Below are 103,098 nucleotides of genomic sequence, written 5' to 3'. Positions count from 1 at the left end.
TTTTGCTTTCCCGAAATCTGTTTTAGGAATATTTCTTGCTATCTCTTCTAAATAAGCTAACTGATCCTTGGCGCTAGCCATCCGATATCTTATCCAAGTAGCCATTTTTCCTCAGTGAGCATAGCCAGTGACAATCTTATACTCGATTAGGAGTGGAGGAGTGAATCGTAGCCAAGCATGATCCTGTCCTCACCAATGTCCATACGTGGACATTTCAGCAATTGTCAGTAGCAATCGAGAATGGGAATCTTTTCTGCTCCTGAGCTAATGGTTTCTCAGGCCATTCGCAGAGCCTCTGTTTCTTCCTCAATATAAATAGGGAGTAAAAACTGATCTTGGGATATGTATGGTTCAAATTTGCACAAGCAATGACTTTACTGATCAAGATATCGGGGAAGATCAAACTTTTTTTTAAAAGCTTTTACATACATGTTTAACAAATGGTAAGATACCGATTTAAAATTGTTGTTGGAAAAAACAGGGGAGGTGAGGTAATTTTGTTTCAACAGCGAGTTGTTCAGATCTGGAATGCATTCCCTGAAAGGGTGTTGGAAGCCTATTCGATAACAACTTATAAGAGAGAAGTAGATAATTAATTGGGGAGGATAACTTTGCAGGGCAATAGTGAGAGAATGGGGGAGTGGGGTTGATTTGGAAGCTCTTTTCAAAGAATCAGCACAGCCATGATGGGCCAAATGGCCTTCTTCGTGCTATATGATTCTATGATTCTGTGTACTTTTCATCTTTTAGGAATGAAATTCTTGCTCGAGTGAAAACCCAGTGTTTCAACAATATAAATTCATCCAATAATACAATTTAGAATTGCAGCATACGTTAGGCAAGAAACAATGAACGCTGATAGCTATGAATAAATCAGAAACTGAAAATTGGAAACAACCAGAAAGAAGAGTTGTGTTGTGCGTTGAAGGGAATATTTGAAGATGTCACCCCAATGAAGCTAGTGACATAGTTCCTTCCTTTCGTTGGAAAATGGCAAGGGCATAACATTTGCTCTGATTGCAGTATTTCTATTGGGAGCCATTTAAAGAAAGTGAGTTAAATTGCAGAGGGGTTCCAGTGTTTCAGTTTTAGAATCTAAAAGCTTTGTTTAAAGGTGTGTTCCGTTCTAAGTATCTTGTTCTGAAAGTGGAATTGGCTTTGTATCCTTTAATAAACTTCAATGGCCAGTCAGAGGACCGAGTAACATTAATCAGTGAGGTACAGGTGTGGACATCATATAATTGACTGAAGATTTTCAAATAGCCTCAAAATGTATGTTGACTGTGAAATTGATAAAAAAGGCTTTTTTGTTTAGCTGAGGGAAAACATGAGATTGTGTATTCAAGCACCTTAACACTATCGCCAGACTACGGCACTACCTCACCCCTCACGCGGCTGAAACTCTGGTCCACGCCTTTATCACCTCAAGGCTGGACTATGGGAACTCTCTCCTCGTCGGCCTTCCCGGCCCTCCCTCCACACTGCAGGTCATCCAGAACTCTGCAGCTCGTGTACTGTCCCGCACCAGACACCGCGCCCACATCACTCCCGCCCTCACCCTCACCCTCGTTCGCCTCCACTGGCTCCCCATCCCCCAGAGGATCGAATTCAAGATCCTCATCCTCACCTACAAGGACATTCACGGCCTCGCTCCCTCCTACCTCTCCGACTTACTATCCCCCTACTTACCTGCCCGTACCCTCTGTTCCTCTGGCTCCGGTCTGCTCCACATCCTCCGCCCCAACCGCCCTACCATCGGTGGCCTTCAGCCTCTCAGCCCCGAGGCTCTGGAACTCTATCCCCAGTGCTTTTGCCGCCTCCTCCCTTTCCTCCTTCAAGGCCGGTCTCAAGACCTTTCTCTTTGACCGTGCCTTCAGCTCCCCTCTTGATTCTCTACCCCCTCCTCGCTCCCTCCCTTCCCTCCCCTCACCCTGACCATTTCCCCCTTGCTCGGGTCCTGACCCAACTGTAAGCGCCTTGGGACATCCTCCCGACGTGAAAGGCGCTCTATAAATGGAATCTTGTTGTTGTCATCCTAGTTCCAGATCATTTATAAAAATATTAAACAATAGTGGTTGCAAAACCGACCCTTGTGGAACTCCACTGGTAACATTTTCCTAGTCTGATGACATTCCCTGTGCCACCACCCTCTGAGTTCTTCCAGTCAACCAATTGCGTATCCATTGTAATAGACTTCCACTGATTCCCGTTTTTTTTACTTTCAGTGCCAGCCTCTCAAGAGGAACTGTATCAAAGGCCTTACTGAAATCAGATATACAACATCCACAGCCTTACCCTTATCATGCTCCCTTGTCACACCATCAAAGAAAACCAGTAAATTAGATTGGCAAGACCTCCCCTTTATCTTGGCTATCATTTATCATTTTATTTCTGACCAGATGCTCCATGATTTTATCCTTGATAAGATTCTCCATAATTTTACTTACAATGGATGTCAAAATTACTGGTCTGTAGTTTCCTGGGTCATTTTTGTTACCTTTCTTAAAAATAGTAACATCTGCCTTTCTCCACTCTCCCAGTACCCTCTCCAGTATTCAGTGGTTTTTTGAAAGATTTATGCTAGCGTTTCTGCGACTTCCTCCCTTAGTTCCTTAATAATAATAATGATAATAATCCTTGCATTTGATATAGCGCTTTTCACGTCGGGAGGACGTCCCAAAGCGCTTCACAGAACACACTGTAAAGTGAATTGACTGTATATTTGTGGGCAAACGCGGCAGCCAATTGCGCACAGCAATGTCCCACAAACAGTCGTAGATTGAAAATGACCAATTTATTGTTTTTTTTTTGAGGGATTATTATTAGGCTCTGTGTGGAGTAAGGAAACTTGGCCCAAGGTTTCACCCTCTGCCTGGAATTGAACTCAGGTCTCTCACTTGCAAAGCGAATGCTCTAACCACTGAGCTACAGGACTCCACCAAGGATTCTTGGATGCAATTTATCTGGCCCCTGAGATTTATTTACCTTACAATTTGCCCAACTGTTCGGCAACCATGCTGGTAGTGATATGAATGTCGCAACTTTCCCCTGTGACATCCTTGAGTTCTCTTTCCGTATCAAATAGGTTACCTGTCTCTTCCTTGGTAAAGACTGATGCAAAAATGTATTTAGCACTATTGCAGCCTGTGCAGTATTATTTGTCATGTTCTCCTGTGGCCCTATTCCATTTCTTGTTTTTCTTACTCTTTATCTTAATGTAACTGAAAAACACTTTTTTGGTATTATTCTTCACATCTCTTGCCATGTTCAATTCAACGTTTTTCTTTGCTATTCTGATGCCTTTTTGCAGTCCTGGCATGTCTTCTGGTATTGAATCCAACTTAATTCTGTGCCATCTTCCTTCATGGCCTTAAATGCCTTTTTTTCCTCTTTATGATTTGCTTTGTAGCTCCGTCCAACCAGGCAGGAGTGCCTTCACAACAACAACAACAAAATTACATTTATAGAGTGCCTCTCATGTCGGGAGGATGTCCCAAAGCGCTGAACAGTCAGGTGTCAATGGTAGGGCGGGTCGGACGGGAGACATGGAGCAGACCGGAGTCCGCGGAACAGAGGGAGCGGGCAGGTTGGTAGGGAGTTAGAGAGGTAGGAGGGGGCAAGACCATGGATGGCATTTAAGCTTACTACTTTCGCTTTGCATGGGTACACATTGTTCCATCGCCTTCATAATCACCTCCTTGAAGGAACTCTATAAGTTCTGCACTGCCATTGCCATATTTAAGCCTGCCAGGCCCACTCCCAACTAGAGTTCTCAAGCGTACAAACTCTTGAAATTCGGCAGTTTTGTTTGGGTTTGTATATCTTGTGATGTCAAATGTGACTGCATTGTGATCGCTGTTGCTTAATGCTTCGCCCACCTTTATATTGGAGATGAAGACCTGCTTGGCTTCACCTCAGCTCAGGAAGGGCTGCCTGACAGACTACAGCGCATTTGCTGCCGGGATGGAAATAATGCTGCTCGTTGCTACAGTTTTTCAGAGTATCCCTCTAAAGCTGGGGAAGGCAAGCGGTTCCCTTATCAACCATGGCCTCCCAAACACCGGCTACAGCCACTGCCATGAGAGGACAGTTCAACAGGGAGGGAGAAGGCGGACCAGATGCTGCCCACGGGTGCCAGTTGGAACTCCCCTGGTCTAAGCTTGTAATTCAATGTGGTGCTGCTGGTGTGTTGCATTGTTGGAGGTGCTGTCCTTCAAATGAGAAGTCCTGTTTGCCTGTTCACATTAACCTGGACATTAAAGATCTCACAGTATAAACCTCCCTTTATAAGTCTGATCTTAGTAAACTCGTGGAACAGGCTCACTAGGGAGACAGTGGAAGCAGAAAATGTCATTTGTTTGAAGAACAAATTATATCTTGTGATACTGTGTATAGTTTGGGACACGGCATATCAAACGACTGCCAGGATGGTGGTAGGCGACCTAGATGGACCTTGGTCTTCTTTTGCCAGCAAATTGTTATGTTCTTATCTGTATAAATTGTGTAATCGGCTAAGTGTACATCTGCTCAAGTCCCCTTAAATTTCCTATTAAATCCACTTAATTTTAAATGGACTACTCATATTAACAACCGCATAATTTTGTTTCCTGTGTCTACCTCCAATGAAAGACCACACATGTGCACCTAATGCTCTCCCTCCCGGGGGTGTAACATCAAAGTCATTGCGCATGGCAGTGGTGGGGGGAGGGGGGCGAGAGAGGAAAGAGAAAAACTTCAGGGCACCAGCTGGATGACCCGCTCTCTTTCTCAATCAGCTGCGCACTGGCACAGATACAATGGGCTGAGTAAACTACTTGTGTGCTTGAACTTGCTTTTAATTGTGAATTAAACGTGAGTTGGCTAATTGGAATCCCGGGAAGCTACCAAATGGGAAGACATGAGCCGCATGGCTGGTTGAGAGAGAGAGAGAAGGGGCAGTGAGAGTGGTTGAGAGAGGAGGGAAGAGAGAGAGAAGGGGGGAAGATAGTGATTGAGGGAGAGGGGGAATAGAGAGAAATGGAGGAGGGGGAGAGAAACACAGGGATTGGGGTGAGAGAGGGAAAAGTGATTGATCGGGAGAAATGAGCACGAGTGGGAAAAGAGCATGAGTGGGAGAGAGAAAAAGCGAGTGAGAGAATGGATGGAAGAGTGAGGGAAAGCGAGGACAATGTTTTGTGTTTTTCAAACAGAGCTGGCCTTCAGTAGCCAAAAGGTTGGACCGCCCTACTCTATATGAAACGATCTTTGTAAGAGTTCTAATAAAACAGTTCTGTTTGGTTGTACCCATCATTGCCAGTGTGCCAGTACATGTTTTCTGCACATGAGGTACAGTACTGTTAGAAAATGCACTGCCATAGCTTTAATATGTAGAATTAAAAATGGCACAGAAACTTTGCCTTAATATCACCAGCCACTACAGTACTTGTGTACTGTAATTATTATGCTAGTCATGTAAAATATGTCTTGTACATAACTACATAAGTCATATATGTGATACTAACCATATGATAAATTTAAGCGCTCTGAGTAGAATGTAGATTGACAGACAGATGCACAGACAGGAATTTCATCTTTACCTATATTCATCTAGGAGGACTCCTGTGGGAGGACTTTGTTCTTCAGTTTCATTAATGGGCTTCTTTCTTTCGTCTAGGCTTTTTACTTATCCTTGAAAGTTTGTTTTTCGCTTAGGCATCTTTATAATGATCAATATAAATGTACAATTTATAATGACTTGGACGTCCTCCTGACATGAAAGGCCCTTTGAAAATTTAGTTTTGTTGTTGCTGTGGCTTAGCTTCATCTGTGTTCTTTATTTTGTTCCCACTATTTGGCTACGTGCATGCTCTGTGACGCAGGATGCCAAGTGACACAGTCAACTACCACGGCCACCAGGTGTAACTGCAGTATGTGCATACATACGTAGGTGCTCTGTGACACACGATGCTATTGCGCCACTTTGACTTGGTGGTCACTGCAGTAAAAAACGCAAAACTGAAATAACTCATAAACGATAGGAGATAACCAAAAACAAATATGCTCATCTCACTCCCAGCTGCAAGACCTCTCTGATGGGGTATATATCATGTCTCTACTTTAATCAGTTATTGAGATCCTTTTTGAAGTGCAGACGGACATTGTTTTATTAGTATAGATGAGATATATATAAGATAGAAGAAGATAGATGACTTATGCAAAGTGGTGTCTGATAGTCTTTTTAAACTTATTCTTTAAGTAGGTAGCCCTTTGGTTTAATTATTTAATTGTTCATGCTTATAAGAGATAGCTAGAAATTTATCATCAGTTCCGTCCTCAATACTAATTTAGAATCCTAATCTTGTTTACTATAATTCTTCATTGCAAAGAATCACCTGGAAAGACTGGCTGACTCTACTTAATGCTTAAAGGGCTTTGAGTTAATAATAAAAATCTGCAATAAAAATAATAAAAGTTAAATCCTACTGATATCGGATCACAATTGTCTCAAATTTGAACGCAAATAAGAGAAAATCAGTGGCATCAAATAATAAGTCATAATCCTTGCATTTAGATATTGCGCTTTTCACATCTTTTAGACATCTCAAAGCGCTTCACAGAATATATCGAATATACAGAATAATATATTTGTGGGCAAATCATGCCAGCCAGTTGTGCACAGCAAACAGTAATAGCATGAAATGGTTCCTGGAAATTAAGTCCACAAGTAGGATGAGTCCTACTCAGCTCTGTACTTATAACGCATTGCTCGCTTTTTTTGGCATTTGCCAATTGAAACATAACAGCACCTTTTATGACCGTAGCAGGTGCTCTGTCTCTGGTTATGTCATCTTAATTTAATCAATCTTGATTGAGACATACACAGACACACACACACAGAGACACATACTCAGAGAGACACACACACTCACAGACAGAGAGACACACACACACACATTCACAGACAGAGAGATTTGCACATTCACAGACACTGAGAGGCATAAACTCACACACTCTCAAAACACACAGAGAGACACATTCACATCCGAGAGAGACAGGCACACACACTCACAATCACAGAGAGGGATGCACACACTCAGACACCGAGATTTAGACAAAGACACTCAGACACAGAAAGAGACACACACACTCAAAAGACACAGAGAGAGAGACACACACGCTCACAGATACAATGAGACACACACGCACTCGCAGACACACAGAAGTACACAGCGAGACACATATACAGACACACAAAGAGAGATGAGGGACACACACACTCCGACACACGGTGCAAGACGCTCACGGACACACTCACAGACACACAGAGATAAGAGACACACATGCTCAGACACACAGACAGGCACTCACAGAACACACACATACACAAAAAGAGATGAGAAACACGCACGCTTAGACACACAGTGACACACACACTCACAGACACAGAGAAAGAGACACTCACAGACACTTGAGAGACACAAACACGCTCACAGACACACACACTCACAGACACAGGCACGCACACGCTCAAATGCAGAGAGAGAGAGAGAGAGAGACAGATACACACACACTCACAGACACAGAGACACACACACTCATAGACACAGAGAGAGACACAAACACTCACATACTCAGAGAGAGACAGACACACTATCAGACAGAGAAACACACACTTAGACAAAGACACACTCACAGACACCGAGAGAGAGACACACTTGGCTGCGAGAGAAAGAGAGCAGGTGCGAGTGAGAGAGCGGGGGTGTGAGCAAGAGCGCGGATGCGAGTGAGAGGGAGCGGATGTTTATTTTAGGTTTATCTTTCTTTGATTGTACTTAACTGGCATTTATTTTAAAATTACAGAACAGATATTTCAGAACATCAAGCAGGAGTATAACCGTTTCCAATGGAGGAGGCAGTTAGAAGGAAGTTTTCACCAAAGTGACTCAAACAGTTGTGCTGAAGGACCATCTAGCAGTTTGCTACTAAATACACCCAGCTCACCAGGTGAGTCAGAAATTCTGGTCTGCTCTGAAACATTTTGAATATTTTAGTTTTGTTTAAAAGTGTATCAGCTATGAATGCACAAAGTGGCCAGAATGCGTCCTGACCACCTGGAAATTGGTCATTTTTCTTGACCTTCATTTATAGCAAAGTTACTGAGACACTGGACACAGCCATCCATGTTATAATGAGGTTTCCCTGGACTGTACTTGCATTAAGGCAATGGAAATATTCACTTAAGTTTGTGTTTTAGTGGAACTGTATTCCTGTGTGGGTGGGACAGTGTTTGTATTTGTAGATTTCAAGATGTCTTTTTTTTAAATTGGCAGGAACATCGTCATCTAAGAAGGATCAACCTTTGTTCACATTACGTCAGGTTGGAATAATCTGTGAGCGTCTGCTTAAAGATCATGAAAGCAAATTGCGAGAAGAATATGAACAAGTTCTAAACACAAAACTTGCCGGTAAATCAATCCAAAATTGTTGCTTGCATTGACAACATTTTGTTCTTTGTCGAACCTCTTCATTTTGGTTATCTTCCCCCACCCCACCCACTAGCAACTCCTCTCAGCTCAGACGCCCAGCTGGCACTGTCCAGCACTTTCATATCCTCTCGACATGAAAGGCCTGTGATGATGTGAATTGTATGCTATTCCTGGCAGATCTGAGGAACCATTGTCTCAATAATTCAAAAAGGAGGTTTGACCTTATTGGCTTTAAGGTCTGTGGTTTTCTCTTCTCCCCTCACCTTGTGTTGAGCTCTTCATGATGCTACCCAGTATGAAGGATATTTGCAAATTGTTGTTGTCTCTGCACCTCCAACTGATGGAACTATCTCTCAATGGAAAGGGACGTGTGCCCGAGCTGTGGGCAGGAAGTTGGTGGCAATGCTCATGCATATTATGCTGAGCTGTGCTGCCCACCGGAAGCTCGTAGGGAGATCCTGGTACCTGACATCCACCTAGTGTGGCTCAAACCCATGCATGTCGGATGTCAAGCAACAACAACAACAAAATTACATTTGTACAGCGCATTTCACGTCGGGAGGAAGTCGCAAGGTGCTGGACAATCAGAGTTATGGCCCCAAGCTGAGGGTCGGGATAGGGGAGGGCGGAGGGCAGGGGGGGAAGCAAGGAGATCCAAAATACGGTTGAAAGGGAGGGTCTTGAGGTGGGTCTTGAAGGTGGCGAGGAAGGGGGCGAGACGGAGGGACTGCGGGATGGAGTTCTAGAGGATGGGGCGAGCGAGGTGGGGGACGTGAAGCAGGCCGGAGCCCGCTGAGCGAATGGGGTGGTAGGGGGTTGGGAAGTAGATGAGGTCGGGGGGAGCAAGACCGTGGAGGGCTTTGAAGGTGAGGACCAGGATCTTGAACCTCTGTGATGGGAAGCCAGTGGAGTCGGGTGAGGATGGGGGTGATAGGGCCATGGAGCCCAGTGTGGGAGAGGACACAGGCTGCAGAGTTCTGGATGATCTGCAGCCTGTGGAGGGAGGAGTTGTAGAGGCCGACAAGCAGTGAGTTTGCATAGTCAAGCCTGGATGTAATGAAGGTGTGTATGAGGGTCTCGGCAGCCTGAGGTATGAGACAGTGGTAGAGTCGGGTGACATTGTGGAGGTGGGGAAGGAGGAGCGGGTCATGGCGCAGATGTGGGGCAGAAAGGATAGTTGAGGGTCAAACAAGACCCCAAGGTTCCGGACTGGCTTGGCAAGTTGGAGTTTGCAAACATGGATGGTGATGCTGTCAGTGCCTGAGGTTGGCATTGCCTCGCAGTTGACATTTGAGGTTAGGATAGGCGAGGCATGAGAGGGTGGGCGGAGGAGCCAATTCATGATGGAGAAGAGGAGCCTGGAGTTGTCCTTAGCCTCCAACATTGTCTTGGGTAGAACGACGATTTAGCGGAGGCGAGGGCGGAGCGGTAGGATTTGATATGGTCCAGTCAGATCTGCCGGTGAACAGTTTGGTTTGACTTAAGTCAGGTGCGCTTAGCGGAACGTGCCTGGGTTTTAAGGGAGCGGAGGTGGCTGGTGCACCAAGGTGATTTGCGTGAGTAGGAGATGGTTCGGGAAGAGAGGGGAGCCGAGGAATCGAGAGTGGAGGAGAGGGAGCTGTGGAGAAGGGTGATCGAGCAGGATAGGCCAGTGCGGGAGGACGCCCAGAAGGATAGGAGTTCAGATGACTCCAAGGCAGCCGGGGGTGGGTGGGGGGAGAAAGATATTTTTTCACACCACCTCAACACGGAGGCCGAGCTTACCTCCCACACAAACGACCAACTAGTCACTCTCCTTGTGGGGGAGGTAAGCGCGGCTCCTTGTGGGGGGCGTAAGCACGGGCTCCTTGTGGGGGGGGTAAGCACGGGCTCCTTGTGGGGGGGGTAAGCACGGGCTCCTTGTGGGGTGGGGTAAGCGCGGGCTCCTTGTGGGTGGGGTAAGCGCGGGCTCCTTGTGGGGTGGGGTAAGCGCGGGCTCCTTGTCGGGGGGTAAGCGCGGGTTCCTTGTGGGGGGGGTAAGCGCGGCTCCTTGGGGGGAGGGTAAGCGCGGGCTCCTTGTGGGGGAGGTAAGCGCGAGCTCCTTGTGGGGGAGGTAAGCGCAGGCTCCTGTGGGGGAGGTAAGCGCGGGCTCCTTGTGGGGGTGGGGCGGTAAGCGCGGGCTCCTTGTGGGGGAGGTAAGCGCAGGCTCCTGTGGGGGAGGTAAGCGCAGGCTCCTGTGGGGGAGGTAAGCGCAGGCTCCTGTGGGGGAGGTAAGCGCGGGCTCCTTGTGGGGTGGTGGGGGGTTAAGAGCGGGCTCCTTGTGGGGGAGGTAAGCGCGAGCTCCTTGTGGGGGAGGTAAGCGCAGGCTCCTGTGGGGGAGGTAAGCGCGGGCTCCTTGTGGGGGTGGGGCGGTAAGCGCGGGCTCCTTGTGGGGGAGGTAAGCGCAGGCTCCTGTGGGGGAGGTAAGCGCAGGCTCCTGTGGGGGAGGTAAGCGCAGGCTCCTGTGGGGGAGGTAAGCGCGGGCTCCTTGTGGGGTGGTGGGGGGTTAAGAGCGGGCTCCTTGTGGGGGAGGTAAGCGCAGCTCCTTGGAGCTGAACTGGCTCCACCCTGCAGATTTGGACAAATATATTTAAAAAAAGGATGAAAGTAATGATTAAGGCCCCATTTTGCAAAAATGCATTGAAGTTTGGGGCACATCCATATTTTCTGTTATGGAACGCAAACGTGTACATACTTTGGTAGTAGGTTTCTTTTGTGAAAGCTCCCAATGCTCAGCTAGAATTGTTAAGAAAATGCATAGAATAGAAAGGTAACTATAAGATGTGAGACAGGTTATCAACGTATGAAGCAACAACGCTTGATTAACTGCAGTTGAATCATCTTTACACCATGGTACCGTACCCATAGAAAGAGTTGACGAGGTTGATAGTGTTGCTAGAATATGGAATGCCTTACAAGATGAAAGTTAAAACAGAGTGTACAAATGTAAAAGTGAATTATATAAGATTAAAATAAAGAACAATTAAAGTGAAAAGTGAAAGGCAGGGAATTAAGATGCAGTGCCCCAGACCAGGATCAACACAGCAGTCCTTCTGTTACCTCTGTTTGTCTCTTCCCTTTCTTGTGTTTTGCAATTTTACCCCATGTTTTCTTGATAGTACTTCAGTAAAACTCCATTATAATCACACTTCTTTCTCATCTTGTCTCATCTCTTACTACTGCTGAAGATGATGTTGATCAACCTCAGAATGAACTTGCTGTTTGGTAATGGCCTTGTGTTGGTATCTCTGCTGAAGCTTATTTAACTGCCCTCAAGAGTTTAGCAATTTTCCAGGAATTGTTTTTTTTAGGAGGGTTTCACCACCTGAAGGGAGGCAAGTTGCCAGCAACAGGGCTGATGTGTGAGGTAGCTGGGTGTGGAGAGGCAGGACGTCAGGAGAATGTTCCTTGCACCCGGGTTGGGATCTGAGAGAGTTGGAGGACAAGGGGTTGGAGGAGGGAAAATGACCAAAGGCACGGTCAAAACGGAAAGTCTTGAGATGGGTCTTGAAGGGGGTGAGTGCTCTGGGATGGAGTGCCAATGGATAATTTATGTGGAGAGTACCTTTACTATTCCAGATATTGTATTCAGATGTGGCTGTCACCCTAAATTGGAATAATAGGTTAGATATTTGATATTGCCTTAGTTTAGAAAATCTTCAGAAGAAAAGACTGCATCCTATAGTTTAGAACAAACTAATTTTCAGCTAATTGAAACAAATATTTAATATTCCATTGTAATAATTGAGTACATTGAGTCCACAGAAGAATATTTTTTTACAGATTTCACAATTTCTACTTTGAATAGCTAAATAGATTTGGGACACCACGTTAAAATAAATCTCAGAATGTTTAATTGAAACGGTGAATTTTCTATCCTTTCATGCAGGATTTTGTGCTGTTTGTTTTTCAGAACAGTATGATGCTTTTGTGAAATTCACGCACGACCAGATTATGAGACGATATGGAGAGAGACCTGCCAGCTGTATGTATATTCTCTCTTTCAACTTGGTTCAGATTTTAGTGTCATTATTTAAAATGCATATATTTTCTGGGTATGAACAGTATTAGATCAAGGTTGAAAGTTAATATTGACGTGTAACTTTTAAAGAGGGTGACAACAACAGAGGTTTACACTGCCTGGAGAAACGTAGACTACATTTGAGATTTGAGGGGGTGGGAGATTATGAATATTTTTGTTTTTCATCACCTTTGAGGTTTAGGAGTAATTATTACCAAATAAATAATTCATAATTAATGACCAACTAGTGACTCTCATCCTGAAGTGGGGGAAGATAAATGTTTGGAGTGGGAGTTGCAGGAGCAGATTGTTTCCACTCAGTCTGTTAATCCTGGTCGCTCAGAGGTGGGCCTCGCTAGACAAGTAGCAGAAAGCTTGCAAGCGTCAGAATGTTTTTACTTTATTTTAGCTGGTTAAACTCATATATTGCGCAATTGGCTGCCACTTTTTGCCCACACAGTCACTCCACTTTACAGTATATTCTGTGAAGCGCTTTTGAGATGTCTCAACAATCCACTATATCAAATGCAAGAATTATTATTATTGTGCCTAGTACACACTTTGAGGTTTCTGAGTATTGGCTAGTGCCAAACTGATCCTAAACTCCAGGATAAGGTAAGCAGGTTGATCCCTCAGTAAAAATTCCATATCAGACAAATGGAAGCCCAGACTGTGAAACATTCAGTTTTTTGTTTTGGAGTCTATTAAACATAGTGATGGGTTTCCACAGGAAGCCCCTCAAAAAGTAATTGGTGGGTGATAAAAGTATTGAGTACAGAATGAGCTTATTGTGTTTTGGGCGTCTTTCTTCTCAGTGGTCTTTATATTTTATTTAATTGGTACAAGGATTGGGGGGAGGGGCGTTCTAAACGGCAAGGAGAAAAGAATGGGTTTCTTTTAACTGGTCTTATTTAGGAACGTGATATAATCCCTTAGAATGTACTAAATAAAATGTTAAATGAAATTGCTTATCATAGTAATGAACGGATTTAACGGATTTAAGGATTTAAATTTATTGTAAATGAGTTAAATGGTTAACAAATCAGGTATACTTTCCAGTTCCCTTCGAACCTGTTAAAAATTAAATGAGCTTTAACTGCGGGTATGTTTTTTCAGACTCAAAAGATGCAATTTAATAGCTGTTTTGATTTAAAATCAATTTCATAAATTAATTGTACTTGCTGAGAATTCTTGTAATTTGTTGAGGAAGGGCTCGAGTTCCAGTGTTACTGAGGGATTAGCTGCAGGTCAATAGAAAAGTGCAATTTCTGCCCTGGAATCCACTACAAACAGGTCCCTCCTCTACAAACCCGCTATAAATGTAGTTTCAGGCCCCACCTCTTGGTCTGTTTACCCGACGCAACTGTGGGCGGCCCAAGCGGCAAATGGGCATCTCTCCACTCAGGTCCCGCTGCTGTGAGTGTCTGTATGTGAGTTTGTGTCTCTCTATGTGTATTTGTGTGTGTGTCTCTCTCTGTGGTTTGGGAGTATTTCTGAATGTGTCTTTTGCTATGTGTTTGTGAGTCTCTGTGTTTGTGAGTGTCTGCGTGAATGTGTGTGTCTCTGTGTTTGTGAGCGTGTCTATGTGAGTGTGTCTCTCTATGTGTTTGTGAGTGTGTGTCTCCATTCACTCCTTGGCACCTCCCTACCTCTCTGACCCCCTCACTCCCCATTCCACCACCCGGTGCCTCCGCTCAACTGGCACCGATCTCCTACTTGTCTCTCGCACCCTCGCATTGGAGGTTGCACTTTCAGCTACTACGTCCTGAAGCTGTGGAACACTCTTCCACAATCCCTCTGCCTTGCCTCCTCTGTCCTCTTTTTCAAGTCCCGCCTGAAAACCTTCTTTCTCGACTGTGTTTATGGTTTGCCCCCGCCACTGTTTAAGCGCTCTGACATGCTACGTTGCATGGAAGGCGCTGTATAAGTGCAACTTGTTATTGTCTCTGTGAATGTCTGTGTTAATGTTTCTCCTCTCTTTGTGAGTGTGTCTGTATGTGTGAGTGTGTGTGTGTATGAGTGTCTCTGTGTGAATGTGTGTGTGTGTCTGTATGTGTATGTCTCTTTGTGTCTATGAGCATCTTTCTCTCTGAGAATATGTGTGTCTCTGCGTCTGTGAGTGTATGTCTCTGTGTGTTTCTGCGTGTGTCTGAGTGTGTGTGTCTCTCTCTCTGGCTATTTGTGTCTGTGTGCAGTATCATGCCCTGAGAGGCAGGAGGTGGTGAACTCCTGTAGTCTCGCCGGTGGCTCTCCCATTCCCTGCCCACCTCCTAAAGAAAAAGGCTACCCAGTTTTTGTTAAAGAAGCAGTTAATATTTTTTTTGCAACCATTTAATACGTGTTATTTCCTCATGTTTAGTTTTTATTAATAAAATGAAAAATGTAGGCACAATAGCACCGATCAATTCCCCGCAATTTTCAAATCTCCCCACAATTTTGGACAATTATTTCCGTACTTTTCTATTGGCCCAGATGATCAGGAGCTTCTTGGTGTTATCACAAGCTTATTTTATATATTTGAATATTGCCTTAAGTCCAATTTTACATGTTGTAATTGTTTTCTTAATGTATTATTTTACAAAACAAGTGACAAACCTTTGTCCTTGAATGGTAATTTATAGCCCCACCCCCCACCCCCCCCCCTTACATTGATATAGTGCCTATCATGTCAAGGAGACATCCCAAAGCACTTCAAGGGATATACTGTAAAATGCAGTGACTGCCTTATTGGAAAACACAACAGTAATGTCCCACAAACAGCCATGAAGTGATTGACCAAATTTATGTGAGAGGATTGTTGGCCAGGACACCGTGAGAAACTGTTCTCTATTTGAATCGTGCCATAGGATCTTTAAAGTCCACCCGAACTGGCGAATGGGTCCTTGGATTACCATTTCATTCAAAGGACATCACTTCCAACTTCCAGTGCTCCCTCAGCCCAGAGTGTCAGTTGATCCTGTGAGCTTAAAGTCCTGTTGTGGGGCTTGAATAATAATAAAAATAATAATAATCCTTGCATTTGATACAGCACCTTATCACGTCTTTGAGACGTCTCAAAGCGGTTCACTGAATATACTGTAACATGTAGAACTCACAGACCTCAGACTCTGAAGCGAGTCTGATCCAAGCTGACACTGTTTTAAAATTGGAAAGTTAGAGTTTACAGATTATCTTAACTGTTTAATATTAATTTGCAGTAATCTTCCCCTTTGAACTAAATAAACTCACAAACATTTTTTGAAACTGGATGACAAATATTTTGCTAAGTATATACCCTTATGTATCATCTTTCTAGTCGTGCTATGCAATGTAATTGTCTTTCATTTTACAGATGTGTCCTGAAGCATTTTGTTATGGAATGGCTTTCGCCTCAAGTCAGCTGCTGTACTTATGAGAACTAATTTTGGTGCCATGTTTTACCCACCTTCTACTTGAGGGATTTTAACTCTTCACCGCTGGCCCACCTTACCTCTTATTAAAAACAAAACAAAAAAAATTCTGACTTTGCCAGTCAATGTGCTATCAGTACAAAGATTTGTCTACTTTCCACTGCTAACTCTGCTACTGTGAGAATAATCTGCCATTTATGTTTCCAGTTCAAGAAACTGAATACCAAGAAACATCTGTGTTAATCCTGCCTTTAAGAAGTGGCACTGAATATGGGATTGTTACTGTGCAAACCTTTTTAAAGGATTAAAGTTCTGTCACAAGTGATTAGTCTCAATTTTGAACCTTATTGAAATAGAAATTACAGTTTCTCTGTATTGATCTGGAAGATGAAATGCACTACAATAACACTGCAGAAACCTCCATTTCTTGTAGAATAGATTTTATTTTTTTATTCAGTGGAGTGTTTCTTTACTTATCAGTGCAGTGAATGTCTAACACTGTAACTTGACAGTAAAGATGAATATCCAATCCATCATTGGGGTTTTGGTGTAAATTGGAGGCAGAGATAGAGCAAAGATCTGCAGTTGAATCAGCCTAGGCCAAGATTATACTTTTTTGTGGTTCGATGAGTCACATGTTTATACACTTGAATTGTGTACATGTAGGGTTTCTATTTACTAATTTGAATTTCAAATTGATTGATGAATGTTGATTTGTACTGTTTGTCTGAACACAAAAATCCACAAATTGGCTAGTATCATTGTTAAACTAATTATCCAAATTGCATTTTTTTAAAAAAATTAGCCGTTCTTTACAGCTTGTGTAAATGTGTAACGATTTGTTTATTCCCGCCTCATGTTCATGTTTAATTGGCACATGCAAACATACCAGTAGATTATTTGATTTTATCTGCGATTTGTTATGCAGATGGTCTTTATAAATTAGAATACTTCAAATCTCTGTTGCATGGTTTTAGCCTGCCTTTGTACAATAGCGAGCAAAATTTCAAAACTGGGAACTCGTTTATCATGAACTTGGTTTTAGAATCCAGTTTTGGTTGTAAAAATATGGGTCAATCTGGAGGACTTCAAATGAATACTGAATGAGATATTGTATTCCAAATTTAGTTGTTTATACTGATCACCTATGTCCAAATACTCGTAAGAGTTCTCTTCTGTCAGGTTACAAGGTGTTGAAGGGTGAATAATTGCATTAAGTAACTCAGTGTTTAAGATAATTTTGTCCTTGCTGGAATAAATGGGTTTATTCAGCAGTTTGAAGGATGAATTCCAGTGAATGTGTTTTTGTTTTGTTTGAAGCATACCTAACCAAAAAGTGCAACTTTTGTTTTGCTCTTTGTGCAGTTCTTGCCCTGATTAATGTTAAGCTTAGTAGAAAAATAAAAATTGACAAAAACTAGATATGGCCATTATATCCTGTTTTGGTTTCAATACTTAATCTAAATAGGGGGATGGATGGGAATTGTGTCTGTTTGGAGTTTTACATTGTAACCTTTGTGTATTTGTGTATTTGTATTTAAGATTTTTGTTAACCTATTTGTGATTTTATTTGACTTCTGTTAATAAATATGGAGTGGCCTTATTACAAGCTTTGTGGGCCCACTGCTTGGGACAAAAGAGTGCTTGCTGCCAGAATCTGAAATGTAATTTCACATTTCACAACATCAGATTTCAAGCAGCTGGAATAAAAAGAAAATGTCTATGGTCAATATTAAGGAAATTTGTTCTCAAGAGCAAAACATGTTTTTGTTTGTATTTAAAAGTTGGCCTTGCTAGTGTTTAGAACATAGAGATTCAAAATACAATTCTTAATGTATATTTTCTGGTATACCATCACTAAATGAACATTTTCACATTTTTGTGATCCATATATGGTGAATCCATTGTTGTTCATTTTTGTACGTGAAGAAAGAATTTACTTTTTTCTACAACTTCACAATATAATTTACATATGCAATTTAAAATAGTTTACATCCTTAAGGAAATGTTTCCCCACAGAGAAATTCTTGTCTTGTTTTGTAAAAAGGTGATTTGCAATTTAAATGGCAAAAATAGGGCTGTTTAGGTGTTTTTATTTTATTAACTTTTGGTAATAAGAAATAGAAGTCTGTGTATTACACTGAAACGAAACTGAAGACAATTGCTCTGACAAAGTCAAAGTGTACTTTGCAAGTACTGTAATTTTAAATCCTAGAAAAGTGCGTCTCCTGGCCTGCTGGGAATTTAATGTATCATGTCCAATTTTGAAAACAATGATTGATAGGATATTCTATTAACACTTTGGTTGACTGATTTCAGGCTGATTCTCATCCTGAGAAAGTGACCATTATGTGTATTGACCATTATGGATTTCATTAGGATCTTTGTGCGGTGTGATAGAATGCAGTATCCAGTACCAATCAAAGTAAATGCCTGAAAATCTGGCCCCTACTAGTGCTTGGAGGTAGAGAACAGTTTTAAAGGAGACCTATCAAATTTGTTAATAGATACAAAAATTGGGATGTCTTCCTGGCTTGAGAAGCACTAAATAAGTGTAAATTTGTATTTGTAACAATGGTCACAAATTGATTCCAAATACTATTGGTCACAAAATTGAAGGCTCTTGACAGGCTTTATCCAATTGTGATGTTTTAAAAATATCTTTCACAGCAAACCCCGCTGGGTTAGTTACTAAGGGACACTTCGCCTTTATTTTAAAATGTTTCTGGAATCGTGCGGAATCCTTTGATATTTATCTAAAGTTCTATTTCTTCTGTTGGTAGGAGTAGCAATTTGTTCTGACGAAAGGTCATTGACCTGAAACGTTAACTCACTTTCCTTTCTCCATAGGTGCTGCCTGACCTGTTGAGTGTTGAGCAACTTCTGTTTTTATTTCAGACTAGCTGTACCCGTTGCAGCTACCCTTGCAACCAATTTCATTTAGCCGGCCTTCTCTTTTTCGTCTGGCATTTATATTTGTCTTTGAAAGGGTTGATCTTCGCTTCTTAGGCATCTTTATCCTTAAGAATAAGAAAATGTGCTATTGAACTCATTAGCATCCCTTGTTCACATATTTGTACACATATCCTTTTGGAAGGACTCCAGTGGGAGGACTCCAGTGGGAGGACTCCTTGTTGTAGTCCATACTTGTGTGATGAGCTTGTTTAAGTCACGATAGGAGATCCCCGGAAAAAAAAATGCCCATGACACTACTCCATTGCACAATCTTTCTGATGAGGTATAAATCATGTACCTTAGACAGATACACAGACATACATTTCATCTTTATTAGTATAGATTTCCAGCATCTGCAGTATTATGCATTTTATAATTTGTTCAATGTTCCTGAAATGAATTGATGTTTTCAGCCAGCAGCTATGAATTTGATTTTAAAAAAATAAGTTCTTATTCCACAATATTTGCAGGATCTTTGTTTCACAAACCTCAATTACAGGAAGGTGTTTCATAAAATCAGTGGCTAAGAACAATACCTTCCATTGAATACCACATTGCCTTGTCTACATCTTGTCATTTGTTTTCATAGAAGGTAAGAGGAAAAAGGATTCCATTGACTGAGGAAAAATCTGATGTGATACATAAGAAGCATGTCAAGTTTCCCTCCTGCTGCTGGAAAACTGGCCAAGAAATTTTGATGTTGGGTAAGAACTTGCAAAAAGGGCAATCAGTATCTGCATTCCTGCCAGTAAAGGGGATTACACGCCAGTTGACTTGAGCCACTACCATGTGAGATGGCTCAGTCTGATGAAGTAGTTTGTATTCCCAAACTTCTCCTGTACATACTGTAATGACTTGAAAACTTGGGATAGAGAAAGGTAAAAATGGAGGAAAGGAAGTATTGTAAATTATTTTCCTATGACTAAAGTTTGCAAAAATGTGAATTGAGTTTTAGCAGTATATTGTAATGATAATGCATTTTTTGTTAGGTTAAAATATTTAGCATGTTTCTAATTGAGGGTACCAATGAAAGCAAGATCAGAAAATGTTTGATTGAAACTCAAGTGTGAAGTTTTTAAAAGTACTGTGTTATTCAAATACTGAGCACGTTGACACCTGATTAGAATATGATTCCAAAGTATTTGATGCAATACAAAATGGAATGCTACAGTTTTTAAAAAAAAGTATTGGTGGGTAGTTGTAGAAAACCTGAATTAATTACCATCACAAACATTGGTGACATTTCATGTTCGTCTGTGTGGTTTGATTTATCCTGTAATTGTAGAAAACAGGTGACAACAAAAGGTAATCTCTACAAAGCAATTAATATATCCCTTGGCTGTCAGGGGAATTTTTCTTGTTACTGGAGTGTTCTGTGTATTAAAAGTATTGTTCATGGATTGTATCCACTTTGTCTTTTTTTTAATCCTTTTATTGAGTGTCATTTGTTTCATTGAAATTCATTATTAAATGATGCAAATTTCAATCGAGTTTCTGATTTTGGGAGGTATGGAAAGAAAGTGTGAAATTGGTTTATTGGCTTCATTTTGAATGGAGTGCCTTGCATACGAGAGAACCTGGGTTTGATTCCCGGACAGGGCAAAACCTTAGGCAAGTTACTCCACACATCTGTGTACCCAGCAGTAAGTAGGAACCCAGTTATTAGTCGATTGGTGGATTGTTTTTCTGGAGATTACCTTTCAAATAATAATAATAATTTGGTAACTCAATCCACGACTGTGTGGGACGCTGCTGTGTGCAGTTGCCTGCTGTATTTTGCCCACAAAATATACAGTCAATTCACTTCACAATATATTCGGTGAAGTGCTTTAAGACGTCTCAAAATGGTAAAGCATTGTATCAAATGCAAAGATTATGATTATCTGTTAAAACCTGGATTTTTAAAATTTAAAACTTGAAATCAAGTAGCAGGAACCATGAAGACAAACCAAGAGTAGCAGAAGTAGAAGTCACTTTAGACTTTGACCTCACTTCATTGTTTTGTGTACTGTGGCTTAGTTTTGGAATACACTTGCAAATCAATTTCACTCACACCTTTCCCTCCACTCCGTACTCAAGCTCCTCCAGCCCACATCACAGTGACAGTGCTCATCAAATTCACAAATGATATCTCTCTGTGACCAGGGCTCCCTCTGCCTCTTTGTCCTCCTGGATCTCTCCAAGGTGATTATGCCATGCTCTTCCACTGCCTCCCTCATCCACCTCAGTGGGATCGCATTCACGTGGTTCGAGTCCAACTTCACCAAACCCAATCAATTTGTGTCTGCAAACATTTTTATCTCCCACCCCACCGCTCACCTGCGGTGTACCCAAGACCCAGCTTTTCCTTATTTACATGTTCTCTCAACGATATCATCACAAACACATACGTGTGTTAACTTTCACATGTATACAGAATATATATGTACAAGGTGATCAGATGTCCTGCACCACCATGACATGAAAGAACTAATGTGAGCGATGTGTGCTCCCATTTTTTGACATTCCACTTTTAAGGTTCACTCACAAATTGTGCACCACTGATCTGTACAATCAGTCAGAATAATTGAATAACTGAAATATTTTTTGTGAACCTTGACACTCAAAAAAATGGAGCAGAATATTAAATATGGATTTATTCAGGTTGCATCTTGAGTGCCTTGTTACTATATTCAAGAGGCACTTGAATATTGCTTATAGTGCAGTCCTTTATTTTTTCAATATAAAGTTTTGTTTTGCACATTCATGAATCTGTGTGTATGTGGTGTTGAAGTGGATTGCTGCCTAAACAGTAAACACCTGATAATAAGTCTGGTTTACATCATCATTGAATTGTAGAATATTATAACACAGGAGGCCGTTCGCCCCATCTTTGGAAGAGCCACCCAATCAGTCCCATTCCCCCGTTCGATCCCCATATCCTTGCAAATGTTTCCTCTTCAAGTACCTATCTGGAAAAATAATAATGTTTTGGTCACTCACTCCACAATTGTTTGTGGGACGCTGCCATGTTTCCCCCCAAAATATACAGTCAATTCACTTTATTCTATATCAAATGCAAGGATTATTATCTAATTCCCTTTTGAAAGTTGTTAGTGAATCTGTTTCCACCAGCCTTTCAGGCCATGCATTTCAGACCATAACAACTCTGTGTAAAAATTCTCATAACCCTCTGATTCTTTTCCCAATTATATTGAATCTATGTTCCCTAGTTATCGGCCTACCTGCCAGTGGAAATAGTTTCATCCTATCTAGTCTATCATAACTCATAACTGTGAACCTCTATTAAATCTCCATATTAACCCTTGTTAACCCTCCGCTCACGGAAAAGCCAGGTGTGGGCCGCTGAACGCACCTGTGTCAAATCTGGCCTAACGGTCCACCGACAAATCTGGGTGGACCTCCTCAAAATTTACCGCTCCACTCTAGCCTCGGCCAAGTCGTCCTTCTACTCCAGGATAATCCTGGAGGCGAAGAACAACCCCAGGCTACTGTTTTCCACCACAACCCGACTCCTCCGTCCCCCCCGCCACCCCGCGCAGGTCATCTCCTCCAACCTTCACTGCGAGGAGATGCTGGATTTCCTTGAATCCAAGATCAAGGGAATCCGCTCCGCGGTCACTTCCCCTCCAACTTCCACCCACCACCCACCCCTTCCCTCCCACACTCCGACTCCTACCCATCCTCCCCTACACACCTTCGTACCCGTTTCCCCACCCTCTGTCACCGAACTCATCCTATCCCTAAAACCAACCACCTGCTCCCTTGACCCCATCCCCACTCCACTCCTTATCTCCCAGCTCCACTTTCTTGCCCCACATATCACTGACATAATAATATTAATATTAATATTATTATTATTATTATATTATTATCCCCACTCCACTCCTTATCTCCCAGCTCCACTTTCTTGCCCCACATATCACTGACATCTTCAACCTGTCCCTCTCCTCTGGCTCTGTCCCCATTCCATTAAAAACTGCCATCATCACGCCCACCCTGAAAAAACCCTCCCTTGATGCGTCGCAGCTATCAAGCTACCGGCCCATCTCCAACCTCCCCTTTCTCTCCAAGGTCTTGGAAAGAGTTGTCGCCTCCCAACTGCGCTCTTTCCTTTCCACCCATTCCGTGCTGCCCATAGCACAGAAACTGCCCTGGTCAAGGTCACCAATGATATCCTGACCATCTGTGACCAGGGCTCCCTCTGTCTCCTCGTCTTCCTCGACCTATCGGCAGCATTCGATACGGTCGACCACGCTATCCTACTCCACCGCTTGTCCTCCCACCTCAACCTTCAAGGCACTGTCCTTGAATGGTTTAGGTCGTACCTTTCTCACCGTCTTCACTTTGTCTCGACGAATGGCTTCTCCTCCACCCCCCGCACTGTCTCATGTGGTGTCCCTCAGGGCTCTGTCCTTGGTCCCCTCCTCTTCACCCTCTATATGCTCCCCCTGTGGTGACATCATCCGCAGACATGGAGTTAACTTCCACATGTATGCGGATGACACCCAACTCTACCTTTCCTCCTCTACTCTCAACTCCACGACCACCGATGTCCTGACAGCTGCCTGTCCGACATCGAGTCCTGGACGAGAGACAACTTTCTTCAGCTCAACGTGCGAAAAACCGAGGCCCTCCTGATTGGCTCACGTCAGCGCCTCCGCACCTCAGGCGCTGACACCATCAGCATCCAAGGCTGCACTCTCCACCTCTCAAAGCCAGTCAGGAACCTCGGCGTTTTGTTCGACCCTGAGCTGTCCTTTCTCCCTCACATCCGCACCACAACTGGCACCGCCTTCCATCACCTCCGGAACATCGCCAGACTACGGCATTACCTCACCCCTCACGCTGCTGAAACCCTGGTTCACGCCTTTGTCACCTCAAGGCTGGACTATGGGAACTCTCTCCTCGCCGGCCTTCCCGCCACCTCCCTCCACAAGCTGCAGGTCATTCAGAACTCTGCAGCTCGTGTACTGTCCCGCACCAGGCTTCGGGACCACATCACTCCCACCCTCGCTCGCCTCCACTGGCTCCCCATCCCCCAGAGGATTGATTTCAAGATCCTCATCCTCACCTACAAGGCCATTCACGGCCTTGCTCCCTCCTACCTCTCCAACCTACTATCCCCCTACCTACCTGCCCGTACCCTCCGTTCCTCTGGCTCCGGTCTGCTCCACGTCCCCCGCCCCAACCGCCCTACCATCGGTGGTCGGGCCTTCAGCCTCTCAGCCCCGAGGCTCTGGAACTCCATCCCCCAGTGCCTTCGCCGCCTCTTCCCTTTCCTCCTTCAAGGCCGGTCTCAAAACCTTTCTCTTTGACCGTGCCTTCAGCTCCCCTCTCGACTCTCTTCCCCTCCTCGCTCCCTCCCTTCCCTCCCCTCACCCTGACCATTTCCCCCTCCTCGCTCCCTCCCTTCCCTCCCCTCACCCTGACCATTTCCCCCCTCCTCTCTCCCTCCCTTCCCTCCCCTCACCCTGACCATTTCCCCCCTGCTCGGGTCATGACCCAACTGTGCAGCGCCTTGGGACGTCCTCCTGACGTGAAAGGCGCTTTATAAGTGGAATCTTGTTGTTGTTGTTGTTGTAACCTCCCTTATAACGTTTTATAACCGTTAGTCTGTAGCTATTGCGATGGTTCTCACCCCTTAATGTAAATGGCACGGTGTACTAGGTGGTCTCTGTGTAGATTCTTCTCTGTGATGTGCAAATTCCCTCTGTGAAACTTCGCTGTGAGAATTAACGACAACAGGTAATCCCAATGCCTTAGCGCAACAATGGGATGCTTCAAACAGCATCCTTCGCAGTACCAGACAGCTGATGTCTGCAGCAACCTGTTTATGTCTCTCCCTCCTTGAATTTAACAGAGATTTGAGATGCACTTTTGAGAAAACTCAACGTTCTTACAACCCTAGGCCTCACTTACACTGCCCGATAATACAATAAACGGTCTGACGTAAGAAATAGAAAAACCATGACACCAAACCTATAAACTGGCAGCTTAACCCAAATTTGGGGGACGTGAGCCCGCTGAGCGGAGGGAGCGAGCAGGATGTTAGAGGGTTAGGAGGTTGGAGAGGTAGGGGTGAGCAAGACCATGGAGGGCTTTGAAAGTGAGGACCAGGATCTTGAACCGTATCCTCTGTGTGATAGGAAGCCAGTGGAGTCGGGTGAGGATTAGGGTGAAAGGGTCACGGAGCCCAATGTGGGAGAGGACACGGGCTGCAGAGTTCTGGATGATCTGTGGAGCCTATGGAGGGAGGAGTTGGGGAGACCGGCCAGCAGTGAGTTTGCATAGTCGAGCCTCGATGTAATGAAGGTGTGTATGAGGGTTTCTGGGGCCTGCGGTGTGAGACAGTGGCAGAGTCTGGCGACGTGGAGGTGGGGAAGGCAGAGAGGGTCATGGCGCAGGTGTGGGGTAGAAAGGATAGTTGAGGGTTAAACAAGACCCCAAGATTCCGTACTGGCTTAGCAAGGTTGAGTGTGTGAGGTGAGGAGGTGCTGACGGGAGCCAATCAGGAGAGCAATCTACAGCAAATATCATCAGAACGACATACAGCATTAATAAAAACAAGGTGTCCGTGACACTACCATATCAAATCTCTTTACTGTAAGCAGAATCCCCAAATTCTGGAATGCTAGAGTTGACCAAAGGGTTGACCAAAGAAAAATCGTGGAGATTCATGGACTTGTTTTACTTCAGCAAAGCTGCAGCTACTTGAAAGCAAAGGACGGGGTGAGATATTTGAATTTTCTTCAAAATCATCTTGGGACGAAGACTTGTTTTGAAACAAGCTGTTGAAATTTTGATAAAGTTTGTCCTTGGTTTGCAGCTGATGTTTCCAAAAACACATTGAACAGACTGTTGTGTGTGACCAAAAAGGTATACAGAATAAGATTTTTGGGGTTATATTGGAGAAGAGAGAATGGACTTGCAACTAGATTCGAGGAAAGAGGGATTTACTACTATCATAATAGTTTAACGTACGTTAACAAGCTGATTCTGACATCAAAGCCACAATAATGATCAGTGAACTTTACTAACCTGTCGCAAGCATTAATTTGTTTTTATAAAGTATGTAACTTTAAATATTTTGCGTTGTCTTTTTGTATTCATAATGGATGACCTTGCACTTCCCCACATTGAACTCCATCTGCCACAGTTTTGCCCACTCACTTAATCTGTCTAAATCCCTTTGGTAACTTCCTGCTCCCATCTACATAAGTTACTGTGCCTCCTAACTTTGTGTTTTCCGCAAATTTGGAAATAAAATGCTATTCCTTCATTAAAGTCTTCATTAAAGTCACTTATATATATAGCCAATTAGAAAATGTTCCCTTTATCTCTGTTTCCTGCCTTCCAACCAATTACCAAGCATGTCACAAGGTTACCTCCAATTCCATGTGCTTTTATTTTTGCTAATAACCTCTTGTGAGGTACCTTATTAATTGCCTTCTGAAAGTCTATATAGACAACATCCATAGTCTCTCTCTTATCCACTGTGTAAGTGACCTTCTCAAAAGGTTTCAGAGGCTTTTGGAGTGAGGTATTGGCGGAGACGGGTGATGCGTCGGGGGTGGAAGAATGTGGTGCTGGTGAGGGGGAGGAATGATAATTGGGGGTCAAACCTGACGCCTAGGTTGCGTATGGGTTCGGAGAGTTTTAGGGGGTGGTTGGGTAGGTGGAGGATGTAACAACCTTATGATTTTAGATGTTGACGTGAGCTTTGGCTCAGTCTTGTCAACATTCAGCTGAAGGAAATTTGCGCTCATCCAGCTTCTGAGGTCTGACAGGCAGGAAAAATAGAGTTGGTTGTCGTCCGCGTACATGTGGAATCATATGTCTGCGGATGACATCCCCAAGAGGGAGCATGCAGATCAGAAAGAGGAGGGGGCCAAGGATGGATCCTTGGGGTACCCCACAGGTGACCGGGTGAGAGCGGGAGGAGAAACTGTTGGTGCAGATGTACTGCTGGCGGTTTGTGAGGTAGGACTCGAACCAGGCGAGTGCAGTCCCACTGAGGTGGATGACAGACAAAAGGCGGTGGAGGAGGATGGCGTGATTGACTGTGTCGAACGCTGCGGAGAAGTCCAGGAGGACAAGGAGGCAGAGGGAGCCCTGGTCACAGATAGAGAGCATGTCGTTTGAGACTTACTCAAATGCAGTCTCTGTACTGTGGGCAGAGGAAGAGGTTCAAAGAAGAAGTGGGAGGAGAGGTGTGCACGGAGTTGATTGGCAACAACGCGTTCTAGGACTTTTGTGAGGAAGGGCAGGTTAGAAATACGGTGGTAGTGGCTGGGGTTTGAGGGATCTAGGGAATATTTTTTGAGGAGGGGAATGATGACAGCAGTTTTGAGGGAGGCAGGGACTGATCCAGAGGAGAGGGACTGGTTGATGACATCATCAGAGGAGGGGGAGCTGGGTGACCAGTAAGTTGGTGGGTGGTGATCGAGGCAGCAGGTGGTGGGTTTCATTGAGGTGATGGAAGGAGGGACAGATGGGGAGGAAGGAATGAAGGAAGGGGGTTGTGGTAGGAGCAGATGGTGGGGTGCGGGAGGAGGACAAGAGGAAGGTGGATGAGGCTGCCTGGCAGATGTTGTGTATTTTAGATGAAAAGAGGTCCATGACCTCCTCGCATTTGGCATTGGATATGAAGATTGAGGAGGCCTGAGGGGGGCCCTCATCCCAGGAACTAACCGAGCGAATCTACTCTGCACCCCCTCGAGGGCAAGTATGTCCTTTTTTGAATAAGGAGACCAAAACTGCACACAATACTCTCGGTGCGGTCTCACCAAGGCTCTTTCCAGTTGCGCAAGACTTCCCTACTCTTGTACTCTAAACCTTTTGCAATGAACGCTAACATGCCGTTCGCCTTCTTAGTTGCTGCTGCACCTGCAAACTAACTTTTTGAGACTGGTGTACAAGGACACCCAAATCCCTCTGAACACTAACACTATTCAATCTCTCCCCCTCTAGAAAATAATCTGTTTTTCTATTTTTTTCTACCTAGGTGAATAACTTCACACATTAAATTCCATCTGCCATCTTGGACTCATTGGCCAGGGTGTTACCACAGAAATGTGTGTTACATAGAGGTGGAGATAGAGAGTACCAGTATCCAATTAGTAATATTTAGTTCCAATAACCCATTAGCAGAGACCTAGCTGGTGCTAATTAGTAAGAGGAAAGTTGCGACACTATTCATATCACTACCAGCATAGCTGCCAAACAGCTGTGTAAACTTAAGGTAAATAAATCTCCCGGGCCAGATAAATTGCATCCAAGGATTCTTTAGGAAACACTGGCACAAATCTTTCAGAAATCACTGAATACTGGAGAGGTGTCGGGGGAATGGAGAAAGGCAGATGTTACTCCTATTTTCAAGAAAGATAACAAAAGTGATAAGGAAAGTACAGGTACGTTTGATGTCCATTGTGAGTAAAATTATGGAGACTCTTACTTAGGATGAAATCACAGAGCACCTGGTCAAAAATAAAGTGATAAATAATAGCCAATATAGGTTCATGAAGGGGAGGTCTTGCCAATCTAATTTACTGGTTTTCTTTGACACTGTGACAAGGGAACTTCGCAAGCACAGTGGCTAAGTTTGCAGGTGACACCAAGCTAATGAAGGTGGTAGATTGTGATGCTGAACAAGATCGGTTACAGGAGAATTTGAACATACTTGGGAATTGGGCAGATTGGTATGTGACAGTTCTCACCCCTTGATATACATGTAAATTTTATTAACGTTTTTCTACCAAGTGGCTTCTCTTTCTCTCCTAACCCTGTTTCAAAGGTGACTCAACCAAGTTAGAGTCACACACAGACAGGTTTTCCCCGTTAACCCCAATACCCTGAAATGTCTAATCGGAGTCTGCTCGCACTAGTTGGCCTCCGATTTGACAACTACCCTCTGAAGTTCTTACTCCTTTTCTTGTCTAGAATACTACAGAGACTCGAGGATACATTGGGTAGAAACAACAGCTCTCTATTAAAACCTAGCAACCCGAGGCTACCCGGCATATAAGGAACACAACAATGGAAGATATACAATAATTGGAACAAACATAGCTATTGCACATGTAACAACTATAGCAACTGGCAGCAGATACTACATTCGTAAAGAAATATAAACCAATCCTGACTGTACAGTAGTCCTGTACACGTCAGTACGTATTGGATACCGACCATTAGTTAGCAATCATGAGGAGTGCCAAGCATTGCCTTATATACTCATGTGGCTCCGTCCACCGTATGATATGAATGTGAGGTTTTTTTCCTGTGCTAGCACCCACGTGTTATTTTACTCTGTAAAATGCTTGTTAGCTGAAATGTTACTCCCCTGTACAAAAAGGGACAGAAGAATAAACCCGGGAACTACAGTCCAGTGAGCCCATCGTCAGAGGTGGGGGAGTCTTCTGGAGACTATAATTTGGGACAAAATAAATTTTCACTTAGAAAAATGTGTTAGTAAAGGACAGTCAACATGGATTTGTTAAATGCAAGTCATGTCTAACAAATCTGATAGAGTATTTTGATGAAGTAATGGAGGAAGTGGATGAAGGTAGTGCAGTTATGATGAACCCTTATGAGTTCTGATGAGGCCTCAGCTGGAGGCTGTGTTCAGTTCTGGGCCCCACACTTTAGGAAGGATGTCAAGGCATTGGAGAGGGTGCAAAGGATATTTACCAGGATGGTACCAGGAATTAAGTACTTCAGTTATCAGGAGAGGTAGAGAAGCGAGGATTATTGTCCTTGGAGCAGAGAAGGTTAAGAGGAGACTTAATAGACATTTTCAAAATTATGAGGGGATTCGATAGGGTGAACATTAGAAGACATTAAAATATCCAGCACAGAAACAGGCCATTCGGCCCAACTGGTTTATGCCGGTGTTTATGCTCCACATGAGCTTCCTCCTGCCCTTCCTTAACTAAGCCTTAAACATAACCTTCTATTCTATTCTCCCTCATGTACCTCTCCAGCCTCCCCTTAAATACATCTATGCTATTTGCCTAAAAAGCTCATTGTGGTAGCATGTTCCCCATTCCCAATACTCTCAATGTGAAGAAATGTCTTCTAACTTCCCTATTTGATCTATTTGTGACTATTTTATATTGATGGCCCCTGGTTTTGGTCTCCCCCACAAGTGGAAACATCTTCCCCATGTCTACTTTCATCATTTTAAAGACCTCTATCAGGAAACCCCTTACCCTCCACTTTTCAAGAGGAAAGAGTCCAAGTATGTTCAGCATTTCCTGATAGGTATAACCTCTCAGTTCTGGCATCATCCTCGTGAATCTCCTTTGCATCCTCTCCAGTGCCTCTACATCCCTTCTATAATGTGGGGACCAGAACTGCACACAGTATTCTAAGTGTGGTCTGATCAAGGTTCTATAGAGGTTTACCATAACTTCCCTGTTTTTCATTTCTATCCCTCTAGCAATGAACCCCAATGCCTGGTTTTATGGTCTTATTAACCTGCGTTGCTACTTTTAGTGAATTGTGTATGTGTACCCCTAGGTCCCTTTGTTCCTCTACCACATTTAGGTTTTTATTTTCTAGGATTTTACTATTTTACTATTTCTTTTTATATTCTTTGATAATTTAATTTCATAGTTTCTCTTTGCCTTCCTAGTTGTTTTTTGACTATTTTCCTGACCTCTTTGTATTTTTTTTGTCGTGCTCTCCCTTGTTGTTTATGTACTTAGTGAACCTCTCTTTCCTGAGTCTCAACTTTGCCCTTATGTTTTTATTTATCCATGGTGTCTCATTATTATTTAGCTTTGTCTTGCTTTTTAGCGGAATATATTTTTCCTGGACTCTATTGATCACTGTTTTAACTGTTTCCCACTGCTGCTCTATCTCTTTGTTTGCCAATATTGTTTCCAGTTTATTTTCCCAAATTATTTTTCCAATCTATTACCCCGGTCTTTGTCATACTCATGTCTTTCTGTAGCCTTTCTGGAGTCCTGTAGCTCAGTGGTTAGAGCACTCGCTTTGCAAGCGAGAGACCTGAGTTCAATTCCAGGCAGAGGGCGAAACCTTGGGCAAGTTTCCTTACTCCACACAGAGCCTAATAATAATCCCTCCAAAACCAAAAACAATAATAAATTGGTCATTTTCAATCTACGACTGTTTGTGGGACATTGCTGTGCGCAATTGGCTGCCGCGTTCGCCCACAAATATACAGTCAGTTCACTTTACAGTGTGTTCTGTGAAGCGCTTTGGGACGTCCTCCCGACGTGAAAAGCGCTATATCAAATGCAAAGATTATTATTATTATTTCTGAATCTTTATCTTAAACCTTATTAAGTTATGATCGCTATTGCCTAGATGTTCCCTGGTTCATTTCTCATTACTAAATCCAGCCGGGATTCCTCCCTTGTTGGGCCTCTTACATACTGGTTAAGAAAGGAGTCCTCTGTACATTGAAGGAACTCCATTCCCTTATCCCCTTTACCTACCAGTGGTTGGGGGGGCGGGGCAGTGGGGGGCAGTGGGAGGGCAGTGGTTGGGGGGCGGGGTCAGTGATTGGGGGGCGGGGCGGTGGTTGGGGGGCGGGGCGGTGGTTGGGGGGGCGGGGCGGTGGGGGGCAGTGGTTGGGGGGCGGGGCGGTGGGGGCAGTGGTTGGGGGGGCGGGGCGGTGGGGGGCAGTGGGGGGAGTGGTTGGGGGGCGGGGTCAGTGATTGGGGGGCGGGCAGTGGTTGGGGGGGGCGGGGCGGTGGGGGGGCAGTGGGGGGGAGTGGTTGGAGGGGGATCGGGACGGGCACTCGGGGCTGAGGATCGGCGCAGAGCGCAGGTCAGTGTTTGACGGATTGTTTTGATCTGAAAGTATTTCCTGAACATAAACTATAGTGACGGCCACAGAGGGGTCGGTGAGATGTGGGTGAGGGGTGAGTGAGGGTGAGGGGTGGGTGAGGGTGAGGGTGAGGGGTGGGTGAGGGTGAGGTGAGGGGTGGGTGAGGGTGAGGTGAGGGGTGGGTGAGGGTGAGGTGAGGGGTGGGTGAGGGTGAGGTGAGGGGTGGGTGAGGGTGAGGTGAGGGGTGGGTGAGGGTGAGGTGAGGGGTGGGTGAGGGTGAGGTGAGGGGTGGGTGAGGGTGAGGTGAGGGGTGGGTGAGGGTGAGGTGAGGGGTGGGTGAGGTGAGGGTGAGGTGAGGGTGAGGGTGGGTGAGGGTGGGTGAGGGTGAGGTGAGGGGTGGGTGAGGGTGAGGTGAGGGTGGGTGAGGGTGAGGTGAGGGGTGAGGTGAGGAGGTGAGGGTGAGGTGAGGGGGAGGTGAGGGTGAGGTGAGGTGAGGGTGAGGTGAGGGTGAGGGTGAGGGTGAGGTGAGGTGAGGGTGAGGTGAGGGTGAGGGTGAGGTGAGGGTGAGGGTGAGGGTGAGGTGAGGGTGAGGGTGAGGTGAGGGTGAGGTGAGGGTGAGGGTGAGGGTGAGGTGAGGGTGAGGGTGAGGGTGAGGTGAGGGTGAGGGTGAGGGTGAGGAGGAGGAGGTGAGGGTGAGGAGAGGGTGAGGGTGAGGTGGAGGTGAGGGTGAGGTGAGGTGAGGGTGAGGGTGAGGTGAGGGTGAGGTGAGGGTGAGGTGAGGGTGAGGGTGAGGGTGAGGTGAGGGTGAGGGTGAGGGCGGCACTGGACTCTGAAAGTTTGGAATCGAGAGACTGTTCCTGAGCTTTAACGTTTCCCCAAATAACAGCCACAAACTGTGCACCTGCCAACCCCTCACCCACACCTGCCAACCCCTCACCCACACCTGCCAACCCCTCACCCACACCTGCCAACCCCTCACCCACACCTGCCAACCCCTCACCCACACCTGCCAACCCCTCACCCACACCTGCCAACCCCTCACCCACACCTGCCAACCCCTCACCCACACCTGCCAACCCCTCACCCACACCTGCCAACCCCTCACCCACACCTGCCAACCCCTCGCCCACACCTGCCAACCCCTCGCCCACACCTGCCAACCCCTCGCCCACATCTGCCAACCCCTCGCCCGCCCCTCGCCCACACCTCGCCCCCCTCGCCCACACCTGCCAACCCCTCACCCACACCTGCCAACCCCTCGCCCACACCTCGCCAGCCCCTCGCCCACACCTCGCCGCCCTCGCCCACACCTCGCCCGCCCCTCGCCCACACCTCGCCAGCCACTCGCCCACACCTGCCAACCCCTCGCCCACACCTCGCCAGCCCCTCGCCCACACCTCGCCAGCCCCTCGCCCACACCTCGCCAGCCCCTCGCCCGCCGCTTCTGCAAACCATTTGTAAATAATTTAAGGACAAACATTTTATTACAATTTGAAGCTGAAGCAGGAAATTGTATCTTCGGAAGAGGGTTCAAGCATTGAACCTTGCCCACAGGAAGCCTCTCAGCCTCACTGTAATCTGGCAGCAATATCATAAACACCAATTAGTTGCACAATTTGGAGCAGGTTTTACTGCTGTATATAACCTCATTCTCATGGCTCTCGAGTCTGCGCTGAGAAAACAATCCCATTCCGATAGGAATGACATTTTGTAGATCACTCCCTGTTTTCAGATTACTACAACATCAAACGTTGATAACAATGTAATTTGTTTTTGTTTCGGCTCCAATTGGTTCTTACCTGTGACTGAATCAGAAGTGGGAAAATGCACCTTTAAATGCTCATTACTGACCCATTACTATAATAATAATTAACATAATCCTTGCATTTGATATAGTGCCTGATCATGTCTTCGAAATGTCTCACAGAATATACCGTAAAGTGTATATACTCTAAGACTATATTTTGGGGGCAAATACTGATCAGGTTTGACAACAAACCACTTTACATCTGCCCTGTAACAACAGCAACAACAAATTACACTTGTATAGCGCCCTTCACATCGGAAAGACATCCCAGGGCTATGGACAATCGGGTTTTTGGACCAGGTGTGATAGAGTAACCTGCCCTGTTCATGCCTGCTCCCTGCAACACATCAGTTTAGATCCTTCCTTCCTGAAAGGACCAACAAACCATAAGGATTAAAGAGGATTGTCAAACCGGTTTTGTATTTAGCAGGAATTAGCTCCTGGAGTATTTGATTTCATTACTTTAATAGCTCTGTATTGTGTGAATTTAATCATCCGGCAGAATGCACAACAAATAATAATAATAATCCTTGCATTTGATATAGCGCTTTTCACGTCTTCTCGACGTCCCAAAGCGCTTCACAGAATATACTGTAAAGTGAATGACTGTATGTTTGTGGGAGAATGCAGCAGCAATGTCCCAAAAACAGTCATGGATTGAAAATGACCAATTTATTATTGTTTTGTATTGGAGGGATTATTATTAGGTGTGTGGAGTAAGGAAACTTGCCCAAGGTTTCGCCCTGCCGGGAATTGAACCCCGGTGTCTCGCTTGCAAAGCAAGTGCTCTAACCACTGAGCAACAGGACTCCACATGGGTTCATGTTTCAAAGTCCCACTTCTAATGTTAGTAAAACAAAGTGAGTTACATGCACAAATATACACTTTAATGGGTAAACAAATTTTGTGAAATAAACTTCCTGAACTATTGCCAAAATCACATCTGTTTGGACAGAATTCATTTAGACAAAAACAATATGAATGTATCACAATGATGATCGTTGGATTCTACAGGAAGAAAAATCCCCAAATATGCGAAGAATTTGTCACATAGTTTTGAGAGAATTTCAGAGTACAGTATTTGTTGAGTACAACAACAAATTGCATTTGTATGGTACTTTTTATGTCAAGAGATCCCAAAGTGTTGGACAGTTGAGGGCTTACACCAGAGCTGGGGGTTGAATTTGGGATGTGTGGAGTATCATAGAGCCACAGATATTTATACACAGAAGAGGGCCATTCAGCTCATCAAGTCTGTGCCTCCGCTTTTAAAAAGCAGTCCTTTCAGTCCTATTTACCTACTCTTTCCCACGCCTCTGTAGTTGACTCTTTTTGAGGTATTTATCTAGTTGTTATGATGAACCTTTATATAAAACACTGGTGAGGCCTCAGCTTGAGACTGGATTCAGTTCTGGGCCCCACACTTTAGGAAGGATGTCAAGGCATTGGAGAGGATGCAAAGGAGATTTTCTAGGATGGTACCAGGAATGAGGGACTTCAGTTATCAGGAGAGGCAGAGAAGCGAGGATTATTGTCCTTGGAGCAGAGAAGGTTAAGAGGAGATTTAATAGACATTTTCAAAATTATGAGGGTATTTGATAGGGTGAACAAGGAGAACCTATTCCCACTGGCGGGTGGGTTGGTAACCCGAGGACCCCGATTTAAAATAGTTGTTAAAAGAAAACAGAGGGGAGGTGAGGAGAAATGTTTTCACACAGCGAGTTGTTGGGATCTGGAATGCATTGCCTGGAAGGGTGATGGAAGCCGATTCAATCCAGCTTTCAAAAGAGTAGATAATTATTTGGGGAGGACAAGTTTGCAGAGCTATGGGGAGAGAGTGGGGGAGTGGGGTTGATTTGGAAGGTCTTTTCAAAGAGCCGACACCAATACCTAACTCCTCCCTCCACAGGCTGCAGATCATCCAGAACTCTGCAGCCCGTATGCTCTCCCACACCAGCTCCATGACCCTATCAGCCCCATCCTTGCCTTTGGTCACCCTCTTTTCCCCCTCTGTCCTCCACTCTCCCCGATCCTGACCCCCCAGCTCGGGTCCAAAACACTGATTGGTCAGTGCCTTGGGACATTCTCCCCATGTGAAAGGCACTATACAAATGTAATTTTGTTGTATATTTTATACACGGCAGGCAATTGTGCACAGTCGTGTCCCACAAACAGTCATGGATTGAATGACCACATTTTTTTTAAGGCACTCTGGAAAAGCGATTTGCCAATCAACAAACAACAGGCTTCCTACTTACTGCCAGGTAAACAGAGGCTTGTGGAGTAAGAAAACTTGTCTAATTCCACTGGCGGGTGGGTAGGTAACCCGAGGACACCAATTTAAAATAATCGTTAAAAGAAACAGAGGGCAGGTGAGGAGAAATGTTTTCACAGTGAGTTGTTGGGATCTGGAATGCATTGGCTGAAAGGCTGGTGGAAGCCGATTCGGTAACAACTTTTAAGAGAGAAGTAATAATAATAATCCTTGCATTTGATATAGTCCTTTTTCACATCTTCGAGACATCTCAAAGCGCTTCACAGAATATACCATAAAGTGAATTGACTGTATATTTGTGGGCGAAACACGGCAGCCAAATTGCACACAGCAGCGTCCCACAAACAGTCGTGGACTGAAGTGACCAATTTATTATTGTTTTTTTGGGGGGGATTATTATTAGGTGTGGAGTAAGGAAACTTGCCCAAGGGAATCGAACCAAGGTCTCTCGCTTGAAAGGTGAGTTCTCTGACCACTGAGCTGCAGGATTCCACAGTAGATAACTATTTGGGAAGGACAAGTTTGCAGGGCTATTGGGAGAGAGCGAGGGAGTGGAATTGATTTGGAAGCTCTTTTTAAAGAGCCGGCAAAGACACAATGGGCCGAATGGCCTCCTTCTGTGCTGTATAATTCTATGAATTCTATGAATCTAAGGTTTCGCCCACCTGGGAATTGAACCTGGGTCCTCTCGCTTGCAAGGCGACTGCTCTAACCGTTAAGATTCTGAATTAGGAATATTTAGGAATCATTATTTAGGAATCCTCATTAGCTTTTATTAAACCAGAAAGATCATCACCACCACCGTCATATATCTTCGGATGAAACGTTAAACCAAGATCCTGTCTGTCTATTCAGGTGGATGTGAAAGTTCCCACGGCACTTTCAAATAGTGAAGGAAGGTTCTCTCTCCCGGTGTTCTGGCCAACAATCCCCCAAATAAAATTGGTCACTCACTGCATGGCTGTTTGTGTGCCATTGCTGTGCTGCAAATTGGTTGCTGAGCTTTGTTCACAAAATACACTGTCACTACACTTTACAGAATATGTACAATATAAGTGGTCTGGGGCGCTACCCTGCATTAGCAACCAATATAAATGCAAATTGTTGTACGGTATAGCCTGTGAAGTGATTTGAGACGTCTCAATAAGGTGATATATCAAACGCAATGATCTGTTAATTTATTTTGTAACATTCTTTGGATTAATGGTGACCAATGAAAGTCATACACAAAAATAGGATTGTGGCTTTTTCTTCCTTTTCCCATTTCATGCCTTTTCCTAATTTCTCTTGAATGAACCTCCTGTTGCTGGTGTATGGTTACGAGTCTTGGCCATGTGACTGCTTCTTGCTGGGAGGCTGTTTGACCATTGTGGCATCACAAATAAAACTGATCTTATTCTCATCTGGGATTCACATGCACAAACTTTCTGCCAGAGATCACTCGATAGTGGTCAACAAGACTTATTTATCCCGACCTTAGCCCAGGGACATTGAGACAGATTACCCCCAAATACTGCTCCAAATGGGATGGATTGGGGATTGAACCTGATTTCAGCACTGTGTACCTGAGTGACATTCCAGATTTTAGCAGCTAAAAAATTCTAAGTTAGATACTGCTATTTAATTGAACAATTCAAAGGGTTAATATACCGAAAGGGCAATTACAACAACAACAACAACTTGGATTTATATAGTGCCCTCCATGCCACACGGTGTCTCAGGGCTTCACTGTACGGCTGCACGTTTTCTTATATAGTTCAACTTAATAATGAGCTCCAGGAGACGTGATCAGAAAAAACAGCAGCAATGTTTAAGAACTGCAATAGTCTACACATACCAGACTGACAAAAATATACTTGAAGAAACATTTGATCAGCAGATGGATGAGAGCACACATTCTTAAGTCTTCATTCATTCGGGGGCTCCAACATTTTGGCTGCTGAGGGCTGGAAGCCCTATTTGTGGGCTGCATAAACAATATTTTTGTGTTTACCTTGCAGAAACACAACAACACGTACAGAGGAAGTGAGTAGCCAGATGAAATAGAGGGAGGGACCGGAGGGACCAACCCACGGCACTGAAAGCTGCTATTATCTCCATTATCTCACTCACACTTATGCGTTTTAAAAATTAAATAATATTGCATTAAACAAAGGTGATAGTCATGTAACGAGTTGTGAGGGAGCATGAAAAGTTGTTGGACGTATACAACTCTGGATGTCCTGAGTCGTCACTGCTTGTGGTTAGCAGCTATATCCTGGTAGTTAAATATAACTAACTCCCAAAATAGGAAATGATTATTACCGTAAAATATATATGCTGGAGTCTCTAATTCAAGTTTCACAAATAACAAAACTTAGCCAGATGGCCTTTCCCCCCTCGGCGAGAAAACAGGGATATACATGATTCTGGGTGATGTTAAAACTTGTTTTCCTTGATTTCATGTTGATTTTTCTTCATGTGCCAGCTAGCTAAAGTGAAATGCACATTACAGAGCAATTTCCTGTTAAAGCAGCAAATCGCTTTAAAAACAGGGCAACACCCAAACAATTTTAACTATTTCTGATTTTTCATCATCTCCTTACCCTCTACTTATAGAATTATAGAATTTTACAGCACAGAAGGAGCCCATTTGGCCCATTGTGACTGTGCCGGCATGATGAGCCAAATGGCTACTAGTCCTATTCCCCTGCTCTTACCCCATAACACTGCACATTTTTCCTTTTTAATTACAATACAAAATAACATTTGTAAACCCATTTCACGTCAGGATGACATCCCAAGGCACTGAACAGTCAGGGATTAGGACCTGAGTGGGGGGGTGGTTGTGGGTGGAGGGGGGGGGGGGGGGGGGGAGGGTAGAAGGGTGATTGAAGGCACGGTCAAAGAGGAGGGTCTTGAGGCATCTGGAGGCAAGGGAGAGAGCAAGGCGAAGGAAATGTGGGATGGTAATTCCAGAGGGTGGGGACAGAGAGGCTGAAGGTCCAACCACCGATGGTGGGGCAGGCCGGGCGGGGGACATGGAGCAGGCCAGAGCCTGAGCGGAGGGAGTGGACAAGTTGATAAGGGGTTAGCAGGTTGAAGAGGTAGGAGGGGGCAAGGTTGTAGAGGACAAAAATTTTGAACTCAATTCTGTAAGGGATGGGAAGCCAGTGAAGCTGGGCGAGGGTGGGGGTGATGGGGTTATGGTTCCTGGTGCGGGAGAGGAAACAAGCTGCCGAGTTCTGATGATCTGCAGCTTGTGGAGGGAAGAGTTGGGAAGGCCGACAAGATTGGAATCTCACACATTAGTCTACTGAGAAGAAATTCTCTCTGGATCTGGACTTTCAATATTTTCTTAGCATTGGTTTTAAAAATAATAATACAATTCTTGCATTTGATTCAGAGAATTACAACTTAATAAGGCGCTCAGGAGAAGCATATTTTTAGACAAACACCTCCCCTCAGAGATGGAGTTTCTCCATGTGTCATGGCCAACAGTACCCTAAATAAAATTGGTACATTCACTTAATGGCAAATTATGGTGTGCAAATAGGTTGCCATATTTTCCCACAAACTACAGACCACTTTAACAATTTATCCTGTGAAGCATTTTGAGACAATGTATTAAGGCGCAATATCAAATAGAAGTATTATTATATTAGAGTGGAAGCCTATTAAAACAGGACACATCGGGAACAGTTATTTTGTCTGGCTTAAGAAGCGTACAAGGTTCCCCAAAATACCTTTCCTGCCCAGCAGAGGAGCGATGCTACGTAATAATGTTGTTTCACTTGATGCAATGTTAATTTACCAAACAGGACAACAAGTATTTTAACCTAGAGTTAAATTTAAAATACTGTACTCTCATCGAATTCAGTCAAATAGATTGATGTTTGTTTGGCTGTAAAATACCTCCCTTCCAGCAGCTCCTCCTCCCATTGTGGAGTCCTGTAGCTCAGTGGTTAGAGCACTCGCTTTGCAAGTGAGAGACCTGAGTTCAATTCCAGGCAGAGGGCGAAACCTTGGGCCAAGTTTCCGTACTCCACACAGAGCCTAATAATAGTCCCTCCAAAACCAAACAATAATAAATTGGTCATTTTCAATCTACGACTGTTTGTGGGACATTGCTGTGTGCAATTGGCTGCCGCGTTCGCCCACAAATATATAGTCAATTCACTTTACAGTGTGTTCTGTGAAGCGCTTTGGGACGTCCTCCTGACGTGAAAAGCGCTATATCAAATGCAAAGATTAATATTATTATTGCTGTTCCCATTGGATGGGAAGAAAAACAATTAGGAGGCTCCAAGGTGATTGACAGCTTAGAGCTGCTTATGAATGGCTATGCTCCACCCACTCACAAGCAGCTCATCTGTCAATCAATTGTGATTTGACTCCTCCCATTCCCTCCTTGTTTTTCCCTGTTCCTCACTGATTGACAGCCCAACTCCAGCCGCTTGTGAATGGCTGGAGTCCGCTGTCAGTCAATCTTAGACAACTCCAATCTCCATCCCAGAAGCCCTTGTGGCTGAATGGAGTTTATGGACACACAGAAGCTCAAGTGAGAACAGTCAGCGACGATCATTTTGCCTGGATCAACCGGCATACTTAAAACGAATAAGAATACAAATAAATTATAAATAAAAAATAAATAATACAAATAAATTGGGGCCAGGCATTTTGTTTAATTATTTTGTTAACTGGCTTCTGCCTAAGGTGGATTTCACTGTGTTATATGCTTTTAAAAGAACCCACAGAAAACTGGTTTTGAAGTGAAGACTGAATTTAAGAATTTGGTTAATTTTGCACATTTCCTACTTTGATGTCTGGTGGCAGAATATTGAACCAATAAAATGTAATACTGAATTCCTATTGGTCTCTCAGACTTTAGAGAAATAGCTGCTATTGATCTGTATGATAATTGTTAGTCCCTGTTCTCAAGCTGCACACGACTGTACTTGATAATTGTTTTCACTTTGCTTCTTAACAGGTTTTACTGAATTGGAATTTCCCCAGGTGTTGAAATGGAACTGACAGACAGAAATAGAGAAGGTGACACTGAGGAAAACAGGGAAGCACATCAAGCACATTCTTGGTGTTACAGGTTTCAGAAAACAGTATCTAATTGGATGCTTCCTGAAGAAACTAGAGGCAGATATCTGGAAAGAGCAAATTGTCTTCCTCCACCTATCTTCATTGTGCTCATAAGTATAACTGAGGTATGGCCTGTATTTATACTGAAGTACAATGAGTAATCAAGAGCTTTAACTTATTGAAGGAAACAGCATGAAGATAACTTGTTCTCTACTTTCCTGTCCTGTGAGGTTCCACATAACAATTTGATTTTTGCAGATAAACGATTGGGTTGCATTATCAAAAGAATGTTAGGAAATGAAATGCCCAAAATACAACAACAACTTGCATTCATACAGCACTTCTTTATGTAGGGTAACATCTCAAAGCACTTTACAGTGCCACACACTAAACAGGAAAGATGGGGGAAGGGAAAAGAAGGGATGTGAATGAAGCACATTCAGTGAGATAGGTTTTGAGTTTTGAAAGATAGATAGACAGGGGCAAAGTGTAAGGATTTTCAAAGGGTAGCAGCTGAAGGATTGGCTGCCGACAATAGGATTTAAATTTCTTCACGTCCTGGCACCTCCCTTCCTCTCCAAACTGCTGACACCCCACTCCTCTACCTAACTTCTTCACTTAGCTGGTACATGTCCCTCATCCCCTACTCTCCACAATTGGCAGCCATGCTTTCAGACAATTTATTCCCCAAATCTCTGGAACTGCTTGTCTCAATCTATTAATCGTGCCCCTTCTCTGCCCATCTTCAAATATCACCTGATTATTTTATGATTGTGCCTTTGACCACCTACCACCCCTCGTACCATGTCCAGTCTCGCCACAGTTAAGCGCCCACATGAAGGTCTCTATATAAATGCAAGTTGTTGTTGTTGAAGGGCTGAGGAGTGTGCAGTAGACCAGAGTTTCGTCCAGCGGAGAGGGCAGGCAGAAGACTGAAGCTGAAGGAGCCATAGAAGTAGTAATAATAATCCTTGACTTTGGTGTACCCTTTCAAGTTGTCAAGACGTCTCAAAATGCATCACATAACTCTAAATTGTAGTGTGTTTTGTGGGCAAACAGATCGGGATGATGTGCAAGGGAAGCTTAGTCTGGGTCAGGATCTGAGCAGCTAAATCCATATTATTTTTAAGAGTTAATTTTACATATATATATCTGAAGAGAAAAAAGGGTATTGGAGAAAGCAATTGAACCGGTAGCTCTCTCAGAGCACCGGCACAGGCACAATGGGATGAATGGTGCTGCAAATTCCTATGGTTTTATATTTCAGCAATGGAGTGGTACATAGTTCAGGGTAATGGCTGAGAGGAGAGGCCGAGAGGTTAGGACTTTTTCCATAGGAGGAGAGAAGGTTAAGTGGGAACAGTTCCTTCAAATTAAGTGATTTTCTCCTTTGAGTTTGTGTTTATATTAACTACTCACAAATAAGATTATTTTATCGTAAAATTATGTTGGCACAAAATTATGGAAATGTTTTCAATTCAGTCCTAATTCTCTCACAGTTTTTCCACACAACATATCTTCTGAACAAAGACTAAGTTGAACAATTTTGCAATTTTGCACGTTCTTGAATTTTAATGCAAAATAAACTCTAATTAGTATTTTTCAATTGAACACATTCATATTTTCCCATAGTATGAGTGTTTCTAGGATACCAAGGTGAGGGTTACTATTATTATTATTATTTTATGTCCAAATCCTGCAATTGTTCAAATTTTTTTATAAGAATAATATAATAATAATAAATTTTCTTTATCCTTGTTATCTAGTTACAAATTCAAGTTGAAGGCAACTTCACTCAGTTGTTGGTGAAGTTTGAGTTTTCCATTTGTTTTACGTTATATTGCAGCTGGCTGTCTTTATTTACTATGCTGTTTGGATGCCCCAGACACAATGGATAACCTTGGGTACAGGGACCTGGGAAAGTCCATTCATTTATAGACCAGACAAGAGGATGGAGGTCTGGAGGTTCATTTCTTACATGCTGGTGCATGCTGGGTAAGGCTTGCAAAGTAATTGTATTTTAGTAATTAACCAAAGCTGTACAGAAAATAGTTTCACATGTTACACATTAATGGAATCAGAGTTCCTTTATGAGGAGGCGATAGAAGGTCCAAGTTGGGCCTAGGGAAATTTGAATCTGGTGACTGTAGTCACCTATTGAAGTAGCAATGAAAGACAGCTGGTAAAGCTGGTAAAGAGAACTGTTTTTTGGGCGGGATACAAGAAAGATTATGGTGGATTATTTGTTGGTTGCACTTTATGGACCCTTGTGCTGCAAGATGACAATGTCTTTGATAATCATCATTCATGATACTAATCATCCATCTGCACTGTCTTCTCTTGTCTCCTGTGGTCTGACACAGTCCCACTGATCACATTCTCTTCCACTTTTCACCCTTCACTTCCCCACGCAATCGTGTCTCACCATCCTCTTCGCCTTCTCTCTCTCCTGGACCCTCCCGACAGCCTCCTTCTGCTCCAGCCTGGGCATCCTCGGGTTAGGGCTTATTGCACTACTCGTCGATGGTTGTCCCAGAGCAGCCATCCTGACTGCCCCATTTCTCCCACTCTGTCTGCAAAGCCTGCTTCCCTCGCCTCCAACTGGTAAATTTCCCTTCCCTACTTTTCCCACTCACACGCAACAGTTGTTCTCTCCCCACAACTCCCAAACCCTCCGCGCTACACTCTCCTCCTTGAGCACCACACCACCATCTGCAATGTCCTCCAAAATGTCTGTTCCCTCAAGGCTCTCATAATCCATGTGGAGAAGAAACTGCAGATGTGTTAATCATAATTTTTCAAAGTTCTCTATATTTGTGAATTATGCCCTTGGATTGGAAAAGTGCAAATGTCACTCCATTATTTAAGAATGAAGGGAGAAACCAGGTAACTACAGACCTACCAGCTTAACTTCAGTTACTGGAATCTGTCATCAGGGACTGAGTGACTGAGCATTTGAACAAATATGAGCTTATCAAAGAGAGTCAGTATGGATTTGTGAAGAGTAGATCATGTGGCAGGACAGGCAGATAAAGCTGTTAAAAAGCATCCGGGATACTCGGCTTCATAAATAGGGGCATAGAATACAAAAGTCAGGAAGTTATGATGAACCTTTATATAAAACACTAGTTAGGCCTCAGCTCGAGACTGTGTTCAGTTCTGGGCACCACACTTTAGGAAGGATGTCAAGGCATTGGAGAGGGTGCAAAGGAGATTGACCAGGATAGAAGCAGGAATGAGGGACTTCAGTTATCAGGAGAGGCTATAGAAGCTGGGATTATTGTCCTTGGAGCAGAGAAGGTTCAGAGGAGACTTAATAGAAGTTTTCAAAATTATGAGGGCAAAACCTTGGGCAATTTCCTTACTCCACATGCCTGATAATAATCCTTCAAGAAAAAAAAACACAACAATAACGTGGTGACTAGGGCTTTGGTCGGGACGTTGGCATATTTGGGTTGTAGCTCTTTAATCATGCTACTGTGCCCCCTGCTTTACCATCCCCTCTGCCTTGGCTACTTGTGCTCTTTGTGCAGCAGCTCCTTGCTTTCTGATCTGGATCATTCAATCACTCACTTTAGTTTCAGTGATTTCATGGTTTCACAATTTTACTCATAATTTTGTGAAATCACTGGTTTCACAACTTCACTGTAACATATATAAATGACTTGGATGAAGGAATAGTGAGTTTTATATCAAAATTTGCGATGACACAAAGTTAGGAGGTACATTAAGTTGTGTAGATGGGAGCAGGAAATTACAAAGGACTTAGAATCATCATAGAATATTATACAGCACAGAAGGAGGCCATTTGGCTCATTGTGTCTGTGCCAGCCCTTTGAAAAGAGCTTCCAATTCAATCTCACTCCCCCGCTCTCTTCTGCAAACTTGTCCTCCCCAAATAATTATCTACTTCTCATAAAAGTTGTTATTGAATCGGATCCCACCAGCCTTTCAGGCAGTGCATTCCAGATCCAAACAACTTACTGTGTGAAAACATTTCTCCTCACCTCCCCTCTGTTTTCTTTTAACAACTATTTTAAATCGGGGTCCTCGGGTTACCGACCCACCCGCCAGTGGGAATAGGTTCTCCTTGTTCACCCTATCGAATCCCCTCATCGTTTTGAAAACTTCTATTAAGTCTCCTCTTAATCTTCCCTGCTCCAAGGAGAATAATCGTAGCTTCTCTACCTCTCCTGATAACTGAAGTCCCTCATTCCCCATAGGTGAGGCCTAACCAGTGTTTTGTAAAGGTTCATCATAACTTCCTGACTTTTGTATTCTATGCCCCTATTTATAAAGCCTAGTATTCATATGCTTTTTTAACAGCTTTATCTACCTATCCTCTACCTTCAAAGATTTATTTATATGAACCCCCAGTCTCTCTGTTCCTTCACCCCCTTTAAGATTGTACCATCAACTTATATTGCCTTAATCAGATTAAGTGAGTGGGCAAAACTGTGGCAGATGAAATTCAATGTGGGGAAGTGTGAGGTCCATTATGGATCCCAAAATAGCAAAACAGAATATTTTCTAAATGGTGCGAAACTAACAACTGTGGAGCAGCAAAGGGATTTGGATGTCCACATACACAAATCACTAAAAACAAGCTCACAGGAACAAAAAGTTATCAAAAAGCTAATAGGTTGTTGGTCTTTATCTCAAGGGGCTGGAATATAAAGGATAGGACATGATGGTTCAACTGTATAGAGCCTTGGTAAGACCCTATCAGTAGTACTGTGTTCAGTTTTGAGCACCGCACCTCAGGAAGAAATATATTGGCTCTGGAGGGGGTGGAACCAGATTCACCAGAGTTTAGAAGGTTGAGGGGTGATCTAATTGAGGTTCTTAAAATAATAAAGGGATTCTATAGATAAAGAGAAACTATTCGGGTGGGGCAATCCAGAACAAAGAGGCATAATCCTAAAATGAAAGCTAGGCCATTTAGGAATGAAATCAGGAAGCATTTTTTCACCTAAAGTGTAGTGGAAATATGGAACTCTCTCCCCCAAAAGGCTGTGGATGCTGGATCCATTCAAATTTTCAAGACTGGGGTGGATAGATATTTGTTAGGTCAGGGTATCAAGGGATATGGGGCAAGGGTGGGTAATTGGAGTTGAGGTACAGATCAGCCATGATCTTATAGAATGGCAGAACAGGGTCAAGGGGCTGATTGGCCGACTCCCGTTTCTGTATTTCTGTTTCTATTAAATCTCCCCTCAACCATCTCTGCTTCAAGGAGAATAATTCCAGCCTTTCTAGTTTCTCCACACAATTGCAGTGCCTCATTCCTGATATCATTCTGTGAATCTCCTCTGCACCTTCTCCAAGGCCCTGATATCTTTCCTAAAGTGTGGTTTGTTTTGATGTTTCTCTTTGACCGTGCCTTCAGCTCCCCTCTCGACTTTCTACCCCCTCCTTGCTCGCTCCCTTCCCTCCCCTCACCCTGACCATTTACCCCTTGCTTGGGTCCTGACCCAACTGTACAGCGCCTTGGGACGTCCTCCCGACGTGAAAGGCCTCAATAAATGGAATCTTGTTGTTGTTGTATGACCTTACCCTGGACGGGCACATAGACATTCTTGGGGTCTGTGACAGGTGGATAAACCCTGTCACTGCCTTTTGATGGTTATGGTTATTGGCACTCAACTGAACTACAAAGGGAGCTAACAAGGGCTGGTCTCCAATCAGGCTTAATTGGATATCTTCCTACCACAGACTCACAGAAACCTGGCTGGCCCCAGTGCCCCTCTTTGAAGCCTCCCCGCAAGGGAACACTTTTGACCACATCCCCACCCCAATGTGGAGGTTGGGTGGCCAATATTTTCCAAACTTCTCTCGGTCTTTTCCCTTTTTTCCTCTGATTTCTTCATCTCCTTTGAACATATAACCCTGTACCATCCTTCCCTTACCTTCAAAATCCTCCTCCATCTATCGTCTTCCTAAATCACCTGGTTTCTTCATCCCTGGCATCAGCTTTCTACCTTCGACCCTTTTGACCTCACAAATGGCCATCCCATTTCTAATCTGCTTTTCTTTGCCAAAGCTCTGGAATGCGTTGTTGCAAGTTAGTTTTGCTCACACCTCTCCCTCCACTCCATCCTCGAGCCCCTCCAGTCTGGTTTCCACCCTGCCCACAGCACAGAGTTCAAGGTCACAAACTATCTTCTCTTTGTGACCAGTGCTTCCTCTGCCTCCTCATTCTTCTGGACCTCTCTAGTGTGTTCGACACAGTTGACGACCCCATTCTCATCCACTACTTCTCCCTCATTCCACTTTATGGGACCTGGTTCAAGTCCTACCTAACAAACCACCTTCACTTAGTCTCTGCTTATGGTTTCTATCCCGATGCTTGCCCTCGTGCCCTCCATTCCACTATTGGCAGCCACACCTTGAGTTGCTATGCCCCAAAACTCTGGAACACTCTCCCTCAAACGCTCCACATTGTCCAATCCTTCCCCAACGTCCGGTCGCACCTGAAGATCTTCCTCTTTGACCGTGCTTATGGACACTTTCCTGTGGCTCAGCGTCAGGCTATGCAACTGTCAAGCACTCTGAGAAGCTACCCTATGTGTGGGGTGCTATATTGTTATTGGCACATTGGTGTCGCTAATGGTGGAGTGGCAGGGCGGGGGACATGAAGCCGGCTAGAGCCTGCCGAGCAGAGGGAGCGAATAGGTTGGTATGGTGTTAATAGGTTGCAGAAGTGGGGAGGAGCGATGCCACTGATGGCTTTAAAAGTGAAGACGAAGATTTTAAATTCGTTCATCTGAGGGTGGGGTGGATCAGAAATATAAGTGCTGCTTTTAGAGAAGTCATAAATGTCTGTGGTAAATGACGATATGGTATCTGTTCCCTTTGTGCCTCCAGAGTTGAGCACATAATGGGAAATCTTGTTTTGCAGCTTGTTCTGGGAATTCCTTTAGAGCTGGTTCATAAAGGCCATCGAGTTGGTCTGGTCTACCTTGCAGGTGTGCTTGGAGGTGAGTCATTCTAATGGTTCGATTAGCTTTGATGGCCTTGAAACGTGCATCTCATACAGAAAATGTTTATTTAGGAGGCAGTTAGAAAGGATGAATTATCTGTGAGGAAATTGCAGTGTCATGCTCTCAGGTTCACAGGCATAATCTTGTGTAGTGAGCATGATTCAGAGTGCCATTTTGACTCTTGTTAAACTGTGTGGGAATAATGGCATTACTAACCCTAACCCAACAATAAAACCATCCCAACTAGTATAGATTAGCTCCCATCTGGGTTCCCCACTAGTATAGATTAGCAACTGGTATAGATTAACTCCCATCTGGGTCTTGAATTTATGGGAACATTTTCAAATGAGGTTGCTCAAGGTTTCACAAGGTAGGTTTGGGTAAAGATGATTCCTTAGCTAATTTGATCTCAGTCATACACAGTATCCATCCTATCATCTCACCCTTCCCTAGAGGATACACACATAGCAAACAAAAACATAGAATAATTGATCTTTTGTTAATCTGCAGGTTCAGGTAATCAATGGAACTGTTATCTGCTTCATAATTCTATTGGAAGCCGGCACTTTTCCTGCCCTGTGGCTTAACCAGAATATTGGGAACAACTTTAAGATAAACACATTAAACTTCCGATCAATTTGCCGTAATAGCAAATGCAACTTCTGAATAGACACCTCTTTTGTGGGAAGGAGAAAGAGGAGCAAATCTGCAAACAAATTTCAGAAAGATGTCAGAACAGTAGAGTTGTGATAAGGGGGTACTTCAATTATTCTAACATAGACTGGGAAAAAACAGTGTAAAGGGAAAGAAGGGGGAAGGATTCCTGAAATGTGCACAGGAGAACTTTCTGGATCAGTATGTTTCCAGCCCAAAGAGGAAGGAAGCAGTGCTGGATCTAGTTCTGGGGAATGAATTGGGGCAAATGGAGCAGGTTTCAGAAGGAGAGCATCTGGGCAATAGTGATCACAACATCATTAGGTTTAGAGTACTTATGGAAAGAAACAAGGAACAATCAATGGTAAAGATATTCAACTTGAAGAGGCTAATTTCAGTGAGTTAAAAAGGAACTGGAAGGTGGACTGGAAAGAATGATTGGCAAGTAAAACAGCTAACAAGCAGTGGGAAGCCTTCAAGGAGGAGATAATTCGGAGACAGAACAAATACATTCCCACAAAGGGGAAAGGTAGGGCATCCAAACCTCTCTGGATGAATAAGGATATTGGGATTAAAATAAATCACAAAAAGGAGGCTTATGATAAATGTCAGGTCCAAAATACAGAAGATAATCAAATAGAATATAGAAAGTACAGAGGAGAAGTGAAAAAGGAAATAAGAGGGGCAAAGAGATTGTATGAGAAAAGATTAGCGGGTCACATAAAAGGGAACCTTAAGGTTATTTCACAAGCATATGAAGAATAAAAGGTTAGTCAAAGTTAGGATGGGGCCAATTAGGGACCAAAGAGGAAATCTTCTGTGGAGGCAGAGGGCATGGCTGATGTACTGAATGAGTACTTTGCATCTGTCTTCACAAAGGAAGAGGATGCAGCCAATGCCACAGTATCGGAAGAGAGGGTAAAATAATAATATAATAATCCTTCCATTTGATACAGCGCCTTATCACGTCTTGGAGACATCTCAAAGGGCTTCACAGAATATACTGTAAAATGAATTGACTATATATTTTGTGGGTGAAACGCGGCAGCCAATTGTGCACAGCAGCGTCCTACAAACAGTTGTGAATTGAGTGACCAATTTTTTTAAAGGAATTATTACCCCCGGAAACAGAGGCATGTGGAGCAAGGAATCTTGACCAACGTTTGCCCTGCAGTGCAGTACATAGAATGTGCGAAAACCCAGACAACATGGGTAGAGAAATTAGATAGGATAAGAATAAACAGAAAGGAGGTACTAAAAAGGTTGACAGCGCTCAAGGTAAATAAGTCACCTGGTCCAGATGGGATGCATCCTAGGTTACTGAGAGAAGTAAGAGTGAAAATAGCGGAGGCTCTGGCTACAATCTTTGAATCCTCCTTGGATACTGAGGTGGTGCCAGAGGACTGGAGGGTTGCAAATGTTGCTCACTTGTACAAAAAGGGGCAGAAGGATGAACCCAGGAATGACAGACCAGTCAGCCTAACAACAACAACAAATTACATTTGTATAGCGCCGTTCATGTTGGAAGGATATCCCAAGGCTGGAAAATCAGTGTTTCATACCCGAGCTGGTGGTCGTGATCGGGGAGGGTGGAGGGCAGGGGTTGAAGGTGAGTGATCAAAAGCACGGTCAAAGAGGAGAGTCTTGAGATGGGTTTGGAAGAAGGCAAGGGAGGAGGCAAGACAGAGGGTCTGTGGGATGGAGTTCCAGAGGGTGGGGCAGAGTGGCTGAAGGCCTGTCCACCAATGGCAGGGGACGTGAAGCAAGCTGGAGCCCGCTGAGCAGAGAGTGCAGGCAGGTTGGTAGAGGTTTAGGAGGTCACAGAGGTAGTGGGGAGCAAGACCATGGAGGGCTTTGAAGACGAGGAACAGAATCTTGAATTGTATCCTCTTTGTGATGGGAAGCCAGTGGAGTTGGATGAGGATGATAGGATCACGGAACCTGGTGTGGGAGAGGACACGGCCTGCAGACTTCTGGATAATTTGCAGCCTATGGAGGGAGGAGTTGGGGAGGCTGACAAGCAGGGAGTTGGCATAATCAAGCCTGGATGTTATGAATGCGTGTATGAGGGTCTCAGCGGCCTGTGGTCTGAGACAGTGGCAAAGCTGCGCAATGTTGCTTAGGTGGGGGAAGGTAGAGCACGTAATAGCATGGATGTGGCTGAGACAGAATAGTTGAAGATCAAACAAGTTACCAAGGTTCTGTACTGGCTCAGTGAGGTGGAGTGTGCATCCTTGGATGGTGATGCTGTCAGTGCCTGAGTTGAGGAGGTGCTGACGGGAGCCAATCAGGAAGGGCCTCGGACTTGTTGACATCCAACTGAAGAAAATTAGCTCTTATCCAGGACTTGATGTCTGACAGACATTCTGTCAGGACAGCAGTGGGTCCTGGAGTCAAGGTAGAGGCAGAGAGGTAGAGTTGTGTGTCATCCGCGTTCATGTGGAAGTTGACCCCATGTCTGCGGATGATGTCACCAAGAGAGAACATACAGATATTGAAGAGGAGGGGACCAAGGACAGAGCCCTGAGGAATGCTGCACGAGACGGTGCGGGGACTGGAGGAGAAGCCATTTGTGGAGACAAAGTGGAGATGGTGCGAGACGTAGGACCTGAACCAGTCAAGGACAGAACCATGAAGGCTGAGGTGAGAGGAAAGGCAGTGGAGGAGAATAGGGTGGTCAATGGTACCAAAGGCAGCAGAGAGGTCAAGGAGGACGAGGAGGCAGAATGTCATTTGTCACTTTGACGAGAGCTGTTTCTGTGCTGTGGGCACAATGGGAAGGAAAAACAAAGCAAATCCAAGGTCACATGTGGATGTGCAGGAAGGCATGTGATTTTGACTCTCGTGCAGGGAGAACTAATGACCCCAAATGTCTAAAGAGGTAGACAACGGTCTTTAGTTGGTATATTTACCTCCCGATTACACTTAAACGTCAGCAAAGCAGACTAATGGGGAAAGGGGGAATGCGGAATTTCCGGCTAAGCGTAATTGCCGTGCCATAATTATAATTATAATTGTAATTATAATTATAATTATAATTGTAATGTTTGAATCCACATGAACAAAAGGCAGCAAATTATTTTTTGCTCGTGGAATTAAAACAATCCGAATCACATTGGAGATCACTGGTCGCTGTGGCCACATCCCAGCAGAGCTGGGAGTCTACGTTTTTGGAACTTTGTTAAACAAAATGTTAGTTTAGGCCCAGTACAGGTTGTTTGGAATTCTGTCAGACGGAGGTTTACTTTTTACCCTTTTCTGTCCCAAATCCATATGTTCCTCAATAACTCTGTAACTGCTATCAAGGACTCTAGCAGTGCCTTCCTGTCATGGGAGGGTTCTATACAAATGTAATTTTGTTGTTGTTGCTGTTGTTGAGAGAAGCTGGGATTTGATTAACCTGTCAACTCCTCTCCCTACTCCAGTGTGGGACTTGAGCATGTTTCTTTTCTCCATTTACTTGATCCATTCTCAGGACTTTGGACTCCTGAAAATGATCATTTTTAACAGAAACAATCTACGACTGAGCAGTTTGACCAAGAATCCCTGACACCTATTGCTAACGGTAGCCTGTATACAGTGTTCTGTGGCAAACAGTCCGGTGTAATTAATGGGGAATCCTCCTCCAAATGAATTGGAGGAAAATCATGGGCATTTTAATAATCTCTTCAAAACAAATAATTTGGTCACTCAGTGACTGTTAGTGAGACACTGCTAGGAGGGAGCGAGGGAATCAAGAGTGGAAGAGAGGGAGCTGTGGAGAAGAGTGATCTAGGAGGATAGGTCATTGGAAGTTGACCCCATGTCTCCAGATGATGTCACCAAGAGGGAGTATATAGATATTGGAGTGGACCAAGGACAAAGCCCTGAGGAATGCCGCACAAGATGATGCGGGGGCTAGAGGAGAAGCCGTTTGTGAAGATGAAGTGGAGATAGTGTGATAGGTAGGATCTGAACCATTCAAGGACAGAACCATGCAGGTTGAGGTGAGAGGAGAGGGAATGGAGGATGATAGAGTGGTCAATGGTATTGAAGGCAGCAGAGAGGCCAAGGAGGACGAGCAGGCAGAAGGAGCCCTCGTCGCTGATGGACAAAATGTCATTTGTCACTTTGATCAAAGCTGTTTCTGTGCTGTGGGCGGCACAGAAATCCAATTGGAGACGTTCGTGAAGGGAGTGGCGGGATAGAATGGAGCAAAGCTGGGAAGAAACGACTCGTTCCAGGATCTTGGAAAAGAAAGGGAGGTTGGAGATGGGGCGGTAATTTGAGAGCAGGGATGGGTCTAGGGAGGGTTTTTTAAGGATAGGAGTGAGTCATCACCCGTTTTTAAAGCGGTGGGAATGATACCAGTGGATAGAGAGAGGTTTATCATGTCATTGAGTAGAGGGGCAAGGAGGTGGAGCTGGGAGAGGGGTAGGGATGGTGTTGAGGGAGCAGGTGGTGGCTTTCATGTGGGTTATGGTGATGGTGAGAGAGGAAGGGGAGACAGGTTTGAAGGTGTGGAGGAGGGATCAATAGGGCTGGGGCGTGAGGGGAAATGGGGAGGGGTTAGTAGATGTCAGTCGATGTCAGTAGTGGGGAAACTTCTGGAGACGATAATCCAGGAAAAAATAAATTTACACTTAGAAAACTTTGGGTTAATAAAGGACAGCCAACATGGATTTGTTAAAGGCAAACAAACCTGATAGAGTTTTTTGATGAAGTAACGGAGAGGGTGGATGAAGGTAGTGCAGTTGATGTAGTTTATATGGATTTTAAAAAGGTGTTTGATAAAGTGCCACATAAGAGACTTGTAAGCAAAATAGAAGCCCCCGGTATTAAAGGGACAACAACAACAACAACAACAAGATTCCATTTATAAAGCGCCTTTCACGTCAGGAGGACGTCCCAAGGCGCTGCACAGTTGGGTCATGACCCGAGCAGGGGGGAAATGGTCAGGGTGAGGGGAGGGAAGGGAGGGAGCGAGGAGGGGGAAATGGTCAGGGTGAGGGGAGGGAAGGGAGGGAGCAAGGAGGGGGGAAATGGTCAGGGTGAGGGGAGGGAAGGGAGGGAGCGAGGAGGGGGAAGAGAGTCGAGAGGGGAGCTGAAGGGACAGTGGCAGCGGATACAGAACTGGCTGGGAGACAGAGAGCAGAGAATGGTTGTTTTTTTGACTGGAATGGAAATGTGCAGTGGTGTTCCCCAGGGGTCAATATTGGGGCCACTGCTGTTTTTGATCGATATAAATGACCTAGACTTGGGTATAGGGAGTACAATTTCCAAGTTTACAGATGACACTAAGCTAGGAAACATAGTAAATGGTGAGAAGGATAGTAGCAGACTGCAAGAGGACGTAATCAGATTGGTAAAATGCGTAGACACATGGCAGATGATGTTGTCAAACTCTCCTGTTGAATGCTCAGCTAGAACCACCCTACCCATTAGGGCTTTGGCTTGCAGCATTAACAGGAGCTGTGTAGGAGGATTTCTTGCCCCTCGTGACTGGTCTGCCCTTCCAGGTCCTGAGGATGAGCCAGGCTGGGCTGCGCTATCATCAGCAGTGCCCTGAAGTAATGAGGACCCGCCTGACTCAGAAACAGGACAAGAGACTGTCACAGAGGGCTGGCTTGATTCACACATTCCATTTCCAGGCATGTTACCTCCTAGCCAGTTCAGCTCCAAGGAGGCCCCACCTTCCCCCTCCCCAAGTCGGATAGTCACTAGTTGCTTGTTTGACATCTGACAAGCGTGGGTTTGAGACTCACTAGGTGGATGGTAGGGATCAGAAACTCCCTGAGAGCTTCCTGGTGGGCAGCACAGCTCAGCATGAAATGTGTGAGACATTGCCCGCAGCTCGGGCCACGTCCCTTCCCACTGAGCGATGGTTCCCCAGTTGGAGGTGTGGAGTTTAAGCAGCAGCTGCTGGCCTCTCTGCAGCCAATCACGGTAGGGTCCAGGTGCTGGACGTACAAACTCTGATCCAGGTAACGCCTTCCAGCAGCTGTCGCCCCAAGTCTCAGAGTTTCCTCATCAGCTATTTAATGGACATTTGCCTTTAGGATGGTGAGAGGATGTTTACAGGACGGCTTGTGTTAGCTACTGTGATGTTCTCGAGGTCCAAGTGTAATAATAATAATCCTTGCATTTGATATCGCGCTTTTCACGGCGGGAGGACGTCCCAAAGCGCTTCACAGAATATACTGTAAAGTGAATTGACTGTATATTTGTGGGCGAACGCGGCAGCCAATTGCGCACAGCAATGTCCCACAAACAGTCGTAGATTGAAAATAACCAATTTATTATTGTTTTTGGTTTTGGAGGGATTATTATTAGGCTCTGTGTGGAGTAAGGAAACTTGCCCAAGGTTTCGCCCTCTGCCTGGAATTGAACTCAGGTCTCTCGCTTGCAAAGCGAGTGCTCTAACCACTGAGCTACAGGACTCTACAAATGCCGTGTAGAAGGCTTATTCAGCACCAGCTGCTCACTCCAGGTCCTCATGTGAGGGGTCTTGGCAAATAGACTGCGAAGACGCCTCTGCCTCCATGTGCTCAGCGACAGGTCACTGTAGGTCGGAGCCCTCCCTGACTGCAGCCACTTCCCGTGTTTGCCACAAACTAATCTCACTGCTTGATCCTGGACTTTGCTAATGTCAAGTGATTCTGTTATAGATAATATGTGATATGAAACCCAGAAAGTACACAAATTGATCAACACTGACTGCTTCAAAATCATTTTTAACGTCACAAATCTCTAAAGGCACTATACAAATGTAATTTTGTTGTTGCTGTTTAGACATGGCTCCTGCTCTCCACACCACCTCTTACCTGGTCTGACCTCCTGGAGAAATGACTCCAGCCCCGCCCCATGCCTCACAGCGGAGAACGATGGGAAGAGAGGTGGAGCCAGGAGAGAAAGGCATCAATCATAGCCGGGACCCCTCAGGCCTCGGGTCTCTAAGCCATGGGGAAGCCTGGCTTGCTGGTTAATCCGGTCCTGCCCACAACCATTTCCTCCCTATTGGTCTAGTGTTCAAGATGGCGGGTGGAGTGTAGAAGATTTCCTGATGAGTCACAAGCACAATATCTGTAAACAAAAGCTGAAATCCTGTCAGAGAGACCTGGAACGGAAACACCTAGTCCTTACACCTCTATGCCATCCAACATGTCATTGATGAAAACATCGACAGGATGGGTGACAATGGGAAGCCTTAAGTGTTAGCTCACAATCCGCAAAGGTTCATTTCAGACAACTCTTTCCATGGTTCTACCTCATAATAGCAGAAGAAAGAACATTAATAATGTCATAAGTCCAACTTCTTATTGCCTAATAACAAAGTGTGAGCATCATGGAGTGTTGGATTATTAATGTTCCCTGTTCTGACGGGTTGAACTTTTGACTCGCAGATGCATGCACTTCTGATAAAGTTTGTGTGTAAAATTATTTACGTGGAGGTACCTTCAGGGAAACAAATAGGCAAAGTAGTTTTGTTTGAGGAGATGAGACCTATATGTCATTTATGCCACAAGTGATTTATGGCCAAAGTCAAATGCAGAAGCTGAATCTGAAATAAATTGATTTGGAAGATTGTTGGAGAAGTTCAGTGCAGGCACACAGAGAATCTTCTCTGAAGTTCTCTGCCAACATCGTACAAATAAATGTATTACAAAATCAGGTTTGCAGTTGTGTCTCCGATTTTGGTGTCTTTGAAAATCAAACCAAAAATGAGGTTTGCATTCTGTTTTCTTACTTACATAACTGGAACTTTTGAGTGTGGTGTTTACCATGCATTGTAATGGGAATTTAGTTTATTTTGTAATTAGGACTTAATTATCTTTAATTAATGTTGATCAGCCAAGTACTTGCTTTCTAATACAAACAAGTGTTGGCTATTCAACAAGATCTTTTGTTAATTCCTTCTTATGGTCTTGTTGCAGGTTCTTTAGCAAGCTCAATATTTGATCCTATGAAAGGACTGGTTGGAGCTTCAGGTGGAGGCTATGCACTTATGGGAGGCTACTTTATGAATGCAGTAGTGGTAAGTAAATGAAACTAACAGACATTGATTCACGTTGATGGAGAAACATAGTAGGAAAGTTGAGAATGGTTGACCCCAAACATTTCACTACTGTCATTGCTCTGACTGATTGGAGAGCTGCTTCTTGGAACAGCAGCCTATCTCATATTGCAGGAGGTCGCAATCTGGTTGAGAAGTGGTGAAACGCAGTTCACCATTGTCACACTCAGCAATGGCAATTTCTGCTGGTAGATAAAAAGATGCATTTTATCTGTCTTTACTCCCAACCAATATGCCAAAGGATGGCGGGAGGGCAGCCTGAAAATGGTCAATAATTACTCACTAAAATTCCAATATTTCTTGTTGGATTGCAAACAATTTAATAATTGGCTTTCTGTATTTCCACTGGCATTTTTATTTGTCCTTGAAAAGCTTAATCTTCGCTTCTTAGGCATCTTTATCCGTTAAGATTAAGACAATGTTCTATTGAACTCATTAGCATCTCATGTTCACATATTTGCACACATATCCTTTTGGGAGGACCCCTGCGGGAGGACCCCTGTTGGGAGGATTCTTGGTTGGGGGAGGTGCTCTTGGTTGGGGGGGTGGGGGCTCTTGGTTGGGGGGGTGGGGGCTCTTGGTTGGGGGGGGGCTCTTGGTTGGGTGGGGGGGGGGGGCTCTTGGTTGGAGACCATACATATGTGATAAGCTTGTTTAGGTCATGATATGAGACCCCCATGCAAGAGCTTTCCGATGAGGTATAAATCACGTTTCCGCGTCAATTGGTTAGACAGCCAGACGGCCATTTCATCTTTATTAATATAGATAGATGTATTTCTCTAGAAGGGTGCATGACCTCTCTCGCTACTTTGTTGCAGCATACCATGTATACTTTTTGGGGGTTAATTAATTTTTAAAATATATTTTTAATGTATCTCATCAACGAGAGGAGATATCCGCCTCCCTCCCCCCCCCAAATATGCTCCTGACACTCCGCCATGCAAGACCTTACCGATCAGTTATAAATCATGTCTCTACATCAATCGGTTATTGCGTTCTGACAGACACACACAGGCGAACATTTTGTCTTTATTAATATAGATAATTCAGTTACAAATCTGCATATCAGGCCTTTGTTTGATGAAAATGTATTTCTGTAGTGGTATATGGGATATCCTGGATTCAAAAATAAATACAAGGCTCAAGTTAGATTGGACTGGATCCAGCCTCTGCTCGTTCTGATTAGAATGCTTCAGTAGCTTAGGGCGAAAAGCTTATCAGTGAAGCTGCTGTGTTGGTGTTTCTTCTGTGGGGGTGGAAATATTTGTACATTGAAAGGAGATGAATTTGTCACTATGTGTCAGACTTACAGTAACTCTGGCAAGATAAACATTTCTGCTCACTTCCACAAAAGTTGGTTGAACAATGTATATTCTAAATGTTAAAGCTACTGTTTTTCAAACTATAACAACAGCAGTTTGCATTTATATAGCAATCTTCATGCAGGCAGCGTCTTGGAGTGCTTAACAGTGGCATGGTTTGATGCTAAGCTGGAAAGAGGGGAGGTGATTGAAAGCACAATCAAAGAGAAGTCTTTGGATGGGATTTGAAGACGGACAAAGAGGGGAAAAAATGTATTGAAGCTGGGAGTTCCAGACACTGTGGCCATAGAAGTTGAAAGCATGTTTTGTAGCATTCCTGTGGTAGAAAGTTTGATTTTTTTTTAAAAAAGTGGTGAGGCATCCTGTTTGGCTGACTGAAAATATTCCAATGTATTTGTATTTGCAAACGGCTCAGTGTAAATGGCACTGTAATCTCTGAACATTCCTCCTTTAAAGGGAAATAAGAAAAACAGAACTAAGGAAAATGAACAGAGTTTTTGCCTGTCCAGTGCCTCATTCAGGAGACGCATAAATAATTTTTATCAGTTCTTGATTAGGCCAGAAGTCTGCTTCTCATTATTCCTGGTTTAATTGGGAATCTATTAATTTATGGTTGAATTCTTCACTGTGCTGTGCGGCAGTCTCTTCCATCAATAAGTTATTAGGTGTAGAAGGACAAAGCCTTAATGACACATGCCCTCACTTTGAAATTGAATTGTTCAGATTATAAGAACATAGAAATTTGCTAGGCCAAAGAAGATACAGTTCACCTTCCACCCTCCTGGCATCCCGACATTTTATTTCTTAACTGAAATGTATATAGATTATTCTTGAAAGAATCGAGACTTTCTGCTTCCACCATCTCCCAAGGGAGCCTGTTCCATATGTTTACTACTCACTCACTGAAGTAGTGTTTTTGCAGATTTGTTCTGAATTTACCCATATCCTGTAGTTCTACTCTTCAGTATAAAATAAAGCATCTTATCATGGTCTACATTATCTAATCCCTTTAGAATTTTAAAGACCGTAATCATATCGCACCCCAACCTTCTCTCCAGCGTGAACATGCCCAGTTTGATCTAATTGCTCTTCATAGTTCAGTCCCTCCATCCACTCAGTCATTTTGGTTGCCCTCCTCTCTATACTCTCAATCAACAACAACTGCAACAACTTGCATTTATATAGTGCCCTTCATGCTGGATGGCGTCTCGGAGTGCTTAAGGAGGAGACCGACAAACAGGAGGCTGAGAGCTAGCCGAGCGGTGGTGGAGTGGGGGTAAACAGGTCGGATAGGTAGGGAGATGTGAGGGGCATAAAGGGATTTGAAAATGAGTAAGCGAATCTTGAAATCGATCCGTTTGGTAATTAGGAACCAAGGAAACCTGGCAAGGGCTGGTGTGATGGGGGTACAGAGTTTTGTACAGGGGCAGTGGAGTTTTGAATGAGTTGAATTTTGTGTATGGTGGAGATGAAGGCGTGGGCGAGGATTTCGTCTGCATTGGTTGTGTGGTATGGATGAAGGCGGGCAATGTGATGGAGGTGGAAAAAAGTGGTCCTATTCACAGAACGGATGGGGTTAGAAAGGAAAGCTGGGGATCAAACCTGATGCCTAAGTTGAGCACGGGTTCAGCGAGTTTGAGGGAGAGCCCACGGAGGTTGAGGAGGTCAGACCAGCAGGAGAGAAGACGTTCTCTTCAACCGTGCCTTCACCTCCCCTCTCGACTCTCTACCCCCTCCTCGCTCCCTCCCTTCACTCCCCTCACCCTGACCATTTCCCCCCTGCTCGGGTCCCGACCCAACCGTCCAGTGCCTTGGGACGTCCTCTCGACGTGAAAGGCGCTCTATAAATGCAATCTTGTTGTTGTTGATGGGTGCCAAAGAATATGGCTGAAAGTACTTGCAAGTACAGCACCATGGATTTTTTTTTTGCCTTTCCCATTCACTTTATCAGCAATTTTTGTTTCTTTTTCACCAACCTTTGGAGTTAGACCCGTTATACTGGTCCAAGCCTTAAGGTTTTCCCTAATCGGTTTGGGTCCTCTCTTAAACTGATCGCCACCACCCCTGTGCCTAGTTTAAACAGACCCTACCTAAACTATCTATCCTGCTTGCCAACGCTTCCACACCCCTTTGGTGGAGCCCATCCAATCTGTATATGATGCCCCCTATTCCAAAAGGTGCCCCATTATTTGAGGAAACAAAAGCCTGACTCCCTACACCAATGCCTTAGCCACGCATTGTTCTGCCTAGTTACCCTCTGTCTTTCCTCCTAGCATGTAAATTTTGTAACATACAATTTGAAATCTTTCCTTTTAGCTTCCTTCCTAACAATCTGGAATGCACTGCCTGAAAGGGTAATGGAAGCAGATTCAATAGTATATTTTACAAGGGAATTGGATAGTTAACAACAACAACAACTTGGATTTATATAGCGCCCTCCACGCCGGACGGCGTCTCAGAGATTCACAGTAACGGATCCCAGGACCGAGCCAGGGGGAGGGGGCGAAAGTGATCAAAGGTGCTGTCGAAAATAAAGGTCTTCAGCAGAGACCTGAAAATAGGAAGGGAGGGAGTGAGGTACTTGAAAAGGAAAAATTTGCAGGGCTATGGTGTAAGAGTGTGGCAAGATGGGCTGAATGGCCTCCTTCTGTGCTGTAGGACCTGTGATTCTATGATCCTACCCTCTCCCCAATTTGAGGGCCCAATCAGAACTTTGCAACACCCTCCTAAAGTGAAAGGTGCTAAACAACTGAAAACTGTGGTTAAACAGCGTTGTATGTCATGTATCTGCTCGAAAATTTTCTGTAGAATTTTAAGTGTGAGGAAACAACCTATTTAACTATTGTTATAAACTGTGACAATAACACTTGATGAGTTCCTCCTTTCCTTATCTCTAGATTGATCTGAGTTCATTTATACTGTTGGGATGTTATTTCACTCGAGTCTAGATTTATTCTAATTACTTAGTATTTCAGAGCATCCAAAATTAGGCAAATTTGTTGTGTTTAGTCTTAATTTTGAAGGCTATTTTCTGTAGTTCTAAAATGACAAAAAAAAATTCAGACAGTAAATCAGCCTCAAAATTTGTGAATTTCTGAAACTCTGAAATAGAGTAAATCTATTTATTCCCAGGTATTTCTACCCATATTGGTTAAATTCTGTAACCTTCAGAAATAAATGTGCATCACTCCTGCTTTCTAAGTGTCTGGCAGAACTTTCTTTATTCAAAACTAAAACTGTTTTTCAGAAACAAAATATTTCATTTTTATTTCAAAGTTTTAATGTTTCTTTTTTAACTTTATTTTCAGAATTTTAAACAAATGGTACCATTGTTTGGTATTTTTAGATTAGCCTCGATTTTCCTTCTAGGTAAGTGACCCTCATACACACATTCATAACATCCAGGCTCGACTCCCTCCTTGTCGACTTCCCAACTCCTCCCTCCACAGGCTGCGGATCATCCAGAACTCTGCAACCCGTGCCCTCCCCCGCACCGTGCTCCACGGCCCTATCACCCCCATCCTCACCCGACTCCACTGGCTACAGTTCAAGATCCTGGTCCTCACCTTCAAAGCCCTCCATGGCCTTGCTCCCCCCTATCTCTGCGACCTCCTAGCCCCCTACCAACCTGCCCACTCCAACCGCTCAGCAGGCTCCGGCCTACTTGACGTCCATTGCCTTGCTTGCTCCACCATTGGTGGGCAGGCTTTCTGCCACTCTGCCCCCACCCTTTGGAACTCCATCCTGCAGTCCCTCCACCTTGCCCCCTCCCTCATCTCCTTCAAGACCCAACTCAAGACTCTCCTCTTTGACTGTGGTTTCGGTTAACCTCCTTTCCCCCCTGTGCTACACCCTCCTCAATCCCTGACCCCCAGCTCGGGTCCAAAACACTGATCGTTCAGCACCTTGGGATATTCTCTTGATGTGAAAAGCACTATACTAATGTCATTTTGTTGTTGTTTCTTTTAATATATTACCGACAAGTGGTTAGAGCACTGGCCTGACAAGTGAGAGGACCTGGGTTCGATTCCCGGGTGGGGTGAAACATTGAGCAAATTTCCTTACTCCATGCACTTTTCTTCACCGAGCAGTAAGTAGGAACCCATTGTTAGCCAATTGGCGGGTCGCTTATCTGGGGGTAATAATCCCTTACAAAAAAATTTAAAGATAAATAATAATTTGGTCACTCAATCCATGACTGTTTGTGGACGCTGCTGTGTGCAATTGACTGCCGTATTTCGCCCACAAAATATACAATCAATTCACTTTACAGTATATTCTGTGAGACGTCTAGAAGACGTGATAAGGCGCTGTATCAAATGCAAGGATTGTTATTATTATGTAATTCTTTGCAGGTAATTAGGACAAGATGAAGAAATTGTATGCAACTAACCTAGTTGCTGTTCTGAACACAAAGAAGACCATTGCCTTACAATGGAGATCTATTGTTTGGTTTGTTCCAACCATTGGTTCTGCTTCTTTTAAAATCTCTGTTTGACATCTAGCATTAACTGCAGGTGGTATTTCTGTATGGTGACCTCAAGGGGAACCAGGTATCAGAAATATTTAAAATTTTATTGGTCTGTACTTTGGGATATTACCATAATCATTGAATTAATAAGAAGTTAATGTGTTTATTTCCAGTGGCCACTGATGTGGGATTTGCCCTCTACCGGCGATTTGTTACAGGAACAAATGTTACCCCTGTAAGTACTGCAGATCTCTGGTCTAATCCAGCTCAATAAGGGGAACTTTATTGGCTACTTAGGAATTCAACCAAATTTTTTTTTTAACTCAGAGTAAAATAGAATCATAGAATCTTATAGCACAAAAGGAGGCCTTTCGGCCCATTGTGTTTGTGCCTGTGAAAGAGCTACCAAATAGTCCCACTCCCCTGCTCTTACCCAGTAACAGGATACCTATGAAATTCCCAGTTGAAAGCTATTGCTGAATCTGCTTCCACCACCATTTCAGGCAGTGCATTCCAGACCATAACAGCATTCTGGGTAAAAAAAATTCTTCTCGTCTCCCCTCTTGCCAATTATCGCCCACAAATATACAATCAATTCACTTTACAGTGTGTTCTGTGAAGCGCTTTGGGACGTCCTCCCGACGTGAAAAGCGCTATATCAAATGCCAGGATTATTATTATTATCTTAAATCGGTGTCCCCTGCTGTGCCCACTGGCTACAGTTTCTTTCTAAACAGTTTCTCCTCTTCTATTCTATCAAAACCCCTCATAATTTTGAACACCTCTATTAGAGGTGGTCACAAGGAGGGAGAGTTGCAATCCAAGATTTTAAATTTAAAGAAGGCAAACTTCGAAGGGATGAGAAATGAATTAACTATGGTAAACTGCACTGAACTGTTAAATGGGTAAACCCTTTGGACATACAGTGGGAAGTATTCAAAGAAGAATTTGGTACAATTAGTTAATCTCTACTCACAAAGTACTGCCCCATCTCCAACCTCCCTTTCCTCTCCAAGGTCCTGGAATGCATTGTTGCTTCTCAGCTTCGCTCCTTCCTTTCCCGCCACTTGCTTCTCGAACCCCTCCAATTGGGTTTCAGTGCCGTCCACAGCACAGAAACAGCCCTGGTCAAAGTGACAAATGTCATTCTGTCCATCTGCGACCAGGACTCCCTCTGCCTCCTCGTCCTCCTTGACCTCTCTGCTGCCTTCGACACTGTCCACCACTCTATCCTCATCCACCGCCTCTCCTCCCACCTCAACCTCCATGGTGCTGTCCTTGACTGGTTCAACAACAACAACAACATGACATTTATAGAGCGCCTTTCACGTCGGGAGGATGTCCCAAAGCGTTGAACAGTCAGGTGTCAGGGCCCGTACAAGGGTGGCGTAGGGGTGAGGGAAGGCAGAGAGGTGGGAGGGTGACCGAAGAGGATCAAAGAGAAGGATCTTGAGACTAGCCTTGAAGGAGGCAAGGGAGGAAGCGAGGCAAAGGAGTGCCAGAGTGCAGGAGCAGAGAGGGAGAAAGCTCGTCCACCGTTGGTAGGGCGGGTCGGGCGGGAGACATGGAGCAGCCCGGAGCCCGCTGAACGGAGGGAGCGGGCAAGTTGCTAGGGAGTCAGCAGGTCAGAGAGGTAGGAGGGGGCAAGACCATGGATGGCCTTAAAGGTGAGGACGACGATCTTGAACTCGATCCTCTAGGGGATGGGGAGCCAGTGGAGTCGGGCGAGGGTGGGAGTGATGGGGTCACGGAGCCTGGTGCGCGAGAGTACTCGAGCTGCGGAGTTTTGCTTGATCTGCAGCTTGTGAAGGGAAGAGTTGGGAAGGCCGATAAGGAGGGAAGTTTCTGAAATGTGTAGTGACTGTGTGTTTTGTGGGAGAGACTGAGAGAGAATGAGAGACTGAGAGAAAAAATATATATAACGTTTAGTGACTGTGTTTTCTGGGAGAGACAGAGCAAGAGACTGTGAGGGAGCCTGTGATATACACCAACAAAATTACATTTATAGAGTGCCTTTCATATCAGGAGGACGTCCCAAAGCGCTGAACAGTCAGATGTCGGGGCGCGAGCATGGGGGAGGGGTGGGGGAAGGCAGAGAGGTGGGAGGGAGACCAAAGACACGGTGGAAGAGAAGGATCTTGAGATCGGCCTTGAAGGATGCAAGGGAGGAAGCGAGGCAAAGGGACCGTGGGATGGAGTTCCAGAGTGTGGGGGCAGAGAGGCTGAAAGCCCGGACACCGATGGTAGGGCAAGTCGGGCGGAAGACAAGGAGTAGGCCGGAGCCTGATGAACGGAGGGAGCGGGCAGGTTGGTAGGGGGTCAGCAGGTCAGAGAGTTAGGAGGGGGCAAGGCCATGGATGGCCTTAAAGGTGAGGACGAGGATCTTGAACTTGATACTCTGGGGGATGGGAAGCCAGTGGAGTCGGGCGAGGGTGGGAGTGATGGGGTCGCGGAGCCTGGTGCGTGAGAGTACATGAGCTGCAGAGTTTTGTATGATCTGCAGATTGTGAACGGAAGAGTTGGGAAGGCCGATGAGGAGGGAGTTCCTGTAATCAAGCCTTGAGGTGACGAATGTGTGGGTGAGGGTTTGGGCAGAATGAGGGGTGAGGCAGTGGCGGAGTCTGACAATGTTGCGGAGGTGGTGGTCGGCAGTGCCGGTCATGGAGCGGATGTGGGGGAGAAAGGATAGTTCAGGGTCGAACAAGACCCCCAGGTTCCTGACTGGCTTAGTGAGGTTGAGTGTGCAACCGTGGAGGCTGATGCTGCCAGCGCCTGAGGTGTGGAGACGCTGGCGCGAGCCAATCAGGAGCGCCTTGGTCTTGCTGACGTTGATTTGGAGAAAGTTGGACCTCGTCCAGGACTTCATGTCGGCCAGGCAGTCGGTCAGGACCTCAGTAGTCCTGGAATTCAGGGTGGAGGCAGAGAGGTAGAGTTGGGTGTCATCCGCATACATGTGGAAATTTACCCCATGTCTGCGGATGACGTCAACATGTAGAGGGTGAAGAGGTGGGGACTGAGCCCTGAGGAGCACTGCACGAGATGGTGCGGGGGCTGGAATAGAGACCGTTTGCCGCAATGAAGTGGAGGAGGTGTGAAAGGTAGGGCCTGAACCAGTCAAGGACAGAACCTTGAAGGTTGAGGTGAAAGGAGAGGCTGTGGAGGAGGATTGAGTGGTCCACGGTGTCAAAGGCAGCAGAGAGGTCAAGGAAGACGAGGAAGCATAGGGAGCCTGGTTGCACATGGTCATGATGTTGTTTGTGACCTTGACCAGACCTGTGGGCAGCATGGAAATCCGATTGGAGGGGTTCATGGAGGGAGTGAGCGGAGAGGAAAGAGCGAAGCTGGGAGGCAACGGCTCTCTCAAGGATCTTGAATAGGAAGGGGAGATTTAGAATCATAGAATCATACAGCACAAAAAGAGGCCATTCGGGCCATCGAGTCTGTGCCGGCTCTTTGAGAAGAGCAACGTATTGTCAATCCCACTCCCCAGCCCTTTCCCCATAACCTGCAAACCCGTCCTCCTCAAATACTCATCCACTGCATTTTTGAAAGTAGTTATTGAATCGGCCCGACCGCCCTTTCAGGCAATGCGTTCCAGATTCGAACAACTCGCTGCGTGAAAACATTTCTTCTCACCTCCCCTCGGATTCTTTTAGAGACTATTTTGAATCAGTGTCCTTGAGTCACCGACACACCCACCAGTGGACAAAGTTTTTCCCTTTCTAACCTATCAGGCAGGGCGAAACCTTGGGCAAGTTTCCTTACTCCACACAGAGCCTAATAATAATCCCTCCAAAACCAAAAACAATAATAAATTGATTATTTTCAATCTACGACTGTTTGTGGGACATTGCTGTGCGCAATTGGCTGCCGTGTTCGCCCACAAATATACAGTCAAATTCACTTTACAGTGTGTTCTGTGAAGCGCTTTGGGATGTCCTCCCGATGTGAAAAGCGCTGTATCAAATGCAAGGATTATTATTATTATCAAATCCCCTCATGAATTTGAAGACCTCTGTTATGTCTCCTCGTAACCTTCTCTACTCCAATGAGAATAATCCCGGCCTCTCCAGCCTTTCCTCATCATCACGGTCCCCCATTCCTGATATCATCCTCGTAAATCTCCTCTGCCCTTTCCAATGCCTTAACATCCTTCCTATAGTGCAGTGCCCAGAACTGGGCGCAGTATTCTAACTGAGACCTAACCAGTGTTTATATAGGTTAATCATAACCTCCTGACTCTTGTACTCTATGCCCCTATTTATAAAGCCCAGTATCCCATATGCCCTTTTTACAGCCTTATCTCCCTGTCCTGCCACCTTCAAGGATTCACTTACCTGCACCCCCAGGTCTCTCTGTTCTTTTACCCCCTTAAGATTGTATTACCAGCCTATATTGCCTCCCCTCATTCTTTCTACCAAAATGAATTAACTCGTATTTCTCCACATTGAAACTCATCTGCCATGTGTCGCCCATCTTACCATTCTGTCTATGTCTTCCTGCATTGGCTCCTATCCTTCTCACTGTTTACTCCCCTACCTAACTTTGTGTCATCCGCAAACTTGGATATGGTACATGCTATACCCACGTCCAGATCATTTATGTATAGTAAGGAGAGCAGTGGTCCTAATATCGATCCCTGGGGGTCACCACTGTACACTTCCCTCCAGTCAGAAAAGCAGCCGTTCACCACAACTCTCTGCTTTCTGTCTCCCGGCCAGTTCTGGATCCGCTGCCACTGTCCCTTTTATACCAACGGCTTCTATCTTTCTTACAAGTCTTTCACGTGGCACTTTGTCAACTGCCTTTTGAAAGTCCATATAAACTACATCAACTGCACTACCTTTATCCACCCTCTCCATTACCTCATCGAAAAATTCTATTAGATTTGTTAGACAAGATTTGCCTTTAACAAATCTGTGCTGACTGTCCCTAATTAACCCATATTCTTCTAAGTGAAGATTTATTCCATCACGAATGTGAGTATTTGATGGACCAGGACACGTCAGGAGGTGGCCACCCCACCCCATACACTGAGGGCTCAGAGGGAAAATGACTGGGTGACTGTCCGGCATGGTAGGAAGAGGAGACGGGTAGGGCAGAATGCCCCCAATAGTGTAGCACTCTCAGACCGGTACTCTGTACTGAACATTGAGAGTGTTGATATCTCCAAGGAGGGCAGTAAAAAAACGATTGGTTGAACAGCGGACAAAGGTAACAGGAGCAATGCTGTTGTCATAGGGGATACAACAGTGAGAGGTATACACTGATGTTTCTGTAACAGAAGACGGGAGTCAAGGATGGTATGCTGCCTCCCTGGTGCAACAGTCTTAGACTTCACAGAACGGGTGGATAACATTCTTCAGGGGGAAGGAGAACATCCAGAAGTGGTGATCCAGGTGGGAATCCATGATATCGGTTAAAAAAAAAAGGGCTGAGATGCTACAGAGTGAATATCAAAAGCTTGGGAACAAACTAAAGAATTGAACATCCAAGGTGGTGATCTCTGGATTACTCCCTGTGCCTCGGCCAAATAAGTACCATAAAGGCAGAATCAAGCATATGAATGCTTGGCTGGAGAAATGGTCCAGAAAAGACGACTTTAGTTTTCTGGATCATTGGGATCAGTTCTGGGGCAGGTGGGACCTGTACCATATGGATGGGTTGCACCTAAACAGGGCTGGGGCGAATGTCCTTACACACAGGCTATCTAATGCTGTTGCTGGGTTTAAACCAGTTTTGAGGGGGGAAGGGAATGCAAAAAACGAGAGCTAAAAAATGGAGAAATAAAACAGGGGTCAAGTCGGTCTTGGAGTGCATGTGCCTAAATGCACGGAGTTTAGCAAACAAGATTGGTGAGCTGCTGCTCAAGTGGTCATAGGGGGATACGATGTAGTAGCAGTAACAGAGACTTGGCTCAAACAAGGACAGGAATGGGGGCTGAATATTCCTGGCTATAATGTATTCAGGAGGGAAGGGAAGGAAAAAAAGGAGGGGGTGTGGCATTGTTAATCAAGGATATGGTTATAGCCGTGGAAAGGGTTGAGGTGCTGGAGGGCCCCAAAACAGAATCTATCTGGTTAGAGTTAAGGAACAAAAAAAGAGCTGTTACACTGGTCGGGGTATACTATAGACTACCAAATAGTGGGAAGGAAATAGATGAGCAGATCTGCAAGCAGATCTCAGTCAGATGCAAGGCCAATAGAGTCATGATAATGGGGGACTTTAATTATCCCAACATAGACTGGCAAAACAACAACGCAAAGGGCAAGGAGGGGAAAATATTCCTAAAATGTATACAGGACAACTTTCTTGATCAGTAGATTTCCAGCCCAACAAGGAAGGAAATAGTGCTGGATCTAGTTCTGGGGAATGAAGTAGGACAAGTGGAGCAGGTTTCAGTGGGAGAACATCTGGGCAATAGTGATCATAAAATCATTAGATTCAGAGTGCATATGGAAAGAGACAAGGAACCATCTAAGGTGAAGATATTCAACTGGAAGAGGCAACATTTCAGTGAGTTAAAAAAGGATCTAGCCAAGGTGGACTGGAAAGAAAGATTGGCAGGTAAAACAACTAAAGAGCAGTGGGAAGTCTTCAAGGATGAGATAGCTCAGAGACAGAGCAAATACATTCCCACAAAAGGGAAAAGTAGGGCTTCCAAACCTCCCTGGATGACAAAGGTAATTGTATCTCGAATGAAGCAGAAAAAAGAGGCATATGACAAATGTCAAACCCAAGATACAGAAGACAACCAAATAGAATATAGGAAGTGCAGAAGAGGTTTGAAAAAGGAAAGAAGAGGGGGAAAAGATTATACAAGAAAAGGTTAGCGGTTAACATTCAAGGGAATTTTAAAATATTTTACAAACATATCAAGAAAAAAAGATTAGTCAAAGGTAGGGTGGGGCCAAATAAAGACCAAGGGGGAAATCTTATTGTGGAGGCAGAGGGCATGGCTGATGTGCTGAATGAGTACTTTGCATCCATCTTCACAAAATAAGTTGATGCACCAAATGCCGTAGTATCGGAGGAGAGGGGAGAGGAAATGGATAGGATAAGTATACACAGAGAAGAAGTACTGAAAAGGTTGACTTGGGCTGAAGGTAGATAAGTCCCCCTGGTCCAGACGAGATGCAGCCAAGGTTACCATGGAAGGCATAGGTACAAATAGCGGAGGGATTTTTCAGTCTTGGTTGGACACAGGAGTGGTGCCAGAGGACTAGAGAGTGGCCAATGTGACTCCCCTGTATAAAAAAGGACAGAAGGACAAACCTGGGAACTGCAGGCCAGTCAGCCTAACATCAGTAGTGGGGAAACTCCTGGAGACTATAATCTGGGACAGAATAAATCTTCACTTAGAAGAATATGGGTTAATTAGGGACAGTCAGCACAGATTTGTTAAAGGCAAATCTTGTCTAACAAATCTAATAGAATTTTTCGATGAGGTAATGGAGAGGGTGGATAAAGGTAGTGCAGTTGATGTAGTTTATATGGACTTTCAAAAGGCAGTTGACAAAGTGCCACGTGAAAGACTTGTAAGAAAGATAGAAGCCGTTGGTATAAAAGGGACAGTGGCAGCGGATCCAGAACTGGCCGGGAGACAGAAAGCAGAGAGTTGTGGTGAACGGCTGCTTTTCTGACTGGAGGGAAGTGTACAGTGGTGACCCCCAGGGATCGATATTAGGACCACTGCTCTTCTTACTATACATAAATGATCTGGACATGGGTATAGCAAGCACCATATCCAAGTTTGCGGATGACACAAAGTTAGGTAGGGGAGTAAACAGTGAGACGGATAGGAGCCAATGCAGGAAGACATAGACAGATAGTAAGATGGGCGACACATGGCAGATGAGTTTCAATGTGGAGAAATGCGAGTTAATTCATTTTGGTAGAAAGAATGAGGGGCAATATAGGATGTTAAGGTATTGGAAAAGGTGCAGAGGAGATTTACGAAAATGGTACCAGGAATGAGGGACCTTGATTATGAGGAAAGGCTAGTGAGGCCGGGATTATTCTCATTGGAGCAGAGAAGTTTACGAGGACCTTATAGATGTCTTCAAAATCTTGAAGGGATTTGATAGGTTAGAAAGGGAAAAACTGTTCCCACTGGTGGGTGTGTCAGTGACTCGAGGTCACAGATTTAAAATAGTCTCTAAAAGAAGCCGAGGGGAGGTGAGAAGAAATATTTTCACGCAGCGAGTTGTTCGAATCTGGAACACATTCCCTGAGAGGGTGGTAGGGGCCGATTCGATAACTACTTTTAAAAACGCGGTGGACGGGTATTTGAGGAGGGCGGGTTTGCAGGTTATGGGGAAAGGGCTGTGGAGTGGGACTGACATTACATTGCTCTATTCAAAGAGCCGCACAAACTCGATGGGCCGAATGGCCTCTTTTTGTGCTGTACTATTCTATGATTCTATAGTCTCCAGGAGTTTCCCCACTACTGATGTTAGGCTGACTGGCCTGTAGTTCCCAGGTTTGCCCTTATGTCCCTTTTTGTACAGGGGAGTAACATTGGCCACTCTCCAGTCATCTGGCACCACTCCTATGTCCAACAAAGATTGGACATGGGATGGGCCAGTAGCTGGATAGCTGTGATGGGTTGAGGGAAGGTTTTTTCAAGGTGGGGGTGATAGTGGCTGTTTTGAAGGGGCAAGGAACAGTGCCAGATGACAGGGAGAGGTTAATGATATCGGCGAGTAGTGGGGCAAGGAGGTGGAGCTGGGATTTAAGGAGAGGGGTGGGGATGGGGTCGAGGGAGCAGGTGGTGGACTTCATGGAAATTACCATTTTGAAGACAAAGGAGGGGGTGACAGGTTGAAAGATGTGGAAGGAGGGATGATTAATTGTCGGATGAGTAATTGTGTGGGGTGAGGGTAGGGAGGGGTTGGATGTTGGGAGGGCAATGGCAGCTGAGTGGATTTCTTCGATTTTGGACTCGAGGAAGTCCAGCACTTTCTCGCAGTGAGAGTCAGAGGAAAGTATCTGTGAGGCGTGTCAGGGAGGGTGGCGGAGCCGGTTAGTGGTGGAGAACAGGAGCCTGGGATTGCCTTTCGCCTCCAGGGGCTAATTTGGCTGAGGCCGGAGAGGTGGTTCTTGATGAGGTCCAGCCAGATGTGGCGGTGGACCGTTAAGCCAGATTTGAGCCAAGTGAGGGGAGGTAAGGACGTCGAGTGTGATGGAGAGGGTGCTGTGGAGAAGAGTGAGTGCAGTGAGTGGATTGTTGCGAGAAGTGGGCCAGAGTGGGAGGAGACCAGAAGACTCCAGGGCAGCGGACAGGGATTGCGGGGAGATCTTCTTCCACGGGCGGTAGAAGATGGTGGTAGGTTTGGAGACAGTGGGGAGAGGGATATGGGATTTGAGGGAAATGAAATGGTGGTCAGAGATGGCCTTGTCTGTGATGGTAATATCCGAGACACTGAGGCCCCGTGTGATCACCGGGTGACCGTGGGTGTGGGTAGCTGAGTGGATGTGGAGGGAGAGGAGAGAAGAGAAGTCTGAGGAGATGGAGCAGGAAGGGGTGAAGTGGAGGTTGAAGTCGCCGAGGATAATGAGGCAGTCAGAGCAGAGGCAGAGGGAAGCGAGGAGGGTGGAGATGTCAGAGATGAAGGTGGGAGAGGATTTTGGGTGGTGGTAGAGTAAGAGAATTTTCAGAGAGAGGTGGGAGGGATGGCAGAGGGTAAGGTATTCGAAGGAGGGGAACGAGCCGGTGGAGTAGGGGGATAGGGCAAGTGATGCCCTGGATATGAGGGCCACACCACCACCATGACGGTGAGGGCGTGGGATATTGTGGTAGGTGCAACCAGGTGGTGTGGTCTCAGTGAGGGGAAAGGTGTCACCTGGGGTGATCCAGGTTTCTGTTAGTGCCATGATGTCAATGTTCTCATTGAGGATGAATTCATTGATGGCCAGGGTCTTGGTGGAGATGGAGCGGACATTTTGAAATCCAATGCGGAGTGGACAGTTAGCAGAGGGAGAGGGATGTGTGGGATGGGAGGGGCTAGTGGAATGGTTGGGAGGGAGGGTGGGGATGCAGATGAGGGAGGAAAGGTTAGCCCCCGGGGTCAGGGTCCGGGGTGGCTTGCGGGGGTAGTGGGGAATGTGGCAGTCGGTGTGGCTGCTGCTGGACAGCCAGCGCTGAGTGCTGCGATGAGCCTGGCAGAGGATTCCGAGGCTGGAGCAGACGGAGGCGGTGGTGGGTTGGTCAAGCGGAGAGAGAGCAGGACAGAGCGGGAGAGTTGCAGGGAGGGGGACATTTTGAGGGAGGGCCAGCTCGGGTCAGGGGCGGCAGCCAAGATATGCATGCTGGGACAGGAGGCGGCGGGTTTAGCAGGACATTGTCAGCCTGCAGGAGGCTGGGGGTGGCTAGAGGTGGCGCAGAGAGGGGGGGGGTGCTCATTGTGGTTAGCAATGTGCAGCCTGCAGGGGAAGGACAAGGCAGACACAGACAGAGGATGGGAGGGAGACACTGGTATAGGCTGTCCTGTCCTGTACTATACTGCACTGTAGCTGCTACCAGGGATTCAAACCTGGGGTGGGCGGAAGTGATGTCACGCGGAATGGCGAGAAAAACTGGAGGTCCGAAATGGCGGCTCCCCCCGACCGGCGATGGCTGCCGTTCGATCCATGTGACAACCGCCCCACCTCAGGGTCCATGAAATGCCCGGCCCAGCTAGCAATTACTGGCCCCTGCCTCTGGCTAACTCCGGTCCCGATCCCCGAGAGACTAGCCCTGTGACACCCTGCCACTGCCTGACTTAACCTTCTTTGAGTCCCACTCGGTTTACCTGGGTCTTCGAGGCCTTGCCGCTCGCTGGCCCTACCATCCTGCTCACTCCTTCCGCTTAGCGAGCTCCGGCCTGCTTCACGTCCCGCGCCTTGGTCACCCCACCATTGACGGGCGGGCCTTCCGCCACTCTGCCCCCATCCTCTGGAACTCCAGCCCGCAGTCCCTCCGCCTCGCCCCCTCCCTTGCCTCCTTCAAGACTCATCTCTTCGATCGTGCTTTTGATCTCCCTGCTTCACCCCCTGCCCGCCACCCTCCCCGACCCCCGATACCCAGTTCAGGTCCGAAACTCTGTCTGTACAAATGTAATTTTGTTGTTGTTGTTACATCCCTTGAACACAAAAGCTCCTCTTTGTGTAGTTCAACAACCTTGGTCAACAAAAGAGGCAGCATCAAACTAAAAGAAAAGGCTGACATTAATGCAAGTAAAAGTGGAAATCCAAGAGAATTGGGGACTTATAAGAGGTCCAAAAAGGAAAACTTCAAGTGATATCAACGGCAAAAGTAAAAGTTTTCATAAATATATTATGAGAAAGAGAGTGATAAAGAGGAATCTGTCCCATTAAAGGCAGATGTAGGTGAGACTATAACGGACAATAAATTAATGAATTGAGGAATATTTTGAATACTTTGCTTCCATTTTCACAGTAGAGGAAGACAACAAAATACTAACGGTACAAGGGAACCTAAAACTAAGCCAAAAGGAAGAACTAAAATGATTTAATATAAATTAAAAAAATGATAATGGAGAAATAATTGGACTAAAGATTGAAAAATCTCCAGGACCTGATAGATTCCACCCCAGGGTATTAAAAGAAGTAGGGAAGGAAATTGCAGATGTGTTTAGTTATAATTTACCAAAGCTCTATATTTGGAAATTGTGCACTTGGATTGGAGAATTGCAAATGTCACTCCGTTATTTAAGAAGGGAAGGAGGGAGAAACCAGGTAACTACAGGCCTGTCAGCTTAACCTCAGTTGTGGGGAAGTTACTGGAATCTCATCAGGGATAGAATGACTGAGCACTTGGACAGGTATGAGCCAATAATAGAGGGTCAGCATGGATTTGTGAAGCGTAGGTCATATCTGACAACTCTAATTGAATGTTTGAAGAGGCCACTAACATGGTGGATAAGAGAGTGTCTATGGATGTCGTCTACATGGACTTCCAGAAGGCATTTAATAAGGCTCCACATGAGGTTATTAGCAAAATAAAAGTACATGAAATCAGAAGTAACTTTACAAAGTGGCTTGGTCATTGTTTCGAAGGCAGGAAACAGAGAGTAGGGATAAAAGGAACGTTCTCTGATGTGACAGCTTGTGTTCCCCAGGTGTCTACTGGGGCCTCAGCTTTCCACCATATATATAAAGGATTTGGGTGAAGGAATAGAGAGTTTCACATCAACAACAACAACAAAATTACATTTATAGAGCGCCTTTCACGCCGGGAGGACGTCCCAAAGCGCTGAACAGTCAGATGTCGGGGCCCGAGCATTGGGGAGGGGTTTGGGGTGTAGGGGTGAGGGAAGGCAGAGAGGTGGGAGAGAGACCAAAGTCACGGTTGAAGAGAAAGGTCTTGAGACCGATCTTGAAGGAGGCAAGGGATTTTTTTTTTTGCAAATCAAAATTTGCAGATGACACAAAGTTAGGAGGCACAGTTAGTTGTGTAGATGGGAGCAGGACGTTAGAAGGGGACTTAGACAGATTAAGTGAGTGGGCAAAACTGTGGCAGATGGAGTTCAATGTGGGGAAGTGTGAAGTCATTCAAATGCTCTCCTACTGACACACTCTCCACTTGCCCCACTTCATTCCCCAGAACTAGATCCAGTATTGTTTCCTTCATCTTTGGTCTGGAAAAATACAGCTCCGGAAAGGTATCCTGTACACATTTCAGGAATTCTTCCCCCTCCTTGCCCTTTACACTATTTTTTTCCCTAGTCTATGTTTGGATAATTTATGTCCCCCACTGGCATATCTGTATTGTTACTATTCTAATGGATGCTAATCATTGACCTATGCAGTGATACACTGCAGTGATGCAGTGAGACATTGTGGTAATTGCTAAAGAGTTTGCATAGTTGAGATACCAACTAATAACAGTCAGAACAGGAGGAGACCATCTAACTCACTGAGTCTGCTCCACCATTCATTATGTTCACCAGTTCATTAGATCACTCCAGATCTTTTGATGCATTTCCCTGGAACCAAAGAGCCAACTCACAGGTTTTAGAGCAGTGATTTCCCTCAAAGACACATAATGCGCCTAGTTACACCAATACAATGGTCGCTGGCAGCAGAGTAGAGCTGAGCTTAAATGTATCATCTTTGCCCACTTCTAAATCTTTAGCAAAACAGTAAAACTGAAGGCTAAAGCATGGAAATATCCTCAGCTTTGAACTGAAGACACTGCAACACATTTTGGTCCCTCCTGTGAGCCCATTGTGACGACAGCTCTGAAAAGTATTGCATACCCACAGGGCAAGCTTTCAGTTCGAGCCCCTCTGTGATATAATACTAATAATAATCCTTGCATTTGATATAGAGCATCATCGTGTCTTCGAAACATCTCAAAGCGCTTCACAGAATACACTGTAAAGTGAATTGACTGCATATAACAACAAAATTACATTTTTAAAGCACGTTTCACGTTGGGAGGATGTCCCAAGGAACTGAAAAGATAGGGATCAGGACCCGAGCATGGGGTGGCAGGGTAGGGATGAGGGATGGCAGAGGGTGTAGGAGGGCGACTGAAGGCACGGTCAGAAAGGAGGTCTTGAGTCATCCTTGAAGGACGCAAGAGAGGGAGCAAGGCGAACGGATTGTGGGATGGAGTTCCAAAGAGTTCTGGCAGAGAGGCTGAAAGCCCGGCTGCCAATGGTTGGGCGGGAGACAGATCAGGGCCTGCTGAGAGGAGGGAGTAGACAGGTTGATAGGGGGTCAGCAGGTCAGAGATATAGGAGAGGCCAAGGCTATAGAGGGCCTTGAAAGTGAGGACGAGGATTTTGAATTCTATTCTCTGAGGAATGGGGAACCAGTGGGGATTGGGGAGCCAGTGGACCCGGGCATGAGTGCAGTTGATAGGGTCAGAGTTCTGCTTGATCTGAAGCTTGTGTAGGAAAGAGTTGGGGAGGACGACAAGGAGGGAGTTTCTGTAGTCGAGCCTTGAGGTGACGAATGCATGTATGAGGGTTTCGGCGTTCTTAGGGGTGAGGCAGTGACGGAGTCAGGCAATATTGCAGTGGTGGGGGAAGCCAGAGCAGGTGATGGCATGGATATGGGGATGAAAGGATATTCGAGGGGTGAACAAGACGCCAAGGTTCCTGACTGGCTTGGTGAGGTGAATTGTGCAACCGTGGTGCTGACGCTGCCAGTGCTGAGGTGCTGGCGCAAGCCAATCAGGAGGGCCTCAATCTTGCTGTAGAAAGTTGGTTCTCATGCAGGATTTGATGTCAGAGATAAGACCTGAACCATTCAAGGACAGAACTTTGAGGGTTGAGGTAAGAAGAGAGGTGGTGGAGGAGAATGGAGTGGTCGATGGTATCGAAGGCAGCAGAGAGGTCGAGGAGGAAGAGGGAACCCTGATCACAGATGGACAAAATGTCATTTGTCACCTTGACCAGAGCATTTCCATGCCTGTGAGCAGTACGGAAACCCGATTGGAAGGGCTCATGAAGGGAGTGGTAGGAGAGGAATGAGCGAAGTTGGCAAGCAATGACTCTTTCAAGGACCTTTGAAAGAAAAGGGAGTTTGGAGATGGGCCGGTAGCTAGAAGTTAATAGTTAGTATATTTTGTGGGTAAAATGCGTCAGACAATTGTGTGCAGCAGTGTCCCATAAATAGTCATGAAGTGAGTGACCCTAAAATTATTTATCTTTTGAAGGGATTATTACCCCTAGAGAAGTGAACTGCCAATCGACTAACAACTGAGTTCCTACTTACTGCTAGGTTAGCTGAGGTATGTGGAGTAAGGAAACTTGTCCACTATTTTGTCCTGCCCAGGACTCCAACACCGGTCCTCTCGCTCCACCAAACTACAGGACTCTTCAGTTATTGCCAAACCTTGTAGATTATAAAGATTTATAATCTGAGAATCTTTCACTTGATTGATGGTTAAGAAATCTGTTCAGTGTATTGCTTTTTGAAAGTAGATGTGACGACCACACTTCACCAGATATCACTGTAAAAGTCTCAGAGTAAAATCAACAGTTTTATCAATATGGATACAGTTCCACGAGGAACTGCATCGCAATACAATACAAAATTACATTTGTATAGTACCTTTCACTTCAGGAGGATATCCCAAGACACTGGATATTCAAGAATTTGGACCTGGAGGGGTAGGGAAGGGCAAGGCCGTGGGGGTCCTTGAAAGCGAGGATGAGGATTTTTAACTCTGTCCTCTGGGAGATGGGGAGCCAGGCGAGGGTGGGGATGATGGGTCACAGAGCCTGGTGGGGGAGAGAACATGGGCTGCAGAGTTCTGGATGATCTGCAGCTTGTGGAGGGAAGAGTTGGGAAGCCTGACAAGCAAGGAGTTGGCATAGTCAAGCCTGGATGTGATGAATGCTTGGATGAGGGTTTCGGCAGGCTGAGGGGTGAGGCAGTGGTGGAGATGAGCACTGTTGTGGAGATGGGGGAAGGCAGAGCGGGGCACGGCATGGATGTGGGATAGAAAGGACAGTTGAGGGTTGAACAAGACCCCAAGGTCTGGACTGGCTCAGTGAGGGGGAGTGAGCCCCATGGATGGTTATGCTGTCAGCGCCTGAGGTGAGGAGGTGCTGACAGGAGCCAATCAGGAGGCTCGGTCTTGTTGACATTCAACTGAAGAAAGTTCGCTCTCATCCAGGACTTGATGTCTGACAGACATTCTGGCAGGACAGCAGTGGGTCCTGGAGTCAAGGGTGGAGGCAGAGAGGTACAATTTTGCCCACAAATATACAGTCAATTCACTTAACAGTATATTCTGTGAAGCTTTGAGACGTCTAGAAGACGTGAAAAGCGCTATATCAAATGCAAGGATTATTAAGGACAGCAGTGGGTCCTGGAGTCAAGGGTGGAGGCAGAGAGGTGGAGTTGGGTGTCATCCACATACATATGGAAGTTGACCCCATGTCTGCGGATGATGTCACCAAGAGGGAGCATGTAGATATTGAAGAGGAGGGTATCAAGGACAGAGCCCTGAGGAACATCGCACGAGATAGTATGGTGGCTAGAAGAGAAGCCGTTTGAGGAGATGAAGTGCAGGCGGTGTGAGAGGTACGATCTGAACCAACCACGGACAGTGCCGTGGAGGTTGAGGTGAGAGGAGAGGCGGTGGATGAGGATAAAGTGGGCGACAGTGTTGAAGGCAGCAGAGAGGTCAAGGAGGCAGAGGGAGCCCTGGTCGCAGATTGACAGAATGTCATTTGTCACTTTGACCAGGGCTGTTTTTGTGCTGGAACGGAAACCCGATTGGAAGGGTTCGAGGAGGAAGTGGCAGGAGAGAGAAGGAAAAGCAACAACTCATTCCAGGATCTTGGAGAGGAAAGGGAGGTTTGAAATGGGGCGGTAGTTTGGGAATAGAGAAGGGTTGAGGGAGGGTTTTTTAAGGATAGGAGTGATGACAGTGTTTTTTAATGGAGTGAGAACAGTTCCAAAGGACAGGGAGAGCTTTATGATGTCAGTGAGTAGAGGGGTAAGGAGGTGGAGCTGGGAGGTAAGGAGAGGGGTCGAAGGAGCAGGTGGTGGGTTTCATACGGGTTATGGTGGTGATGAGAGAGGAGGGGGAAATAGGTTCAAAGGTGTGGAGGGAGGGGTGGGTAGGGGCTGAGAAGGGAGGAGGTGATGGGGAGGGGGGTAGCAGATGCAGTGGCAGAGGCAGCTGAGCAGATTCCCTCAACTTTGGATCTGAGGAAATCCAGCATTGCCTCACAGTTGGCATTTGAGGTTAGGATAGACGAGGCATGAGAGGGTGGGCGGAGGAGCCAATTCATGATGGAGAAGAGGAGCCTGGGGTTGTCCTTAGCCTCCAAGATTGTCTTGGGGTAGAACGATGATTTAGCGGAGGCGAGGGCGGAGCGGTAGGATTTGATATGGGCCAGTCAGATCTGCCGGTGAACAGTTTGGTTTGACTTAAGTCAGGTGCGCTTAGCGGAACGTGCCTGGGCTTTAAGGGAGCGGAGGTGGCTGGTGCACCAAGGTGATTTGTGTGAGTAGGAACTGGTTCAGGAAGAGAGGGGAGCGAGGGAATCGAGAGTGGAGGAGAGGGAGCTGTGGAGAAGAGTGATCGAGGAGGATAGGTCATTGGAAGTTGACCCCATGTCTCCAGATGATGTCACCAAGAGGGAGCATATAGATATTGGAGTGGACCAAGGACAAAGCCCTGAGGAATGCCGCACGAGATGATGCGGGGGCTAGAGGAGAAGCCGTTGATGGAAATGAAGTTGAGACAATGTGAGAGCTAGGATCTGAACTAATCAAGGACAGAACCATGAAAGTTGAGGTGAGATGAGAGGCGACGGAGGAGGATAGTCAATAGTATCTAAGGCAGCAGAGAGGACAAGGAGGACGAGAAGGTAGGGGGGGCCCTGGTCACAGATGGACTAAATGTATGAAAATCTGTGAAACACAACTAGATGACAGAAGAGATGTCAATCCAATTTCTTTGAACTTGATTCAAATTGTTGACATGAATCATCACTAGATTTAGTTTATTTAACTCTATACGATATTATTAACTTTCTGTGTTTTCAGACTGAATATAATGAAGCTCACAGACATTCTAGAATCTTTATAAAGCAGTATGTGCAATACAGGAGAGTAGGAAAAATAACAATCCCGAGAACAGATATTTGTATTGTGTTCTGGAGTCCTGTAGCTCAGTGGTTAGAGCACTCACTTTGCAAGCGATAGATCTGAATTCAATTCCAGGCAGAGGGCGAAACCTTGGGCAAGTTTCCTTACTCCACACAGAACCTCCAAAACCAAAAACAATAATAAATTGGTCATTTTCAATCTACGACTGTTTGTGGGACATTGCTGTGCGCAATTGGCTGCCGCGTTTGCCCACAAATATACAGTCAATTCACTTTACAGTGTGTTCTGTGAAGCGCTTTGGGACGTCCTCCCGACGTGAAAGGTGCTATATCAAATGCAAGGATGATTATTATTCTTTGTTTTTTTCTTCTTAGTCTTCATTTCTTTTCTTCTTTAAGTTTCTTCTTCTTTTCTTTAGTCCTGTTCTAAAAAGCAGCAGCTACACAAGCTATGTTTATACCTGATTTGTTCACTTAGCCTTTCCTTCAACTCTAGCTACAAGATTATATGGTTTATCTCACAGATATTACTTTCTTGCTTTTTCTCTTCACGCAACAAAAACAGGACCATCTCATTTGAACATTTATTTTCCCGCATAGATATACCAGATAGAGTAAGGATATTAGATAAGGAAAAAACATGAGCTATTCATTTCAAGCAAGGTTATAAAAGTCACACAGGTACAATCAGAAGCAAACTTCACTTAAACATATATAATAACAGTACAAATGTTCAAAAATTTTCCATTAAAGACAAAATACAAAGTTATACAACAGACTAGTTGTATTATAACAGTAATTATATAATAGTCAACCTAACAGAATTTCATCAATCTTCACTATTAAAGTGGTTACAAATATATGGTTCATGCTGGCAAAACCCATACTGCATCATTTTTAAGTCAAAGGCAACTCACCCATCATACTTCAAAATCTAGATCCTAGAGGTGGAGTTACAGTGGATATCTACCATATTAACACTAAACATAGTGACCTTTTTGTTAAGTTTTCCAATGTGATTTGTAATATTAGGACAGAATGTTCAGGAAATGAAAACCTACAAATAATCTGAAGTCTAATTTATGTAGTAATTTGCTCCAGCCCCGTGGATGTTTACTGTTGGTTACAGCTGTTTTCTTCTTATCCTCTCATTCTGTATTTTTCTTTTTTTCTGCTTTGGGACAGATTAGCCCTTTTCTTGGCTTTCCCTCCTTGTTATTGGTGACATTTTGCTTTCATCTGCTGTGACACATTTAATCCCTTTGACAAACCAAACTACATAACTTCATGATTGTTCTACAGCGTCACACAGAAGGTAAGCCTTGGACTATAAGGTACCAGCAAATTTGGGGGAATAATATGGACTGGAATGTGGCTGCGAAGTACCTAAATACTGTGTGCAACCTATATAATAAAATTAACTTCATTTCTAATCAATTATGTTTTGAAAAGTTCTTCAAGACATTTATTTGATGTGAAAGGTGTTGTTAATAACTTTTAAGTTATCATTATTATGAATTCCCCTTAATTAATAGTCATGACTGCAGCGCTGGGGGTGCACTGATGCTGGAGGAGTTGTCATTTGAGGAGGTTTTAAACCAAGGTCCTGTCTGCCTTTTCTGGTGGATGTTAAAGATCCCCTGGGGTATCTGAAAAGAGAAGGGAATTTCTCCAGGTGTCCTGACTAACAGCTGGAGCAGTAAAATCCTGTGAAGCGCTTTGAGACATCTCAACGATGTGATAAGGCACTTTATCAAATGCAAGGTCCTATATCAAATGTAACAATTATTCTTAATAATACTTACATTTGGTATAATGCTTTCATGTCAAGAGGATGTCCCAAAGTGCTTCACAGGATCCACTGTAAAGTGTTTTGTGGGTGAATGTTAGTATTAATAGCAGCTTTTACGAGAGAAGTAGATAATTATTTGGAGCGGACAAGTTTGCAGGGCTATGGTGAGAGCATGGGGGAGAGCGCGGAGGAATGGGATTGATTTGGAAGCTCTTTTCAAAGAGCTGGCACAGACATGATGAGGCGATGGCCTCATTCTGTGCTGTATGATTCTATGATTATGGCTTCAGGTGTACAATCATATACTCACCCTCAGGTTTATTTTAGAATGCTTCTCTAATTCTATAATTCTATCTTTCTTTTTGAAAGTTGTTATTGAATCTGTTTCCACCATCCTTTAAGGCAGTGCNAAAAAAAATGTCTCCTCATCTCCCCTCTGGTTCTTTTTCAAATCATCTTAAAGCTATGTAGTTTATTATATATATTAATAAATTTCCTGAGTGGGCATTTAAATTGCAAATGCATTTTAATGTAGAAAAGTGAGGTGGTACATTTTGGTAGAAGGAATAAGGAAGTCACTTACATCCTGGAAAATAAAAACCTAAATGGGATCAAGGAGCAACAACAACAAAATGACATTTATAGAGTGCCTTTCATGTCGGGAGGATGTTCCAAAGCGCTGAACAGTCAGCTGTTGGGGCCCGAGAATGGGGGAGGGGTGGTGTAGGGGTGAGGGAAGGCAGAGAGGTGGGAGGGAGACTAAAGACACGGTCGGAGAGAAGGGTCTTGAGACCGGCCTTGAAGGATGCGAGGGAGGAAGCGAGGCAAAGGGACCATGGGATGGAGTTCCAGAGTGTAGGGGCAGAGAGGCTGAAAGCCCGGACACCGGTGGTAGGGCAGGTCGGGCGGCAGACATGGAGTAGGCCGGAACCTGATGAACGGAGGGAGCGGGCAGGTTGGTAGGGGGTCAGCAGGTCAGAGAGGTAGAAGGGGGCATGCCAGGACTAATGAGGTCCTGATCGACTGCCTGTCTGACATCAAGTCCTGGACGAGGGCCAACTTTCTCCAACTCGACGTCAGCAACCAAGGCCCTCCTGATTGGCTCGCGCCAGCGCCTCCGCACCTCAGGCCCTGGCAGCATGGATGGCCTTAAAGGTGAGGACGAGGATCTTGAACTCGATCCTTTGGGGGATGGGGAGCCAGTGAAGTCGGGCGAGGGTGGAAGTGATGGGATCACGGAGCCTGGTGCGTGAGAGTACACGAGCTGCAGAGTTTTGGATGATCTGCAGATTGTGAACGTAAGAGTTGGGAAGACCGATGAGTAGGGAGTTCCTGTAATCGAGCCTTGAGGTGACGAATGCGTGGGTGGGGGTTTGGGCAGCCTGAGGGGTGTGGCAGTGGCGGAGTTTGGCAATGTTGCGGAGGTGGTGGTAGGCAGTGCCGGTCATGGTGCGGATGTGGGGGAGAAAGGACAGTTCAGGGTCAAACGAGAACCCCAGGTTCCTGACTGGCTTTGTGAGGTTGAGTGTGCAGCCATGGAGGCTAATGCTGCCAGCGCCTGAGGTGCGGAGACGCTGGCACGAGCCAATCAGGAGGGCCTCGGTCTTGCTGACGTTGAATTGGAGAAAGTTGGCCCTCGTCCAGGACTTCATGTCGGCCAGGCAGTCGGTCAGGACCTCAGTAGTCCTGGAGTTCAGGGTGGAGGCAGAGGTAGAGTTGGGTGTCATCCGCATACATGTGGAAATTTACCCCATGTCTGCGGATGACGTCACCATGTAGAGGGTGAAAAGGAGGGGACTGAGACCTGAGGAACACCGCACGAGACAGTGCGGGGGCTGGAAGAGAAGCCGTTTTCCGCGACGAAGTGGAGGAGGTGTGAAAGGTAGGGCCTGAACCAGTCAAGGACAGAACCTTGAAGGTTGAGGTGGGAGGAGAGGCGGTGGAGGAGGATTGAGTGGTCCACGGTGTCAAAGGGGGCAGAGAGGACGAGAAGGCAGAGGAAGCCCTGGTCACACATGGCCAGGATGTCGTTTGTGACTTGACCGTGGGCAGCACTGAAACCCGATTGGAGCGGTTCATGGAGGGAGTGAGAGGAGAGGAAAGAGCGAAGCTGGAAGGCAATGGCTCTCTCAAGGACCTTGGATAGGAAGGGGGGATTTGAGATGGGCCGGGAGCTGGATAGCTGTGATGGGTCGAGGGAAGGTTTCTTCCAGGTGTGGTGATAGTGGCTGTTTTGAGGGAGAAGGAACAGTGCCCAATGACATGGAGAGGTTAATGATGTTGGCGTGTATTGGGGCAAGAAGGTGGAGCTGGGATTTAAGGAGAGGGGTGGGGATTGGGTCGAGGGAGCAGGTGGTGGACTTCATGGAGGTTACCGTGTTGAAGACAGAGGAGGGGGTGACAGGTTCAAAGGTGTGAAAGGAGGGATGGGTAATTGTTGGATGGGTAATTGTGTGGGGTGAGGGTAAGGAGGGGTTGGAAGTTGGGAGGGCAGTGGCAAAGGGACCTAGCAGTAAACATACACAATTCACTAAAAGTAGCAACGCAGGTTAATAAGGCCATAAAAAAAGCAAACCAGGCATTGGGGTTCATTGCTAGAGGGATAGAAATGAAAAACAGGGAAGTTATGGTAAACCTCTATAGAACCTTGATCAGACCACACTTAGAATACTGTGTGCAGTTCTGGTCCCCACATTATAGAAGGGATGTAGAGGCACTGGAGAGGATGCAAAGGAGATTCACGAGGATGATGCCAGAACTGAGAGGTTATACCTATCAGGAAAGGCTGAACATACTTGGACTCTTTTCTCTTGAAAAGAGGAGGGTAAGGGGTTTCCTGATAGAGGTCTTTAAAATGATGAAAGGTTTTGATAGAGTAGACATAGGGAAGATGTTTCCACTTGTGGGGGAGACCAAAACCAGGGGCCATCAATATGAAAGTCACAAATAGATCAAATAGGGAAGTTAGAAGACATTTCTTCACACTGAGAGTATTGGGAATATGGAACATGCTACCACAATGAGCTTTTTAGGCAAATAACTTAGATGTATTTAAGGGGAGGCTGGAGAGGCACATGAGGGAGAAAGAAATAGAAGGTTATGTTTAAGGCTTAGTTGAGGAAGGGCAGGAGGAAGCTCATGTGGAGCATAAACACCGGCATAAACCAGTTGGGTCGTATGGCCTGTTTCTGTGCTGTATATTCTCATGTATTCTAATGTATGTGCCCTGGTTACTGAACCACCAGCCAGTGGAAACAGTTTCTCCCAATCTTCTCTATGAAAACCCCTCATAATTTTGAACATCTCTATCAAATCTCCCTTAGCCTTAACTGCTCTAAGGAGAAAAATCCCAGCTTCTCTAGTCTCTCCGTGTAACTGAAGTCCCTTATCCCTGGTAGCATTCTGGTAAATCTTCTTTGCATCTTCTATAAGGCCTTGACATCCTTCCTAAAGTGTAGTGCCCAGAATTGGACACTATTAGCTGAGGCCAAACCAGTCATTTACAAAGGTTTAACAGAACTTTCTCGCTTTTGTACTCTGTGCCTCTATTTTTAAGACAAGAATTCCATATGCTTTTTTATCAGCTCCATCAACCTGTCCTGCCACCTTCAAAGACCTGTGTATGTGAACTCCCAGGTCTATCTGCTCCTGCACCCCCTTTAAAACTCTACCATTTATTGTATATTACCTCTCATTCTTTCTCCAAAAATACATCACCTCACACTTCTTGCTTACTGCGTTCCCAAGTTTTGTGGCACTTGATCTAACAATGCATTTCCCTTCCCTGTAGGTTTCCTTTGTGGCTCACATTGCAGGTGGCCTGGCTGGAATGACTATTGGCTACGTGATTTTCAGCAACTATGATAAGAACATCATAAAGGATCCAAGATTTTGGGCCTGTATTTTAGCTTATGTTGCCTGCGTTGCCTTTGCTGTCATATTTAACATCTTCCTGTCTCCTGCTCCCTAATTTAAGGAAAGATGTATGTTTTCATAATAGTTTTTAAATATAACGATTTAATTCTGATTAATTATTGACTAAATGATGAATGTGAAGTGCATCACAAGAAAGACAAAATGGAAACAATGACCTTTCACAACCTGCAGTTTATAGATTGTTTGCGAAATCATGGAATAATAAAACAAGGATGATTTGATGGATTTGGTTGGGGATTTTCAATGCAGAATTGGTTAAGAAAGTCTGAAAATAAACTTTAATACAACTACCAGTGGGATGAAATTATAGTATTTCAAATAACCCTCCATGTGTACATAGTGTCAGACTTAACATGACAAAGGAATATCAATGTCAGTGTGTGTTTTTGGAAGTTGTATGGTTCCTGAAAAGTTTCTAATGTGCAGAAAGGATTGGATTATCCAATCCAATTAACCAATTAATGTGATAATCTGCGGGGGCTATGAATTGAATGTTTGTATTTCATTTAACACATCTGGATCATATTGCTATGAACGTAAATTCATGTTCATAGCAGTGTATAAAGCACACCAAATATTGATTATTGGAATTTTCTGTTCCAATAATCAGTGCTGTAATTAACCCTGGGCAAAGAGCCTTTACTTTGGATTTCACCTAAGAAATCAATCACTTTGCAATTGTTTTCCATGATTTTTTACTTAAATCCATTGCCTCTGAATCATAGTTCTAGACCGTGAACTACTGCATAACATTGACCACAATGTCACCTCAGAGGTGATTGATTGGGTTTCAGTTGAAAATTCCAATATTTCTTAAGTAAGAGAAATTGACATGGAAAAGATTTAGTCATTTTTAAAGACTGAGTTTGAAGATTGAAATTATGAGACTGTTGTTACACAGAATTATAGAAAATTCGTAAATTTATAATCTTGGAAGAAAGTTTCAGCAGATTCTAAAAAAAACAGCTTCCCAGTTAAGACTGAATTTAAGAATTTTATATAATTTTGCCCGACCATGTGTTTCACAGCTAAGAAGCAGTGGAATTTCAACGTCTGAGGAGTTTTCATTCATTCTTGGTCGAAACGGCTAAGGTGCAGTTTGAACAAATCAGTGGCTACCAAGAAAAACAGTTCATTTATTGCTTACACTGCCAACAGTGGGTCCACTTTTCAAAATGTGTTTACGTGGCTTTCCACTTCCTGATGAAATGGCCTGTGGTTATTGGCCTTGTTTGACCAGCTGTTTGATCGGCTGCAAATGTGAATGTCATCTGACTCACATCTTTTCTAATTAACTCTGGCTAAAAAAATATAGATTTTTGGTACATTGACACTTTCCACAGCTTTGAAGACATTTAACAAACAATAAGAACACATGGTTCATTTGTGCAGAAACAAACAATTAAGTTATTGATAATATTATATTGTATCGCTAACTCTTCCCACATTTTGTGACACAATCTGGATTCTATTGCTTGTGTTATCAAGGAACAACAATCGCTGGTCTGCTTTTCCATTTGGTAAATATGTAAATCCATTTAGATTTTTTTAAAAACTGGTTTTGTTTAGATATTGATTATCACCTGTGGAGATTAACACTTAGATTTAACACTTAGATTTATTCCAATTATATTTTCTCATCAAAAGGTGCTTATTTTGTTAACCTAAACATTTAAAACCCATCTTTTACATTTACATTGGAGTCCTGTAGCTCAATGGTTAGAACACTCACTTTGCAAGCGAGAGACTTGGGTTTGATTCCCGGCAGGGTGAAACCTTGGGCAAGTTTCCTTACTCCACACGCCTAATAATAATCTCATAAAAACAACAATAAATTGGTCACTTCAATCCACGACCGTTTGTGGGACGCTGCTGTGTACAATTGGCTGCTGCACTTCGCCCACAAATATACAGTCAATTCTGTGAAGTGCTTTGAGATGTCTTGAAGACGTGAAAAGCGCTATATCAAATGCAAAGATTATTATTATTTCACAATCAGGGTTTTTTCTTCACGACACAAGTGTGAACAGTTTTCAACAGTCCACAAGTTGAGTTCCTCATTGCTGTCTCATCACTATGGGGAAGAAGTTGGCTTTCTCCATAGAAACGTTTGTAGGCAGGAGAGGGGAGTCACAAGATCACAAAATTGGTTTAGATGAATAAGATTGTTTAGCCCATTTGATCTTATTTATCCTGAATATCTACTTGACCATACTCCCATCACAGCATCAGACTGTTTCTTAAATGAATCCAGTATCCTGGTCTTGGTTGGAATCAGTGGAAGTATACTACAATGGATATGTAATTGGTTGACTGGAAGAACCAAGAGGGTGTTGGTACAGGGAATATCATCAGACTGGGAAAATGTTACCAGTGGATTTGCACAAGGGTCTATTTTGAGACCTCTTTGTTTAATATTTTTATAAATGATCTGGAACTAGGAGTTGCAAGCACAATGGCTAAGTTTACAAATGACACCAAGCTAATGAAGGTGGTAGATAGCAAAGCTGAACAAGATATGTTACACAAGGATTTGAACATATTTGGGAATTGGGCAGACTGGTAGCAGATGAAATTCAATGTGGAGAAATGTAAAGTACAAAAAATCAAGCAATTTGAACTGAACTATTATTTGAACAGGAGGAAAATAATATATATGGAAAATGAAAGGACCTGGGGGTTCCTGATTGACAATAAATTGAAGCTCTTGCGACAATGCTCTGTGGCAGTGAGTAAAGCAAACCAAACGTTAAGATGTATCAAAAGATCAATAGGGAGTAATCCTGCCACTGTTAAGATCTCCGCTGTCCAGCCTCCAGAACCTGACCAGACCACTTGAGCATGATCTCTGGGGATCTGAACTCAACTGATCAGCAAGCATCCTGTTTACTTTCTTATTGCTGCCTCACACTATTTTGATACTAAAAGCTGCTCTGAGGGGGGAAATGGAGAACGGTGAGGATCTTACAGATCCAAACCTGAAACCTCCAACCTCCTAGCGCTGTTCAACAGGATTCTCTCTGAAGCACGCACTCCGTCAGTGTTCCAGAATACTACTGCCGGGTCTATCCACAAGAAGGGTGATCCTAGTAAGACTGATAACTATAGAGGAGTCTCACTAATTTCAGTGGTTCTTAAATTGGTGCTCTGGGGAGTCACTGCACATGTATCACACACATTGCAGGTTTGTGGTGTGATCAGGAAGGAGCAGGTTGGCTTCTGTTTTCGTGAGGAATGTGAGGGACAGGTCGTGGCTCTGTATGAGATCACAGAACACTGTAAGACTGAGGATGTTCATCAACTTTTGCAAGGCTTTTGACTAGGCCTTCATGATGAAACTGGGAGACATGGGAGATCATGGCCAAATTCTCGATTTTATCCGGAATGTGTATTCCAGCTCCAACATCTGTGTAAAGGTCGATGGTGGACGCACTGAGCCCACCCCTCTTGAAAAGGAGGTAAGGCAAGGCCCCATTGTCACCCATCCTGTGCCATGTGTTCATCAATGATGTGTTGGATGGTATTGAGGGGGAAGGACTTGGTGTATCTGTTCTAGGCCTCTCTGACAGGATTGCGGCTTCCGTTTGCAGATAATATTGCGCTGCTGGCAGCCTCACATGGGGCGCTTCTGTGCTGCACCCGCCATCTTGAACACTGGGCCAACCAGTGGGACATGGTGGTGGGTGATCCCAACTGTGGAATCCTGGTTATGCACAGCTCAATAGCAAACATCGAGGGAATTGATTGGAAGATACAAGCAGCAACAGTCCCAACTATTGATTTGTATCAGTATCTGGGGGTCGTGGTCAACACCAACTTCAGCCTGGACACTATCCTGAGGGACTGCACTGAGAAGGGGTGAAGGATACGCTGGTCAGGCTCATCCCTCTTGAAGGATATCAAGGTCCTAAGGTCAGGCTTATGGTGTATCAGACCTGTGAGCAAACTGTTCTCCTTTATGGATCTGAGCTCTTGGGAATGCAGTGGAGAAGCTTCCTCCGGCCCATTAGCAAAGTCCAGGATCAAGCAGTGAGATTAGTTTGTGGCAAACACGGGAAGTGGCTGCAGTCAGCGAGGGCTCCGACCTACAGTAACCTGTCGCTGAGCACATGGAGGCAGAGGCGTCTTCACAGTGGGCACGTCTATTTGCCAAGACCCCTCACATGAGGACCTGGAGTGGGCAGCTGGTGCTGAATAAGCTTTCTACACGGCATTGCACTTGGACCTCGAGAACATCACGGTAGCTGGCACGTCCCAAGCCATCCTGTAAACATCCTCCCACTATTCTGAAGGCAAATGTCCATCAAATAGCTGATGAGGAAACTCTGAGACTTGGGGCGACAGCTGCTGGAAGGCGTTACCTGGATCAGAGTTTGTACGTCCAGCACCTGGACCCCACCGTGATTGGCTGCAGAGAGGCCAGCAGCTGCTGCTTAAACTCCACACCTCCAACTGGGGAACCATCGCTCAGTGGGAAGGGGCGTGGCCCGAGCTGCGGGCAGATTCCCTACAATCCACCATGCTTGTTGGATGTCAAACGACCATCTTGTTACTATCCTCCTTGGCAGGGGAAGGGGTTGGGGAGGAAGGTAAGTGGGGCCTCCTTGGAGCTGATCTGACCCTATGTGAAAGGTGCCATACAAATGTAATTTTGTTTTGCATTTGGAATCCATGTCCACATCTTCTGCCTAAGACCCAATCACATGAATTTGTGAAGGAGTATCTCATGTGGTACATTGTCACAGACCACTCCTCTCCATTCAACCTCCTTGCTGTGAATTTCAGATCAGCATTGTCCTTGGACAATGTCACCTGGTCAGGGTGCCATTCATAATGATAATCCTTGCATTTGGTACAGCGGATTATCATGTCAGTGGGACATCTCAAAGCACTTCACCTCACTCTGTGAAATGCTGTGACTGTGTATTTGTACGCGAACACGCAGCGCGATTGCACACAGTGTTGTCCCACAAATAGCCATGAGATGACTGACTAATTTTATTTGGGGGATTGTTAGCCAGGACACCAGGAGAAACTCCCTTCTCTTTTCAAATAGTACCATGGATTGTTAATATTCATTTGAACAGGCCGACAGGACCTCAGTTTAATGTTTCAGGAGGTGTATGGAAAATGCCTTTTAAATAGCGAGTTATCAGCAGCAAAACAACTAAAAATGTTGACAACAGGAAAAAATATTAAGCAGGAAAGTACATCCAGACTACTTACAATTTGTCCTAGACACATTGACTACATTGACATGAATTTCAGAACTAAATGTCTCTTATCTGGATAGAAATACTTTAATTAAACATCAACTCATTCAGTTAACTATGAAATCGGACATGACCGATTGATTAGATCCTAAATGTGGAACACAAAATCATTGATTTAACTGGTTAACCATTTGGACCCCACATGATCTGCTCCTCACAAACAACATATACCACAGTTTGACTGAGTTATGAATCCATAATTTAATCTTGAAATTTGGAATATTATACAGTTTATCCAAAAAAAAATGTTTTTCAATTACGTTTTAGATTTGCAGAAGATTCTACGTACTGTGAGTCCTCGAGGCTTCCTTGTTCTTAGAACGGACCACATTTTGATCAAAAGGACATGTTGCTTAGAGCTACAGTGCAGATTGATTTCATGCACTCTATAAATGTGGTGCTGATGCAATGAAGCATAGTATGTTGCACAAGCTGGAGTTAGCATAGTACACTAGCAAAAAAATACTTTTCAAAAAGGAGCACCAAATGTGATTTGGAACATGGATGAGATGTTTTGATGGATTCAGAATACTTCAAAGGTATGTCCACTTTATATCGTTGATTCTTAAAAACTATCAAATCTGCATTCCTTCAATAACATGACATCTGTAATTGAGACAAATTTGAATAATGTTAATTCACAAAAAATCTATTATTTTAAATTATCATTACATCTCTTTCATTAATAGTCTGAATAGAGCCTTTGTGATTTTAAATACTATTCTCAGAATATCAATAAAAAAATCTACTTATTGTTTATTGAAGTTTTGGCTTTAGGTAAAATCAGCGTTAAAATTAGTGCAATTTTCAATCATTAACCATATTGTATTGATGAATATATATATCAGGGACCTCAGCTTACTATCCTGTCTCCTGGGATAGGTATCACTGAGATACTCCCTGACCCTGTTCATCCACTACTCAAACTGCAGCACAGGCACCATTGTGTCCGGTGGAGTATGTGTTCATCTTTGCACGCTATATTCCAATATAATATACATATACAACGGCGTAATAATCTCTCCAAAAAAAAAATTGGTCACTCAATCCATGACCGTTTGTGGGATACTGCTGTGTGCAATTGGGTGCCGTGTTTTGTCCACAAAATACAGAATCAATCCACTTTACAACGTATCCTGTGAAGCACTTTGAGACATCTCAACGATGTGTTAAGGCGCTATATCAAATGCAAGGATCATTATTATAATTATGAAAGTTAGTAGAAAAAAGATTCCAATCTCTTTGTAGCATGGAAACGATTAGAAAAAGATATCTTTCTTTCAGCATCTCTTAAGTCCATTTTGTTATTACTCCCTTAACTCCACATGCCTCAATGTTAACAATGAGTCTCTTATGTGGTACCTTAGCTTTCTGGAAGTCCATTCCTGGAAGTCCATTTCCACTGCATTTCCTTTGTACATTGTCTTCTTCAAATAAAGGTAAAGAGGGGGAAAGGTGGAGGGATTCCGGCAGGGCATTCAAGAGGTTCAAGTAATAGTGGCTGATATTTGGTTATGCTTCAGAACAAGAGCAGTTTTTCAGTGAATGTTTCAATTGTTATTTTCACAAAAGTGCCTCATCCTGGGTTTCTGTCATCATTTTCTCACCTGCACCTCAGACCTTCTTAACTCCAAACCAAGCCATTGTGTTTGATCCCAGTTGTTTTCCTACCCCACATCCAGTCCTTGACCAGAACTGCTTTCCTCCACTTCCACTACATCACCCACCTCCAACCATGCCTCACAGCCAATGCTGCTGAAATCCTCATCCACACTTTCATCAACCCCTGCCTTGATTTTTCCAATGCCCTTCTTGCTAGTCTCCCCAGCAAAATCATTCACAAAGCCCATATCCTCAACAAACTCCACATCCCCATCACCCCAGTCTCTGTCCAGCTTCTCTGTCACATGGGACTCAATTTCAAGATCCTCAGAGCTACAAATCACTTCATCCTCTAGCATCTCCCTATCTCTACAACATGATACCCCCTCCTCTACTCACCCCATTCATTCAGCCACTATTCTCTGATTCTCTGGAACCCCCTGTCAGATCCTTCCACCTTTATTTGAAAATTGTAATATAGAAATACAAAAGAAATGCAGTGGAAATGGACTTCCATAAAACTTTTGCTGAGGTATCACATAAGTCTCCACTGGCTTCCCATCACCGAACGGATCAACTTCAAGATCCTCACACTTGTGTTGAAATCCCTTCACTTTCTGGCACCTCCCTCCCTCCCTCCCTCCCTCCCTCCCTCTCTACCTCTCTGACCTCCTCACCCCCCAATCCACCACCCGGTGCCTCCGCTCGACTGGCAGTGGCTCCTGCTCATTCCTCGCACTCTGTGCCCCACCATCAGAGGTTGTGCTTTCAGTCTCTACTCCCTGAAACTCTGGAACACTCTCCCTAATCCCTCCACCTTGCTCCCTCTCTCCCCTTTTTCAAGTCTCGCCTGAAAACCTTCCTCTTCGACGGTGCTTACGGCCACCTCCCCCCCACCTCACTCCCTCTCCCCAGCTCGGAGTCAGGCTGTTAAAAACTCTGAGACGTTACCCTGTGTGGAGAACGCTGAGTTGCTGCCCTTCTACTCAATGTTTCATATTTTTTAGCACCTCTTAGTCCATTTTGTTATCACTCCCGTAACTCCACATATATATACAATAATAATAAATAATTTGGATTCAAATATAGGAGATTCGGTGTTGAAAATCACTGAGGACATTAAACTGGGAATACAATACAAAATTAAATTTGCAAAGCACCTTTCACATCAGGAGAAGGTCCCAAGGCACTGAACAGCCAGGGATTAGGACCCGGCCGGTGGGGGTGTGTGGGGCAATCAGGGAGGGCAGAGAGGGTAGGAGGGTGGTCAAAGTCACGGTCGAAAAGGAGAATCTTGAGATGTTCCTTGAAGAAAGCAAGGGAGGGAGTGAGGCGAAGGGAATATGGGATGGAGTTCCAGAGGGTGGGAGCAGAGAGGCTGAAGGCCCGACCACCGATGGTGGGGCAGGCCGGGCGGGGAGCATGGATTAGGTCAGAGCCTGCTGAGTGGAGAGCGCAGTCAGGTTGATAAGGAGTTAGCACGTCAGAGCTAAGAGAGGGCAAGGCCATGGAGGGTCTCGAAGGTAAAGATGAGGATTCTGAACTCGATTCTCTGAGGGACGGGGAGCCAGTGGAGACGGGCAAGGGTGGGTCATGGAGCCTGGTGCGGGAGAGGACACGAGCTGCAGAGTTCTGAATGATCTGCAGCTTGTGGAGGGAAGAGTTGGGAAGGCTGATGAGCAGGTAGTTGTCATAATGAAGCCTAAATGTAATAAAGGCATGCATGAGGGTTCCAGCAGCCTGAGGGGTGAGGCATTAGCGGAGGTTGGGCAATGTTGCAGAAGTAGGGGGAAGGCAGAGCAAGTCATGGCATGGATGTGGGTAGAAAGGACAGTTGAGGGTCAAACATGCCGCCAAGGTTCTGGATTGGCTCAGTGAGGTGGGAGTATGTAACCATGCAGGTCAGAGTTAAGAGAGGGCAAGGCCATGGTAAAGGCCTCAAAGGTAAAGATGAGGTGAGGAGGCCCCGACAGGAGCCAATCAGGAAAAGCCTTGGTCTTGTTGTTCAACTGAAAAAAGTTCGCTCTTATCCAGGACTTGATGTCTGACTGACATTCTGTCAGGACAGCAGTGGGTCCTGGAGTCAAGGGTAGAGGCAAAGAGGTAGAGTTGTGTGTCATCCGTGTTCATGTGGAAGTTGACCCCATGTCTGCGGATGATGTCACCAAGAGAGAACATACAGATATTGAACAACAACAACAACAACAAGATTCCATTTATAAAGCGCCTTTCACGTCAGGAGGACGTCCCAAGGCTCTGCACAGTTGGGTCATGACCCGAGCAGGGGGGAAATGGTCAGGGTGAGGGGAGGGGAGGGAGCGAGGAGGGGGGAAATGGTCAGGGTGAGGGGAGGGATGGGAGGGAGCGAGAAGGGGGAAGAGAGTCGAGAGGGGAGCTGAAGGCTCGGTCAAAGAGAATGAAGAGGAGGTGACCAAGGACAGAGCCCTGAGGAATGCTGCACGAGACGGTGCGGGGACTGGAGGAGAAGCCATTTGTGGAGACAAAGTGGAGATGGTGTGAGACGTAGGACCTGAACCAGTCAAGGGCAGAACCATGAAGGCTGAGGTGAGAGGAAAGGCAGTGGAGGAGAATAGGGTGGTCAACGGTACCAAAGGCAGCAGAGAGGTCAAGGAGGACGAGGAGGCAGAGGGAGCCCTGCTCACAGATGGACAGAATGTCATTTGTCACTTTGACGAGAGCTGTTTCTGTGCTGTGGGCACAATGGGAAGGAAAAACAAAGCAAATCCAAGGTCACATGTGGATGTGCAGGAAGGCATGTGATTTTGACTCTCGTGCAGGGAGAACTAATGACCCCAAATGTCTAAAGAGGTAGACAACGGTCTTTAGTTGGTATATTTACCTCCCGATTACACTTAAACGTCAGCAAAGCAGACTAATGGGGAAAGGGGGAATGCGGAATTTCCGGCTAAGCGTAATTGCCGTGCCATAATTATAATTATAATTGTAATTATAATTATAATTGTAATGTTTGAATCCACATGAACAAAAGGCAGCAAATTATTTTTTGCTCGTGGAATTAAAACAATCCGAATCACATTGGAGATCACTGGTCGCTGTGGCCACATCCCAGCAGAGCTGGGAGTCTACGTTTCTGGAACTTTGTTAAACAAAATGTTAGTTTAGGCCCAGTACAGGTTGTTTGGAATTCTGTCAGACGGAGGTTTACTTTTTACCCTTTTCTGTCCCAAATCCATATGTTCCTCAATAACTCTGTAACTGCTATCAAGGACTCCAGCAATGCCTTCCTGTCATGGGAGGGTTCTATACAAATGTAATTTTGTTGTTGTTGCTGTTGTTGAGAGAAGCTGGGATTTGATTAACCTGTCAACTCCTCTCCCTACTCCAGTGTGGGACTTGAGCATGTTTCTTTTCTCCATTTATTTGATCCATTCTCAGGACTTTGGACTCCTGAAAATGATCATTTTTAACAGAAACAATCCACGACTGAGCAGTTTGACCAAGAATCCCTGACACCTATTGCTAACGGTAGCCTGTATACAGTGTTCTGTGGCAAACAGTCCGGTGTAATTAATGGGGAATCCTCCTCCAAATGAATAAGAGGAAATTCATGGGCATTTTAATAATCTCTTCAAAAAATAATTTGGTCACTCAGTGACTGTTAGTGAGACACTGCTGTGTGCAATTAGCTGCCACTTTTTACCCACAAAATATACAATCAATTCATAGTATATTCTGTGAACTATTTTGAGATGACTCCAAGACATGATGAGGTGTAAATGTAAAGATTATTATTATTACTTTTAAATGACAATGAACCCCACTTGCATGCAAGTTCTTGTCGGTTGTCTATGTTCCCGGTTCTTTTGTAATATCTAATGCCCATCAGCTTTGGTAGATTCTTTTATGGCAATGGTTGGTATCTGGGCCTTCAATAACTGACCAGATTCTCTTTTCGTTAACAATACAAGAAATGATTTTTAAACGAATTCTTTATTTGTAAGACACAACATTGCTGATAATGTTCAAGGATTTAATTCCACAAATAGGATTCAAAAGTAGTTGTTGATTTTGATCAGAAATCAATGATGTTAGGAAAACAAGTGCACCACATGTTTTGTGATATTCTACACATCCACGTGCAATGAAGTTGAGCTCTGGTGGGAAAACAAAACCTCGTGCTTCATTAAAAATGAGAAATTTAATAATTCCAGGAATGTGATGGCTCGATGGGAGTTAAGACAACAGATCATCACTTAATTAACAAATCTTTTATCAGTAGCACTAAACAAAATACAGTAATAATAATCCTTGCATTTGATACAGCGCCTTATCACATCTTTGAGACATCTTAACAACAACAACAACAACAAGATTCCATTTATAGAGCGCCTTTCACGTCAGGAGGACGTCCCAAGGCGCTGCACAGTTGGGTCATGACCCGAGCAGGGGGGAAATGGTCAGGGTGAGGGGAGGGAAGGGAGGGAGAGAGGAGGGGGAAATGGTCAGGGTGAGGGGAGGGAAGGGAGGGAGCGAGGAGGAGGAAGAGAGTCGAGAGGGGAGCTGAAGGCACGGTCAAAGAGAAAGGTTTTGAGACCGGCCTTGAAGGAGGAAAGGGAGGAAGCAAGGCGAAGGCACTGGGGGATGGAGTTCCAGAGCCTGGGGGCTGAGAGGCTGAAGGCCCGACCACCGATGGTAGGGCGGTTGGGGCGGGGGACGTGGAGCAGACCGGAGCCAGAGGAACGGAGGGTACGGGCAGGTAGGTAGGGGGATAGTAGGTTGGAGAGGTAGGAGGGAGCAAGGCCGTGAATGGCCTTGTAGGTGAGGATGAGGATCTTGAAATCAATCCTCTGGGGGATGGGGAGCCAGTGGAGGCGAGCGAGGGTGGGAGTGATGTGGTCCGAAGCCTGGTGCGGGACAGTACACGAGCTGCAGAGTTCTGAATGACCTGCAGCTTGTGGAGGGAGGTGGCGGGAAGGCCGGCGAGGAGAGAGTTCCCATAGTCCAGCCTTGAGGTGACAAAGGCGTGAACCAGGGTTTCAGCAGCGTGAGGGGTGAGGTAGTGCCGTAATCTGGCGATATTCCGGAGGTGATGGAAGGCGGTGCCAGTTGTGGTGCGGATGTGAGGGAGAAAGGACAGCTCAGGGTCGAACAAAACGCCGAGGTTCCTGACTGGCTTTGAGAGGTGGAGAGTGCAGCCTTGGATGCTGATGGTGTCAGCGCCTGAGGTGCGGAGGCGCTGACGTGAGCCAATCAGGAGGGCCTCGGTTTTTCGCACGTTGAGCTGAAGAAAGTTGTCTCTCGTCCAGGACTCGATGTCGGACAGGCAGGCTGTCAGGACATCGGTGGTCGTGGAGTTGAGAGTAGAGGAGGAAAGGTAGAGTTGGGTGTCATCCGCATACATGTGGAAGTTAACCCCATGTTTGCGGATGATGTCACCAAGGGGGAGCATATAGAGGGTGAAGAGGAGGGGACCGAGGACAGAGCCCTGAGGGACACCACATGAGACAGTACGGGGGGTGGAGGAGAAGCCATTCGTTGAGACGAAGTGAAGACGGTGGGAAAGGTACGACCTAAACCATTCAAGGACAGTGCCTTGAAGGTTGAGGTGGGAGGACAAGCGGTGGAGTAGGATAGCGTGGTCGACCGTATCGAATGCTGCCGATAGGTCGAGGAGGACGAGGAGACAGAGGGAGCCCTGGTCACAGATGGTCAGGATATCATTGGTGACCTTGACCAGGGCAGTTTCTGTGCTATGAGCAGCACGGAAACCTGACTGAAGGGGTTCAAAAAGAGAATGGGTGGAAGGAAAGAGCGCAGTTGGGAGGCGACAACTCTTTCCAAGACCTTGGAGAGAAAGGGGAGGTTGGAGATGGGCCGGTAGCTTGATAGCTGCGACGCATCAAGGGAGGGTTTTTTCAGGGTGGGCGTGATGATGGCAGTTTTTAATGGAATGGGGACAGAGCCAGAGGAGAGGGACAGGTTTATGATGTCAGTGATGTGTGGGGCAAGAAAATGGAGCTGGGAGATAAGGAGTGGAGTGGGGATGGGGTCAAGGGAGCAGGTGGTTGGTTTTAGGGATAGGATGAGTTCAGTGACAGAGGGTGGGGAAACGGGTACGAAGGTGTGTAGGGGAGGATGGGTAGGAGTCGGAGTGTGGGAGGGAAGGGGTGGGTGGTGGGTGGAAGTTGGAGGGGAAGTGACCGCGGAGCGGATTCCCTTGATCTTGGATTCAAGGAAATCCAGCATCTCCTCGCAGTGAAGGTTGGAGGAGATGACCTGCGCGGGGTGGCGGGGGGGACGGAGGAGTCGGGATGTGGTGGAAAACAGTAGCCTGGGGTTGTTCTTCGCCTCCAGGATTATCCTGGAGTAGAAGGACGACTTGGCCGAGGCTAGAGTGGAGCGGTAAATTTTGAGGAGGTCCAGCCAGATTTGTCGGTGGACCGTTAGGCCAGATTTGACAAAGGTGCGTTCAGCAGCCCGCACCTGGCATTTCAGTGAGCGGAGGTGGGTGGTGTACCAGGGGGAGGAGCGGGAGTAGGAGACAGTGCGGGAAGTGATGGGGGCAAGAGTATCGAGTGTGGAGGAGAGGATATTGTGGAGGAGGGAGAGAGGAGAAGAGGGGTCGGTGAGGGTTGAAGGCCAGAGGGAGAGGAGTTCAGAGGACTCCAAGGCATCGGTTAGGGATTGTGGGGGTAACTTCTTCCAAGGGCGGTAGAAGATGGTGGTGGGTCTGGTGGAGGTGGGGAGGGGGGTGGAGGTGGTGAAGGAGATGAAGTAGTGGTCGGAGATGGCCTTGTCGGTAATAGTGACATCCGAGACACTGAGGCCCCGGGTGATCACCAAATCGAGTGGGTGGCCGTGACTGTGAGTGGGGGAGTTTATGTGTAGGGAAAGGTTGAGTGAGGAGAGCAGGGAAGAGAAGTCTGTGGAGATGGAGCAGGAGGGGGTGAAGTGTAGGTTAAAGTCGCCCAGGATGATGAGGCGATCAGAGGAGAGGCAAAGAGATGTGAGGAGTGTTGAAATGTCAGAGATGAAGGTGGGAGAGGTTTTAGGGGGCCGGTAGAGGAGGAGGATTTTAAGGGAGAGGAATGAGGGGTGGGAGAGGGTGAGGTGCTCGAAGGAGGGGAAAGAGCCAGAGGAGTAGGGGGATAGGGCAAGTGGTGTCCTTGAGATAAGGGCAACACCACCGCCACGGCGGTTGGGGCGGGGGATGTGGTGGGAGGTGTAGCCGGGTGGCGTGGCCTCCGTGAGGGGGAAGGTGTCGCCTGGGGTGAGCCAGGTTTCTGTCAAGGCCATGATATCAACGTTCTCATCAAGGATGAGATCGTTGATGACCAGGGCCTTGTTGCAGAGGGAGCGGACATTTTGCAGTCCGATGTGGAGGGAGCGGTTGACAGAAGGGTGTGTGGGAGGGGAGGGGGGTCCAGGTTGTGAGGCAGGGGTGGGGGAAATGGGGATGAGGGAGGAGAGGTTGACTCCCCGGGTCTGTGTCCGGGGTGGCTGGCGAGAGTGGTGGGGAATGGGGCAGTCGGTGTGGCTGCTGCTGGACAGCCAACGCCGAGTGCCACGGTGAGCCCGGCGGAGGATTCCCAGACTGGAACAGAGGGAAGGGGTGGGAGGGTCAAGTGGGGATAGAAGACGAGAGGGACGGAGAGAGAGGAGGAGAGAGCGGGAGAGATGGAGAGGGGGGAGGGTTTGGGGGGAGAGAGGAGGGGGGAGGGAGGGAGGGGGTGAGGGGGCTCGGGTCAGAGATGTCAGAGGTGACACCCCGCGGGGACCGGGAGCGAGCGGTCAGGTGGATGGCATTATCCCGCAGATTGGGGCATCGAACCCAACAGGACCATAGTGGGCTCTGATGTGAGCCCTGGGGGGGGGGGGGGGCGCAGAGGGTTTTTTTTTTTTTTTGTGAAGGGCAGTGAAGGGTTTGCACCTACGCTGGGGGTGGAATCATGAGGGGTGGAGGGCAAAGGGGATGGGGGTGAGAGGAAGACTGAAAGCACGGTCAAAGAGGAGGGACTTGAGCCAGCCTTTCAAGGAGGCAAGGGAGGGGTGAGATAGATGGAGTTCCAGAGGGCGGGGGCAGAAAGGCTGAGAGAACAGCGGGAGATGTGACGGTGATTGAGCCACAGCTGTCAGTGAACTGTGAGGCCGGTTTTGTGCCATCTGCGCTCAAGCAGCTGGGTTTGAGATTTGAGGGAGCAGAGATAATTATTGTACCAGGGGAAGCAGGTAGGTTTGGAGATGGTCCTGGATTTCAAGGGGACAAGGGAATTAAAGGTGGAGGAGAGGTGATAGTTTAGCAATTTGACAACTCCATCAGGATCGCTGCAGGTAGAAGGCCAGAGGGAGAGAAGGTCCGAGGATGAGAAGGCATTTGCGGTGGAAGCATATTCCATGGACGGAAAAAGATGGTGGAGGGCATGGAGAAGGCGAGGGGGAAATGGGAGGAGAGGTCAGAGATGGCCTTGTCCATTATGGACACACTAGAGATATCTAGGCCATGGGTGATGATGAGGTCAAGGGGTTGGCCATGGTTGTGGGTTGGGGAATTAATATGGAGGGTGAGGTTTAGGGTGGAGAGGAAGCCAGTGAAATCACAGGAGATGGGGGAGAGGACTAGAGATGAAGGTTGAAGTTGCTCATGATGACTTTGTTTGAGGGAGCGGATGTTGTGGAGGCCAATGGGGATTGGAGGGATGATGGGAAAGGAGAGGTGTGAAGGGTACAGATGTGAATGAGGGAAGGTGGTTTGCCTTCTGGGGGCAGGGGAGGGTCTTGCAGAGAGAGTGGATGATGAGGCAGTTGGAGTAGCTGCTCTGGGGCAACCATCAACCCGTGCTGACCAAGGTGCTCGCGCCAGCACCTCAGGCACTGGCAGCATCAGCATCCATGGTTGCACACTTTATCTTACCAAGCCAGTTAGGAACCTGGGCGTCTTGTTCGACCCTCAACTGCCCTTTCTCCCCCACATCCGTGCCATGACCCGCTCTGCATTCCCCCACCTCCACAACATTGCCCGACTCCGCCACTGCCTCACCCCTCAGGCAGCCAAAACCCTCATACACATACTCGTCACCTCAAGGCTCGACTACGGAAACTCTCTCCTTGTCGGCCTCCCCAATTCTTCCCCCCACAAGCTGCAGATCATATGGAACTCTGCAGCTCATGTCCTCTGCTGCACCAGGCTCCGTGACCCCAGAACCCCCACCCTCGCCCAGCTCCACTGGATCCCCAACCCTCAGAAGATAGAATTCAAAATCCTCATCCTCACTTTCAAGGCCCTCCGTGGCCTTATCCCCTCCTACATCTCTGACCTGCTGCCTCCCTATTAACCTGTGCACTCCCTCCGCTCAGCGGGCTTCAGCCTGCTCCAGGTCTCCCGCCCGACCCGCTCTACCATCAGCAGCCGGGCTTTCAGCCTCTCTGCCCCCACTCTTTGGCACTCCATTCCACAATCACTTTGCCTTGCTCCCTCTCTTGCCTCCTCCAAGGCACGACTTCTTGACCGTGCCTTCAGCCGTCCTCCTACCCGCTCTGTCCTCCCTCATCCCAACCCTGCCCCCCACGCTCGGGTCCTGATCCCTGGACTTTTTAATGCCTTGGGACGTCCTCCCGACATGATAGGTGCTTTACAAATGTAATTTTGTTGTTGTATGCCCTATGAATAACCAACGTTTTATAAGGAAGAGTTTTCTTGTTTTTTTTATTGTGCTTTCTAAAAGAAAATTACATTTTTCAAATTGTATATTGGACTCACATGTTCAAGGTGAGGCTTTGTTACAGAATAGCTTCAATGAAAAGTTAGATTCAAGAGGTCAGATGCTGTAAGGTCAATGTAGCTTTACATAACAACATAAAAAATGCTGGATGAAAAAAGACCAAGGTCCATCTATTTCACCTTCCATCTTCTTGGGAGTTTGGTACATATATCCCAAATTATCTATGCACTATATCCAAAGATCAAGATGTCTCGTGTGGCGTTCCTCAGGGCTCTGTCCTTGGTCCCCTCCTCTTCAACATCTATGTGCTCCGTCTTGGTGACATCATCTGCAGATAAGGGGGTAACTTTCACGTGTACGCGGATGACACCCAACTCTCTCTCTCTGCCTCCACCCTTGACTCCAGGACCCACTGCTGTCCTGACACAATGTCTGTCAGACGTCAAGTCCTGGATGAGAGCGAACTTTCTTCAGTTGAACGTCAACAAGACCGAGGCTCCTGATTGGCTCCCGTCAGCGCGTTCTCACCTCAGGCGCTGACAGCATCACCATCCATGGGGCTCACTCCCCCTCACTGAGCCAGTCCAGACCTTGGGGTCTTGTTCGACCCTCAACTGTCCTTTCTACCCCACATTCAGGCCATGATCCGCTTTGCCTTCCCCACCTCCGTAACATCGCCCGGCTCCGCCACTGTCTCACACCGCAGCCCCCCGAGACCCTCATACACACCTTCATTACATCCAGGCTTGACTATGCAAACTCACTGCTTGTCGGCCTCTACAACTCCTCCCTCCACAGGCTGCAGATCATCCAGAACTCTGCAGCCTGTGTCCTCTCCCGCACTGGGCTCCATGGCCCTATCACCCCCATCCTCACACGATTCCACTGGCTTCCCATCACACAGAGGATACCGTTGGATCCTGG

The 103,098-nt window shown here is 45.5% G+C and overlaps 2 protein-coding genes across 6 annotated transcripts; both read left to right on the top strand.

The window, feature by feature from the left end:
* Nucleotides 1-7,839: 7,839 nt before the first annotated feature.
* On the top strand, nt 7,840-20,246 carry akirin1 (akirin 1; the record flags this gene model as incomplete). 2 transcript variants are annotated; one of them, XM_042338492.1, is given in 4 exon segments in its annotated part: nt 7,840-7,983; nt 8,310-8,444; nt 12,397-12,468; nt 19,438-20,246. In XM_042338492.1, coding segments are annotated over 4 exon segments (353 nt in total), but the record flags the coding sequence as incomplete, so codon positions are not given.
* Nucleotides 20,247-31,580: 11,334 nt separating this feature from the next.
* rhbdl2 (rhomboid, veinlet-like 2 (Drosophila)) lies at nt 31,581-85,891 on the top strand. 4 transcript variants are annotated; one of them, XM_042338768.1, is made up of 9 exons: nt 31,581-31,647; nt 37,730-37,754; nt 40,699-40,927; nt 42,649-42,797; nt 47,670-47,782; nt 56,353-56,453; nt 61,123-61,183; nt 62,459-62,520; nt 85,453-85,891. In XM_042338768.1, exons 3-9 carry the CDS (start codon nt 40,733-40,735, stop codon nt 85,630-85,632), a joined length of 861 nt encoding a protein of 286 aa, XP_042194702.1. In that variant the 5' UTR covers nt 31,581-31,647; nt 37,730-37,754; nt 40,699-40,732; the 3' UTR covers nt 85,633-85,891. The 4 variants fall into 4 exon arrangements, with proteins under 4 accessions (XP_042194702.1, XP_042194701.1, XP_042194703.1 ...); XM_042338767.1 differs by lacking the exon at nt 37,730-37,754; XM_042338769.1 differs by lacking the exons at nt 37,730-37,754; nt 85,453-85,891 and adding an exon at nt 81,056-81,185.
* The last annotated feature ends 17,207 nt before the right edge of the window (nt 85,892-103,098 follow it).

This window comes from Callorhinchus milii, unplaced genomic scaffold, assembly GCF_018977255.1.
Source record: "Callorhinchus milii isolate IMCB2004 unplaced genomic scaffold, IMCB_Cmil_1.0 Scaffold10, whole genome shotgun sequence".
Taxonomy (NCBI): domain Eukaryota; kingdom Metazoa; phylum Chordata; class Chondrichthyes; order Chimaeriformes; family Callorhinchidae; genus Callorhinchus; species Callorhinchus milii.
Note: the sequence above shows the minus strand (reverse complement) of the source record. Positions and strands in the feature narration are given on the sequence as shown.

Excerpts from the sequence above, each read along its gene's own strand:
- rhbdl2 (XM_042338767.1), top strand. The coding sequence starts at position 40,733 with ATGGAACTGACAGACAGAAATAGAGAAGGTGACACTGAGGAAAACAGG. Across the intron at positions 40,928-42,648 it reads TGCTCATAAGTATAACTGAG|CTGGCTGTCTTTATTTACTA; the intron begins GTATGGCCTGTA and ends GTTATATTGCAG. Across the intron at positions 56,454-61,122 it reads ACTTTATGAATGCAGTAGTG|AATTTTAAACAAATGGTACC; the intron begins GTAAGTAAATGA and ends CTTTATTTTCAG.